We start from the raw sequence: 144,179 nt of genomic DNA on the forward strand, positions 1-144,179 counted from the left end.
TTTTCTTTTGAAGTAATAATTTTTGGCATGTTTATTTACATATTTTTAATGAAATGTATTTATTCAAATTTATCAGCATGTCCTTTTATATTAAACACATTTTCTCTATTATTGGAAACAAGGCAAGGATGTCCATCTTCAACAATTTTATTAAATATTATTCTGAGCAATACAAATAACATTTAATTGAAAGTCCAATTAGAAACAAAGAGTAGAAACAGTCTTGACTTGCAGATGGCATAATTGTAGAAAATTTTAAGAATCAACCAACAAACTAAAAATAAAATTTTAGCAAGATCTGGGAGAATGATGTCAGCACGATGATGGAATAGTAGGTGTCAGCCCTTGTCCCCCACAGAAACATAGATTTAACAACAATATACAGACCAAAATACCTTTATGAGTGGCCTAGATTCCAACAATGAAGTTGTAATACCTTAGATGTAAACAAAACTGTGACCAATCACACTGAAATTGGTAAAATCAGCAATTTCACTTTACTGGTATCAGCACCTTCCCAAAGCCTGTACAGCTCAGTACTGACAGAGATTGTTCTCTCCAGCAATTTCTCACTTTCTGGAATGGGAGAATAGAGCATGTATGCAAGTTCCAGCCTTTCAGTGTGCTCTAGGAACCAGTTTCTGTCTTGGGTCACATGGCATGTTGTTGCAACTGGCATAGTTCAAATTTCTGGGCAAAGCTGAAAACATAAATAGAGGTGGCCACCTACTATAACAGGCACAACTCTGTGAGATTGAGAAAAGGTGCACAGCAGTGTGTTTTTTTTCCCCCAGGATGAAGGGAGAGGTTGAATGTGCAGTCTATGTTTTGGCTTTTCAGTGAACCATCCTGGGGAAATGGGATGGACAGCTAAATGCAGCTAGAGTGGCTCTGTGATATGTAGAAGATATGCAACACCAACACTGACTCCAGAGTGAAGAAAAGAAGGGCAACGTGCATACTCATATGGTTTGGATCTGTGTCCCCACCAAATCTCATGTCCAATTTTAGTCCCCAGTGTTGGAGGTGGGTGGGAGGTGGTTGGATCTTGGGAGTGAATTTCTCAGGAATGGTTCAGCACCATTCTGTTTGTGCTATTCTTGTTAAAGTGATTAAGTTCTTATGAAATATGACTGTTTGAAAGTGTGTATCACCCCCCTTCCTCCCATCTCTTGTTTCTAGTCTGGATCCTGTCATGTAAGATGACTGCTCCCCTTTTTCCTTGCGACATGATTGTAAGTTTTCTGAGGCATCCCCAGAAGCTAATCAGATGCCAGCATTATGCTTCCTGTACAGCCCAAGAAACTGTGAGCCAATTAAATCTCTTGCTCTCTCTCCCCGTTTTCTGTAAACAACCTAGTCTCAGGTATTTCTTTATAGCAGTGCAAGAATGGACTAACCCAGAAAATTGGTACCAAGGAGTGGAGTATTGCTATAGAGATACCTGAAAATATCAGATTGGCTTTGGAACTGGGTAACTCGCAGGAATTGAAAATATTTGTGGGGCTCAGAAGAAGACAGGAAGATGAGGGTAAATTTGAAACTTCCTAGATACTTGTTGAATGGTTGTGACCCAAATGCTAATAGTGATATGGATAGAGATGGCCAGGCTGATAAGATCTCAAGTGGAGATGAGAAACTTATTAGGAACTGAAATAAAGGTCACTTTTGTTATGCCTTAGCAAAAAGCTTGGCTGCATTGTGCCCCTGTCCTAGGGATCTGTGGAACTTTAAACTTCAGAGTTATGTATTAAGGTATCTGGCAGAAATTTCTAAGCAGCAAAACATTCAAGATGTGGCACGTCTGCTTCTAACAACCTATGCTAATATGCATGAGCAAATAAATGATATAAAACTGAAATTCATATTTAAAGAGGAAGCAAAGTGTTAACAGTTTGGACAATTTGCAGCCTGGCCATGTAGTAGAAAAGAAAAGCCCATTTTCAGGGAAGGAATTGAAGCAGACTGCAGAAATTTGCATAAGTCAAAAGGAGCCAAGTGTTAATAGCCAAGACAATGGGGAAAAGGCCTTAAAGGCATTTCAGAGACATTTGTGCCAGCTTCTCCCTTCACAGGCCCAGACACCTGGGAAGGAAAGAATAGTTTTGTGGGCCAGGCACAGGGTCCCCCAGCTTGTGCAGCCTCAGAGCACTGCTCTCTTCATCACGGTCACTTGAGTTCCAGCCATGGCTCATAGGGGCCCAGATACAACTTGGGCTGCTGCATCAGAAGGCACAAGCCATAAGCTTTGGCGGCTTCCATGTGGTGTTAAGCCTACAGGTGCACAAAGTACAAGAGTTGAGGCTTGGGAGTCTCCACCTAGATTTCAGAAGATGTATGGAAAAGCCTGGATGTCCAGGTAGAAGCTGAACGTAGAGGCAGAGCCCTCATGGAGAACAGGGCAGTGCAGAGGGGAAATGTGAGGTCGAAACCCCTACACAGATTCTACACTGGGGAATTGCCTAGTGGAACTGTGAAAAGAGGGCCACTATCCTTTAGACCCAAGAATTGTAGATCCACTGGCAGCTTGCACCCTCAGCCTGAAAAACCACAGGCACTCAATGACAGCCTCTCAGAGTAGCAATGGGGACTGAACCCTACAAAGTCACATAAGTGGAGCTGTCCAAAGCTTGGGGAGTCCTCTCTTCACACCAATGTACACTGGATGTGGGATATGGAGTCAAAGGAGATTATGTTGGAGCTTTAAAATTTAATGACTTCCCTGATGGTTTTCGGACTTGTGTGAAGGTTGTAGGCCCTTTCTTTAGGCTGATTTTTCCCTTTTGGAATGACAGTATTTACCTAATGCATATATCTTCATTGTATCTTGGGAGTAATAACTTGTTTTTGATTTTACAGGCTCATAGACTGAAGAGACTATCCTTGTCTCACATGAGATTTTGGACTTTGGACATTTGAGTTAATGGTGGCATACATTAAATCTTTGGGAATCTGTAGGGAAGGCATGATTTATTTTGCAATGTGAGAATAACATATGATTTGAGATATGGGGCAGAATGACGTGGTTCGGATCTATGTCCCTACCAAATCTTATATCAAATTGTGGTCACTAATGCTAGAGGTGGGAGCTGGTGGGAGGTGTTGGATCATGGGGCTAGATTTCTCATAAATAGTTTAGCATTATTCTCTTGGTTCTGTTCTCATGATACTGAGTGAGTTCTTAGATCTGGTTGTTTAAAAATGCATAGCACCTCCCCGACCTTTGCTCCTGGCTCCTGTCATGTAAGATGACTGCTTTCCTTTTGCCTTGCTCCATGATTTTAAGTTTCTGAGGCCTCCCTAGAAGCTGAGCTGATGCCAACCTCATTCTTCCTGTATAACCTGTGAAACCTTAAGCCAATTAAATGTCTTTTCTTTATAAATTACCCAGTCTGAGGTATTTCTTTATAGCAATGTGAGAATGCACTAATACAATATCTATAAAAAAGTTTTCAATGGCTCACAAATCTTTAGCTGTGTTGATAGGTAAAGATCTTCTCTGTCAAAATCAGTCTGTAATAATTGAGAGAGGTGGCTATTTTTTTGAATGCCCAAACAACACAAAGTTATAAGAAATAATGAATAATCACGAAATATAACACAATCAAATAAACAAAATTAATATCCAGTAACTGGCCCTAAGCAAATAGAGATCTATAAATTGCCTGTTAAAATATTTAAAATCATATTCTTGAAAAACCTCATTAAGTTAAAAGAGAACACAAATAGAAACTAATATAAAGAAAATAATTCATGAGCAAAATGAAAATACCAACAGAGAGAGAAAAATCATTAAGAAAGAAAATTCTGTAGCTGGAGAATGAAATAACTTAACTGAAAAGCTTAAGAGTACATTAATAGGAGACTTGATCAGGCAGAAGAAGTCATAGGAACCTAAAGAGAAAGGAATAAAAAAATAGTAAAACAAAACTAAACAAAACAAAAGCCTAAGGCACTTATGAGACACTATCAAGCCAATTTATATATTTACTATGAAATATATAATAATAATATATTATTATTCGTATATATAATATAATAATATGAAATCTCAGAGAGTCAGAAAGACAGAAAAGAACAACAAACTTAAAGAGCTAATGGCTAAAACTTTCCCAATCTAGGGAGGGAAATAGATGTCCAGATTCATGTAGTCCAAAAAAATTCAAAAATATTGAACATAAAGAGGTCTTTGCCAAGACACAATACAGAATGAGTATTTTTTACCCCAAACAGTTAGAACCAGAAGTGTTTCAGATCTGGATTTTCTTTTCAGATTTTGGAATATTTGCATTATACTTACTGGTTGAGTTTTCCTAATATGGAATTTGAAATCTGAAATACTCAAATGCGCATTTTCTTTGAGCCTCAGGTTGGCACCCAAAATGTTTTGGATTTTGAAGCATTTCAAATTTTGGATTTTCAGATTAGGGATACTCAAACCATGTAATTAAATTATCAAAAGTCAACTACAAAGAAAAATTTTTGAAAACAGCATCAAAAAGTGATTCATCACATGCAAAGAAGTCTCCATAAGACTGTCAGCAGATTTTTCAGCTGAAACCCTGTAGGCCAGTAAAGAGTAGGGTAATATTTCCAAAGCCTGGGATGAACAACAACAACAAAAATGCATAAAATCAAGAATGCTGTACCTATTAAAACTGTCAGTCAGAAGTGAGGGAGAGATAAAGAATTTTCTAGACAAACCAAAGCTGACAGAGTTCATCATCACTAGACTTCCTCTACAAAAATTGTAAAGGGAGTTCTTCAAGTTGAAACTATAGGATGCAAGACAGCAACATGAAAGCATATAAAAGTATAAAATTCAAAGTTAAATATACAGACAAATGTCATCCTACTGTAATGGTGGCATGTGAATCATTTTTAACTTTTAGCATTATAGTTAAAAAAAAGTGTTAAGAATAAGTATAACTACCTTTTTAAAATGAATATGCAATCAAAAGATGTTTTTTAAAGAAAGTTAAATAAAATTGACAAACCCTTAGCAAGACTAGTTAAAAGAGAGAAGACTCTCTCAGAAATAATATACAAAAAAATTACAACTGGGTGCCACAGAAAAAGAATCATAAAAGACTACTACGAACAATATATAATAAATTGAATAACTAGAAAAATGGATACATTCTTAGAAATATACAACCTTCTAACATTGAATCATAAGCTAGAAAATCTTAAAAGATCAATAATGAATTATGAGATTGAATAAATAATCAAAAAATCTTCTGATAGGGAAAAAATCCATGACCAGAATGCTCATTGGTAAAACATTTAAAGAATTACAATTAGTCTTCTTGAATTATTTTAACTTTTTTGAAGAGGAGGGAACACATCCAAACTCATTGTATGAGTTAGGCATTGCCCCTGTGAACCCAAAAGTATTGGACACAGTTCTCCATCAATTTAGTAAGTTTATTTTGCCAAAGTTAAGGATGTGGCCATGACACAGCCCCAGGAGGTCCTGACAACATGTGCCCAAGGTGGTTGGGTTATAGCTTGCTTTTATACATTTTAGGAAAACATAATACATCAATCAATACATGTAAGTTGTACACTGGTTCTATCTGGAAGGGCATGACAACTTGAAGCAGAGAAGGGGATAGGGAAGGTATGCTTCCAGGTCATAGGTAGATTGAAAAATTGACTGATTGGCAATTAGTTGAAAGAGTTATTATCAATAGAAAGGAATGTCTGGGTTACACCTAAGGGGCTGTGAAGACTGAGGTTTTATTATGTAGATAAAGGCTCCAGGTAGCAGGCTTCAGAGACAATAAATTGTAAATTTTTGTTTTTTATTGTTGTTGTTACTGTTTTTTTTTTTTTGAGATGGAGTCTCACTGTGTTGCCCAGTCTGGAGTGCAGTGGCATGATCTCAGCTCACTGCAACCTCCACCTCCCAGGTTCAAGTGATTCTCCTGCCTCAGCTTCCCAAGTAGTTGCGATTACAGGTGCCTGCCACCACACCTGGCTAACTTTTTTATTTTTAGTAGAGATTGAGTTTCACCATGTTAGTCAGGATGGTCTCGATCTCCTGACCTCGTGATCCACCTGCCTCAGCCTGCCAAAGTGCTGGGATTACAGGTGTGAGCCACTGTGCCTGACTATTATAAATGTTTCTTATGAGACTTAAGATCTGTGTTGATGTTAATGCGGAATGGGTATAATGAGGAATTTCCAAACCCTCTTCCATCATGTCCTGACCTACTTTTTCAGGTTAACTCTGTAGTACCCTTGGTGGAGAGGAGGGGTCCATTCAGATGGTGGGAGGGGCTTAGAATTTTATCTGTGGCTTATACCTTTACACCAAGTCAGGAAAATCAACACAAAGAAAATAAAACTAGAGGCAACTATCCTTGGTGAATACAGATGCACAAATGCTCAATATTTTTAAATTTTTTAATTTTTAATACCCTTTTAAATTCAGCAAACTGAATTTAAAAGGGTATTAAAATGATCATATACCATGGCCTACTGTGATGTATCCCTTAGATGCAAAGACTGTTTAATATACACAAATCAATAATGTGATATACTACATTAATAGAAAGAAGGATTAAAATAATGATAATCTCAATAGATGGAGAAAAATAATTTGGCAAAATTTAATATTGTTTCATGAAAAATCCCTCAACGAATTGGATATAAAAAAAGTCTCAAGATAATAAAGGCCATGTACAAATGACCATAGCTAACACACTCAATGGTATAAAAGTGAATTTTTTTACTCTGAGACCAGGAATCACAGAGGATGTCCACTCTTGCCATTTCTATTCAACATAGTAGAAGAAGTCTTTGCCAGGACATCAGCATTAAAATTAAAAGAAAAAAAATTATTAAGAATAACTAGGCCGAGTGTGGTGGCTCACACCTGTAATCCCAGCACTTTGGGAGGCTGAGGCAGGTGGATAACCTGAGGTCAGGAGTTCGATAGCAGACTGACCAACATGGTGAAACCCCATCTCTATTAAAAATATAAAATCAGCTGGGCGTGGTGGCACATGCCTGTAATCCCAGCTACATGGGAGGCTGAGGCAGGAGAATTGCTTGAACCCGAGAGGCAGAGGTTGCAGTGAGCCAAGATTGAACTACTGCACTCCAACCTGGGTGACAGAGCGAGACTCAATAATAATAATAATAATAATAATAATAATAATTTTAAAAAAGAATATAGCTACAAATTAGGTATGGAAAAGAAGTAAAAAATTTCCAAAATTAAGATGAAATAAAATCAAATTAAAGGCATCAAAAAGGAGAAGTAGCATTTTCTCCGTTTCTAGATAACATGATCTTTTACATAGAAAACAACCAAACAAAACTTTTAGAACAAATGAATTCATTCAGTAAAGTTGCTGGATACAAAATCAAAATACAAAAATTACTTCCTTTTATACACTAACAACAAACTATCTGAAAAGGAAATTAAGGAAGCAATTTCACTTACAATAGTATGGAAAAAATAAGATATTTAGAAATAAACTTGACCAAGATGGTAAAAGATTTCTACATTGAAAAGTACAAAAAACTGATAAAATAAGTTACAGAAAACACAAATAAATAGAAAGTTGTTCCGTGTTCATGTATTGGATGACTTAGTATTGTTAAAATGTCCATACTGCTGAAAGAAATCTATAGTTTCAGGCCAGGTGCAGTTGCTCACACCTGTAATTCTGTCAATTTAAGAGGCCAAGACAGGAGAATTGCTTGAGCTCAGGAGGTCCAGACCAGCCTGAGCAACATGGCAAAACCCCATCTCTTCAAAAAATACGAACATTAGCTTGGTGTGGTGGCACATTCTTGTAGTTCCAGCTACTTAGGAGGTTAAAGTGGGAGAATCCCCTGATTCTGGAGATCAAGGCTTCAGTGAGCTGTAATCATACCACTGCACTCTAGCCTGGGTGACAGAGTAAGACGTTTTCTCAAAAACAAACCTAATAATAATAAAACAAATAAATAAATAAAACAATCCATGATTTCGATGCTCTCCCCATCAAAGTTCTAATGGAATTTTTACAAAAATAGGGAAAACAAAACCCCTCATAAAGAACAACAAATGATGCCAAATAGCCAAAGCAATTTTGGGAAAGAACAAAGGTGTAAGCATCACACTTTCTGATTCAAACTATATTACTAAGCTGTTGTAATCAAAATAGTATGGTACTAGCATAAAAATAGGCACATAGATAAATGAAGGAGAATAAGGAGCCTAGACATAAACCCATATATACATTTTCAAAAAATCTGTTACAAGAATATGAAGAACACACACTGAAGGAAGCATAGTCCCTTTAATAAATGGCATTGGGAAACTGGATGTTCACATGCAAAAAAATAAAATAAATATGAACCAATATCTTACATCACTTAATTAACTAGAAATAAAGACATAAACATAAAACTTGAAATCATTAAACTACTGTAAGGAAACACAGGGACAAAGCCCCATGACATTGGTCTTGGCAATAATATTTGGGATATGAGACCAAAAGCACATGGAACGAAGGCAAAAATAAATAAGTAAGACTGCAAAAATAAACAAACAAGACTGCTTCAGACTAAAAACCTTCTTCATATCAAATAAAACAATCAATGGAGTGAAAAGGAAACCTTTGTTTTAGTTGAAGATATTAGCAAATCATACACCTAATAAAGGAGATTAATATCCAAAATACATAAGGAAATCCTGCAGTTTAATAAGAAAATATAAATAACCTGTTTAATATATGGGCAAAAAACTTGAAAAGGCATTATCTGAAGAATACATACAAATAGACACCAGCTATATAAAAATGTGATCAGCATTACTAATAATGAGGGAAAAGTACATCAAAACCACAAGAAGATATTATCTCACACTTGTTAGAATAGCTCTCATAAGAAAAAAGAAAAAAAAAACATAAATGTCACAGAGTATGTGGAAAAATATGAACTTTATACATTGTTAGTGGTATTGTAAAATGACACAGCTTCTATGTAAAGCAGCATGGAAATTCTTCACAAGATTAAAAATAGAATGACCATATGATTCAGTAATTCCACTTCTGGATATATACTCAAAAGTATTGAAATCAGGGTATTGAAGAGGTATTTTCATTCACATATTAATTGTAGCATTATTCACAATACTCAAGATAAGAAACAACTTAAACGTCTATTGATGATGAAAATATTTTTAAAATGTGGTATATACACAAAATGGAATATTATTCAGCCTGAAAAAAGGAAGAAAATCTTGCCATTAGTGACAATGTTAATAAGCCTGGAGAACGTTATGCTAAGTAAAATAAGTAAGTCACAGAAAAACAAATACTGCATGATTCCATTTACGTGAAGTATCTAAATAGTCAAACACATAAAAATAAAGAGGAAAATGGTGTTCATCAAGAGATGAGAAGATGGAAAAATGAAGAATATTTTTTCATTGGGTATAAGTTTCAGCTATACAAGGTAAATAAGTTTTAGAGATGTGTTTAACATATGCCTACACTTAGCAATATGTTATCTTGTATTTAAAATTTTTATTAAGAGAGTTGATCTAATGTTAAGTGTAAATTTCTAGGAAAATCTGGCACTAAACATTAGAAACAAGGAAACAAACATGAAAAACATAAAGAAGCATGAGAAACTTCTGAAGTGATAAATATTTCCTTGATTGTGGTGATGGTTTTATGAATATACACATATATCAAAAGTCATCAAATTGTATACATTAAAAATGTGCACTTTTTGTATATCAATTATGTTTCAATACAGTTATTAGAAATAATTTAACAAGAATATGGTATAAAATATCACTAAACAAAAATAAAATGTAATAAAAAATATTTCTATAAACAGCAAATAATTGGAAATATTTAAAATTCCTTTATCTGTAAAATACTTATGGATAATCTCAACCAAATAGGTGCAATACCTGTACATTGAAAACTACGAAACAATCCAGTGAGAAATTAAGCAAATCTTAAATATATGCAGAGATATACTGTGTTCATGAATAGAAAAACTAAATATTTTAAAGTATTATTATTTCTTAAATTATTAATTCAATGCAATCCCAATTATAATTGCAGAGGCTTTTCTTTTCTAGAAATTGACAAACATGCCTTACAGTATTAATGAAAACACAGAGGATTCAGGACTAATAAAAATAATCTTTCAAAGTACACTTTTGAAGTAATACACTTTTGAAGTGATTTTGGCATTCACTTTAACAATATGTTATTTAAGTAAACGTGGTTATAGCATAAGGATAGATATGGCTGAATAAAATGGAGAATTCAGGAAGAGACCCACACTTACACATTAAAGTTAGTTATATAAAAGCGACAAAAAAGTAATGAGAAAAAGTAATATTTTCAAGAAATGTTATTATAACAACAGTTTACTTACTTTTCTTTTTTAAAAAATATCTTTGATTTACCCTTCCAGATAATTTCTGCCTTTCAACGTTTTTAGATTTAGACATTTTTTCTCCTCAATTGCCCTCACATTTTCTTCAATACTGATGAATTCTATTATTCCTGATTACAAGTGACATAAAATCAAAAGAAACAACAAAAAAAATAGAACACAATGGTTAATGTCAATGGAATTATTTTAAGAGTACGGTATGGCCAGAAAAAGCAAGACTGAAAAATAACTTTGGGGGTGTAGCTTCATAACACTTGAAAAAAAGTTGCTTCATAACACTTCAAAACAAAATAAATATTTTTATTGTTCTAGCTTCTATTGTCACTGATCTTATTTTATTTCACTTTGGTACTTACTGTTTTCTGAAATTGTAAATGCATAACGTAACAGCAGAATGCCTCATGTTAAGATGCTGGTGAAGACTAGAACACTAGCCCCTACAAAGACCACTTAGTAAGGCTCTAGGAAACACATACGGAGGGTAATACTACTATCTATATACATCTTCATGTATGACAAGTCAAGCTCTGATCTAGTGGCAGGAATAAAGAAGCAAATAAGAATCTTGAACTTCTCAGAAGTTATTCTGTAGATCTTTATATAGGAAAGTAAACAATTTACATCTAGTCAGTGAGAGGAAAGGTGACAGATTAAAACTCAGAAACTATGGCAGACAAAGAAGGGGGGGTGGGAATGAATTATAAAGCCTATTATATGCTATGCTAAAAGGTTCAGTGTAAAAGGAAGACTTCTGAATGTAAATGCCCTTAAATTGAGTTTTTAAGAAAAGTGACCTGTGGCCAAGTGTTGAAAGAATTAAGGAGTATCTACTATATTTCAGGCAGTCAACAAGCTAATATATATAAGCTGATGTATGTATATTATATATAGTCCTTTAACTCTTGCAGCAAATTGTATAAGGTAATTGTTATTTAACTGAAGCCTAGAGAAGTTAAGTAATTTACCCAAGATGTATCCGTAGCAAAAGGAATTTAAAATATAGGTAAAAATAACACCAAGTACCGGCTTCTTTCTATTACATCAGTGATTTTTAACTGTGGATGATTTTGTCCCCATTCCAGCCTCCCAATACTAGCACATTTGGCAATGTCTGGAGACATTTTTGATTATCTCTAAAACCGGGCTGGGACAGGGGTACAATGACACAAATGACATCTTGTAGAAAGAGGCAAGGGATGTCACTAAACATTCAACAATGTACAGGCCATTTCCCTCAGCAAAGAATTATCCAATACTAAATGCCAACAGTACCAAGGCTACATTTTTGATTATCTCTAAAACCGGACTGGGACAAGGGAACAATGACACAAATGACATCTAGTAGAGGCAAGGGATGCCACTAAACATTCAACAATGTACAGGCCATTTCCCTCAGCAAATAATTATCCAATACTAAATGCCAACAGTGCCAAGGCTGAGAAACTCTGCACTATGTAGAGTTTCACTGTGCCAAGTAGACAAGCCAAAAGTATTTTATTAAGACAGAATAAAGGATACTCTAAAGAGATGTGACAGAACATACATTTGAATAGCTACATTTGAATGCAATGATAAAGAATCCAAAATTTATCCTGACACCAATATGGTCTTGGAGAAAATGTCAACAATGCATTATGCTCTTCTTTTAAGTTCATTCATTCATCTACAAATCCAGCGAGTGTCTTCATGGTGTTACTCTAAAATTATGCTTGTACTCTCATCTATCAAAAAATAAAAAAATTATAGACATACCCATCACCCGTAAGACATAGACATAAAATAAATCTAAAAGTAAATTCTGAAACTAATTTATATATATAATGTATAACTTTAATATAATTTCTGACAAGAGTATTAAACGTTTGGTAAAAAGAAAAAAAACCTCTTAGTATATTTATTGTCAGCATAAAGTATGTCAAGTCCTATTCATCTAATATAAAATCCTGGAAGCAATTCCACTTACAGAAAATGCTCTGGATTTCCTCCGAAGGTGGAATTTATAGGACAGCGATCTGAGAAGATTGCCAATTCATTTCAGTTCTACCATTACATAGAGAAGATGGGACGGAAGGGGGAAAAAAGAAATGAGGAAAATAAAGATGGTAAAAAGCTAATTCTGACTATTATAGATTGAATCTAAAAAAAACAGCCAAAGAGTGAGCTCTAATGGTACACACACAGATCTTTAATAGGCTGTCAACTTCAACACATCACCGTAAAGAAAGCTAAGGCTAAGTTAGTTTGGGATTTGGTGAGCAAAAAGAAAGTAAGTAAAAATGAAGTATTTTTATAAATATAATTAGCAATTATTTTTCCATACACAACTATTAATGATCTCATAATGAGTATTATACTTTTTATCCTTATCTACTGTGATGATAATGGCTATTATACTATCATACAGTTATTCACATAATAGTTTTTTTTCCTGATTTCACCCTTGGGAATATAGTTCTTAGCTTAAAGCAAAAGTTTGTAATCACAAAGACTTTGATATTTTAAGAGATCTTAAATATGAAATATGGGTTGGAGGTAGAAGGATGAATAGGCAAAGCACAGAGCACAGAGGATTTTTAGGACAGTGAAAATACTCTGTATGATGCTATGCTATAATGATGGTTACACATCATTATACATTTTCCCAGACCTATAGAATATGCAACTCCAAAAGTAATCTTCAAGTAAATAATAGATTTTGTGTGATAATGATATGTAAATTCATTGAGGTATCTTATGAATTTAATGTATCTAATGTAGGTTCATTAAATGTAGCAAGTGTACCACTCTGGTGGGGGATGCGAATAATACAGGAGGCTATGCATGTGCTGTAGCTAGCAGGCAGTAATAAGGGGACTTCAATAAATTTTGTGGAAAATACAATTAAAGGATAAAAATAAAAAAACATAAGCTTTATGTTTTAACAGAAGCTCCATCAATGTTGAGAAATTGTTGTTAGTGATGATACCAGCCATTCAGTTCATTCATAAAGAACTGAGTGAGGGTGCTGGGAATTCAACTGCCAATGCAGTAGTTTTTATGTCATTAACTGAAGAAAAATAAAAGTGCTTTATAAATCTTTTAAGATTAGGAGACAAAAAGAAGTCAGAAGGAGCCAAATCAGGATTGCAGATTGTAAGGTGGATGTTTAATGATCTGCCATGGAAAGTCACAAAATTGCCCTGGTTTCATAACAATACTGAGCAGAAGTATTGTTGCGGTAGAGAAGGACTCTCTGATGAAGCATCTTGGGGATTTTTCTGCTAGAGCTTTGGTTACCTTTCTCCAAACACTCCACATAATAAGCAGATGTCATATTTCTTTGGCCCTCCAGAAAGTCAACAAGCAAAATATTTCAGCAGCCTCCCAAAGTTGTTGCCATGGTCGTTGCTCTTGACTGATCCACTTTTGCTTTGACAGAACCCCTTCCACATTTTGGTAGCCGTTGCTTTGATTGTGCTTTGTCTCCAGAATTCCGCTGGTGAAGCCATGTATTATCTCCCATCATAATTCTTCAAGGTTGTGTTTCAGGATCTTGATTTCACTTTTTGAAAATTTCCGTTGAAAGCTCTGCCCTTGTCTACCGCTGACCTTGGCACAAGGGTTTTGCCACTTACTGAATGAAACGTTCGCTCAACTTTAATTTTTTAGTCAGTATTGTGCAAGCTGAACTGACAGAGATGCCTATGGTGTTGGCTATTGTTTCTGCTGTTAAATTGTTAGTCCTTTTCAATTAGGGCAAGAACAAGATTAATTTTTTTTCTCATAAATTGTTGTGGTTGGTTGACCAATGTGGGCTTCCTCTTTAACAATGTCAACATTGTCTTGTTACTTCTCAGTACAAGTTATCCGTTTGATTTATGTGGGGCATTATTCCCATAAAATTTTTATAAAGCATCAGTGATTTCACTATTTTTCTACCCAAGCTTCACCATAAATTTGATGTTTGCTCTTGCTTAAATTTAAGCAAAATTTATGTTACTCTAATACGGGCTCTTTTCAGACCGATGTCTCATCCTTCTTAGTGATTCCAACTAGAGTCTGTTCAGACATGTTACTACAGGTTAGTATAAAGTTATTTTGCACAAAAAAAATCTTGGAATCCATGCATAGTTTTTCATAGTATTTATGTTCTATGACATTTTAAGTCCCTTTCTATATAAAAAATCTTTATACCTTTCTCCCTATTTTGCTATGAACCTAAAACTTCTCTAAAATATCAAGTCTTTAAAAATGGGTTAATTACCCTATTAACCAACTAATGACATCTCTTTCTCTCTCTCTGTTTCTCTCTCTCTCTCTTTGTTTCTCCCTGTGTCTCCTCTCTTTCTCACATGGATAAGCTGTTGATGATTAAACACAAATTAATAGAAATTGGGATACTATCCACCAACAATTTCATTCATTCATTTTAAGGAAGATATATATTAATACCTCCAGAAAAATGCATATATTTTCTTTATTTCCATTTGGAATTTTAATGGATCCATATCCAAAGGTGTAAATTCTTAATCATATAATTTGCTTTTCTGTAAAATCTTGAAATAGTCCTTCCAAGAAATTTTTGAGTAAGAAAATTTATATTCACATACCCTGTAATTTTTCCCATTATAAACATTTCCCTTAGGCAATTTATTTCTGCATTACATATGTTTCATAAGCATTGTTTCATTAATTTTTATTTTTATTTCATTAATTTTTATTTAAATATCTGACCAACAAACACAAACAAAATGTCAGATTTATTGCTTTTTACACTAGATTGTTTCTCAAGGACGTTAAAATATATCATTGTACAGAACAATTAGAGAATTTTTATTCTAACAGTAACCTAATGGATTATTTCTTATACTACATACAAGTTTCAAGAATAATAAAAGTCCCTCTAAACATAAAATACAACAAACTCTGTTATATTAACTAGGTATAAAAAAGTGTTTTTTACCTTAATATTATAATAAAATTGAACTTCCAAACTAAATAGAAAGGTAAGAGGCACTAAAATAAAATGTTAACTGTTAGTGGAGTTACCAGGTAAAGAATAGTGTTAATATTTATTTACTTTGGGCAGTGAAAGTTTGGGGTTTTTAACACTTGTGAAAATACATGACACCTGGGAAAGGGAGCTTGAAAAAGCATAGCAAAACCGTCTGAGCTCAAAATTACAACTGGAGAATCCTCACTGAGAAGGCAACACCCCAAATATACAATGATGAATGCTGGCGTAAGGCCTGGGTTTAATTAGAAAATTAACTCTTCAGCTATCATCCATCAGAGTGGAGACATCTGCAAGTGATAGAACAAGATGGAGAGAAACTACCACTGAGATTCACTGCAAAGAGAAAATCTAAAGCAAAGGGACGAGCAGACATTGAGAAAAGTTTCTATCAAACAAAATGACCCTCAACACAACATAATGTATAAAGAATTTAAAACCTGTTGTGCACCGAGGGCAGAAATACCAAAAACAAGCTCAAACTGAGTTAAAAAGTATAAAGTGGTATATCTGTGATCTTTTTGTAGCAATATGATTCTTATTAATGCATTATATTTACCTCCTTTTGTTCACCACTCCCAAATTGTTTTAGCTTTTCTCATGGTAGTGTGCTGCACTTGACAGCCTATTAGGTGTCAGTCTATGTGCCATGAGAAGCTCATTCACACACTTTTGAGCCCCTTCCTTTTCCTCTCGTCTCCTTGGTGTGTAATGATAATGCTGAAATGAATTGATAGTCTTCACCTTGGATTATTCATACTTCTTCTCCCCAAGAATTCCACCTACAATAGACTTCTAGGCCTTTTTTTTTTTTCTTTTGGTCCAGAACACTTCTATGATTTTCAAAATGAAGTTCTTCAATTTTTATCTTCTTACTTTTCCAAAAGACATTCTAATATTAATTTCTTCAGGGCTTGGACTTCTCGTCTGCAATTTATTTCTGAGTGGGCTTATTAAATTCTATAATTTTAAACACGAATACAATAATAGCTATTCTCTTTTTCAAATTTCTGGTTTATATTTATCTTTTGATCTTGCGTACCCTGCTGGCTATTTGGAATATTTTCTTTAATTTTTATAGGTATCCCAAATATAACATGGCTAGGAGAAATAATCTGAATGATTCCTACCACATTTGGCATTATCTCAAAAATGATGCTGAAACTTCCCCGATTTTCAAGGCAATTAGTGGAAATGTCCATGTTATCAATTTCTTAGCAAAGATCTAATTTATTCTACTCCCAAAGATAAAGTTAATGGTTCTGCCATCTTTCTCAACCTCTACTTCCACCATACCAATTATGGCTATCATCCTCTTTCTCTGAACTACTGGTAGCTTCTTTAACCAGAGTCCCTGCTTATACAATTGCCCACCTAAAATGTATTTTTAAAAATATGTCTTTATATTGTTAAAACCCAACTAAATCATTCCTATTTCAACTACCATGAAACCCAATTTCATGGTCACGAGTGTCTTTCAATATTTTTTTGTTTTGTTTTTTCACAGAGTTTCGCTCTTGTTGCCCAGGCTGGAGTGCAATGGCGCTATCTCAGCTCACTGCAACCTCCGCCTCCCGGGTTCAAGCAATTCTCCTGCCTCAGCCTGCCGAGTAGCTAGGATTACAGGCGTGTGCCACCACGCCCAGCTAATTTTTGTATTTTTAGTAGAGATGGGGTTTCACCATGTTGGCCAGGCTGGTCTCAAACTCCTGACCTCATGATCCACTTGCCTTGGCCTCCCAAAGTGTGGGATTTCAGTCTTTCAAATTTTTATGTGCATATCTGGCACCTCATGTTATGCTTCAATATAGTCTAGGCACCTTGGTATTGAACGGAATCTGTACCCATGTCTGTATTATTTTCCCTACAGCTTTTTCATACAACTGATTTCCACCTTACTCTTTACATTTCAACAGAAACCTTACTTCTTTAGAAAGGACACCTCTGACTTACCTATATAAATACATATTTTCTATTACTTTCTCTCACACATACCTGATCATTTCCTTGTCATAATCTGCAGTACTGTGTGTGTGTGTGTGTGTATGTGTGACTGTATATGACTCTGTGTGTGTGTGTGTTAAGGATGTATTGTTTCTCTTTTCTATTTAAAAGTAAACTCCATGAAGGCAGGAATCATTCTTGTATTATATGTGCCTTTCCTCAATGTTGAGAACAATGCCTAGTACTCAATTAATATGCATTGACTGGACTAGCAGTTAATTCCAATAATCATTTAAAGATGTACACAGTTTGCCTCAGATAGATATTTAGTTTTTATTCTTTATAAAATTTCTAAAATAAAATTTAATAAAAAGTATATTAAAGTGAAATATGAAAGGGTTGTTTACTTGCACAAGATCACTTAAGCATACAAATGTTCAAGAAACCTTTCATAATTAATTAATATGGGATTCCTGTCTTAGTCTGTTTGGATTCTTTTTTTTTTTTTTTTTTTTTTGAGACGAAGTCTTGCTCTTTCGCCCAGGCTGGAGCGCAGTGGCGCAATCTCGGCTCACTGCAAGCTCCGCCTCCCGGGTTCACGCCATTCTCCTGCCTCAGCCTCTCCGAGTAGCTGGGACTACAGGCGCCCGCCACCACGCCCGGCTAATTTTTTGTATTTTTTAGTAGAGACGGGGTTTCACCGTGGTCTCCATCTCCTGACCTCATGATCCGCCCGCCTTGGCCTCCCAAAGTGCTGGGATTACAAGCGTGAGCCACCGCGCCCGGCCTGGATTCTTATAATAAAATGTATCAGACTGCATAATTTATAAGCTACAGACATTTATCGCTCATAGTTCTGGAGGCTGGGAAGTCACAGATCATTGTGCCAGCAGATCAGTAAAGATCAGTATCTGGTGAGGGCTTGTTCTTTTTTTCCAAGATGGCAACTTCTTGCTGTATCCCCACATGGCTGAAGGAGCAAACAAGCTCCCTTGAGTCTCTTTAATGAGGGCGTTAATTACAGTCACAAGTGTTCACCCTCATGATTTGATTACCTCCCAAAAGGCTCCATCTCTTAATACTATTGCAGTGGGGATTAGGTTACAACATATTAATCTGAGGGGAACACAAACATTCTAACCATAGCATTCTCTTGCAAGATGCACCTGTGGACTCATGAAGCTAAAATATGGTATCGCTTATTCCCTACTTCAAAATGAATGACTATCCACCTGGGAAACCATGATTTATGCTAATAGCCAGTGGCTAATAGAATTTATTCTATCTAGTGTTGAATACCTTGTCTTTCTTGTGTGCTGGAAAATTGTATTCAGTATGTACTTACTTAGTGTTTAACTCTTAGTTATGTTGGGCCTCCTTTGTGAGCACATATATCAATCATATAATGACAATAACAGTAACAAAAAGTACTGAAGATAAAAGAATGAGGAGGAGAAGCAGCTTTGAAAGTGGAGAGGGAGAAGTTATGAGTCTCTAAGCGCCGGTTTTCTTAGCTTAGAGCCTGAAAAATAGCACTATTAAATATTTGCCATATTCAACTGAAGTGACAAAAAGTAAGAAAGGAAGGAGGGAAAGATAAAGAAAATAAGGTGGAAGCAAAAACATTGGTAAAAGAGACATAAGAGTAATGAAACATACAAATATTTTAATGGAAGAAAGAATTGAAAATATGACAAGTCAACGGAAAAATGCAGTATGTGATTTATTCTTTATATTATAAATCCTTCAAAGACATTTGTATTTTTCCTTGGCTACCTTAGTACATTAAATATATTTTTCTTTTGAAAATAATTTGTTCAAAATCTTCAAGCAACAGAAATCTTTCTAAATAGTTTTTAATTATATAAAATGGATATAGGAAGTTGTATCATTTTTGGAATATTGATAAAAGAGCATAATTTATGTTATCACATTTTTATGATTTTGGTGAAGCTCATAAACATTTTAAATCCTGGATACATATTTTTTTCCAAAGCTGAATTGTACTCTGTAAGTTCAATTAGTGTTTTTAACTACTGTTAGTTAGTCAAAAGATTTCCAGATTGGAGTATATCTTTCACCTTCCCTGACTTGTAAAAAAATGAATCAATAAAAGAGCTTTTGTACCTGCACAAATTGAAATGATGGAAAAAAACTGATTTTTCTCCATTATTTCTGCTGCCACTATGATAGGAACTGCTGATGACTGTGGCTAAGCCACATTTTCAGAAGGGTGACTCACCAACCCTTCTTTCCCCTCATGCTGGAGCTGAGAAAAATAAATGTATCGAGACCCCTTTCTTTGACACAATTTCAAATAGTTAGACAGGTGTAACAGTTTTTGTTCTTATTAACGAAGATACCAACAGCCCCTCACACACACACTGTTGATGCTATTATAAAATTTATTCTTTACAAAAATGCCTAAATTCCATGGAATTCTTGTGAAGTCTTTCAGCATGACTTGCAATGAGAATTGGAAGGGATTTTAGTAATTTTTTAGACTTTTGCTCAGTGCTAGTATTTCTTACAACACTCCTACAGTGATAGTGGAATTACCTTACCTGTACACACAGACTCAAATACACACTCATGCACATATGTTAATCCTTTCTACAACATTGTTCAATATAGAATTTGGCTTAAATATAATTTCAAGTAATTCTGAGAAAAAATCATGAGGAAATCTTCATCTTAGAGATATATTTAAATAAGATATATCAGGATCACTAGAACTTATTTATCTACCACCATAGATATTAAGGCTGTAACTTAGTTTTTGAAAGAAAGACACTTTTCAAAAGAAGACATACACGCGGCCAAAAATCATATGAAAGAAAAAATGCTCGACATCACTGATCATTAGAGAAATGCAAATCAAAACCATAATGAGATACTATTTCACACCAATCTGAATGGCTATCATTAAAAAGCCAAAAAATAACGGATGCTTGTGACGTTGCAAAGAAAAAGGAACACTTATACACTGTTGGTAAGAGTGTAAACTTTTTCAAGCATTGTGGAAGACAGTGTGGCAATTCCTCAAAGACCTAAAAACAGAAATACCCTTCAGCCCAGCAATCCTATTACTGGGTATCTACCCAAAGAAATATAATTTGTTCTATTATAAAGACACATGCATGTGTATGTTCACTGTAGCAAAGTCATGGAATCAGCCTAAATGCCCATCAATGATAGACTGGATAAAGAAAATGTGGTACATGTACACCACCATGGAATACTATGCAGCCATAAAAAAGAAGAAGATCATGACTTTTATAGGGCATGAATGGAGCTGGAAGCCACTTTCCTTAGCAAAATAATGCAGTAACAGAAAACCAAATACCACATTTTCTCACTTATAAGTGGGAGCTAATTGATGACAACACATGGACACATAGAGGGGAACAACATACACTGGGGCCTATCGGAGGGTGGAAGATGGGAGGAGAAAGAGGATCAGGAAAAATAACTAATGGTACTTCAGCAATCCCACATTTGAATACCTGTCCAAAAGAATTGAAATCAGAATCTCAAAGACATATCTGTGTTCCCAGTTTGATTCCAGCATTGATTACAATATCCAAGATATGGAACAACCTAAGTGTCCACTGACAGATGAATGAATAAAGAAAATATGTTACATGCATGTAATGAAACATTATTCAACTTTAAAATAGAAGAAAATTATTCCATATATGACAATGCGTATGAACATGGAGGACAATATACTAAGTGAAATAAGCCAGTTACAGAAAAATAAATATTGCATGATTTCACTTATATGAGGCATCTAAAATAGACTCATAGAAGCAGTGGGCACAATGGTGGTTTCCAGGGGCTAGGGAAAAGTGAAAATAGAGAGTTACCATTGAAGGGGTATTGATATTCAGATATACAAGATAAATAAGCTCTACTGATCTGTACAAATGTTGTGCTGGTAGTTAACAGTACATATCATTTTGTCTTTATCTGGAAGCTATTTTCTCTGTGAGCGTGTACATTAGTGAGAGGTGGCAGAAGGCATATATGATGTTCCTGTGTACTGAGATGATGGTAATAGGAACAAAAAGCATAATGAGCATCAGCAGCGGTATAATGTTGGCCTTTGGGAAACATCGATCCACAACATTCACTTGGATTTCTCTCTCCAGCCACAATAGCCATCCTTGAGGCATAGATCTGTATCCGAATTACACTCACTGACTCGTGGAAACTTAGTTTTGTAACCCTAATGCATTGTTATATTGGCTTATAAAGCTAATTTTTTAGCTACAATGAGTCCTTGGAGCTCTGTGACTTTTTTGCTCTGCATAGACCACTTGGTATATGAGTATGAACATACTAAGAAACTAACACAACAATCCAGGCTCGCAGCACCCCCTGGATTATTCCTTTGGACTCATGATGCAGAGCAGCATATAGCCAAGATTTTAACTGTCTTTCCAAAAATGCTATACTCCAATAAGGAATTCCTTGCATTCTCTTTTGCAGCTAACAACACACTCATTGATTAAAGCTATAATTTCCTGATTAAGTTGAAATAGATTGCACTACTTAAGGTGTTCTTGTCATTTATCATGATTTCAATATGTTAAAAATGTAGGGTATTTCTTACATGAAGAAACACAGCAAAGCATACATGGGCTTTTCATTCATTATTCCCTTTGAAATCATTTTTGCTTTTTCTGAAAAAATGATCAAAAGGCCATTCCAAAAGAGAGCTCTTCCTACTTAAAACACTTTGTATATCAGACTTACCAGATTGTATCTTTCTCATTTTTTTTTTCTATATGCTCTACTAGCCTCAAGGACAGGGTCTAGATCTTACTTATCCTGTAAAGAGGTTGCCAGATACGTTTTACAAATCTGTTGTTTATAGAACCTCAACTGAAATCTTGAAGATAACATCTGTTGAATTACTAATGTCCACGTAAAAAACATATAGAAGCAGCCTATGTATTTCAGCAATCCCACATTTGAATACCTGTCCAAAATTAGCATATTTTTCTTCTTATACTATGCTGAGTGTTAGAATCCATTTTAATGGGCAAAGAAAAGATCCATTTTCTTTTCTGACAGAATCATAGTTTTGAAAATATTGACATCTAATCAAATTATCCAAAAAAAAACAACCCCATACTACTCAGCTTTTAACTGCTTAAAGAATGAATTAGTCATACAGAAATGCTCTGGAAAAAATGATTTCATAGTGCAAAAAGATAGAATCTTGCCATAGGCATCTATTTATAGAGGCTGCTCTGCATATATCTGTAGATGCTGGGTTTTTTTTTTTCTGTCTCTGCAAACACATATGAAAACCTTTATAGGGATGAAAAACACACTTTAAGACTACCTGTTACAAAAAAATCGTAAGTTTTATAATGTAACTCTTCCTACACTCACTTTTGACAGTCCACTTTACATACAACAAAAATCCTCTACTTCTGAAGAAACATATTTTTAAAAGGATATGAGAAAATGATATTGGAAACAAAATCATATTGAAGCTAATACTTATCTGTGAGTATATTAATCACATGTGAATTAACAGCAGTATAATGTTGGCCTTTGGGCAACATCAGCACTACCCTTTCATTTGGCTTTCTCTCTTTAGTGGAGTGTCAAGTCTATGATAAAAGTAGGCTAAAAAGTAATGGTCTGAAGATGAGTAAGGCATTTGTATGCTACTAGCTACAAATTTACAAAATCTAGTCAGGGAATCATAAAAATACCCTAGAATTAAAACAGTATATGCTGAGTGTAAATTTTACTGCAGTTTCTGTGGATCAGAAATTCCAGAAAGGCTTACTGGGACCATTTTGGCTCAGGGTCTTGTATGGGATTGCAGACAGTGGCTGCAGCTGAAATGCTCAGGGCTGGACAACATCTCTTTCTCTATCTATGTAGCTTCAGGAATTCCCAGTGCTATTTCTACATGGGCTAGTTTATGCTTTCTCACCACATGGTGGCTTTAGGCCAGGAGTCCCTACTTGGCCCTTTTGGGACACCATTCAGTGGGTGTATTGTTGCAATTTGTTCCAGCATCAGAAAGACGAAAATCTAGGTTCCCACTCAGTTTTTGCTGAGATGGCCTGGGGTGCAACCACAGTCTTGCCGGTGGTCTTGAGATAGAGTATAGCAAATTATTGTCTAAATGTTTTTGGTCTTGTGAGGCTACCCTATATTTGGTCCTTTGGCTACAGAGAGCAGACTTTATCTGGTGTTTTTTACTCTGTGTCTATTTGTGTTTCCATACTGCCAAACTCGTCAGCTCCAAGTGTTGGATATGTGAGAGAAAAAGAAAACGAGGGAACTTTCCACAATGCTGGGTTCCGAGATCCCTGGCTTGTCTGCCATTTTCAAATTTTTCTAATTCATCTTCCTGGAAAAGTAATTCTCTTATTCTCATTTTGAGATTTTAGAAACAAACCAAAAAGACTGGCCAATACGATTCTCTACGAATACTACATTTTCTTTGTTGTTTAAGGCAGATGGAATAATTTACCATAACTTTTGGTGTTGTAACTCCTCTGATAATTAGACCCAAACAGGAAATCAATTTGCTGTTAATATATTTATTGAACAAAGAGGAAAAGATACCACTGTTTCAATCTGAACCCAGCTTTTCCAGAAATACACACAATACGTTTCCAGATAAATTAGTATAAGGCTTTAAACAATTTTGGGTAAGTTTAGATAATGTTATTTGCTGAAGGTATGATCACCATTATAGTTCAGCGAAAGAGCCTCAGGGATAATTTTTTCCTTTCAGTTCACAACAAAGCATTTGTCTTAGTCTGCTTTGTGTTGCTATAACAGAATACCACAGACTGGGTAATTTATAAAGAACAGAGATATGTTTCTTACAGTTCTGGAGGCTGGAAAGTTCAAGGTCAAGGTACCCATTCTGGCAAGGGCCTTCTTGCTTTGTCATCCAATGGCAGAAAGTGGAAAGGTAAAAGAACATGCACTAGACAGAGCAATAGATCGAACTCACAGCCTCAAGCCCTTTTATAGTAATCAGCATTAATCCATTCATGAGGCTAGAGCCATATTTGCATGCTATAAATATATTAACAGCAAGTCAATTCTCTTTTGGTCTAATTTTCAGAGAAGTGGCAAGACAAATAGTTGTGATAATTTATTCCATTTGCCTTTTACAACAAAGAAAAAGTAGTACCTATAGTAAGGATATAAACCAGTATTTTGGTTTGCTTCTAAAATGTTAAAATATCAGTGACAGAATTACATTTTTAGGAAGATGTATTTGAAAACTTTGAAAAAGCCATACTAGGTAGGGACTTCAGGACCCAATCAACAGTATGGTGGTATATTCCCTGGTTTTCTTCCTCTCTTTCAATTCTAAGACTTAAAGTTGAAGAAGCTGATAATGTGGAAACACAGCTAGACATAGACATAAACACTTCCTATTAGACCCTAATTCTAAACACTTTTCCACTGAGGATTAAGTTTCCAGATGCTTTTTCAGGGATATACTCAAACCATAGCAGCATCACTTTAGGTTACTGGAGTGATACTTCTAGTGTGGGTGTACTTGCTTTAGATCTAAAAAAGCTATTATAATACATTTAGCTAAAAGTCGTTCAGATTTTCATTTTCTTCAAGAGGCCCCTAAAATAAAGAACCCCAAACTGAGCAAATTCATATATTTCTTACATATCCTTGAAAGTCTGAGTTAAGGCTATGTTGCTATACTTAGCCAGTCTTTCTTTAGTGAATACAGTTCAATTAAATATATTTTTAAACTTGCAAAGATGGTATGCTAATGCTCTTTTTAAAACCACTTTATTGAGGTATAATTCATATAATGAACTGTAGTTTTAATGTGTGCAGTGTGAAGAGCCTGGACTTGTGCTAACACCCATGTTGCCATAACCTCAATCAAGGTAAATATGCAGCACCTCACCGAGTTTTCTTGTGTTCCCTTGTTTACTTACTTGCTTGCTTGCTTTTGTGGCAAGAAAACTTAACATGCAATCTACTCTCTTAGCAAATTCTAAAGTATATAATGCCATATTGTTAACTATAAGTACAGCTGATCTCTAGAATTTATTCATCTGGCATAACAAACTTTATACCCATTAAACAACAATTTCTATTTCCTCCACTGTCCAGTCCCGGCAACCACTATTGTATTCTCTGTTTCTATGTATTTAACTATTCTAGATACCGCATATAAGTGGAATCATGCAGTGTTTGTCCCTCTGTGACTGGCTTATTTCACTTAGTATAATGTCCTCTAAGATTATCCATATTGCTGAAAAAAAGGCATCTTTGTGCTTTTAAACATTTATGACAATTAGACATTTTTTTCTATTCTGCTATAACATGGCATTTTCTTAAGATCACTGAGACAGAATAAATATGTTTAGGAAAGAGTTCCAGCTTTGCTGTTTTCCCATTTGCTTCATTTTAAAGAGTACCTGGGATCAAACTCAAACGTATTATTTCCTTGTAGGTACTTGCATTTTCATCCCAAAACTCTATATACGAATCTATAATTTTAGTGCACTAGGCAAAGTCAAAGGCAAAACATTAATAGTATGATATTGGTAAGATAATGAAATTATTAAATAAATTATAATAGTTCACATGTAATATTTATGCACCAGATATTGATTAAGCATCTTTTCTTTGCAAAGCCCTTATCAACAGATTTTAATATTATGTTCAATTTTATAAATAAACAATATATTATTTTAACTATGAAATATAGTTAAATCTCATACATGTATATAAGTTGTCTTTTTTATCAACAGCTAAGCAATAGATTAATATGTTTACACAGTCATACATGCACGGATATATATGAACATGTAAAAATCAGCATTTATGCTTTTATAATAATTATATTTTTATATGTGGAAAATAATGTTATGAGCCTTTCAATAAAGCTAACTATATATGCACAATTTTATTGATTTCATAATGACTCATAAATCAAGTTGCCCAGATCTATCCCTTTTTCAGATTTTTATATTCCAAATTATCAATAATATTATACATTTGTAATTTATTTGAGTTTCTGTAGTTTTGATTTTGAAAGAAAATGAGAAAGTATTTTAAATGGAAATAAACGATATGCATTTAAGGCATTCAGATTTCATGCATCTTTTATTTGCCAAAAGAAAGACTACAATTCACTGAAATGTGAGAAACCCATCAAAACAAGTTAAGTGCCAAACATATGTGGAACAAAATTGTTCCCTTTTGACTTTCTATGTAGAGCCACATTTCAGCTACTGTATCTGGGTTTTGCTCCTAGTCAAGGCAGAGAAGTCCTGCAAGGTTTCAGTGCTAAAAACTTGGAGGCACAAATTTCTTCCAAATATGATATATACCACTGACATTTCAGAACATAAGAAACGGAACAGTTTGCAACAAGGTGAAAACTATATATTCAATAAATACATTAAGTTCTTTCACTATATTTTCTATGATAACTTATTTTTAATTTGTTATCATAAATTAATAATATTAAAATTTTGCTACACTTGCTGCTTAATATACATGTGCCCCAACTTATCTGGCTCTCATTTGGAGAAGTGTAACACTTTCAATTTAAGTTTGCAATATAATACTGAACTTCTCATTTAAAGTGACCCATTAAAAAGTACTAGATAAAAGTGACGTGATAAAGAGCATGTGACATCCACTATTTTATTTCAATAATTATAAAGTGTTATCTTGTTTTTCGTTTGCTTCTTCTTGTTTTCTGTATGGTACGTGTAATTCTAAGAATTTTCCTAGAAGAAATAATGCAATATAAAAATGTATTTTTGATGAAGGTGATAGGATTTGACTTTCTCTTTTACATATTTAGTAATTTCTTTAAAAACTACCCATTTAGGACAGGCGCTGTGGCTCACACCTGTAATCCCAGCACTTTGGGAGGCTGAGGTGGGCGGATCACAAGGTCAGGAGTTCGAGACCATCCTGGCTAACACGGTGAAACCCCATCTCCACCTAAAATACAAAAAAATTAGCCGGGTGTGGTGGCGGGTGACCATAGTCCCAGCTACTCGGGAGGCTGAGGCAGGAGAATGGCGTGAACCTGGGAGGCGGAGCTTGCGGTGAGCTGAGATCGCACCACTGCACTCCAGCCTGGGTGACACAGCAAGACTCTGTCTCAAAAAAAAAAAAAACCCACTAATTTAGTACAGTTGCTAATCCACTAATTAAAGTCTTCCTTCCCTTTACAATGATGTTCAATTGAATATGAAAATAATTTGAATTTGCTATAATAATGATTTTAAGACTCTGTAACATTTTCCTTTTCTATGTAGCATGTATTTTATTTTTATGGATATATTCCAAAATAACAAAATTAGCCTTAATTTGGTTAAATATTGCTTCTGATGCCTTTTAATTTAGAAACAAACACATCATTTAATTTCTATTTATAAATAATCAATTTATGTATTAACCTATTAGTGATACAATTAAAAAGAACAATGGTCCATATTGTTTAGAAATTCCCTAATTAGCGTATTTTATTCTTAACGATGGTTCTGCATCATTCTGTATTCTATATTCTTGTTCTCAGAGCCTGACATTAAGGATGTGTACCTTTTCTGCATGTGTTATGTGTTTAATGAAAATGAACACAATTGAATATGTACAGGTAATATTTGTTGATAGGTTTGGGGGAAGAAATTATTAATTTCCTACAGCACACAGCTATATAAATCACATTAAGTCACTCTAAATAAATACTGTGCACAATGTCAGTCATTGTGTTCAGTATCAAGAGTATAATGGTCACCAAAATTATACACAGTCTCCTAGGACTGACAACATATTATTCAGATAACTCAATACATACAGTAGACTTGTAAGTAATGCTAAGCTATTTATAAAGCATCATGCTTTACCAGCAAATCACAGTTGAAATTTGAAGCATATGTAATATTTGTGGGTAAACAGATAGCATGATTCAGACAGAGAGCACGGAACATACGATGTCCTTGCTGTTAGTAAGCAAAAGTGCATTCAAGTTGCTGAAAGTCCTGCCTTACTGAAGCCCACAGAGTGAGGGTGATGGTGAGGTTGGTTTGAAATAATGATGGATGGGGTAGCAGAGATTATATCACAGCCTTTATGATACTGTTTTCTAAACTTGGAGAACAATAATGAAACAGTTTTAAAATATGTTCCAAAAATGTATTTATTTGAAAATAAATAATCATATTGATTAATAAAGAGTAGAGTGGATGTGGAAAGTCCAGTTAAGAGCTACTGCAGTAGTCCAGACAAGTGACCATTCTGAGCGAGAGGAGGCACATTTTTAATGGAGCTGGAGAAACCGTATGTATGAATCATGGACTAGATTCTGTATATAAGTAGCGAGTGATGAAGAAGAGGAAGGAGAAAAGGATAAATATTATTTTTCTGGCGTAGTAAATTTCCTGGATAGTATTGTATTGAATTGAAAGGCTTCCAATTTTATAAGGTAGGAGTAAATAGAAAAACATATGTTTGTTCTTGTTACATTGATTTTAGGCATCTTCGACATAGAGTAGAGGTGTTTTTCTGTTTTTTGTTTGTTTGTTTGTTTGTTGTTTTTTGATGTAGTCTCCCTCTGTTCCACAGGCTGGAGTGCAGTGGCGCCATCTTGCCTCTGGAGTCAAGCGATTCTCCCACCTCAGCCTCCTGAGTAACTGGGATTACAGGCATGTGCCACTACGCCTGGCTAATTTTTGTATTTTTCATAGAGACAAGGTTTCACCATGTTGGCCAGGCTGGTCTCAAACTCCTGATCTCAAGTGATCCACTGCCTCAGCCTCCCAAAGACTACAGGCCTGAGCCACTGCTCCAGGCCACAAGTGGAGTTTTTAACCAGGTTTTTATCGTTTATGTAGTCTGAACAGCAGATAGAAGACTAGGAATCTCTGGAAATAAATAGCATTCAATGACATGTTTGTGGATGAGATTCCTTAAAGAGAATGATCAGTGGAAAGTGGTAAGTGAATACAAATGTAGGCTTGTAAAAGTTAAAAATTTATGAATTGAATAAGGAGAATGAGCCTGAAAAGAAACAAAGGACATCTACAGAAAAAAAAAAAGGAAGAAACCCTGGAGAATGCAGTCCACAGAAATCAGTGTAAGAAAGTATTTCAGGAAGAGTTGAAAACAAGGATGAAAGCTGATGGAAGGTAGTAAAAAATAAGAAATTAACAAATTCCATTGAACTTAATCATATACAGGTTTTTGGTGACACTAACAAAGCATTTCAATGGGGCATGAATTTGTGGACAATCCCCTTCTAATTGCTTATACCAAGAACATTCATGTCATTTTTCTTTTCATAACTCACATGAAAATCAACAAAAACGTTTTTTTTTTTATCAATCTGGATCAATCCAGAATCTAACTAACTTTATTTCTCCACTGCTACTACTCTGGTCCAAGCACCATCATCTCTTATTTCCTCCCAGTTTCCTATTGTAATGTGTCCCAAACATACTAATAAGAGTAATCATTTAAAATTATAAATTAGGTTACATTGTTTCCTCTCCTCAAGATGTTGAAATGACTTTTTTTAAATTCAAAATAAAAGGAAAATTTTTACATGTTACAAGGCTCTGCATGAATTGGAGCCTGTTATCTCCTTGACACCTTGTTCTCCTCCTTCCACTCCCATTTCCTGCACTCCAGCCACACTAACCTGTTACTCTTTGCTCAATAACATCCATAGCAGGTTACTTCGGCTCTTAACTCAGGGACCCAGGTTAGTGGAACAGTTCCTTTTGGAACCATAGTGGAATTGATGAAGAGGGAAATGATCGATGACTGATCAAAATGTCACACGGCCAATGATGACATCAAACAGATGGAGACAGAGGCATCTTGGGAGGGAGGGACATATAATGTATTGAAAATAATATAATCTAACCTTAATATCATCTCAGGGTCTTAATATACCAATATTCTCTAGATACCCAATATTCATTTTGGTACTAGGCCCCTTAAACATTATTATTATTTTATTTAAATGTTAATATGTTTACATTTCTTCACTTTTAATTCTGGCTAATTATTTTCCTAAATTTTTTTCTCTTTTACATTTCTAGTTTTTTCTATTTACATTTTTGGTACTTTTTCTCATACTCAGCTGTACTGAAGTGTAATTTGTATTTTTCCATTGAACTCTGCAGCCGTGATTTAATTAAGAAAATCCCATAAATTTATTCCTGTGTTTGCTCTGGAGAGCGAAATATCATTGGATAAAGTGATGCAAACTCACAAACTTGAACTCACTAATAAAGTATAGATTTATCAGCCACATTATCTTTTCCTTTCCTAAGTGGTAGACAGCTGGAGTAGGATTAAATTCCTCTTTGGTGCCAGAAAAACCCATCCCAAAAGAAAAGAAGAGTGGAAGGAGCATTATTTGTTCTCCAAAATAGCTTCTCCTATAGAAAGCATAAGAAGTAGAAAAAAAATTCCTAAAACCATGATATATATTGTTAATTTAGTGTAGTGTTCATGTTTGAAAATTTAATTATTGAACACATAGAAGTGAAGGATACATTTTATAAAATCTGAAAAACAAAAGTTATAATTGATTTTACACGAATGAGGACTATCTCTGTGAACCAGAAATAGAACAAAAATACAAACGTTGAGCTGGGTTGAAATCTTAGCTCTCAGTTTTCCAAGTCCATAATAGCCAGTGTGACTGGGATTGTGGTTCCTGAGGTATAAATGAAATTAATCCAAATTTTAAAACACAACAGAACACGTTTTATTGATCCAAGGAAGTTTTTTTAAGATAGACATCTGAAAGGATTCATGAAAGATTGGAAATGAAGGATAGAATCTGTTTACATTTTAAAGACATGGCTTTGGAATTTGGGGAAATGGAAGTAGGAGATAAGAGCACAGTATGGTTTTCTAGGACTGAGTTATAGACCCACTGAATTTATAATGAGATCTGACACAGCCTCAATGTCACTTCTGGGAAATAATGCTGACGGAAGATCTCAAACCTGGTGCTCTTGTGTGGGCCCAGAATGAGTGGCAGAAATACAAATCATTAGACGGTGAGAGTTGTACACAGAAAGAGAAAAACAGGAAACAGCCCCATCCCTTTACCTCTCAAAGAAAAAGCTTCCCATCAAAATGAACTTGTAAACCAAAATGACAAAGCTCATGAAGAACTTCAATGCTAAAATATAGCCAATATAATCAACAATAAGAAAAGTAATTTCTGATCTTTTTAAAGGAAATTATATAAATAAATCTGAACAATAATTTTAAATAATATGCTAATCATTTTTATATTCCTGTCTTCTTTTCTAAGCTGTTATTTCTATTTACTTTTCAGAACACCTGAATAATTTCAAATTTTGTTATTTTCAGGTTTAATAGCTGCATTTGGTGGGTGAGAGAAAGATAGCTGTGTTTACTCCATTTTACTTGAAACCAGAACCCTGGTAGTATTCTCGTAACTTAATATACAAGTAGGATTGACAAATACAGTTTCAGGTCATCGAGATGTATGCAAAGAAGAGGAATAAAGAAGAAAGGGCATTATATTAGGCATTGTTGCAATTCAACATGTATTTGTTTAGTTTTTAAAACACATGGAGTGCTTCTTAGAATGTAGATTACCAGGACAAAAATCTGAATTACAAAGTCTGAATCTCTGAGAAATGGGCATCAGAATTTCCATTTCATAGATGATGCTTATATTTCTTGAAGTTTGTGGACCGGAGAATTAATTTGGAAATAAGAAGGATTCTAATCCAAATTCAAATTCTAACCCATTTGCCCAGCCTTTCGTAAATAACATAATTTCTCTGGTTTTACATGTGAAATTAAATTCAATAAAAATATTTATTAGTGTTGATACGGTTTGGCTCTATGGTCTCACCAAAATCTCATGTTGAATTGTAATCCGCAGTGTTGGGGGAGGGGCCTGGTGGGAAGTGATTGGATCATGGGGGTGGTTTCTAAGGGTTTAGAAACATCTCCCTAAGTGTTGTCCCATGACAGAGTTCTCATGAGATCTGGTTGTTTAAAAGTGCATAGCACCACCCCTTTCATTCTCTTCCTCCTGCTCCAGCCATGTAAGACATGCCTCCTTCCTCTTGGCCTCCGACCATGATTTTGTTCCCTGAGGCCTCTCTAGCTATGCTTCCTGTACATCCTGCAGAACCTTGAGCTAATTCAGCTTCTTTTTTTTTAATAAATTACCCAGTTTCAGATATGTCTTCATAGCAGTGCTACAATGGACTAATACAGAAAAATGGTACCAGGAGTGGAATATTGCTATGTCATTACAAAATGGGTCTTTTAAACAAATTGACAGTATCTTTTGCTTATAGTTCATTAAGTGTAAACCTAAGCATGTTGCACATAAATATAACAGGCCATTATATAGCCATCAATATTGTAAAACTCATGGCAAATGTCTTTATGTAAACAGTAAAGTAGCAATGTGTAATCTGTGCAACCTAAATAGAATTTTCTATAGGAAATTCTTAACACATGTATAATAAGTGTAATGTATCGTAATATTTTTATCTATATATGAGAAATAATTACAGGGCATTATTAACATTATGGACATGTAGAATATATTTGAAAATATAATATGGCCAGTGTTTAAATCCAGAGAAATTTGCTATTAGTATAAATTAGAATGAATCCAACAAGCATTTAAAATTAAGTATAATAATTTTATAGTCAAATGATAATAGACAAATATTTTCAAATATTTATCAACATGGTATTAATATCATTCAATTATAATTATATAAGGTCAGTGAGGCCGATAGCTATTTTCAATTTAGTTTGACATTTTTTTCAATACTGAGAATTATTTTGAGACTATTTAGTGGCAGGGTGTAAATAAAGCAGGACTAAAAAAACACAGTAAACACGTCGTATTTAAGTAGGTCAATGAGGCTGACAGCTTTTTTCAATTTAGTTTGACATTATTATTTTCAATACTGAGAATTATTTTGAGACTATTTAGTGGCAGGGTGTAAATAAAGCAGGACTAAAAACACAGTAAACACGTCGTATTTAAGTAGGTCAATGAGGCTGACAGCTTTTTTCAATTTAGTTTGACATTATTTTTTTCAATACTGAGAATTATTTTGAGACTAGTGGCAGGGTGTAAATAAAGCACGACTAAAAACACAGTAAACACATTGTCATATTTAAGTATTAAAGATAGGTTATAAACTCTTTTTCTTGAAGCATCTATAGAAAAATAAAAAAGAACAATCATAGATAACATGAGACTACTCTCCAGTCAAGTAAAGGATTCCAGATCACTTTTTTCATCTTTAAATTAATTAAATGAGTTATGATCCTTTCAAATATGGATGGTCAAATTTCTCTAAATAATAAGTATGAAGCTGAAAAGCCCATAATACCAAATTATTTATTTAAGAATGATTTATTAAGCTATTTGGCCAATGTAAGAGAAACATTGAACTTATGCAGCAAGATATTTGAAGTTGACGAATTTTACAATATTTTAACATCAGACACTATTACTCTTCTTGATATATACAATTGTAAGTGCTATAAAATAAAAATCTTGTGCCAAATCTCCATCTGTGTCAAAGCAATTTAAATCTTAGAAATTGTATTCCAACTTGAATATTGTTTTTATTACAATAATAACTAACACTGTTCTTAGGCCTTGAAGCATAGACAGATATATATTCAAAAATATCATAAATTAAATTAGACCAATATGTATTCAAGAGCAAAATAATTTTCCAAGGATCTTGAGACCATACAAATCCAACAATAAAGCTATCTATATGTAAGTACATATATTTTACTGACATGTCTTTAAATTGGATGGGAAATCTGTTGTTGATATTGTAAATGCAGAACAATTTACTGTCTGAGAAAACTATTTTGGCTTTATTTTATTTTTCCTTTGTGTCAGACTACGAAAGTGTAAACAGTGGCTTGCTATTATGAGATTTACCAGGAAACATATTGACACTATAAACAATACATGTGAATGACTTATTTGTAAATATTTTAAACTATAGCAAGCTGATTAGCATTTTTCTTTTTCACTTTGATTATAGTTAGTCTTGGGACAGCAAAGAGATTTGAGGAAAATTCCTTAATAATTTTTTGTTTGATTTCAGTTGCTAAAAATATGCTTGTTGTCTAGTACCTTTTTTTCATAAAATAGATATTTAATCCATTGTCAAAAGATTGAATAGGTATTTTATCCTCATTATCCCTTATTAATCAAATCCTTTGTCTTTGACAGTAAAGATTTTTTAAATTATGTGGTGTGAACCTTGAAAATTTGAGACAGGTCTCAGTTAATTTAGAAAGTTTATTTTGCCAAGGTTGAGGACACGCACTGGTGACACAGCCTCAGGTGGTCCTGATGACCTATACCCAAGGTGGTCAGAGCACAGTTTGGTTTTATCCATTTTAGGGAGACATGAGACATCAATCAACATGTGTAAGATGGACATTGCTTCCTTCTGGAAAGGTGGGACAACTGGAAGTGGGAGGGAGCTTCCAGGTCCTAGGTGGATAAAAGACAAATGGTTGCATGCATTTGGGTTTCTGATTAGCCTCTCCAAAGGAGGCTTTCAGATATGCGTTTATCTCAGTGAGCAGAGGGGTGTCTTTGAGTAGAATGAAAGGCAGGTTTGCCCTAAGCAGTTTCCAGCTTGACTTTTCCCTTTAGCTTAGTAATTTTGGTGGCCCAAGATATTTTCCTTTCACAGTGGAAATTCATTTTCTTTAAGCAATAGTATGGTAAATGGATAAATTGTTTTGTAATAGACTTTAGAGTTAAGATTCACCTAAAACTGAGGAAAACCTTTTATTCTGAAGATTCAAATTATTCTCCAAGTGCCAAGAGATATGATATATTATTTTTTATAGTGTATTCTCAGCAATACAATACAAACGTTAAACATGGATTGCTTTCCCTCTGGAGAAACACACGCATGCGCATGAGCACGCTAATGCGGGCGCGCGGGTACACACACACACACACACACACACACACACACACAAACACAGGTGAGGGCAAATGCAAATTAAAAATAAGCAGCATAATTCTGCCTGTTGAAATTAAAGGAAAAAACCTTTGCCCCCTCCTTATTTCACAGCAATTACTTGAAAAAACTTGTCATTGTAAATTATTTCACTGTTTCTTTGAAATGCATGTAAATCTTTTTAAAAGCTAAATAAGCCCCTTGTCAGCTTATGACCCAGGAATGTCTTTCTCAAGGACCTGAGAACTATCTCTGAATGTTTCCATCAAGGAAGATAGCACTGTATCTCCCAGTTTCTATTAACTAACTAGAGCTTAACTTCTTGCTCTAAAACTACCTCCTATCACACAGATATGGGAAATTTATTTCTTCTTTGGATAAAGTGAATTAGCTAACACAGATGGTCACCGCAATTACAAAGAGAACTTAGGATGAACTGTGTGTGACAAATAGTGCTGTCACGTCCTCTTACTTGAGGGCAAGTTATTTGTTTATCTTGGAGAACATGTATGTGTTGGGTTGTATCTGCTTGGCTCTATAAAAGTTTGAGACATCTTTTTGTCCTTGCAAATGTCTTAGCAATTGTCTGTGATGGGCATCACATTGTGGTTTAATGCTTATTTGAAAATAAGATAGTGTTTCTATCTCTTTTACTTTTGTGGTTTGGAATGAGATTTTGTTTTTAATTACATTGTCTAAACAATTCACATACAAATACACACACTTGCATATATATATATATAAAATATACACACACACAGGTATATGAAGGAGATTTTGTTTTTAATTACATTGTCTAAACAATTCACATACAAATACACACACTTGCATGTATATGTACATACACACATACCACTACAACAATGCTTATCTCTTTTTATAGGCTTAAGCATCTAAGGAAGTCATAAACTGATGTATTTGTTGATCATCAATATTTTAAAATTCATTTATTGCAAGGTTGACATATGCTTCTTATTTTGGTTATAGAAATGAAAGTTATCTCTTTCCTCGAGACACTTAATTCTGGTGGATAGAAGTTAGAAATAAAAAATTCAGGAGTGTAAGGGAAAATTTTGTTGTCTTTTCTTTCCAGTAAGTAAATTTCTTTCTGGGAAGTCAGAAACTTGTCATTGGTAAATGATCCTGAATCCACACATCTAACTGGACTAAGGGTGTACTTTAATTCTTTGTTGTTTTCAGACATTTATTCTACCACTTCATGAAGCTGACTGAGCACATTCTTCTTATACTCCCTGAGATATGTGCGTCTCCAAAACACTTCCCTTTCTGCTTGAGCCAGTGAGTGCATAATCTTTTCTTACGATAAAGTCATTTCTGCATAAATTGAATAAAATATGTCTACTATAAGTAGGATCTAAAATGTAAAGTGGGACAGTAAAATGAGAATTAGAATCAGATGTGATGTATCTGGAGGATGTAAGCTGTTGGGGGGTAGGTGTAGGAGATACAAGGTGAGGGAGAATTCAGGAAGAAGAAATCTTATATGTCCTTTATTAAAGCAATTACATTAGAGGAAATTTAATAGAGTAGGGCCAAAGGTTTTTGTTTGTTGTTAAATACATAAATAGATTCATTATGTACATATTCTTACATCACTTTGGATTTTTACTTGGATATTTGCCTCACTTAACATTACCTTTTAATCCTCAGCTCCAAAGATTTTTAAAATTATTATTTTACTACCATTATGCCTTTCTCCAAAAATACTCTTTGTACCACTAACTTTCTGCATCATTTAAAAAATTTTTTTGAAACTTTTTCCTTGCAACAGTCTTCTCTGGAAAAAATATTTTTTCATTCGATAAAACAGTAGGACTTTCTCAGATGTGAACTGCTTCACAGAGGTTTCAGCTCTCCACAGTAATGGAGGAACCCAAGTGGGTTACAACAGTCATCCGTTATTATTAATTTGCTTATTGATGCTATTGAATTTGCCTACATTTTATGGTAATGTTAGTGCCTAAGAACTTTAAAAGGAAACAATAGGCCTCCCTAGCCTTAATGTTTACATATCCTTGGTAGATTTGTAATTCTAGGATCTCCCCTCAGTTTAAGCATAGGACATCCATTTCTTTGAGCTTCCACTTTCTCATAAGTAATTGAAAAGGAACTTTCCTCATCTGAGTACTCTGTTATTTCAGGTGTGAAACCATAAATTTTACTTTTTAGAATTTCATGTTATCTGACATAACAGAATAATAAAGTCAAAGCTATACCTTTTTAATATTGTCCTTAGAAAGTTCATACTTTGGGGCTTTTGTCATTAAATATTCAATGGTAACCATACATAAAATTACAAAAGCACTGAAACCTAGATTGTGCTTTTCACAATGCAGTCACTCAATACAAACTAGCAAGAATGTTAAACAAAAGGTTCAGAATTTAATAACCATCTTGTTTATGTTTCACTAACAATGAAGAAGATATTTCACTTTTGGAGCAAATATTTCTGTTGTCTAAAGACAATATTTTGACTTTGCAAGCAACTTTTATTGAGACTCACTAACATAATGTAAGTATAAAAAAAAGAATATCATGGTTTGCAATAATGTTAACATGTCTAAGAAATAGTCTTTTCCAATTTACCTATTTATAATAAGGAAGTCAACATTTATATGAAACAATATTATAAATAGGCAAAATTTATATTTAAGCATTTTTTAGAAATTGTATCATTTTATCACTGACCTTTTTACAAATAAATGTAAAATTATACAATCATTAGAATTTCAACTGGAGGAGCATGTTGTCTAGTATTAAGGTTCAAACTCTTTTTTTTTTACTGGTATGTAAATTCAAATATATTGGACTTAAATGACTTGATTCATGTTATATAGCTAGTAAGCAACAGAGTCAACCTTAAAATTATGATTTTAAATTCATGTCACAACTCTGTAATGGCTTTATATATCTAGTATAGTTTTTAATTATATTTAAAGGGACAAAATTAAAACTGTGTTGTATATAATGTAGCAACAAGCATAATGACATACTTTATTTAAAAAAAAAAAGTCAGCTGTAGAATTATAGTACCTGGATATGTAGCCCACATATTTGGGCTGTGTGATTTTTGGCATTGATCCTTTAAGTTTTAATTTTCCTATCAGCAATTTGTTCTAATAACTCTATTGCTCTCAAAACGCTTGCTGTAAGAAGTAAAAGAGAAAATGCTTTTCAAGTGAACATGATGTCTAATAAATATTTGTAATTGTTTTTAATTAATAAAAGTAAAAATGAAGAAACAGATCAATATTCTCTTATTTCAATATCTTCCCTATTTTTAATTATTGTTTAAAAAGATTTTTGTACTCCTGGCACTATTTCCAATAAAGTGATAGCTTCTATAACCAAGGTTATTATATAATCAAGAGGGTTAACATTTTACTATGGAGGGCACTTGGAAAATGACTCCCTTCTCACAGATGAGACAAAAGCAGGGATTCTAGGCATGTACTTGGATGCGTGGTTAGAAACAGCTTGAGCCGGATACTAAGGACAGGTGGAATAGGACGGACAGCTGATGTGAAGAGGAACAAAAGAGAAACATGATGTGAAGAAACAACTTGGAGGAAAGGATAATCTAACTTTACTGTCCAAGAAAAGGGCTTAAATAACATGGAGATGTCAGGTACAAGGAAAACAGCAACTCCACTGAGGCTTGATGATGACTTCCAAAGAGATGATTCCCATTAAATATGAGAATAAAAATAATGGCTTCTAATATTTATTAATTACAACTAAAAATCCAGCTGTTTCTTTCCCTTTGGTATTATATCTGTCTTATATGATCTGCTTATACATCATTATGTCATTTGCTCTCTTGTGTTAAGTTAAAATTATGAGACCTATACATTTGGAAAAGAGAGTTTTATTTCCTAAGAAGGATTGCAGTTTTCCCGCCAGACATCCTAACAGGCTGCGAACCGTAGCCTCTGTTAGAAGCCTAAAGCAGGCACTTCAAGGGAGAGAGAGATGGAACAGAATTTTATACCCAGCAGGTTGGCTAGTTATACATATTTAATAGGCTATGGGAGGAGCTATGAATATTCATGAAGTGGTGGAGGCACACATGTGTAGTAAGCAAACAAGCATGCTACATATGTCCCATTTTCAGTTTGGGGTGGAGACTTAATATTTGCATGTACTCCAGTTAGGCCCCATACATCAAAAGGTGAAGCAGAGGATACGAATGCACTCGGTGCACAATCTTGATACCTGTAAGAACCACTCCATAGTCAGTGCCCTTTTATCTGGAGAAAGCTACTGAAGTCAGTCTCTTGTCCAATCGAAGGTGTCTTTGTGGCTTGTGGGATAGGATGGGTTGCGTGGGGTTGAGTTAGTCAGTGTCTGGTGGAAAGTGAGCCACAATTGTTGCAATATTGCTTATCTCAAGACCCATGCTTGCTCAGCTGCTAGAGAGACTGAGAAACCTTGTGGCAGTTAGAACATAGTTTGTTCTTTAAGTGCGGGGGATGCATGATTTAATCCTTCACTGACATGGCTGTAGGTCTTATTTATAATTTGGTATCTTATTGCCACAAAAAGTTCTTTTTGTCAGTCTTATGATCCCTATTTTAATGCTTTTGGCAATAAGTTATAGCTGGAAGCTGAGACGCTACAGGGCAAAGAAAAGGCTAAAAACCAACAGCAATGAGAAAGAAGCAAGACATTGAAAATTATATCTTGATTGGAGCCCATTGAGGGTTGAAGATCACTTAGAGGAATAAGACATAGTGAGAGAAATACTCAACATAAATGGTAGCTATGACCAACTCCAGTTCAGATTCTAATTTGACACTGAAGTTAATGATGCCCAAACACAGTGGAAAAGACAGCTATATGTTCAGGACTTGGGAAGGCAACAGATTAAATAGAAATTGCTAGCACACTTTTAACATTAGATGATTAAATTAATAATTACATGTGTAAAATGGAAAATCAAATCATCTTAGAAGTTTTAATGTACATAAATGTAAATGTAAATGTAGGAAATGTAGAACAATGTGCTCTATTCAAAGTAGTGAGAATTTCATAAATATTATTAGCTTAAAACCACAATGTGGCTTGAATGACTTTAAAGATAGAAGGAGTTTGAAAATGTGAGTGTTGTGTTTCTTCTATGCAAACTGGAACTTTCATAAATGATCTTTTCTTATTTTTCAGGCTTGTCAAAGTTTTCAAGCAGTTGCTAGAAATGGTAAAATAAAAAATTCATATAGAAAAGAAAATATACACTTTTTATGTCAATATGAAAATATATGTGTACTATATTTTGAGAAATTATGTTTGAGGTAATTTTTGTGTTAATACATTTAAAACGAAAACTATATTTGGAAATAAAATTCAGTTCTATTCATAAAATTTTAAGGGGCTATATTCCACAGTTTAGGAAAGCTTATCTACTTGATCCTTTTAATTTGGTGGTGGTAAATAATTATTGCTGTAGTAACACAAAGACATAATATTTGTACTGATACTAAATGTAAATATTGAAAAATATTAAAGAGTTACCATTTTAATTCTGTAATATTTACAATTATATTCCTTTGGGGTTGTCTGTCTCAGTCTTTCTCTCAATCTCTTTCTGTCTCTCTCTCTCTATCTGAAAATATTCTGGAAAATTTTTAAGTGGTAGTAGGGTATTAGCTGATATCTTATTGGGATAAACATGAATGTTACACTGTAGCTGTGATCTGATTTTTTATTTAAAAATTACCCCAAACTAAGTAGCTTAAAACAACACACGTTTTGCATCTTACGGTTCTGTGGGGCAGAATTCTGACACAGGTCTCACTGCTTTAATCCAGTATGTCAGCACAGCTGCATTCCTCTCTGAGGCTATAGGAGCGAATTTGTTTCCCTGCCTTTTTCAGCTTCTAAGAGGCTGCCCTTATACCTTAGCTTGTGTTCCTCTTCTTCCATCTTCCAAGACAGCAACATCTCATATCTCTGATATTTCTTCCTTCATCACATTTCTTTCTAGCCCAGCCATGAACAATTCTTCTCTTTTAAGTACTCATGAGATTACATTTCACCCACCCAGATAAAACAGGGCAATTATCCCATCTCAAAGTCCATACCCTTAATCACATCTACCCAGTCCCTTTTCCATGCAAGGTAACACTTTTTCAGGCTGTGGAGATCAGGTCACAAGCACCTCTGAGGGGTGTTATTCTGCCTACCATAATCCTGTAATTTTTTTTTCAGCTAATCTATTAGATAATTAGTAATATCTCAACTGTAGTTTTTAAAATGTATTTCCTGAAGGGTTAATGCTGTTGAACATATTTTCATGTGCTTGTTTCACATCTGTATATTTTCCGTGGTAAAATTGCTGTTCACATTCTTTGCTTATTTTCTGTTTGAATTGTTCGTTTCTATTCAGTTGAGATTTGAAAGTTCTTTACATATTTTGGGTTTATCTTTGTCAAGTATTCGGTTTGCAGATGTTTTCTTCTAGTCAGTAGCCTGTCATTTTATTCTACCAATGGACGATTCACAGTGCTATTTTAAAACATTTTTGAATAGGTCATAATTTTGTTTTGGTTTGTGCATATGGTGTCATGTGTAAGATGTCTTTGCTTATTCATAGATCCTAAAGGTATTATCCTATGTCTTTTTCTAAAAGTTTTATTTTTGCATATTTTCCAATTAAATTTATAATTCACTTTTCAAGTAAATTTGCATAGTGTTGAGTTTAAGTCAAAGTTTCTTTTTTTTTTCCATGTTTAATCTATAGGTATCCAATTGTTCTAGCATCATTTACTGGAAAGATTATCCTTCCTCCATTGTATTGCTTTGGCTCATTTTTCAAAAATCAGTCGGGCAAATTGTGCAGCTCTATTTTCGGGTTCTCCATTCCAGTTATCTATGTGTCTTATCCATCTGCCAGTGATACACTGTGATAAACTATACGCTACCCATCTACCAGTTACCACACCTATACATTAAACCTTAATACTGAGGAAGATGAATTTTTTCTACTTTCTCTTTTTCAATTTATTTGGTTGATAATGTTTTTCAGTTCTTCTATCATCTTAGTTGATAAATTGTTGATGATATTAATAAAGGTGTATTGAAGTCCCCAAGAGTAATTGTTGATTTCCCCTTTTGTTAGTGCTTTTTTTTTTTTTTTTTAGACAGAGTCTCACTCTGTCACCAAGGCTGGAGTGCAGTGGCACTGTGTCAGCTCCTGCAACCTCCATCTCCTGGGTTCGAGCAATTCTCCTGCCTCAGCATCCCAAGTAGCTGGGATTACAGGTGCCCACCACCATTCCCAGCTAGTTTTTTTTTATACTATTAGTAGAGACGGGGTTTCACCATGTTGACCAGGCTGGTGTTGAACTCCTGACTTTAGGTGATTCACCCACCTTGGCCTCCCAAAGTGCTGGGATTACAGACGTGAGCCACCGCACCCAGCCTTTGTTAGTGCTTTTTACATTTTGAAGCTATCTCTTTTTCCTTATTCATCATTGTTATTATGTAATGTCCTGCTCTGCATCTTATACTTTTATTTGTTTTGTGGTCTGCTTTATGTGACGTTAATTTAGCCACTCCTACTTTTAAAAATATAATGTTTATATACCATATATTTTTTCATCTTTTTACTTCAATCTTCCTATACTACTATATTTCAAGTGAGTTTCAATTAAAGACAACATAAAGTTGGATCATAGTTTTGGTTTGTTTTCCTTTATGAATTCTGCCAGTGTCACTCTTTTGAATGATACATTCTGACTGTTTACACAAAGTAATTATTGATATGTTTAGGCTTAAGATAGATAATATTTGCTTTTGCTTCCACATGTATTTGTTTCTACTTTTTCTTGCCTTTCTGTAGGCTGCTTCAACATATTTAGAGATACCTTTTGATGTGTCTACAGTGCTTTTTAGTACGTCTTTGCATTTTTAAAAATTTCTTAATTTTTGTGGGTACATAGCATGTATTTATATTTCTGGGGTATAAGAGATATTTCAATACAGGCATGCAATGCATAAGAATCACATCATGGAAGGCCGGGCATGTTGGCTCAAGCCTGCAATCCCAGCACTTTGGGAGGCTGAGGCAGGCAGATCACGAGGTCAGGAGATCGAGACCATCCTGGCTAACATGGTGAAACCCCGTCTCTACTAAAAAATACAGAAAATTAGCAGGCATGGTGGCGGGTGCCTTTAGTCACAGCTACTCGTGAGGCTGAGGCAGGAGAATGGCATGAAATCAGGAGGTGGAGCTTACAGTGAGCTGAGATTGCGCCTCTGCACTCCAGCCTGGGCGACAGAGCCAGACTCTGCCTCAAAAAAAAAAAAAAAAATCACATCATGGAAAGTGAGGGTTTCCATCCCCTCAAGCATTTATCCTTTGCGTTATAAACAATCTATTATACTCTTTTAGTTGTTTTATTTATTTATTTATTTATTTGACAGGGTGTCACTCTTTCCTCAGGCTGGAGTGGAGTGGTGCAATCTCAACTCACTGCAACCTCTGCCTCCTGGGTTGAAGCGATTCTCCCAACTCAGTTTCCTGAGTAGCTGGGACTACAGGTGTCGGCCACCACATCCAACTAATTTTGTATTTTTTGGTAGAAATAGGGTTTCACCATGTTGGCCAGGCTGGTCTTGAACTCCTGACCTCAAGTGATCTGCCTGCCTTGTCCTCCTAAAGTGCTAGGATTACAGGCATGAGACACCACGCCTAGCCTAGTTGTTTTAATATGTACAATTACATTACTATCGACTATAGTCTCCATGTTGTGCGATCAAATACGAGGTCTAGTTCATCCCTTCTAGCTATTTTTATAATACCCATTAAACAGCCCCACACCTCCACTATCCCCCACTATCATTCCCAGCCTCTGGTAACCATTTTTCTACTTTCTATTGTGGTCAATTGTTTTCATTTTTACATCTCACAAATAAGTGAGACTATGTGATGTTTGTCTTTTCTGTGCCTGGCTTATTTCACTTGACATGATCATCTCCAGTTCCATCCATGTTGTTACAAATGACAGGATATCATTCTTTTTTATGGCTGAATAGTATTCCATTATGTATATGTACCACATTTTCTTTATTTATTCATCCATTGATGGACACTTGGGTTGCTTCCAAATCTTAGCGATTGTGAATAGTGCTGCAATAAACATGGGAGTACAGATATCTCTTTGATACTCTGATTTCCCTTCTTTGGGGTATATACTCAGTGGTAGAATTGCTGAATCATATGGTAGCTTCATTTTTAGCTCTTCGAGGAACTGCTAAACTGTTCTCCCTAGTGACTATATTAATTTACACTCCCACCAACAGTGTACAAGGACTCCCTTTTATCCTCTCCAGCATGTGTCATTGCCTGTCTTTTGGAAAACAACAACAACAATGAAACATTTTAAATGTGGTGAGATAATATCTCATTGTAGTTTTGATTTGCATTTCCCTGATGATCCATGATGCTGAGCAACTTTTTATATGCCTATTTGCCATGTGTGTGTCTTCTTTTGAGAAATGTCTATTCAAATCTCTTGCTTAGTTATTGATCATATTATTAGATATTTTCCTATAGAGTTGTATGAGCTCCTTTTATATTCTGGTTATTAATCTCTAGTCAGATGAGTAGTTTGCAAATGTTTTCTCCTATTCTGTGGGTTGTCTCTCTACTTTGCTGATCGTTTCCATTGCTGTGCAGAATCTTTTTAACTTGATGTGATCCCACTTATCCATTTTTGTTTTGATTGCCTGTGCTTGCAGGGTATTGCTCAAGAAATTTTTGTCCAAGCGAATGTCCTGGAGAGTTCCTCCAAAGTTTTCTTCTAGTGGTTTCATGGTTTGAGGACTTAGATGTAAGTCTTTAATCAATTTTCATTTGATTTTTGTATGTGATGTGAGATAGGGGTCTAGTTTTATTCCTCTGAATTTGGATACCAAGTTTTTCCAGAATCATTTATTGAAGAGACTGTCTTTTCCCTGGTGTATGTTGTTGGCACCTTTGTTGAAGATGAGTTCACTATAGGTGTGTGGATTTGTTTATGGGTTGTCTATTCTTTTATTAGTCTATATGTCCATTGTAATGCCAGTACCATGCTGCTTTGGTTACTGTAGCTCTGCAGTATAATTTGAAGTCAGGTAATGTGATTCCTCCAGTTTTGGAGGAATAGGCTATTCTGGGTCTTTTGTGGTTCCACATATGTTTAAAGATTACATTTTCTCTTTTTGTGAATAATGTCAATTTATATTTTGATAGGGATTGCACTGAATCTGTAGATGGCTTTGAGTGGTATGCACATTTTAACAATCTTGATTCTTCCAACTCATGAACATAAAATGTCTTTCCATTTTGTGTGTGTGTGTCCTCTTCAATTTTTTAATGTTTTATAATTTTCATTGTAAAGATATTTCACTTATTTAGTTACTTTATAGATATTTAATTTTATTTGTGGCTATTATAAATGGGATTACTTTCTTATTTCTTTTTCAGATTATTCACTATTGACATATAGAAATGGTAGCAATGTTTGCATATTGATTGTATATCCTAAAATTTACCAAATTTGTTTATCAGTTCTAATAGTTTTTTGGTAACTTTTTAGGTTTTTCCAAATATAAGATCATATCATCTGCAAATAAGGATAATTTCACTTCTTGCTTCCAAATTTGGTTGCCCCTTATTTCTTTCTCTTGCCCAATTATCCTAGCTAGGACTTCAAGTACTATATTGAATAACAGTAGTGAAAGTGGGCATCCTTTTTGTGTTCCAGATCTCAGATGAAAGGGTCTTTGCATTTTTAAAATTTCTTTTCTGGTTTCTTTAGTTATTAAAATACGTAAATATAGCTTACCACATTCTAAACATACATTTTTTGAAATACATTGTGTTTTTTAAGAATTTTCTCTACTAACATTGAGAACATATTAGATTAATCTGCACTTTTACATCCCTCACCAATTGTAATTTTAAAACTTATATAAGGATAGTGTACACATGTATTTATATTTTAACCAATTCACTTATTCTTCGCACTTCCTAAAATACCATAGCATTTTGTTACAGTTTCATTTTTATTTGTAAAATATCTTTTAGCTATTATTTAAGGGTAAGTCTGCTAGTGCCAAAGATCTTAATTTTAATAAACTGAGAATGTCCTTATTTTCCCTTCCATGTTGATGTTGATGGGTATGTGTGTGCGTGTGTGTGTTTGTGCACATGTGTGTGTGTATCTATATGTATGCCCCTCTACTTATGATGGGGTTACAGTCCAATAAACTTATTGTAATTGAAACTGTATTTAATACACTCAACCTACTTAACATCATAGTTTAGCCTACCCTAACTTACACATGCTAAGAATACGTTAATCTACAATTTGTCAAATTATCTAACACAAAGTCTATTTTATAATTAACTGTTGAATATTTCATGTACCATATTGAATGCTGTACTGAAAGTAAAAACAGAATGGTTGTTTGGGTACTCAAAATATAATTTCTACTGAATCTGTACTGCTTTCACATTATTGTAAAGTCAAAAATTTGCAAGTCTAATCATCCTAAGATGAGCACCATCTGTATATATAACATAAAATTTTGGGTTGGCAGTTCTTTTTCTTTTTTTTGAACTTGAAAACAATATATGTCACTTTTTTCTGGCCTGCATGCTTTCAGATGAGAAATTTTATCAAACGAATCATTCCTCTTTCATATGTAATGCATCTTTTCTCTCTGAATGAGATCATATTTTTTTCTTTTCTTTTTGTTTTCCAATATTCACCACTTTTGTTAGGATGGGTCTCTGTGTGGATGCCTTTGAATTTATCCTGTTTGGGTTTGCTCTTTCTTGTCTGCTCATGCTTTTCACAAAATTTGTAAATTTTTAGCTATTATCTCGTTGAAAATTTTTTAAGCCCTTTACTTTTTCTCTTTTTCTCTTAAAATTCTGAAGCCATAAATAATAGGTATTTCATATTATCTCATAAAATCATGAGATTGTATTTTTCCTTATATTTTCTCTTTCTTATTCAGGTTGCGTAATTTTTATTGATCTGCTTTTTTTCCTTGAATATTTACTAAGTTGTTTCCAATATACTATTGAGTCTGTACAATGAGTTTTTAATTTTCTTTATTTTATTTTTAGTTCTATGATTTTATTTGATTTTTATATCTACGATTTTTTATTGAATGTTTAAATGTTTTTATTTATTTCAAAAGTGTGTGTAATTGCTTGCTAAAGCATAAATAGTATGGCTCATTTGAAATAGCCATTCTGAATATCATAGTCATTTGAAATCTAAATGCTCCACATATCAATTGATAAAATATATGCTTTTAAAATGTACTTTTATTTGCTCTTTGGGTATTATCACTCATGTAGTGGGATAAAAATTATAGCTCCCTGTATAGCATTCTTGGGCATAATTATGTTGTAAAGCTTTACATTTGTAAGTAGAAAAATTCTAGTGTACAAGTTTAAGAAATCACTCAAAATTGGTAAAATAAGAAAAGTAAATAGGTGTGTTTCTCCTTCTCTTCTGAGAAACTTCTTTCCTGTTGCGTTTACCATTATATAATTGCATGTTCAAATTTTTTGGAGGTCTTATTAATAACTGTAGGAAATATGTTGTTAATGCTTATATAATAAGTAAAATGTGTTTTAGGCACAAGCCTCACAGTGATGCAAAAATTTAAATTGGCTTAACATTTTATGATTTTTTAATGTAACAGTAATAAACCATTTTCTAATGCATTAGCTTAGGATTTGTCTTTAAATATATATTTTACAAATTAACATGTTGATAATACATGGACAACTTTGTACATTTTAAAGAAATTTATCTACTCATGAAATTCTTATACGTTTTCTCTTTAATAAATAATTATATTATCTTACATGGAGGTATTTGCTTTTAACTTTTACTTATAGTTAATAAGAGAACAATTGTAATGACTTTGTCCAAATAAAATATTATTCCTGTTGACTCTTTAAAATCATTTTCCTCTTTTTCGTGATTCAAATAGTATTTATGTTTACATTTTATGCAAAAAGGAGGTGCATCTTTTCATGTAAGTGTAAAAATTCCTAAATATTTACAGATTAAGACATTTTCTCAATAAGTAACTTTGGAAGTATTATTTTTCCCATTTCATTGTGACTGTCAGGCAGTTGGCTAGATATGAGAGTAAAAAATAAATAATGCAGAAAAAAGGGCAGGTGTTAATTTGGTTGAGTTTCATTCATTAGTAGCGGCTAGCTTCCGGCTACAAGTAACCATTAAACTTAAATTAAAGAGGACAAACCTGGCAAGTATTTTGCCTTGAGCATGTAAGGTTCAAAACAAAATGGCCATTAGTTCACTGCTGATGACAAGTTATTTCACTACAGCTACTAGGCATGCTAAAGCTTTTGCAAATGTTTGAATGTATTTTATTGCTACTTTGAGATGAAATATTTACATTGTTAAGTAGATCATGGCATATGTTCTATTATTATTTCCAACTCAATGTATTTGTATGTTATGATTACTAATTTTTCTAAATGTGTCTGCAAATATATGTTTATAGCATAATTATAAGACCACACCCTCTTGAATATTTTTTCAATTTAAAAAAGTTCATATATGTAAAATAATTATAGTAAGAATACTTTCAGAAGTTTTAAAGCCCTAGAAACAAATAGATTTTTAAAGTGCCAATCTTTCTTTTTTCTCTCAAATTGACTTTGAAGTTGTATCTTTCATAAACTTCTTACTCTACTGGAATTTTATTTTACCAGATAGACACATTCACTGTCTGTTTTCCCCCTGACTTCCCTCTTTCTTAGTACGGTTGCATCACTCACACTTACTTATCTTGAGTTTCTCTCAGCCTCTGTTTCTTTCTTTGCCTTTCTTCCTCTATATTAAAGTAAACAAATTATATTTCTAGATATTTAGGGATAAATTTACCCTAATCTTAAAGTAAATTAATTTTTATGATGTATTGCAAATTTTAGCAAGGATTTCTGTATGACTTTGCATTCATAAAGTAAATGACATTTGCTATTAAATAGAACTAATCTGTAAAATACACATCAAAATTTGCATGATAATTAATACTCATGAGTAAATGCTTTCAAATAAGAAGTTTTGCTAGTCTCTCAGTTTTAGTACATGTCATAATATTTTTACAAATACATTTTCTAAGGCTATAGCTGATGCAGATTGTTATTCCTCTGATGGATCTGAGCAAAGTAAATTGAAAACCTTTGGAAAAAATTAATCATTCTAAAAGATTCAGAAGGCAGAGAAATTCTAGGCAGACCCGGGTAGATCCTCAGTGAAACCCCACTTTCAAGCCAAAAGCAGCCTGAAACCCACAGCTCACAGTGAGAATTTCTATTCTTGTTTGGCTTCTCTTTCCTTATTGGGTCTTTCTGAATAATGCCTTTTAACCAATCAAATACTACTTACAGTATTTTCCAATACTACTTACAGCCCCCCTTTCCCCTATCCTGATCCTATAAAAACCCCAGACTCAGTCACACTGACAGAAACAATCTGACTTCAGGGAGAGACGATCTGACACTGGGGAGAGACAGTCTGACTTCAGAGAAGACAACCTGACTTTCCCATCTCCTCTTCAACTCGCTGTCTGCTGAGAGCTGTTTTTGTTGCTCGGTAAAATTCTCCACTCTCATCATCCTTCAATCGTCAGTTTGACCTCATTCTTCTTGTATACTGGACAAGACCTTGGGACCCATCAATTGCAGGCAGCGAGAAAGGTTGTAATAGTGGCCCTTTGTCCTCACCAGCGGAGGGCAGCCACTCCACATGATGGGGCAAGAGACTGACTCAGCTGCGAACACCCTGTCATCTGTTAGGCTGTGGATAATGTAACTAAAGGAGCTAATTAGCACACTAACACCCTCTCTGGGCACCACTGCATTCTCCTCAGGGTGACATGCCTGGCTTGGCCACGGGCACCACACATAGCTTGCTCCTGTGTTGGCACTCAGGGTGGCCAGCCAAACCCCACACTACCTAGTTCATGTGCTCCCTTCTGCAAAGGGCTGAGCGCAGCAGGCCAAGTGTACAGGGTGCCCCCCTGCTGCAAGTCCAGCAAAGGGGCTGAGAAAAATCTTATGTCAGTTCTAGATGCCATTAAGAACATATGTGATTCATGGGTGAAAGTCAAAATAACATGAATGATGTGAAAGAAGTTGATTCCAAACCTCAGGAGTGACTTCCAGTAGTTCAAGACTTAGTGGAAAAAGTAACTTCAAATGTGATGGAAATAACAAGAGAACTAGAACCAGAAGAGGAGCCTGAATATGTGTCTGAACTGCTGTAATCTCCTGATTAAACTCAACGGATGAGGAGTTGTTTCTCATAGATGAGCAAAGAAAGTTTCTTGAGATGGAAACTACTTTTTGTGAAGATTCTGTGAACATCTTTAAAATGACAACAAAGTATTTGGAATACTACAGAAACTTGATTGTTAAAGCAATGGCTAGGTTTGAAGCAAAATTTATTGCTTTCTTATGTTAAAAATTTACCAGAGCCAGCCTAAACTTCAACAATTATCACTATAATTAGTAAGCAGCCATTGACCTAGAGGCAAGACCTTCCACCGACGAAAGGATTACCACTCGCTGGTGGCTCAGATCAATATAACATTTTTTAGCAACAAAATATTTTTTAATAAAGGTATGTATGTTGTTTTTAAAGACATAATGTTACTGTACAATTAATATAGTATAGTATAAAAATAATATTTATTTTTGTTGGGAAACCAAGAAATGTGTGCAACTCAATTTTGTGATATTTGCTTTATTGCAGCAATCTGGATCTCAACTTTGATACTTCTGTATCCCCATATAGCCTAAAATTTAAAGTCACCACTAAAGAGAAAAACAGTTATAACAAATTAATAAGAAAAAGAACATAAAGCTACAGGCCAGGTGCGGTGGCTCACACCTGTAATCCTAGCACTTTGGGAGGTCAAGGCAGGCAGATCACTTGCATTCAGGAGTTTGAGACCAGCCTGGGCAACATAGTAAAACCTGGTCTCTATGAAAAATACAAAAAATCAACCGGTCGTGGTGGTGCACACCTATGGTCCCAGCTCTTCAGAGGCTGAGGTGGGAGGATTCCTTGAGTCTGGGAAGTGGAGGCTGCAGTAAGCCGAGATCACATCCTGCACTCCAACCTGGGTGACAGAGTCAGACTCTATCTTAAAAAAAAAAAAAGAATGAAAAACCTCTACAAAGCTATATATTAGATTTACATAATTTAATGACAACAAAAAAATAAAATGGGACAAAACCCAGATAATATAGATAGAAAAAAATAACAAGATCATAATTTTAAACCTAACCATGTCATCAGTAACACAAAAATAAGTGTTGCCAATGTCCAAGTTAAAAATTAAAGATGATCAGATTAGATGAAAAAATTAGACACAACTGTATTATCCCTACAAAAAATCACTTCACATATAAAGACACAAATAGGTTCAAAGAAATAAATGAAAAGAAATATCCCATCTGCAACTAATTTTTAAAAAGCAGAAATTGATAGCATAAATATAAATGGACAATATATCATGACCAGTTAGAATTTATTCTAGGAATGCAAAGTGGGTTTAAAATTTAAAAAAAATCAAAATATTCTCACATAAAAAAAAATTTTAAAACTCATACAATTGCTTTAACAAATGAGAAAATCATTTGATAGAATATAACATCTCTTCGTTTTTTCTTTTTAACTTTTTAGGTTTTGGGGTACATGGGAAGGTTTGTTACATAAGTAAACACATGCCATGGGGGTTTTTTGTTCATATTATTTTTATCACCCAAGTATTAAGCCCAGTATTCAGTAGCTATCTTTTCTGCTCCTCTCCCTCCTCCCGCCCTCCTCCTCAAGTAGACCTTAGGGTCTGTTGTTTCCTTCTTTGTGTTCATAAGTTCTTATTATTCAGCTCCCACTTATAATTGAGAAAATGCAGTATTTTGTTTTCTGTTCCTGCATCTAACATCTTTTCTTGCTAAAAAAAGAAAAAAGAAAACAAAAATCTAAGTAATGTATCAACAGAAGGTAACTGACTAAATTCAGTAAAGGGCATTGAAGGAAATCCTGAAGCTTACATTATACATCATTACAAAGTGAATGACCAAACTCTTTTCCCCGAAGGTTATGGAAAGACAAGACAGACCATCTGCATGCCTCATTACATCTATTTAATATTTTACTGTAGCCAAATGAAGAATAACAGATAACAGGAAAAGTAAAATACTTTTTATTACAAAATAACATGTTTGTCTGAAATTTTTAAAAAAATTAATAGAACTAATGTTTCTAGCATGTTTGCAGTATACAAGATAAAGATAAATTTTGTTTATGTACACTAATGTCAACTAGATATTAAAAATTAAAAAGTAAAAATTATAAACAACAAAAGTATAACCTATGTAGTGGCAAATGTAACAAATGATGTGTACTGTATGTACACCAGAAACAATGGAGAGATATGTCATGATCATATCTTGGAAATCTCAAAATTTTTAAGATGCCAGTTCTTCCCAAATTGATCTAAAAATTTTATATAAGCCCAATAAAAATTCCAGAACTCTTTTATGTAAAAATAAATTTATTCTAATAATTTTTATGGAAATTCAGAAAAATAAAATGGCTGTAAAACTTCGTAAAAAAAAAAGGGCTATTTTTTAGTAAAGATTAATACTAATGCTACATTAGTCAAGACCCTGTGGTATTAGCATAAAGACAGAACTAAATGGATGGAAAAGAGTAAAAATTACAGAAATAGAATATTTAGAGACATTATTATTATTATTATTATTTTTTGAGATGGAGTCTGGCTCTGTCGCTGAGGCTGGAGTGCAGTGGTGCGATCTCGGCTCACTGCAAGCTCCGACTCCCTGGTTCACGCCATTCTCCTGGCTCAGCCTCCCCAGTAGCTGGGACTACAGGCGCCTACCACCACGCCAGGCTAAGTTTTTGTATTTATAGTAGAGACGGGGTTTCACCACGTTAGCCAGGATGGTCTCGATCTCCTGACCTTGTGATCCACCTGCCTCGGCCTCCCAAAGTGCTGGGATTATAGGCGTGAGCCACTGTGCCTGGCCAGAGACATGATTTTTGACAAAGATAAGATGGCAATATGGTAAATAAAGGATAATAATGTAAATGCATGGTGCCAGGAAAATCAAGTATCAATACAACAAATTTGCAAAAATTCTGAATAAAATAGATCACATAAAACCTACTAGTTTAACACGTTTAGAAGAAAACACAGATGAGAAGAATACCATTGCTGCATTGGATTATGTTAAGATTTCTAAGATACAACTCCAAAGTCTATAAAAAAGATGATAATTAAATTTCATCAAAGTTTGTATATCAAATAAAAGCTTATATAACAAAAATGTTTCTGCTCTTCAGAAGACATAGTTAAGTGAATGAAGAAATAATTTCATGGACACATACGTGTTAAAACTTATCAAAGTTTTGACATTTTACATATGAATGTAAGTCAAATGACAATAAAGCTAATCAACAAGTCATATAGAAAAAGGTATTATTAAAAATAAAATTAAAAGTTTAACAATCCAGAAAACCTCAGAAAAAAAGTTACAACTAGTAAGTAATTCCAAAAAATACTGTCTTAGAAAACAAACAAGTTCAACTATGTAAAACATACTATATTAGATACTATTATTAAGTGGGAACAGGGGAAGCTCAAAGAAACAAGCAAGTATGAAGAAGGAATGATAAGAATAAAATGCAGCATTTTGCTTCATTTTTGCAAACAAATTTGAGAACTTAAAAAAAAAGCCTTTCTTGAAAAATATACATCAACAAAATTAATCATTTGAATATATGAAATAAATTGTACATCACAGATCAAATAGAAAATTGAAATTTACCCTTATCATCATAATTCAAAATAAAATTGAATAAATATTCAAATTGTGGTGGCAATTATCCTGCTTATGTATAAATATACATTGTTTCCTTAAAAATATTGGCAAGATTTTTTTTAGAAGAAACATACAAACCGACATTACTACCCTCATGTATAAGAAACAGGCAATTCTAGTCACAATTTAAAAAATAACGATAAAGAGTTACTTGTAGCAGAAATTAGAAAAAATAAAACAGGTGAAAGATTAATAATAATTTTTGGTGTACGAGGAGATGTGGATTTTAAGTGGAGCAAAATTCCTGTTAAGAAATACTGATCTATACTTATCAACATTTAGTGTTCACATTGTTAATTATAAACATTTCAAGAATTTATCCTATATTTAAGCATAAACACAATCGTGTAGTTATGCATGCAGATAGATAAATTGATAGGCGAATAGATGACATTATCATTTCAGTAGTTTTCTTAAGAGCAAAGATTGGACAAAAACTAAATTTCTACCAAAAATAAAAGAGTTTAAAATATATATAGCAAAATAAAAGAACCAACATGCAGCTTTTCATATATTAAACAAATTCATAAGTTACAGTAATTATATTACATTAACATATTTTAATAAGATGATTTAAATTATAATTTCTTCAGTTGTCATTGGAGTTATATACACCATTAGAAATATATAGAATTAGGTGGATATAATTTTAAGTGAAAATTAAAATGCAGAAAAGTTTTATCATAGGCAGTTATGAAACTATACCTAGATTTCTCTTAAATGATATACAGCATGAGTACTAACAGTTTTCTGGGGTGCTGAATTATATGACTGTGGGACTGAGATAGACAAATTTTTCATTTAAAAAATTTTGAGATTATGAAGTATTTCAAACTGAGAAGAGTATATGTAACATATATGTGCCTAAAATTATTTTTAAAAATTACACATACCCACATTTAAAAAACAACATAAAGCACTTTTATAGTCTTCTGTATAACTCTCCAAAATTACATCTTTCTGCATTCCACCTAAATGGAGTTACTTACTTGGAATTTGTATTTATTACACCTTTGCTGTGCTTTGCTTTATAGTTTTATCACATGTATGAGTCTCTAAACAGTATACTGCACAATATCATACATTTTTAGAAAATTGAATGAAAACATATTATATATATTCATTAGAGAATTGCTTTGTCATCTCAACACTGTAGCCTAATTAACATTTTTTGCAACTATATTTTGTCTAATTACACTTTAGTTTTCTTTTAGGATGTTTGCTATTGCAGTTTTTGTTATGGTTGCTTTAGTTATTTTTTTTCTGCCTCACCCATTATCTTTATGCTCCTGTAATTTGTTATACAAAGAATATCATAAGCAATGTGTAGCCAGTCAATAACTTATGTTATTTTTTTCAATAAGTTATTGGGGTACAGGTGGTATTTTGTTACATGAGTAAGTACTTCAATGGTGATTGGTGAAATTTTGGTGCACCCATTACCTGAACAGTATACACAGCACCATATTTGTAGTCTTTTATCCCTCACCCCCCTCCCACACTTCCCCCCAAGTCCCCAAAGTCAGTTGTATCATTCTTACGCCTTTCCATCCTCATAGTGTAGCTCCCACATATCAGTGAGAACCTATGATGTTTGGTTTTCCATTCCTGATTTACGAACATCATTATACATGTGTTTGAGGAACATGTTAAGGAAGTATATTTTTAGTAGTGTTTCTGATTGTAAAGTACAAGCCAACTGACATCTAATAGAGAACCGAACAGTTTTCTTAATGCAGTTGTATCAGTGTATACTCCATTTCTAATTTATGAAGCAGAATTTTGTAAACAATCTCAAGTCGTAATTGATAATTTTTAAAAATCTTGCCAACCTGGTGACTCTAAAGTTATATACTGAGTAATTTTCATTTCTATTTTTCTGGTTAATCATAGGTTGAGTACATTTTCATATGTATTGCAGTCACATATGTTATCTTTTAAATTGGTTTCCTTTTTATTGATTTCTTGATCACTGCTTGAAGATTAAATTATAAATATCTTCTCAAATTTTTGATTTACCTTTTGATTTCATGGTATATTTTTATTTATAAGCCAAAGTTCTCAGTTTTAATGAGTTCAATTTTAACAATATTTTCTATATGATTTTTGTCCTTTGTATCACAAAGGAATTGTAATATAGAATGGCATATCCAGAAAATACATGGCCAAAAAAGAGCCATTTCATCTTAATAAAACCTGAGTATCATTCACTAGTGACAGAACTTCATTAAAGAGTTTTTAAAGATCTACTTCAGAAATAAGGCCTATAGGTCTGTAAAAACAGTGCACCAAGAGCATATGAACCACATAGATAAGGCAAATTATTAGTGAGTTTTCAAAATTCTGAAAACAATCTATATATAGTATATTCTGTTGGGAAATATGATAAATCTGGATATGCAAATTGAGAGGCAGATGATCTTAACTAAAACATTTTCAATTTATTTTATTGTTCAGAAAGAGACCAAAGATTATGACATATTTTATACTTTCCTATTTTAAACATGAAAGCTAAACTGTTCAGTGTAATCATTGAAGTACAGAAACATTCCAAATCTGTAGAGTAAAAATAACAATAATTAGAAAAACTTCCCTGCCCAAAGAAGAAAACACAGAAGGAGGTAAATATGTACTGTAATTAGGGAAAATATGTAATGCAAAGGTAGATAGAATAGGTAAATCTAAGTACCTATATACATGCAAAGGTCATTATTTGAATTTCATAAATTAAAATTCAATCTTTCAGGAACTCTTTATTGATACTTAAGCTCTGAGAAAGAAGTCATTGGATCCAATTCAGTGGCAAGTCATTAAATAATTCTAATAATAATAATAAACCAGCATCACAGTGTTCAGTGACTACTTCACATCCTCAACAGAGCTATCAAGGACTGAATGAATATTAAAACTGAATAATGCAGTAACTCCTAGAATTGGCCCCTTAGGTTTATGGTTGACTGAGCTTTAAATTGCCTACATTCTATTGACTATTTAATTCTCTCAGTTAATTGATAAATAAAATACTTTAGTCATCAGAGCTGTTAATCCACTTTCATGACACTTGCTTTTTGCCAAACATTAGATTAACTCTTTTTGTTTTTTGAATTTAAGATTCAGTTCAAGCCAAATTGGGTTTATGTCATTACAAATTGTCAGGCATGACTTCTCCTGGGAAATTTGAGGATTTTTGTGGAATAAATAGCGCTTTCTAAAATCAACAGAGAACAATATTATTGTGTCAGCATAGTGAAATGGTTATATATTTCCTGTGGAATATAATCGTATCAAAACAAAATATTTGAAAGATGCTATAACTATCAATAATTAGTTGAATTTATTCTGACTGGGCCACATCTTTCTAGTAACCACAAATCAGCGTATCTATGTCATATTTATATTTAATATAAATTATTTAATTGTTGTAATATATGTAAGTGGGTTTTTTAGTTTATACGTTTTCCCTATTTCCTTCCCCCACAGTAATTTAACATGAATCTATAAATCAAAATGCAAAATAGACATAATATAGTTTAATTTTTTATGCTGCTTGTTTGGGATGTTTTTATACAATAAACATAATATATAAACCATACAAATTTAAGAAATAGAGAATATACAGAAAAAAAAATTACACATAATCACAGGATCCAAATAACACATAACCCCAGTTCCAAACAGCCCTTCCTGATAGCCTGCTGTATGGATTTTGGATTTGCTTTGCCATCTACCACAATCACATAAAACAATTATTTGCAATAAATCTCTAAATACATATCTCCTACAGGTTCTGTTTCTTTTGTAGAATCCTGAGACATCAATTTCACCTCTTTATTATGGTTTCCCTAGAGAATACAATGTGCTAATGGCAGTGGCAGCCCATTTCGGAGTGGGCTGCCATGATGCTGGCTGCAATGGGGGAGTCACAGCCAGGGCTGCCCACTCCATAGAGGCAGGTTGGAGGGAGACCCAGGAACAGAGAGAAGCCCCGCCCCCTTCCAAGGCACACCCTCCCAGACACAGTGGCAGCTGCCCAGCCACAGGGGTATCTCTGCACTCTCAGGCCCAGGAAGCACTCTGTCCCCATAGGCTCAGAATTGCCTGCTCCTGCTGCTAGGCCACTCCCTACTCCCAGTGCTAGTTCTGTTTTCAGAGCAAAGATGAAGCCAAGCTTGGGTATTGTCACAACCTGGCTGGATGTGCACGCACTTGGGACAGTGCTGAAATGTCAGCCCCCTACCACTTCAGCCCCTTCTGGACTTTGGGAGCCCACAAGCATGGGAGGGAGGCCAAGGCAGGGCTGGGGGCAGCTCACATGGACCTGCAGGCATCCCTCACCACTAATATCCCAGGCTTTGGGGATGGCAGGTTGATGTCCATGGGAGACAGAGAAGCTCCTGGGCAGAAAGGGGTGGATCCCAGTGAAGGCCCACCTTCCGACCAGGGATGGTCTGGAGCATGGGGGCTGGGCTGTCAGCTCTGTGGACTGGAGTGAGAACTTCTAATGCTTTTTCTGGGCCTGCTCATAACTGCCCATGGACCAATCAGCACACACTTCCTCCCCTCTGAAGCCCATAAAAACCCTGGACTCAGCCAGACTCAGGCAGATATCGGGAGGACCTGCCTGCAGAGAGGAGCTACCCAGTGTGGGTCTCCTCTCAGCTGAAAGCTGGGCAGACGTTGAGATGACATGCCTGTGGATAGGAACTACCCACTCTGGATCTCCTCTCTGCTCAGACCTGCGTTTGTTGGGATGACCTTTCTATGGAAAGGATCTACCTACTTCGAGTCTCCTGAGAGCTGTACTATCACTCAGTAAAGCACCTCTTTACCTTATTCCCTTCAGTTGTCCATATATCTCATTCTTCCTGGTTGTGGGACAAGAACTCTGGACCCACTGAATAGTGGGACTGAAAGAATTGTAACACAAACAGTGATGAAACATGCCCATCATTCACCATATTGTGTGTGACAAGGAAGGAGAAAAGAGAGGAGGGAAGAAAAGCTGTGGAACTTCAGGGACCCCAGATTGGAGCTCCCTGAAACAGGGTGATGATACCAGCCTTGGGGCTCTGTGGTTCCTGGTATCTCCAAGCTTCTGGACACTACTATGTTTCTTGGTGCCTGAAGTGGAAGCTGCCTGGTCCAGCCACAGCCTTGCAGGGAGCCGACACCCATGCTGGTGCCTGGAGCTGCCTGCCCTGCCACAGCTGTTGTGCCTGGCTGTGCTCAGCGGCAGGACTCTGCATGCTTGCTCACTCACCCCTCTCCACTCTGTGCCTGGCTCGCCCTTGGCAGGTGTGGGATCTGGGCTGGTAGCATGAGCCAAGTGCAGCTTGCCAGGCCAAGTGGGTGGAATAAGCTCAATGGGCCCAAGCAAAACTCAGGCAAAGGCACGACCAGCCACACAGGCTTCTGGCTGGTGAAGAGACACCCCAAGGAACCTATGACAGTATGCTTTTACTTAATCTATATTCACCTTCTAATAACAGTATTCCACTCTAGGTACCTTATATAATATAATTCCAATTTATTTTGCCTATTACTTATGACATTGCTGTCACTCATATTACATGTTTAAATGCTACAATCACTCAATGGAGTGTTATTGTTACAACATTAATATCTCCTTAGAGAGGCCTTATCTTACAGTTCTTTCCACTGTAATCCACTGTTATATTAGAGTCCTGTTGTAATGTAAAGTTATAGGGGAAAAATGGTTTTATATTTTTATTGTTAAACCTTGGTCTTTTATTGGGCTTTTTTCTCTGGGCTGTGAACTTTTCAAATGTTTATCAGCTATTTTTTTCCCTGTAAGTTAGACATGAAGGCTAGAGTACACTGTATTAGGAAAAACACTTTTTGTTTTTGTTTTTCATGCTTGAATAAGACTCTGTCAAAGTCTTTTCCACTGGAGTATAAAGCTTTGTTACGAGGAAAGTTCCAGGTGTATTTAATAATGATCTGGCTTTCTCCCCTGCTTCTGCCAGAGTGAATTCTGAGGAACATTTCACTGTGAGAATATAATGGAGTTCTTCTTGATAAATCCGACAAAATTATGTGGCTTCCTCGCAAAACTGCAGGGCCAGGGAGTTTCTTATTCTCATCCTAGTTCAAACTCTACCTGCAGAAGTTAATCAAATTTTGCATTTTAGGTTTCTGTTCAATCCACAGCTTCTTCTCCAGGTAAACAGATCTCAGTTGTGACTCTCTTTGATCCTCCTGTTTCTCCAGTTTTAGGGATCATGGTTTACTGGGCATTCTCAGTTCTCTGATGGGGTCAAAAATAACCTGTTTGTTTTTTGTTTCTCTTAGTTTTTTCTTGCTGAAAGAATGTGAGTAATGACTTAGAAAATTTTTACACATGGACCTGAAACTGCAAGTGTCATATTATCTTTTTTATGGCTTCAGAATATTTCATAGTATCCCATTTCATTCCTGATATTGTTGATTTAAATATTTGTCTTAATCTTTATTTAACTTGCTAGAAGTTTATCAATTTCACTGATATTATTGAACAACAAACTTTTTGTCATTGGTTTCTCTACTGCTTTCCTGATTCCAACATCAATGATTTCTGTTCTTTATTATTTTCTATGTTTGACTTGATTTGTGTTTATGTTGCTCTTCTTTTTCTAGTTTCTTGAAGTAGAAACTTAGATTATTGATTTCATAACTTTCTATTTAACCATTAATTGCTACAAATTTTCTTCAACATTGCTTTTTGCATCCCACAATCTTTGTTGTGTTTTTATTGTTGCTGTTCTGAGTACTTTTTAATGTTCCTTAAAATTTCCTCATTGATTCTTGCATTAGTTAAAAGTATGTTGTTGAATTTCCAAGTGTTTAGAGCTTTTCCTGTTGTCTCTCTGTTATTGATTTCTAATTAGATTCAATTGTCAGAGAATTAAATGAAAATACATTATATAATTTTAATTATTTAAAACTGATCAGATTTTTCATATGACTCAGTATGAGATCTATCTTGGTCAATTGTTTATTCCACAGGCACTTGAATGTGTGTTCAGTTATTGTTGGGTAGAGTGTTCTATAAATGTTAATTTAATTATGTTAATTGATGATACTGTTCATTTCAACCATATCTTTACTGAATTTCTATCAGTATTTCTATCCTTTGTTGAAATTCCCAACTATAATTGTGGCTTTGTCTATTTTTCCTTTCACCTTTATTATTATTTTTCCTAATTTGTTTTGAAAGTCTGTTTTTAGGGTATATATGCTTAGAATTGCGATCTCTTTTTGGTGAATTAATTATTTTATAAATGTTTAATATTCCTCTTTTTTCCTGGTAATTTTCTTTTTAAATCTAATATTTTATATTTATATTTAGTCATATTTTATCTAATATTAATTTACATAATATAGCTATTTTCCATTATTTTACTTTCAAACAATGTATGTCATTATGTTTAAGATGAACTTCTTATAAGTAGCAGAGATTGCATTCATCTTTAAAAATCTGCTCTACCAACTTGTATTTTAATGGATGTACTTATTTACATTTAAATCTATTATTTTTAATCTAGGTCTTAAGTCTACCGTTTTATAACTTTTTTCTCCTTCTTTCACCTATTGTCCATTACTCTTTTTCATTATTCTCACATTTCTTTGAACTACTTAAACACATTTTAGTTAATTAATTAATTTATTTTTATTGTATCATTTGATATATTTGGCTTAGTGTTTTCTCTCTATATAGTCATATACAGGTTTAATTTATTACAGCCTATTGATGTTAATGCTTTACTTATTCAAGTGAAGTGTTGAAATCTTTTCATTTTTGTTCATTTCTCTTTCCCATTTAAAAAACAATTGGCAAGTCTTTCCACAACATATATTGAGTGCACATCAGTTAGCATCATAGCTTTTCCTTCAACTCTAACACATGATTTAAAAATCTCAGGAGGACAATAGTCTGTTATGTTTACAGTCTCGTTACCTATTTTATTGTTATTTCATTTCTGAAGTTTTCAGCCTTATTCTATTTTCATTTTATTTCTGTTTCTTGAGCTTCCTATTCCCATTTTAAGGATAGTTTTGCTAGCAACAAATTCTTTTTTTTTCCTGCTGTCTGATAATATCTTTATTTATTTATTTTTTCATTGCTAAAGGATAGTTTCACTGGATATAGGATTTTGAGTTGACAGTTCTTTTATTGCAGCACTAAAAGACATTATGTCAATTCCTTCTGAACTCCTTTGTTTCAGATGAGAAATCGGCTGTAGTTCAATTCAATGACTTATTTCTTATTCTCTTTATAAAAAATATTTTTTGTCTTTTTTTTGCAGATATTTCCTTATAATGTGATTTATTCTGCTTTTCTTTGGGCTTATTCTTGATGGAAACATAATCTACTATGAAATTTACTCAGCTTCCTGTATTTACAAATTTATGTCTTTTCTCAAATTTAGGAAGTTTTCAGCCATTATTTCATTAAATACCTTTTCAACCCTGTGCTTTTTCTCTTTCCTTCTAGAATATTGATGGTAAGAATGTTAGATATTTTTTTATTTTCCCATAGATCCCTGAGATCAGCTCATGAGTTGTCTGAAAATTTATTGTCTATATTTTTTCAGACAGAGTGAATTATATTAATTTGTCATCAAGCATAGTAATTCTACCTTTGTTATTTCTATTCAACCATTCAACTGTCGAGGCTACACACAAGACTTTTTTTTTTACTGATTTTTGTTAATTTGAATTTCATATTTTCATGTAGTGCTTTAATTTTAAATCGAACTGTTTATTCTGAGATAATTACGGATTCACATGGACTTGTCAGAAATAGTACAAAGACATTTTATATACTCTTTTCCCAGGATTCTGCAATATTTGTACCTTGCAAAACTGGTACACTATCACAAGTATGTTGACATTGATTGGACAAAGTACAAATATTTCGATTACCAAACCGATTTTTAGATTGCCCTTTTATGTGTCCAATTCCTTCACACTCCTACTCCCTCTTTAAACCTCTTCAAGCATTCATTTTTATAATTTCATGATTTCCATTTGTGATTTTGTCGTTGAGTGTTTGACCTTTTAAAACTGGTGATTATACTCAGCATAATTCACTAGAAATTTGTTTTGTTTTTGCTTTGCTAATTCTAGGTTGTTGCATGATTAGTCCTTGTTTCCTTTTTACTGATGAGAAATATTCCATGTTTTTTAGGTACCAGAGTTAAACAATTCATTCACTGAAAGACCTCAGAGTTGTTTACAGTTTTTGGCTTTTGTTAATAAAGCTAGTATAGACATTTGTTTATGGGATATTTGTAAACATAAATTTTCATTTTTCTAGGATAAATGCCCAGAAAAGTATTTACTGTGATGTATGGTAAAGTCATACTTAACTTTTTAAGAAGGTGCTAAAATGTCTTGTAGATTATCAGTACAAAATAAAGTAAAGAGCATCAAGGCCAAAATCTAAGAGAAAGCCATAACTCAGAGATATAAAACAAGCCATTTAGTTGACATTCACCTTGAATGTATTTGTCAAATTTAGTGAAATCATGAGTAGTTTTTCATGTCTCAAGTCTTGGAGGTTGGCAGACAAAGCCTAGGTCCCATGCACAGTGGGAAAACTAATAAAAAGCATTGACAGTTTGGTGCCCAAAGACTACTTTCTTATAAATTCTTATAGATTTGAATTAACTCTGTCTCCACTCTTTGCCCTTTGTCTCCACTCCCCTAACCATCACTGGATTACTAGAATTCTATCTTTGGCACTGACTGTGAAGTGCAAAAATAAATGGAAAAACATCTCACATAAGAAATCTTCAACATAAACTAGCGATAAAAAGTGTTGTTACACTAAATTAATGTCATATATGTTTTCCAGAAAAACAGCTTAAACATGTGGGTTATTATAATCCCAGGTGGCTGACCTTAAATTTCTGACAGAAACAAATATAAATAATTTTTGGAAGAAATTATTCTTAAACCAGCCTTTTTTTAAAAAAAGAGATTGAATACATATCTAAATACACAAACCTAAAGAATTCCTATATAAATAGCAATTTACACAAGAAAAATAATTATAGCTAAAAGCACAGACTTATTTTATACATAAAATCATAGACCAATTGATCATCAAAATGAAACATCTGATATGTCTTAGTAGTCAGTTCAACCTAATTTAAACAACAGCAACAACAAAAACCTACAGACATATAGCAAATTTGATAAACGGAATTAAAGTTTTTAAATTTTTAATCTCTTAGCTGTGTACAAGTCTGAAAGTAACAGTTATAGAAAAACATATGACATGCTCGGGAAAGTTACTTGTGCAATATTTAGAATTTATGTTATAGAACACACTTATTTCTTACAAGATAAATAAGTTATGTGTCAAAAATATGATTAAAATAGTGTACACAGTATGGATGATCCTTTTCATTAACCATAAATCAAATAGAAAATAGAAAATTAAATAGAAATCATGAATCAATTATAATGGAAATTAGAAAAAAATTACAACTCACAATCATGAAAATATTACAATTTCTATTTTAGATAAATACCAAAATAATCTAATGTATGTAGTCTAAAATGCTTGTATTAAAAAAAGAAACGTCAAAAAATAGCAAAATAATCATCTCAAGAAGACAGTAGAAGAATCAGTAAAATAACTGTCTGAAGTAAAAAAAAAAAAAATATTCAGTTTTGTGGCATTTGATTCTGAGTAGATATTCCTGGTTGCAATGAGGCCCCCTGCCAGATAGTGGCTCCAGAATTCCCTGAGTCCAGCCAGTGGAAGGGAAAAGAAAGCATAGAGAAAGCAGGACACTTTTATTATCACTTTGGCCTTAAACTGGGGCAGAAATACTTGCTCACATTTTCTGGCAAGAACTAGTCACATGTTTTTTCTGCCTGGGCAGCTGCTTACAAGTGCTGTCTGTATTTTGGTGATTTTTCGTCAGCTCTGCCAAATTCTATGAATGCAAGGTTTGTTTTTCATTACAAAATAAATTAAGAGAAAGCAAATACATACAGATTACAGATGTTTCTATTATAAACTCTGGGTTACTATAGCAATAATTTGAACATTAGGGAGAAGAGGTGTTTGCCGTAGACCCATGTTAAGTGGCAGGTGCTTCTCCAGACAGGCCACTGTGCTGAGTTTGAACAATCACATCTGCTTTACCCAAACACCAAATTACAGAAGATTCTGGTAGTTGATTAACTAAGTACTGAAATGGGAAAATAAAGTTGCAATCATTAGTTAAAATTTACAAGTTTATTAATATTGAAGGTACTCCTGAAAAAGAAAATCAACTTACCAAGTTTACACTCCTGGATATTGGGACTTGTTACAAAGCTAAGGGTAGCGTAATATTGGCTTCAAAAGGCACGAGGGGGAAACATGGAATACAATAGAGTTCAAACAGACCCATGCATTTGAAGACATTGAGTTTTTAACAAAGATGGACTACAAAGCAAAACGAAAAATAAAATTTTCAGTGAATGGTGTTAAATCAGTTGAATATCCCTACGTGTGAAAACAAAGAAACATCAGAAACAACAAAAAATAACCTTGACACTTATTTCAGTCTATATGCAAATAATAAATTTTAGCAGGACTGAAAATGGAACAAGAAAAGTAAAACAATTACTTTTAGAAGATAATTTTGGATATTATCTTCATGACCTCAGAGTAAGCAAAGATTACTTAAAAGGGCCTAAAAAGACTAATACTTAAATGATAAGTTAGACTTCTCTTAAAAATGATGAAAACTGTTGTTCATGGAAAAACTTTAAAATAGTAAGAAATAGACATACAAAGCCATGTGGAGGTAATATATCTATGATGTGTATAATAATATCCACTAACATGGCTGGGCGCAGTGACTCATGCCTGTAATCCCAGCAATTTAAGAGGCCAAGGCGGGTGGATCACCTGAGGTCAGGCGTTTGAGAGCAGCCTGACCAACATGGTGAAACCCTGTCTCTACTACAAATACAAAATTAGCCAGGCCTAGTGGCACATGCCTGTAATCCCAGCTACTTGAGAGGCTGAGGCAGGAGAATCGCTTGAACCTGGGAGTTGGAGGTAGCAGTGAGCTGAGATTGCACCATTGTACTCCAGGTTGAGGGACAGAGCGAGACTCCATCTCAAAAAAAGAAAAAAAATCTGCTACAGGAAGGACAGTAGAATGGATAAATCAGTGTGTAACAAACAGAAAAGGAACACTCTATAGCAATGTAAATGAATGAATTACTGCATCACGTAGCAACTCTCATAAACTGGCCAGGCGCGGTGGATCATCCCTGTAATCCCAGCAGTTTGGGAGGCCGAGGCAAGCGGATCACAAGGTCAGGAGATCCAGACAATCCTGGCTAACGCAGTGAAACCCCGTCTGTACTAAAAATACAAAAATTAGCCGGGCGTGGTGGCGGGCGCCTGCCGTCCCAGCTACTCGAGAGGCTGAGGCGGGAGAATGGCATGAACCCGGGATGCAGCGCTTGCAGTCAGCCAAGATGGCGCCACTGCACTCCATCCAGCCTGGGCGACAGAGAGAGACTCCCTCTCAAAAAAAGAAAAAAAGAAAAAGAAACTCTCATAAACATAATTTTAAGGGAAAAAAGCTAGAAATTAATGCAGACTATATACATATATATATATATACATGCATATACACTTCAAATTCAGGAAAAAACAATTATGTGAAAATGTAGTAAATTGGTTTTCTCTGTACCGGAAGTAAAAAATAGTGATTGACAAGGGGCATCAATAAGCTTCTTTGAGGGTGCTGATAATATTGTGTTTCTTCACCTGAATAGTATTTTCATAGGTGATGATTTATTGTGCCATACATTTATGTTTTACACACTTTGGTTCATGTGTATCTTAATTAAATGTGTGGTTGATTTGCTTTATGCAATTGACGATTAGGTCAGATCTTGCTGTAAGCAGTATTTGATTATTGAATCACCAGTGTTAAGAAGGAACATGTTTCTTTTCATTTCTAATCTCCATATATTGATTACTGCTTTATCCTAGGAATCCATGGCTCCAATATTTCTTTTAGCATCTCACAGAAGTACATTGTCATGCTTCTTGTTTGACAAAATGAGAGTAGCTTTCTCCTACCTTACACAAAATATATCCTGAGATTCAGAGTGATTGATTTGTGTCACATGCTTATCTCTGAACCAAATGGGGAGACAAAAGGAGAAAATAAAATGATTGGCGTCACATAGCTCTAGGTCTGGCTGTGTAATCAGACTCAATGCCATCACTTGATGCCTTGATATGAATAGAGGGATGCTGGGAATGGATGATGGGAAGAAAAGTTGTTAGAATTCAACTAACAGGTGTTCCGTTTAGAAATTAAAGATAAGAAGATAAATGGGCTCTAGATATTTTAAGTTCCAAGTGAATTTGGCCACTATGTTCTCAAATTCAGACTGGATCAAATAATGATATTTTGATATATTTAACATTATGATCTCACTCATTTAAAAAATGAGGTTTTAAGAGTTTATATAATGTAAAATGAAGTAAATTGATGTATGTTAGAAATAATTTCATTATACTCTTAAATGACTCTTAGAAAATACATTATTTATCTATACTCGATTCCATTAAATGGGAAATACTGCTATAGAAGAATTAAATGTGAGGTTAACAAATTTAATTCACATGGGAAACATTTATATTCTACCAAATTAATGTAACATTCAACACTTGGTGTAAAGAGTGACCACATTAGTGGCACTATGAACTGTGTGTAACTAAGATCTCTTTTCACACTAGAAAGTGCTCCTAATTTATTGAGATCTTCAGGAATTAAACAGGATTCACATTCTGAGTAAATTGGCCAGAAAAAAACTGGTCATACTATTAAGTTTCAGAATCCAGGTACTTTGAATCATTATTTGATTTCTACCTTATGAAAAGAATAATCACAAATAATAAGATGAAATAGGCTTTTAAGAAAATGTGTGTAATACCTATTTAAATACATTTGTGATATTTAAATAAAATTAAATAAAATATTTAAATATAAATTTCAAAACAGCAAATAAGTAGAGAATCAATGCGCAATTTCTATGTAATTAAGGGGTCTATGTGCTTCATAGAACAATATTTTTCACCACACTTTTATTGAGGTATAATTAAGAAAATAGTGGACATATTTAACATGCACAACCTGATGACTGGATATACTAATATGTGTACACACTGTGAAATGATAACTACAGTCAAGTTAATTAACACATGTATCACCTTATACAGTAACCTTATTTTTCCTTTTTCTTTTTCTCCTTTTTTTTTTTGGTGAGAGTCCTTAAAATCTACTGTATTAGCAAATTTCAAGAACATAATACAGAATTATAAATTATAGCCACCATATTGTCCATTAGATACTCAGGACTTCCTCATCTTAAAACTGAAAGTTCGAACCCTTTAACAGCTCCCTGTTTCCCCTGCTCCATTCCCTGGCAACCACCATTTTATTCTATATTATTATAAGTTTGATTTTTTTTCTTTGCAGATTCCATATAGAAGTAAAATCATACAATATTTGTCTTTTTGCGTCTGGCTTATTTCACTTAGGATAATGTCCTCAACTTTCACCGACATTGTTTCAAATGGCAGAATTTCCTTCATTTTTAAGGTTGAATAATACTCTATTGAATACATGAATATATATATATATATATATATATATATATATATAACAATTGCTTCATCCATTCATCTGTCAATGAACACATATATTGTTCCCAAACCTTGGCTTTTGTGAATAATGCCACAATAAACATGAGAGTGCAAATATCTCTTTGAGATATTTTATTTCCTTTGGAGGTATACCCAGAAGTGGGATTTATGGATTATATGGTAGTTCTATTTTATTTTTTTAGAAAACTCTCTAAGTTTTTACACAATGACTGTATCAGTCTACATTCTGCTCAAAGGTGTCCAAATGTGTTTTTTTCTTTACATACTCTCCAAAATTTGTTATCTCTTGCCTTTTTGATAATAGCAATCTTAATAGGTGTAAGGTGATATCTCATTGTGGTTTTGATGTGCATTTATCTGCTTATTAGTGAGGCTAAACCACTTTTCATATATCAGTTCTCCATTTTTATGTCTATTTAATTATAAAATATGTAAATTTAATTACTTTATCCATTTTTAAAATAATATTTTTATTTGCTATTGAGTTGTATGAGTTTCTTATGTATTTAGATATTAACAGCTTATGAAATATATGGCTTTTAAATATTTTCCAACGATATCCTTTGCTGATTAAAAAAAACACTTTACAAATCTTTTTATAGAATGAATGTACCTCAACGTGAAAAGGCCACATATGACAAGCCTAGAGCTAACATTATACTTAACAGTAAAAAGCTGAAAGCTTGTCCTCTAAGATCAGAAACAAGATGACCATACCTACTCTTGCCACTTCTATTTAGTATAGTACTGGAAGTTTTAGTGAGAACAATTAAACAAGGAAAACAAAGGCATGCAAAGTGAAAAAAAAAAGAAGTAAAATTGTCTCTGCAGATGACACAATCCTATATGTAGAAAACCCTAAAAACTCCATTGAAAAATTGTTAATTAACAAACAATGAAGTTAGAGGATACAAAAGCAATACTAAAATGTTAGTCATTTCTCTACATTAACAATCTATCTGAAAGATAACTTATGAAAGAATCTCATTTATAATATCATCAAAAATTTATATACTCAGAAAAAAGTTTAACTATGGAGATGAAATATTTGTACACTGAGAACTGTAAAAGATTTGTGAAAGGAATGGAAGAAGACACAAATTTATAAGAAGATATTTATTAGATTGGAACAGTCAATATTGGTAAAATGTCTGTACTACACAAAGCAAACTACAGATCCAATGCAACCCCTATTAAAATTTCAAAGGCATTTTTCATTAGAAAGTTTTTAAAACCATGAAATGTATATGGATCCACAAACTATCTCAAATACCTAAAGCCATCTGTTAAAAAATAACAAAGCTGAAGGTATTATACTTCTTGATTTCTAATTACATTACAAAGATATAGTAACCAAAACAGTACGGTCTGGCATGAAAACAGACATATAGACCAATGAAACAGAATAAAGAGCCCAGAAATAAACTCATGTATATATGGTTAACTAATCTGTGACAAGGGCACTAATAACTCACAATGGAAATAGAATAGTCTTTTCAACAAATGATGTTGGTATAAGTGGGTATCTACCTGCAAAAAAAAAAAAAAAAAAAGAAGAAAACTGACCATACCTTTTACCAGTTATTACAGTTAAGAATTAAAATGGATTAAACACTCCATGTAAGACCTGAAACTCAAATAATTCTAGAAAAAATCACAGGGACAAATATCCTTGACACTGGCTTTGGATATGACACCAAAAACACAGGTAACAAAACGAAAATAAAATGAGACTACATAAGGCTAAAAAGCTTCTGTGCAACAGAGAAAACAATCAACAAAATAGGAAGTCAAATTGTGGACTGCTTCTTGAGCCAGAAAGTGTTTTCTTCTTTCTTACCTTTTATCTTAAGAAAAATTAGCTTAACACATTGTAGTTATTAATATCATTAATAATCAATTCTGTCATTAACCAGCATATTGAGAATAAAAATTTTAAGCAAGGTAAAATTTTATGATGAATTTTGTAATAGTTTTTTGGACTAAAGCTTTGGTTCTGAGAGAGATGAGGAAAACAAATATATCATAATTAAATCTGCAGCAAAACGTGATTAGAACTAAAGTGTAAACTTATTTTTTCAGAGGACTATGGAGATTTAATCCATTGTCTTATTATTTAACACTTTCACTTTATTTTGCTTTTCTTTATTTCAGATATTATTTGTTCCTCTGTTAACGCACTGTATTACAATACTACTTTCTTCTTAAACATCACTTGGAGGGTGGTCTTTCTTATATTTAATTCTTTATATAGCTGTTTGAATATGGTTTTAATAAATATGCTAAGGAAAATAAAGACTATTCTAATGAAAGTATATTCCTAACAATGTGAGCAAACTCATTTGGACTAATTCTCCAACTGAAAACAATTGAATATACTGGATTCAACAATTGAAGAATTTAAAGCATAATGAGAAATTATCAGGTTAGAATATTCTCATATTCTAAAATCCCAGATAAGAAAATTGAGTCCCACAACATATATATACACACAATTTCTTACACATATGTGCACACACATAAGACAGAAGGAGCAACATGGCAAATTTGGTTGAAAGTCAGAAAAAATATTTAGTCTTGTTTAGAAGTACAAGCTTCTCAAACTATTCTCAAAACTTTTATAAAACGTATGTTTAAATAGTTATATTTTTAACCAAAGAAAAACAAAACACCGTACTTTTAACATATCTCTTCATAGAATGAAAATCTATTGACCTTAATATACTCCAAGAAAGATTATCTATTAGATATTATTTTACTCATTTGAATAGGTAAAAGCTATATAGTGAGTTTACAGACTGTTTAACAATGTTTATAAAGGTGGTGAAAATAGACACCGAGAACTAATAGACTAGAGGGAGGAGATCAAGAGAGGGTCAAAGGCTGAAAAAATTAACTATTGGTTACTAACTTAGTATCTGGGTAACAGGATCAATCACACCCCGAACCTCAGCGTAATGCACTTTAACCATGTAACACAGTTGCACATATACCTCCAAATCTAAAATAAAAGCTGAAATTATTTAAAAACTATATTTAGATGTTTAAATGCAATAATAATAATGTCTTCAAAATGTAGAAAAAATACATATACATAATTTGTTCTTCATGTCCACAGGTTCTGCATCCATGGATTCAACCAAGTGTGGTTTGAAATTATTAAAATAAAAAAAATGGGTTACTTCTGTACTGAACGTTAACATATTTTTTTTCTTGTCACTATTTCCTAAATAATATGGTATAACAACTAAAGGCATACCTTGGAAATATTGCAGTTTCTGTTCCATAGCACAATAAACTGAGTATTTCCATAAAGTGAGTCACAAAATTTTGGTTTACAAGTGCATATGTAAAGTTACGTTTACACTGTAATATACAGTCTATTAAGTGTGTAATAGCATTATGTCTAAAAATTGTAATGTTAAATATTTTATTGCTAAAAAATACTAATGATTATCTGAGCCTTCAGCAAGTGGTAAAATTTTCAATGGCGGAGGGTCTTGCCTTTACGTTGATGACTGCTGACTGATGAATATAGTGGTTGCTGAAGGTTGAGGTTGATGTAAAAATTTCTTAAAATTAGGCAACAGTGAGGTTTGCCACATTGATTGACTCTACTTTTCATTAAAGATTTCTCTGTAGCATGTGATCCTATTTGATAAATATTGGCCACAAAACTATTTTTCAAAATTAGAGTCAATTTTCAAAAACTGCTGTGGCTTTATCAGCTTTGTTTGTGTAATATTCTCAATCCTTTTTTTGTCATTTCTGTAAGTAATAATCCTTTTTTGTCATTTCACAGTATCTTTGCTAAGAGTCAATTCCATCTCAAGAAAAACCTTTCTTTGCTTACCCAAAATGGGCAACCTTTCATCCATTCCAGTTTAATCAGGACATTTCAGCAATTCAGTCACATCTTCAGTCTCCACTTTTAATTCTAGGAATTTTGCTAATTCCACTATATTTGCAATTACTTCCTCCACTGAAGTCTTTGACTCCTCAAAGTTGTCCTTAACGTTGGGATCAACTTCTTCCAAACTCCTTTTAATGTTGATATTTTGGCCTCCTGCCATGATTAATGGATGTTCTAAATGTCATGTAGAGTAATGAGCTCTTTTCAGAAGGTTTTCAAGTTACTTTGCCCAGATCCATCACTATCTCTATGGCAGCTATAGCCTTACCGAATATATTTCTCAAATAATAAGACTTAATAGTCGAAATTGCTCCTCGATTCATGGGCTGCATGTTGTGTTATTAGACATGAAAACAACACTGATCTCCTTGTCATCTCTATCAGAGCTATAGAGTGACTAGGAGAATTGTCAATGAGCCGTAATGTTTTGAAATAAATCTTTTACTTTTTTTTTTCTGAGTAATAGGTCTCAACACAGGGTTTACATATTCAGGAATCCATACTGTAAATAGATATACTGTCATCAGTCTATTTTTACTCTGTTTATACAGCAGAGGCAGAGTAGATTTAGCATAATTCTTAAGGGCCCTGTATTTTCAGCATGGTAAATAAGCATTGGCATCAATTTACTTTCACTGGTTTTATTACCCTCTAACAAGAATCAACTTGTCTTTTGAAGCTTTGAGGCCAGTCATTGACTTCTTCTCTACATCTATGATGTCCTAAATAACATCTTCTTCCAATAGAAGGCTATTTCATCTACATCAAAAATCTACTGTTTAGTGTAACCACTTTTATTAATTATCTTAGCTTAACCTTCTGGATTAATTGCTGCTACTATTACTTAAACTCCTGTTTCTTCACCTTGCACTAAGGCTTCTTTCCTTAGACCTCATGAACCAACCTCCACTAGCTTCAAACTTTTCTTCTGCAGCTTTATCATCTCTCTTGGCTTTCATAGAGTTGAAGATACTTAGGCCTTGCTCTGGATTAGGTTTTGCCTTAAGAAAATGTTGTGATCGGTTTGATCTTCTAGCCAGGCCCCAAAACTTTCTCCATATCAGCAATAAGGCTATTTCCCTTTCTTTCCATTCATATGTTTACTGAAGTAGCATTTTAATTTCCTTTAAGAACCTTTTCTTTTTTCATTCACAGCTTGGTCATTTGGCACAAGAGACCTAGCTTTTAGTTTATCTCAGCTTTTGACGTGACTTCCTAAGTTAAATCATTTCTAGCTTTTTATTTAAAGTAAGAAACAGTCAACTTTTTCTTTTAGTTAAACACTTAGAGGCCATTTCAAGGTAAAATCATTAGCCTAATTTTAATAATTTTGTGTTCCATGGAATAGGGAATCCAAGGAGAGAGGGAGAAATGTGAAAATGGGTGGTCAGTGGAGCAATCAGAAGACATGCATTTATCATCTAATATTTGTGTAGTCAGTGGTACCCCAAAGCAATCACAATAGTAATATCAAAGATAATTGACCACAGATTACCATAAATATATAATAATCATGAAAATAATGTTTCAAATACTGTGAAAATTAATAAATTGTGACACAGAGACATGAAGTGAGTATATGCTGTTGGATAAATGGAGTTGATAGACTTCCTTGATGCAGGATTGCCACAAACCTTCAATTTGTGAGAAGTGCAATATCTGAGAAGTGCCATAAAGTGAAACAGAATAAAAGGAAAGATGTGTGTATTTAAATTTATTTGTAAACTTACCTTATTATAAGAAATCTAGAGATTATTTGAAGTAAATTAAAGAATGTGCATAGGTTATATGCAGGTGCTAAGCCATTTTATATTAAGTACTTGAGCATCCATGGATTTTGGTATTCCTAGGGAGTCTTGGAACCGATCTTTTATGGATACTAAGGGATGATTTTGTGTGTGTGTGTGTGTGTGTGTGTATAATTGTGTAATTTCTAAATGATACAATAATGTAAATGACTGGAGGGAGATAGAGATTATATAGAGTTCAAATATTCTAAAAGTCTTTATTATATGGGAATAGCACCAAGGTCCACCTTAAGTCAGCATTGAAACTCTTTCTCTCCCAATATCTTCTATTAGATTAAGCCTTCAAAACCTATTGATATGGTTAGGCTTTGTGTCCCCACCCAAATCTCATCTTGAATTGTAATCCCCACAATCCGGTGGAGGTAATTGAACCATGGGGGTGGTTTCCCCAATGCTGTTCTCCTGATAGTGAGTGAGTTCTCATGATATCTAATGGTTTTATAAGAAACTCTTCCCATTCTACTCAGACTTCTCCTTCCTGTTGCCTTGTAAAGAAGATGCCTTGCTTCCCCTTCCCCATGATTCTAAGTTTCCTGAGGCCTGCCCAGCCATGCTGAACTGTGAGTCAGTTAAACCTCTTTCTTTTGTAAATTACCCAGTCTCAGGTACGTCTTTATAGCAGTGTGAAAATGGACGAATACACCTATCTTCCTAGTTACCATCCTTGATATTTTTCACTTTCTCATGCAATGCAATTTCACTCGCCCAGGTTTTTTCATGGTCTGACCCTATCACTTAAATAAATAGGCATATTGTGTTTCCTACAATACTATCTAAAATATGAGGCTAAGTCTCCTGTGATATCACATTTAACAGTAAATATTGGGAGGATTCTGGCAGGCAGAAGAGCATGAGCCTCCTGTTATTTCAAATGGGATTTGTATCTCCCCTACAAGAATTTTCTCTTTTTAGTATTCAGGCCTCTCCTACCTCAACCAATATGTCTTGTTTTTGATGTTCTACTCTAGAACTTGATGTGAAAATCCTGCCTGGCTGGACCTCTCTGAGATAGGCATTCCTACAGCTTCAAGTGAAATCAGAAAATCAGACACCCTAGCAGAAACAAGCAACCCCATTTCATGAGATAAGAATTACAAGGATATACTGGAATTCCACTGTAGAAGTAAAGAAGAAAAGTGGTCCATCCACCCAGTGTGGCTGTGTGTTCTCCTAAGAAATGCCTGATCAGTAGTTATTTTCTTCTTCTATTATGGAAGCAGTCTGGATGTGGCTGTTCTGAAAATGTTTGACCAAAAATCAAGGAAGTTACATATGCTAAATAGATATGATAAAATTAGACTCACCACATCCAGCAGCTGCATGGTGCAGTAACTGCCTCTATTTCCTGTGTGTAGGTGTGGTGGGTGTGAAGGGTTAAAATGAGGGTGTTTGGTAGACAGGATAGAAAGTTGAAATAAGTTGAATGAGTAATTTATGTTCTCGCCTGAGACAGGCTGCCGGATAGCAGCAGTTCACGGCAAGCTCAATGTCTTAGTCTGTTCAGGCTGCTACAACTAAATATCTTAGTCTGGGTAATACATAAACAATAGAAATTTATTGCTCACAGTTCTGGAGAAGTCCAAGATCAAGGCATAAGCACATGCAGTGTCCTGTGAAGGCTTGATCTCTGCTTCAAAACAGCATCCTCATGTTGAGTTCTCACATGGTGGAAGGAGTAAACCAGCTCCCTTCCTATTTTATAAGGGCACTAATACCATTATGAGAATTGAGCCTTCATAACCTAATCATCCCCAAGACTCCTTCTCTTAATAATATTGGATTGGGGATTAGCTTTCAACATAAGAATTTGGGAGGGGAGACACAAACTTTTAGGCCATAGCATTAGTCTTTATTCCCTTTCTAATGACTATGTGTGTGTGTGTGTTGTATTAACTTTAGGTTCAAGACCTCTGCTAAAAATGGCACACAACACTGTCACCATCTCTCTTTATAAGGTTCCATTCTTACTTGTTTCTTTCTCTTCTTCAGCCCTAATATTAGCTTGGACTCCTCAGCACCACAGGAACTCACGAAATATATTTGATATATAGAGTTAAAATGCATATATCCTTGTAAACTATGAAGTCCTGTTTTCTGAGTCAAGATGTCAATAGTTTACATGCATGGAATATGCTATTACTTATTTAAAATAATCCTACTTTTTAAACCTATTCACATATTCTTATATATTCAAATTCCTTCAAAATTACTTTCGCAAAGCAAGAATCTGACATTGTAAGTTGTTGTTAGAGTCTTAATAACTGAAATCTGCAAGTCCTAGTCTTGTAAATAATGAAATGTTTAAAAAGTTAATCAAGTTTTATATATAATTAAATCTATATATAAATAAATATATATTTATGTATATAACTATGTCCCTTACCATCATGCTCTACCTCTACTATTTTTATGAAAATCATCAATAACTTTAGGTTTTTTTATATTATGTGAGCTTTTATTTGTCTTTGTTTCCTAGTCTGCCTTTGACATTTAACAATGTTGATAGTTACTGAAGAGAATGACAAAATTGTAATTCTGTTTAATAACCTAAGATGATTTCATACAAATCCATGTGGCCAGAGAGAAATGCAGATGTTCAAATATGTATCAACTCATCAGTCTTAGAGCTTGTATGACTTTACCAGTAATATGTAACTAAAAGGGGCTGGATAATTGGAGAGAGGGAGAGAGAGGAATTACTGAGGAGAATTTCTTTAGCACAAGCTCTTCTGTAAGTTCTACCCATATCTTCCCCATGGGACATATAGGGACTGTCTAATACTCAAGTCTAAGTTTAAAAGGGTTGGTTTTAACAGGATCATTCAAAGAACGTTATTTATCCTGCAGAGTCTGGGATCTGACCTCTACCCCAGGAAACCTGGAAAGTGGCACTCAATGGCCTAATGAGATTCTTGGGAGTTAGAGTTAAGATGAGACATGACAGTATTTCATAGGCGGTCAAAGAATGCAATGTGAGTTTTCTTTGAACAGGGAGTCAGGGAAGAGTTGGTGATAGCCGTGTCAAATTCTGCTCCCAAATGCAACAGAATCAAACATTTAATAATCTGAGAAGTGGCCTGCTGGAGATCCGGAGCCAAGGATAAAGTGAACTCTGCTTCACCCAATTATTATTTGTAGTAATTTTCAAATTATCTTTAATACTCTCATAATCAGTTTAAAAAATTTTAAAACTGTATCTTGGCAATGGCTTAAGAAAGCCTATCATTTTTATTTCTTCTTCACGATGTTAAACTCACTTTCTCTTGTCTGAATTGGTTCTTTTGTCTCACAGCGGGTCCTTTTCATTTCATTGTACAGCGTGCAAATTTCTACTAAGATAATCTACTTTGAAAAATGAGTTGCCACTTGCATTTTAAACACATAAAACAAGTTATATTTATACCACTTATTTCCATGCATGCATCCTATATTATTTTTAACTTTTCACTTTGCATTCTACTTGATTATGAATTGAGATCGATTATGTAGAATAGTGTTCTGCTGTAGGGAATGTTATATGCTAAAAGGTGATTTGGTGAACATTTTGGTTGCTAAGGTTGTTAGCACACAATGCAGATGTTAGATGTTATGCACACAATGCAGAATTGTCTCAAGCACTGCCTAAATTTCCAATGTTCCAATAATCAATCATGTGGCTGGAACCCACATTTAGCATTATTTAACCTTCCAGCCTAACTCAATTGTATACTCAAGTGAAACTCTTTTAACATACTTTTACTATACTTCAAATTCCCAGAAAAGAAACTATGTGCAAACTGAGGGAAGGTTTATTTTTACTTCATAGTATAAGTTCATGTTAATAAATCTTCAGTATAATAAAAAGATATTATAAAAATGTACTAAATAATTTTATGTGTCATTTTTGATAGGTTAATTTAACAAAAATGCTATTATTTGAAATGCAACATATTTAAAGTTCAATTTTGATTTTTAAATGAGCAATTATAACTTTTTAGAACCTTATTGTGTTTTGTGTTGATAAAAGTAGCATGTTTTGCTTTAAGTATAACACAATTTAATTATTGAAAAATAGGCTGGGCGCAGTGGCTCACGCCTGTAATCCCAGCACTTTGGGAGGCCGAGACAGGTGCATCACGAGGTCCAGAGATCGAGACCTTTCTGGCTAACATGGTGAAACCCCATCTCTACTAAAAATACAAAAAAATATTAGCTGGGCATGGTGGCAGATGACTGTCGTCCCAGCTACTTGGGAGGCTGAGGCAGGAGAATGACGTGAACCCAGGAGGCAGAGCTTGGAGTGAGCCGAGATCATGCCACTGCACTCCAGCCTGGGCGACAGAGAGAGACTCCGTCTCAAAAAATAAAATAAAATAGAATAAAATAAAGTAAAAGGAGGCAGCATGGCTTATTGGTAAAGCACTGAAATCTTGGAGTCAGACTGATGTAAACTGTTTTTGCTTTTCCCACCATACTTTCGTAAATGACATAAAATAGATAATTTAATACCATTTTTAAATAAATGAGGCAAACATTATAGACATTTGAGGAAAATATTTGGTATAAAGCAAAGAAAAACAACTAATAGAATAAAAATAATTTGGTGAAGATAGAGACAAGGAAGGAATGAGAAAATATATAACATATACAATAATATTCCTGAGAGAAAGGATAATAATATAATATCCGTAATATAGGAATAACATGATGTAACAAATGACCTTAAAAAGAATAACAGGCCGGACATGGTCGCTCACACCTGTAATCCCAGCACTTTGGGAGGCTGAGGCATGTGGATCACCTGAGGTCAGAAGTTCGAGACCAGCCTAGCTAACATGGTGAAACTACATTCCTACTAAAAATACAAAAATTAGCTGGGTGTGGTGGCAGCCGCCTGTAATCACAGCTACTCAGGAGATGGAGGCAAAAGAATTGCTTGACCCCAAGAGGCGAGGTTGCAATGAGCTGAGATAGCGATTGCCATTGCACTCCAGCCTGGGAGACAAGAGTGAAACTCCGTCAAAAAAAAAAAAAAATAAGAGAAACTTGGGGGGATGAATTTCTAAAAAGTTTACATTAATGAGAGTAAAATTTTCAAAAGATAAAAATGGAGAAATAAACTAATCAAGAAAAAAGGAGACAATTATTACTTCAGGAAAAACAAAATAATGAATACGAAATTAAGTGTTGTAATACAATTCTACATGGCTCAGTTGTCTGTAACTTCAATATTTATATAAATATAAACTCAAAATTTTGATTTAACTAAAAATTATTTTACAAATACATTAATTGTGTAAGATGGGGGAGATTTGCAATATTCTTGCAGTCAATAATGAGAAATCAAAAGGCATGCCTAAAATTGAAAAAAAAGAATATATATATATAGGTAGCGCTATAAAAGTGTTACTCAGAAAAAATGGTAGTAAATTCTCAATAATAAGTAAACCATTTGAAATGAGATTCTTTTGAGGATGAAAAGATGATTGAATAAAGCCTATTATTTTGTATACAAATTTTGGGGAAATGTTTAAAATTTAACCTGTTTATAATTTTATAAAAGTATTTATTTTCTATTGCTGCATTTTATTTTAAAAAACAAAAGAACTTAACATTGCTTAGAATCTTGCACATAGTTATTAGTAAGATTTCTAAAGTATTTATGTATTATTTGGATATATATAATACAAATATGTATAATGTAAATGTAATGTATATATAATGCATATATATGTGTATATATATGTGTGTGTATATATATATATGTGTGTATATATATATATATATATAGACACCAACACATTGTAGGCCATAAAGACTTTGATTACTTTGTGGCTTGGTTAAAATTATGGTTATGCTTTACACTATACTTAACAATTATATTTAAGAAATCCTTTGAATGGCGGATGACATACACAAGAAATTTGGGAAACAGGATTTACTAGGTAAACAAAAACAGTGTGGTTTCAAAGATAAGAGAGGAATTAGAGACTATTTGTTACCAATAAATAAAACTTATATAAAATCTAAATTTTCACTGTCATCTTTCTAAAAGCTACTTCCATGTGTCTATTTTAAAAATGCTAAACATTATCTTACATGTTTCAGACGTGGTATAATTTTTCTTCTGTTACTCTTTTTTAAAAATTATTTAATGCTCATGAGTATAACTAGAAAAGCTGACATTATAGATCGGGGATTGGGAATGGTTATCTGAATGTATTGGAGAACTATCAACATAAGCAACACATTTGGGAGTGAGATTTATGACAGAAGAGAGGCAGCAAACTGCCTGGCATTCAACACTGATTTTCCACGTATTTACTGATTTGCAAGAAGCAACTGAAAGTTCAAGACTGATCAGAACTTTGAGAAGCCCTAAGATACACTTAGGAAATAAAAATAGCATTTGGGGGTTCATCACAATGGAAAGGACTTTGGTAGTATTTCTGAATTTTAGTGTGGATCCTTTAGTGTGCTAGTTAGTACATTAAAACTACAAATGTAACTGCACTCACATAGCCTAGAAATAAGAAAATCTGGTCAATGTCTTATATTTTTGTGCTCTTCCCCTAGTTTAATCGCATACTGAAACTAAAGTTTATCTTCTCTGGAGGAAAGCAGTGTTATATCAAATTAATCTTGTCAACCAGGAGATATGAATTAATCACGTGTACTAGGTTGTCTTTGTACCTATGTGGGTAGTGATTGGGACTTCCAAGAGGCTTCTCTATCTCATGTTCTGTTGATCATTCCATTACTTGTATTTGTTCCCTGAATATTCATCAGGCTGTGCACTTATGACTTTGCACTTTTCATATGTGTGCAATATTTTAATAACTTTTAAAAGAAATGCAATTTAAAATTTCAAGACATTTTTATTTTATGTCTTCCAAGGTATGTATATTTGTATGTTTCTAACAGGAAGCTATATTTATTAGGATATTGCTCAGAAATGTATTTTTGATTTGATTTTTTGTCATATGAAGAATAATTTGATTTGTAACCATTTACCCTGATATATTTATACCTAGTAGGGTATAAGACTTGTGTTTTTTAGAGCTAAAAGAGTCTTTGTATTCTTTATGCAATTAAGAAAAATTTACAGGTTAGATTAATTTAAAAAAAAAGACAAAATTTTATTTTCACTATGCATTTTAATTTACACATTTTGTTACAGGATATTTAGGATGTCACTTCAACAACTGGAAACCTCTGTGGCTGGTGGTGCCTCTGCTTGGGATTTGCTTGTACCTGCTGGGCTATTTCCGCCCACAAGGCCTGGCAGGCTGTGCTTGGCTGGTGTTACTGGCTGGATCTCATGCTTGCCAAGGGTGAGCCAGGGATGGAGCAGCAAGGGGTGTGTGAGCGAGTGAGTACAGGGTCAGGGCACTGTGCACAGCCAGGCACACTGGCTGTGGCAGAGAAGGCAGCTCCAGGTGCTGGCACAGTCACTGGCTCCATGTGAGGCTACAGCTGGACCAGATTTACCACAAGTGGCTTCCACTGTGAGCACCAGCATCTGGTCTGGACAAGGGTCACACAGTGGTGCCCAAAAGCTTGGAAACTCCAGGAACCACAGAGCCCCAAAGAGGTTGCCACAGACCTGGCTCAGGGACCTCCAAGGTCTGGGCTTGCAGAAGAGCTGCAGCTCCTCTCTCCTCCTCATGGCCTGCATCACAGTAAGTGAGCAGGGTGTGATTGTTTCATCCCTGTTTGTGTACAGCTCCTTGAGTCCTGCCATTCTGTGTGTCCTGAGGTCTTATCTTGTGTCCAGGAAGAACAAGGTACACAGAGAAGTTGGGGGTGAACAAGGTGGAGAGGAGCTTCACTGAGCAACAGAACAGCTCTCAGGAGACTCGAAGTGGCTAGCTCCTTCCTGCAGCTGGTAGTCCCCAAGTCTGTGTGTCTGACCGAGTCTAGGGATTTTATGAGCTGAGAAGGGATTGGTCCATGGGTGGCCATGGGCAGGCCTGGAAAAAGCACTATAAATTCGCACTCCAGCCCCTAACTCCACTCTGAACTGGCAGCCTGGCCCCTAGGCTTCAGGTGGTCCCTGGCTTGAAGGTGGGGTTTCACTGGACCACCTGGCAGTGGGGTTTCCCTTCTGCCCAGGAACCTGTCTGCCTCCTGCCAACAATGTGCTGTCCACAGTGCCCAGGCTCTTTGTGCAGAAAGGTGCCTGTAAGCCTGCACTGAGCTGCCCTTAGCAGCCCCAGGCCTCCTTCCCATGCTCATTAGTGCCCAAAGTCTGGAAGAGACTGAGGCGGCAGAGGGCTGGTGTGTCAGCACTGCCACAAGAGCATGTGCACCCAGCCAGATCGCAACAGTGCCCAGACTTGGCCACAACTTTGCTCCAAAATCAGAATGGAGCCGAGAGTGAGGAGAGGCCAGGGAGCCAGAGTAGGCACTTCCAAGCCTGCAGGGGCTGGGCCATGTAGGGGGAGAGTTCCTGGGCCCCCAAGAGCACAGGAAAGCCAGGGTGTTTGGAGCTGCAGCTGGGGGACTGCAGCCGTGCCCAGGAGCACAGGGCTTCCACCCCTCCAACTCAGTAGAGGCTGGGGCTCCTGCCTGTTCCTGGCCCCTGCCAGCTCTGCGGAGCACACAGCCCTGGCTATGCCTCCCCTGCTGCAGCTGTTGTCTCCACAGCTGCTGTTCCAGATGGGCTGCCACAGCCATCAACTTGAAACTCTTTATATCTTTAAAAAATGTATTGAATAGCCTCCATTATGCTTCAAGATTCCCTTTGTCAGAGCAAAAAGCTAAACAGGCAAGGAAAACTTTATTTAAACCTATTTTAATAAAGGGAGAGACTAACAAGTAAGTTTGTTCAAGATCCCTTCAGGAGGACTCTTCCAGTATCCTATGTACTATGAAGGTTTCCATCTGTGGCTACTTGCAAACATTTGTTATTTCTAGTCGTTTTTAGAAATACTTTTTCTACTGCTTTCTGATGGTCTTCTCTCTACCACTGGGTATTTCCTCTTATACAAGTAAAGTTCAGTATTTTCCCAAACACCTAAGGGAACCATCTTCTCTCTTTCTATGTTCTTCTACCTTCTCTGTTCTTATGCCCCACAAATTCTAGCTTCCTTGGTCTCCAATAACTTTTCAACTTGTCAATGTTCCTGGGCTCTGTTTGTGTTTTCCTTTTCTTTACTGCTCTGTAGAAATTAGCTACAGGTACTAAGCCAAAGCAATCATTAGTTTCCTCTCATTTGTTTCTGTTGCCTCAAGGTTCACAGGAGTGTGCTGCCTATTATCCAATGCCCCCAAATCATTCTTTAATATATTATTTATGGTTATGGTATTTCTGTTTTTTTCTACTATGAAGAAAAACATCTGTCATGCTTTTTCCCTCTTAATTATTTTTAGCTACAATTAAAAGCTCATGATAAATTGAATGCAAAGAGGATTATTTATTACAGTGAGAGTGTTTTGGAATTATACAATATTACAATATTACATTTTGCAGTGAGTTTTTATTATTTGTAAACCATATTAAATAATGTAGTATTAATTTTTTGACATGTCTAGTGATTATAATACCTTAACGATAATGATGAGCATATCTAATGTTGTGCTTAGTAGTAATAGAACAAAGAAAAAAACATCTAATATTTGTTTCTTTAGATATCAAGTATATATTTGCATGTTTGGATTCAACCTCCCAGAAGAGGCAATGCAAATGATAGACTCTTGGTTGAGCTTCAAAGTGGCCTCTCTATGTTATAAAATGTAAACTCTTATTGAAGTACCTTACAGCTTTTCCTCCAACAGTAGTTGAATGCTTTTAGAGCAATTTTTAAAAAATGTCTGTCTCTTTAAAATACAATATTTAAATTTAAATACTTCAAATAGCTTTTTGTGACATATAGCATCATATATTGCTGCCATTTAAATTGGAAACCAGTGATACATATGCATGTTCTTGAAGTTTTATGTTTTCCATGTTAAAAATTATATGAAAAATCAAAACCACTATTTTTAAAAAATCTTATGTAACAGGTACAAAAAGTACCTGTTCTGAATCTGTTCTGTTTTATGCAAAAATAAACCTGAAGTTAGAAGTTTAGCAAATTCAGTCTGTCGTTGTTGGACATTTGGGTTGGTTCCAACTCTTTGCTATTGTGAATAGTGCCGCAATAAACATACGTGTGCATGTGTCTTTATAGCAGCATGATTTATAGTCCTTTGGGTATATACCCAGTAATGGGATGGCTGGGTCAAATGGTATTTCTAGTTCGAGATCCCTGAGGGATCGCCACACTGACTTCCACAATGGTTGAACTAGTTTACAGTCCCACCAACAGTGTAAAAGTGTTCCTATTTCTCCACAACCTCTCCAGCACCTGTTGTTTCCTGATTTTTTAATGATGGCCATTCTAACTGGTGTGAGATGGTATCTCACTGTGGTTTTGATTTGCATTTCTCTGATGGCCAGTGATGATGAGCATTTCTTCATGTGTTTTCTGGCTGCATAAATGTCTTCTTTTGAGAAGTGTCTGTTCATGTCCTCTGCCCACTTTTTGATGGGGTTGTTTGTTTTTTTCTTGTAAATTTGTTTGAGTTCGTTATAGATTCTGGATATTAGCCCTTTGTCAGATGAGTAGGTTGCAAAAATTTTCTCCCATTCTGTAGGTTGCCTGTTCATTCTGATGATAGTTTCTTTTGCTGTGCAGAAGCTCTTTAGTTTAATGAGATCCCATTTGTCGATTTTGGCTTTTGTTGCCATTGCTTTTGGTGTTTTAGACATGAAGTCCTTGCCCACGCCTATGTCCTGAATGGTATTGCCTAGGTTTTCTTGTAGGATTTTAATGGTTTTAGGTCTAACATATAAGTCTTTAATCCATCTTGAATTAATTTTTGTATAAGGTGTAAGGAAGGGATCCAGTTGCAGCTTTCTACATATGGCTAGCCAGTTTTCCCAGCACCATTTATTAAATAGGGAATCCTTTCCCCATTTGTTGTGGGGTGGGGGGAGGGGGGAGGGACAGCATTAGGAGATACACCTAATGCTAAATGACGAGTTAATGGGTGCAGGAAATCAACATGGCACATGGATACATATGTAACAAACCTGCACATTGTGCACATGTACCCTAAAACCCTAAAGTATAATAATAAAAAAAAATAAAAAAAAAAAAAAATAAATTATGATAGAACTTATTTTAAATGCAAATTAAGAAAAGAAAGACAGGTAATAAAAAAATTGCTGAGATTCCTCTGAAAAATAAAAAATAAAAAAATAATAAAAAAAATAAAAAAGTCATTACTTCTAAAAAAAAAAAAAAAAGTTTAGCAAATTCAAATATAATAAAATAAAATAAACAAAAATTATAATTATTTAAAAATTTGTAAAATTATTGTTGATGCATTAGTAATTGAATTAATGTATAGTGATCTATTTACTTGAGAAGGAGAGACTTGAAAAAAATAAACAAGCAGGTATTTTAACTGTCAATCATCATTTTATAATGAAGAGATTATCTACCTTCAAAAAAATACACAGTTACAATTCTGCTGTCAAATAATCTGCAAACTATCAACTCACTCATTGAGTACTTACAAGTAATTGCCTTCTTTCTTTAGCCAACACATATCGGGTTGAAGATTTTCAGACAAAGTATTTCTTAGGTATATTTATGTGTTGGGGAGCACAGTGGTGTTTAAGATTGCAAAGAGAATTTGTGTTCAGTTTGTATGCATTGTTTCTAAAGGACTTCAAAGCATCAGTCATTTTTGATTATTTATATTGTACCCATTACCTCCTAATTTCTCTTTCCCACTTTTCTTTCTTTGCTACCCCATTAATCTGTCCTCTTACATAATACTCATTTTTCACTTAAAGCATTATCAGGATGTTCCTTTTTCCTCTATTCAAGTAGTACTTCTACAAAGTATTCCTAAGGCCTTCTGCTTATTATAAACTAAGCTGTCTCAGGGTTCTCTATGTTCCCAACTTACTAGCATAATTTTCCAATGCTACAGCTTGCAGCACTTTGAAAACAAAGAAAACACAATGACATTAACTGTTACTTGAGAAAATCCAAGTATCCAAAGTGGCAATGCGTTACAAAAGCGAGCTTAGCTACAGACTATTACCCTGACCCCGGTAAACCAGAATAGCCTTAAAGTCAGTTTATGAAGCCATTGCTCCTTTTGGCAGATTTTTAAAGTCATCACACTAAAAAAACTTCATAAATTAATAAATAGATTGAAATAAGTTATTTCTTTAAATTCATACATATGCATATAAGTGAATGCAAATGTATGTTACCTGCTCAGGCATCCTTTCTATGAATTCAGCTGTATATAGCAAATAAAACTATGTAAGTAATCACATAGTTCTCCCCATCCATGGTTTCGTTTTCTTTGGTTTCACTTACCAATAGACAATGAGAAGGGTGAGTGCACTAGAATAAGTTATTTTGAGAGAGAGTGATATCATGTTCACGTAACTTTTACTGCAGGATATTGTTATAATTTTTCTATTTTATTATTAGATATTATTAATTTCTAACCGTACCTAATCTATAAATCATACTTTTTCATAGCTATGTATGTATACTAGTTCCTCCTTATCCACATTTTGCGTTTCATGATTTTAGCTACTCATGGTCAACTGCAGCCCTGAAATATTAAATGAAAATTATCAGATATAAAAAATGTCTATGTTTTAAATTGTGTGCCGTTCTGAGCAGAGTGATGAAATCTCGCTCTGTAAAAGGGAATCCACACTGCCTACATTATCTGCTTGTTTTTCACTTAGCAGCTGCCTCAGCTATCAGATCAAAAAATATAGTATATATAGTTTCAGTACTAAATGTAGTATATATAAATATCAAGTGATGACTGTAGTTTTTTCACTTTTAAGGTGTGGAGTACTGGTGCTCATTAACTCAGCCTATGTACTACAGTGAGCACTTTCCTCTTATTATTGTGTTTAAGGCATATTTAAATATCTTGACAGAGCTGGTGTTAATAATACATATCACTTACATTTGCCAGACAATAATTGCTGTACGTGTACTTTATTCATATAATATTTGTAAAAATTACTTGAGGTAAATCACTATTATTACTTTCATTGTACAAATAAGAATATTGAAGTGTGTATTATTTAAAATTTAGTTTTATCTCTTGACATTTTGAGTTATTTTGTTTCTCTAAAAATGTACTTTCCAATACGGTAACCACAAGGTACTTTAGTGCTTGAGGACTTAAAATGTGACTGACAAAATCAAGATTTTCTCTAAATGTAAAAAGCACAGCAGATTTCAAAGATTTAGTATTAAAAGTCTAATTTTTACATCAGCTACATATTTAAATGAAAATTTGAATATATTTTCTATATTAAATATACATTTTAATAAAATGTTCTTAAAATTTATTTAACTTTTTTTAACTTATTGTTTAAATGTGGACTTAGATTTAAAATTGCATATCTGACTTGCCTTTCTGGCTTGTATTATATTTCTATTGGATAAGAAAGCTATAGATTTTTCAAAATACATTTTTAATGTATCAGAACATATGACAAAATAATTCATTTCCCTTTTTCATCACACTTCTGTGTTCCATTTACCTTCTACCTATGCTACAAACTCATTTCATTGCATTCATATATTTACCATCAGTAGGGGTTGTGCTATAAACTTTCATTACCTTATTACCCTGCTTGACCCCTGCTTTTAGAAGCTGGAAACCCGGAGGCACTGGCACACATTTCTCTGAGCTCTCTTGTCTTTTGCATTTGGCAGCTGAGACCCCAGAGTCCTTTCGATGGTATATTCAGGTTCTCTCTCAGCTGACTCTTCTGATGAAAGCCTTTGGAATACTTACCTGGGAAACTCAGTGATGATCTGCGAGAATGTCAACCTCCTCCTTCACTGGCATGAGGAATTCAATGAAATCTAGCTAGTTTCTCCTTTCCGTCATCTGTGTAAGGGACTCATTTTCATCCCACCATCTCACCATGTAAAGACAAACGAAATTCACATATTTTCTGTGGAGGGATTTTTCTTTTCCTGGCATTTAGTTCATTATGATTTATTTGTTTTTCAGCTTTCTAACAGGTTTTCAAAAACTGCTATTTTGTAGCTTTTCCGGCTTTTGAAAATTTTGTTTTTAATTAGCATAAGATTGATGATCTCATGCTGCTTGCTATATCCTGACTGGCAACAAATTTTCACATGTTTATAATTGTGTAGGATATATATCAATTTGGCCTAAACATTTTAATTGATTTTTTTCAGATTGTGATAAAGAAAATACTGTATCTTGGACAGTGGTATTTTAAATGTTAGCCTTACAACCCAGAAAAAATGGCAAAACTTGACATCAAATCAAAGTGATAACATGAATTTTATATACACAAATGGTTGAGTCAGACAGAGCTGGATCTAAAGTACCAATCAGCTTATTTCTGTTAATGAAACCCAGAAATTGAGATCTAAGTATTGCAGATCTTACTTTCCTTATCTTAACGTTGTGTATAAGGGTGGCACTTGACTCATAGGATGATTATGAAACACAAAAATAATAATTAATGTAAAGCTCTTATAAAAGTATTAATTGCATATATAAAATTTTACATGGACACACCCAACACACATGAATAAACACACATAAAAAGTAACAATATTTGATTATGTAAATCCTAAATGAATAGGAATTCTGAATTGCATTTTTTACATAGTACTGCACCTAGAAGAAGAAATGAATTCACATAAGCTGCTGTGTACAAGGATTTGAAGTTGAAGGCAGAAAGGTACTTAGCTGTGATAGACTGAGGTTTAGTTTATTCAGGATTCTGTAGGTCTTTAATTTGTTATGATGGTGATGTGGATGAGTGCTGATGGATGGTGATGGGTAGGCTTCGTTAAGGGAGCATATAAAAGTGAGAGGTAGTATGTATGGTTTAAAATTTTATATTTAATATCAAAATATAATTTTTCATTTTGAAAATAAAGCATAGATCTATTCATATTTTATAATGAAATATAGAAAATTAAATTCCCCTAATTATTTTGTATAGTGAAGATTATCAGAGAAACATTCTTTTTTTGGAAATCTGAGTAGCAAATCTGTGAAGTTTGGTATGGGTTGCAGCTATCAGAATTTCCTTGACGTGTAAACACTTTAATAGTTATTAGAGTGTGGCATAATATTAAAGAATTGAGAAAATTCAATCATGGGACAGTTATTAATTTTGAAAAAAATCACATGTAAAATTTAGAAGACCAGAAAATGAGAATAAGAATTCTTTTGGGGGGGTGGGGGCAGAAATTCCTATTCCTACTCCTACAAAGACTTGGATTCCTCTCTTATGACAAAAAATTATTTCAGCTGTTCTTGATTAATATACTTGAATCACTTACAGAGTCACATAGTGAAAAGAACTCACACAATTGCTCATGGTATTCTTATTTCAGGCTCTTACAAAGTTGAAGAATATGGTACAACAGGAAAATGAAAATGAAAGCTAACAATGAGAACATGAGAGCAATCCAGTACCAGCTGCCTAATGTTTTCTCAGCTGCATGGAGTACACTTCAGCTTTGAGTTAATTTAGGACAAACTTTACAGAAGGGTTTTTGAGGTCCACACTGGCCATATAGTTGAACTAGACTGCATAATGGGTTAAACCAGGAATAAGCCATTAATTTTAATCCATACATCCCTCAAAAAGTTAACAAGCTATACTCAGTTATGTTCAAACTTCAGGCTTTAAACAAAATATTATCAACCATGATGTCCATGATATCTTTATCCTGGCCAAGTGTCATTACCAGACTTCTAGATGTCTGGAGACAAACACAGGGTTCTACCAGTCCATCTGTAAGACAATTCTATCTTATACAAAATTCAACTATGTTTTCAGGTGATTCACAGACATATTTTAGGTCATCTGTTCTTTAGTAAAACGTGGCTCTCTTCTGAACCTACTCTTTATCTTGCAGTCCTTTAAAGGAGAAATATTTTGAGACACAGAATTCCTGAAACTTCATGATCAAGATATGGGTGTCACTGTCTCAGTGGCCTTGCATATGCAATCTTAACATTTGGAAAAACCATCCTTCAATCATAAATAGTGATCTTTGAAATATTATCTCCACCTAAGGACCTCCAAATCGTAAGTAGGACTGATGTCACAAGCACATTTCTTATCAAGAATATAGTGTACCTATGGGACATTGCCTAATTTATACTGAAGAGAAAAAAGCACGTGAGTTCAAACACATTCCTCATTACAAGAGAAAGAAAATGGAAAGAGATGAAGAAGATGCCAATTCAAATTATTAAAAACAAAATATGTAATTTAGAGAAAAAGGAAGTAATATATAAGAATTGAAATAAAGAAAACTAAAAAACTAAAAGTATTACTAACAGATGAGAAAAAAAGAAATGTGGACTAGATAATTAAAAAGCCACGTTTGGTAGATGACTTTGGGTAAAACTCATATAAACTAAGCTTATTTTCCTCAAATAATTCATAAAACAAGCAAAACTATCAAATATCCTGTGAAAATTATACTAAATTTCCCCATGAAAAGTAATTATGGGAAAATGCTCAAAACAATATTGAAAAAGAGGTGTAATATACAATGGGGGAATCTTGTCATGGGATATATGAAAACATTTTATGATGTTTTAATATTGCAAGCATTTTGGTTTTGTACAAAAAGCTGATAGATTTATGAAAGATAACACTTTTGCAAGGACACTATTATATATCTACCAATACTTAAAAAATGCAAATTTACGATAACCCCACAGCTTCATTCTTATAAATACTAGGAAAACTGGTGATCAAATGGAGAGGATCCCGTGAATATTTTGGAATTTTTTTTTTAGGTGCGGGCATGAGAAGCTCAAGCAAGAATCCTCTCAAGTGAATTTGTTATGTTTTCATTATAGGTGGAGCTGTTCTGACACTTGAGTGAGTTGCTTAGGTCATAAATGTATATTGGTGGAAAAAAGCACCTGAAAGAATTTTAAAAATCCTACAATAGAACAACATTCACAGAATACTAATCTTTATACAAAATATACATGAAGTTCTAGGACGGGTAGCATCCTATTATACCATTCAAGTAAAAGTGAATTTAACATATACATCAACACAGTTAACCAAGCCAAGTGAATATTGAGTTATTTATCAAATATAATAATTTTCACAGGAAATATATTATTTTGGTGTAATATGCTAGAATAGATGATGATCATCTCATTTACACTATTTTAATTGTAGCGGTCTTTAAAATTGTTTAGTTCAATTAATAATTAAAAAAAAAGATATTGAGCCAAACCATTGCCTAAGCTATATAGTTGGTAGGGCAAATAGCTGATGTCATGTCATTGGACTTATATCAAATGTGAGATTTTATCCCATTTCTTCCACGAGCATAATCTATGAATACCTTATTTTCTTCCTTTTATGAAAATATTGGTGTCAGCTGAAAATGTGCATTGATCTATAATACCAAAAATATTTTTGGAGAAAACTCAACAACAAAACTTCAGCCAATCTTTTTTTTTTTTTTAATCAAGTGCTTGAGTTGGATAACATTTAGGCAGTTTGGAAAGCTGCATTAAGTGTTTTAGGTTTTATGAGTCCCACACTAATGCTGTAACACGTCAAATAGCATTTCTGTAAGCTGGAATAACAGATCAGACTGCCCAAATTGAGATATATTCCTCAAGGCCTGGAAGAAGATGTTTTAAGGTGTTCTAAAATTTCACTCTTTTTAAGTATGTAGAAATTTTCTGCGTCATTTTCTATTTTTGGTAGAGACAAACATGAAGGCAGTTTAGTAGTGGTAGTAGTAGTAAAAGTATTAGTATTTAGTAAAAAGAAGCAGAGTTTTTGTTTCAAGTTATTGCATTATTAATATAATAATGTAGTTTTCATTTTCTTATAGAAGTCACTTGTAAATAGTATATTTTACATATAGTTTACTCTTAGCGTTCTCCCTGGAAATCAATAATACCTTCATTAACGCATAAAATTTTTATTCTCATTTATATTGATTCTACCTAATATATAGTCATCTGTTTTATATATAAGATTTTAAAGAATATACATATTGCATATAAATTTGAAGCCCAAACTTCACGGTTAAGTTATACTTTGCTTATATGTTTAATTTTACGCATATATTTATATTTATATAATTATGCATAAAGTTGCATATTTTTATATATATCTATATCTATAAATCCCTGCTAAAGATCCAAATTTGTTACATTATTGTTATTCGAGTAACATACTATGTTTAGTTGTTTTTACATAGTAACTCTTTATTCAATCAGTTAACATCATGTATGCTTAACAATAAATTAAATAAATATTAAGCAGGTAGGTAACACAAAATTGTAATTGTCTATTATATGTTTCAGAAATATCCATTTCTATAATTTCATTACCATCAGTTTCATACCTAGCTTGTATTATAGAAAATTATTATCTTTCTGAAAATGACGCTTGCATGTCCCAAATCTCAAAAACATTAATATCAGGGTTTCAGCATGAACAGGGATGATGTTGTGTATTATTATGATGTCTGTGAAAAAATTAATAAAATTGTGTTAAATGGGAAGTGTATAACTACTAACCAAAAGAACGTAAAGGATTCTTGAGTATTGAAAGCTAATAGGGTCGGATAAACAGAATTTGCATAATGTAGCCCAAGTAATTCACCGAAAATAAACTGTGGGGGTGCTGCACAGCAGGGTCCTACACAGGCAGCCACTAGGGAACCTGACCAGCAACAGGCTACCCAAGTTATCTAGACCCATCACTCAGCTTTCTCCAAAAAACTAAAGGCCTTATTAGGCTCTGCACATTAGAGGAAACTTATCAAGCTAACTGAATGAATCAATTTAGTCTTTCATTCAAACTGAATGAATGAAAACAAAATATAAATCAACATCAAAGTTTTAACTTTTAAAAAGGCAGTAATTTATGTTTAATTTTTTATTCATGTAGATTTGAAGCATCTGGGCTATCATTTAGGTAAATAAATATTAGCTGTGTAAATGAACCAACAAAATACTGAGCAACTAATATTGTAGACATAGTACTAATTCGGAAATTAGAGGAACATATTTAAATTATATCTAATAGATTTGGCAATACTAAGAAAGTGCACACCTAACAAAGGTTTTTGAAATCTAAAAATATGATAGCTATAATAAAAATGGAAATGTTTAGCAAGAGAATTAAAATGGCTAAAAGACGAATTAACAATAGAAAGGGAAGTTGAAGCCACTTTCTGATATATATACATATGACTTTTAGAATATTTGAGATTAAACTGGTGAAAGAGATCCAGCACCACTATTTTTAACGTCATCTAAACTCCACTTAACATCAGTAATGAGTTCTTCATGGCCAAGAGAACCATTCTGAGTTGCATCTCCATATTCTCATATTAGAGTCTGATACCAAAAATATTGGTTTCCTGGGAAATAGACACTTAGAATAAAATGCATGCAAAAAAATTGATTGAGGCATTTCCTCAAAATCCACAAGATTAGGCAGATGAAAAAAACTGACCTGAAACTTGGTGGCAAATGAACACTTGTATGATCCAGCGGGGGCTACAGAGATAAGATGGCAATTCAGAGTTGTATCAAAATGAGGTAGTATTCCCATGCTACATTGCCTAGGGTCTATGCCCAGTGGTGTACTGTTAAATCTTATATTCAGAAGAAACAAAGAGAAAAAAAAAAAGCTGCGATTTGCATGGCTGATTTTAAGCTATCAACAGGTTAGCAACTGGTTAGCAAAATTTCTCAATATTTAAGAAGTTGGTATTCTTGGTCATCAGGAGCTCGCTCCAGCATACCACTGGGCCTAATCTTCAGGGAGGTAGACCCTTGTGGCCTGGGGCAAATCCCAGTGAGAGTTGCAGTTGCCAGCCATCTGCCTGCAGTATTCTTAGCAGCTGGCAGATGGGCGTCTCAGCATTGAGGATGGAATCAGATTTTGTAGGCCTAGTCCCCACTACATTCTGAATTGCTTATCCTTCTGACAATTTGACAATCGTGAGGTCTTTTAATATTTACATTAGTCTTGTAAGCTTTATTATCTCTGTCTGTTGAAAAGGAAACCATATGTAGACTTCACAACAGGCAGAATTCTATATATTAATTACTGAAAATAACATAAACAATAAATCTTAGACAACCAAATCTTTAGAAGCCATAAAAAGATAATATTAAAGTAGGCCAGCTTATTGTAGTATGTTACTGTCATTACTGGAAGTTTTCAAGTAGTGACTAATTTGCAATTTTATGGAATATTTTAATGGATGCTTGTGTGTAGAGCGGATAATTTCTAAGGTAACTACTGTGAAGCAAAGAAACACTACAAAAATAGGCAAATGCTAGATTCTTTTTTATATCAATCATTCGACAAGGAAGGAAGGAAGGGAGGGAGGGAGGGAGGGAGGGAAAGAGACAGGGAAATGTGCCCAATAATCCCATAGACAGTTGTTTTTAGATAAACATAGAAATTGATCCACCTGTTGTTATAACTCGATATTTGTATTTGTTTTATCTGAGCTCCTTCCTCAGGAAAGGACGTTCACACCTCTCCCAAAAGTATTAAAGAACTGAAACTCACCAGATCACCACACCAGATGCCTCTTTGCTCCTCCCTAGTTCCTGTTTTCCTACACATTGTTACATTTCTTCCCTGCTATAAAAACCCCTAGTTTTAGTCAGGGAGATGGATTTGAGACTCAGCTCCCATCTCCTCTGCTGCTGCACCCTATTAAAGCCTACTTCGTGGCAATACTTGTCATCTCAATTATTGGCATTCCGTGTGATGAGCGGCAGAACCTAAACCAAAACCCTGGTTTTTCAGTAGCAGAAAGAAGGAAGGAAGGGAAGGAGGGAGGGACAGAGGAAGAGAGGAGAGAAGAAATGAAGAAAAATATAAAGAAATAAAGAGAAAAATTAAAAAAAACATTATTTGTACTTAATTTAGCTGGATGGTAAGTGTGAAACAAATGTTAAAGCCTGATTCTTCTGTAATAAGCCAAACATTGGTTTTATATGAAAATCTGATTGGTTTGTACTTTCCACTTTCTTAGAACACGATTATTATTTAGGATTATAGTGCTTTTATGATCAAATTATATATGTTAATGTTTAGTACGCTTATGATTTACTTCAAGGGAATTCAAGTTTATCCAATTTATTTCTCAAAGTCATGAGACCCCTTAAGAACTGGTAAATGGATCTTGAATGTGAAGGAGTCTTTAAATATTATGTGCATGGTAAAAGTTTTGTCAGAAATACTTATATATCTTAGACAAATTTCTAAGATAAATATTTCAAATGTTCTTTTCTCCATAAAACCTTTAAATTTACACATAACATATATGTTATTTGTCAAATTTTTAGTATGAAAGTTTTGTGATGAGAAAATAAATTTTAATTAAAATGTATAATGCAATAATTATGTATGTAGATATGAAATTGTTTCTTTAAAATAATTTTGAAAATTAGAACAATCATGAGAGGTATACAGCTAATTATTTGCTAATAAATGGCTCTGCATTTATTGGCAATAAGCACCATGACAATAAAAGCAAAGCAACTAAGCAAATATACTCACTATTGTTATTAAAGAGTTTTAAAAATTCCAGACATTAAGACAAATTACAAATACACTTGTTGATAAGTAAACAAATGTTTCAGAGAAGAAATCGTAAAAATGGTCAAGAATCTATACATGTGTAACCCTATCACTAATCAGTGAAAAAATAACAAAAATAAAAAAATTAGCAATTAGTTATCTTTATATATTTAGTAATAAATAAAGATGAATTAGCCAATTTATGATACTTTAAAATACAAACAAAATAAATTTAAAAAAATCATTACCTTGCAATCATAATTTAGTGTCAGGCATTTTTAAAAAAGTATTTCAAAGTTTCCAATAATAAAATATAAATAACATATCCTTCTAAAGCAAATTTTAAAAACACTTTTAATGATATGGCATAAATGTATTTACTTAAATTCAATGAATATTAAGGCTAATCAGGTAAATCTAATGAATAAAGCTATTTGTTATCCTATACATTTTGAGAAATTTCTCCAGTTTCAACTGAAAATCACATATGATGAATGTTCTCTGACTGGATAGGATCTAGCTGATCCTCAAACTATGCAATTACTCACTATCTCTGAGAAATATACTTCTGTGATATGTTTGCTTGCCCTTTATTTATATAATTCTTATAGCTAGGAACAACAATTCTGTGAGAATGAAAACCTTTATTATTTTCTGAGTTACAGAGAAACTTTCTTTTGTTGCTTTCCTGTAGCCATGGAACACCTTTTAATGTAAGCATTTCCTCTATAAAGAGTTGTAAAAATAAAGCTTCCTTAAATTATTCTAATGAGTTTAAATAAATAAGAACACATTTTGCCTGCAATTATCTTTTTCTTCTAAAATTGAATTAAGACCTTGGTTAAAAGCATAAATATGGATTTTTCTCTTTATTAGCATTTTATGATTACTATGTCTCTTCTGTCGAAAAGAAGCACATCATATTTACTTATTACACACAAATCTATTCTGCAATATATGTCTCACCTTAGAAATCATTATCATAAACTGATAAATATAGATTTTGAGTTGCTAATCTATATTAAGATAATTAGTAAAATATGGTAAAAAAGGATAACAATAGGACGCAAGTGTACTCTACGGTTTTCTATTTCTTTTGTGTGGAATCACAATAGAGTTAGGTCATTTGAAATTATCAACTTTAACCAATTATCAGGACATTAAACAACAAATAAAAGGTCATAGATTTTGGTAAATGAAGGAAAATGATAAGATTACTCTCTCTTCAGTAAAGATGTTTTACACAGGCAAATTTAAGTAGAACGTAGAAGAATCATATGCCAAATGTGATCAATACGGGTCATAAATCTATGTAATTATCAAACATTGACAAATATTGGTGTATTCCCTTTTCTATTGAATTGTATAATAATTGCTTAATCACTTCAGTTTAATTTGTCTCCTTAGAAACACTAAGTGTACCCTACAATGCATTTATTCACCACCAATCAATATATTGTACTTAAAATAATCACTCCTCCATTGTCAAAAACTGTAAACATACCCCCTACACACACAGAATATATAATTTTTTTTTTTTTTTTTTTTTTTTTTTTGAGACGGAGTTTCACTCTTGTTGCCCAGGCTGGAGTGCAATGGCGCGATCTCCACTCACAGCAACCTCCGCCTCCCGGGTTGAAGCCATTCTCCTGCCTCAGCTTCTGGAATAGCTGGGATTACAGGCATGCGCCACCATGCGAGGCTAATTTTGTATTTTTAGTAGAGATGGGGTTTCTCCATGTTGGTCAGGCTGGTCTCGAACTCCTGACCTCAGATGATCTGCCCACCTCAGCCTCCCAAAGTGCTGGGATTACAGGCGTGAGCCACCGTGCCCAGCCTAAATATTGAGTTTTTAAAGTATATTACGTAGAGGCATATGCTTACTACCAAGCATCTGCAGAATTTTAATTAAAAATATTTTCATTAATTTAAAACATTATTCATCTAACTAACTGGCAGTGTACATGTTATTCCAAATATTAAAGATGATAAACTTATTTCTGAGAGTATGGCAATGAAGATCAGAACTTACTAAATACTTAATTTTTTAATTTAGTAGTTTTTTGTTTGTTTGTTTCAATTTCCTCTTCTCAGGAACTAGAGGATTGAGATATTATTACCTGAAATAATTTTTGGTATTGCTCATAATGGAGAAAAATGTAATCAACTTATTGCTGTATTGCATATAATGCGTATAATTTAGGGAATAAAATACTAGTTACAGTAAGAACAGAAATTTTAAGGATGGACACAGATTAATGAAAAGAGAAAAACTGAGATAAGAGTAGTCCTAGAAGTGGCATTCAGTGTTTCAATTATTCTGTTTCATGTTGATAATAAACTATGTAGATGTTTATATGTAAATTATTTAGACATAACAAATATGTATTTACTTGCTGTGAAGTGACTGTATTAATCAAAATTAAAATTCACTCCAGTGCTAATGTATTTTCAATTTCACATATATTAGTATAATGTAAAATGTTGATTTTTTTAGGAGAAAGTTGGAGTTTCTTTTGGTATGCTTCTACTTCCTAAAACAGACTAATGTAAGATTCAGTTTGGTAATCAATATTTTATAATACTTGATGGGTGGGAAAAGAACATGTCATACATAGTAAGTATAAAGCTTTATGTTAAATTGCCTAAATGAGAACTAACTGTAAATTTTCCTAGACACTTATGGTACAAAATAAGAAACAGATTTTTTTTTTCCACAGAAAGCTTAAATGAGTTTAAATGTTGATTTGTCAACTAATCTTATTTTTTTTTTAAGATTTAAGTCAACTAATTTATGCCAACTCCTTGACTCACTCCAATGTCGTAGGATTTGATGTAGTCCACAGATATGTCAAAAACCCATGTATCATTTTCAGAATATCCCCAGGTTTTTAAAGACTAGAAAGAAGCCAGGTTTTTTCACTCCTCAGTCTTCATGAAATATTAATAGATTTTACACCTGCTTCCCTGAGTGAAAACCGAAAGGTGTGTAGGTTTTCCTTGAAATGAGACCTAGTCCTCTAGGGAAGGAAAGGATAACAAAAATATTTATCTTCTAATTATGGTACCAGTCACTTTTATTTTCCTTGGGGAAGAATGTTTTGGATTGAAGGTAAAAAGAATAAATGTATTTCTGTACAGAACGTATGTATCTCCCTGTTAGGTTATCCTTGTTTCTTTTTAATTTTTTTCAGATTGTTCTAAATTCTCTGAAAAATACATTTTAAAAATTTTATACAGTATTACAGTAATGCACTAACACACACACACACACATATACACACAAAGACATAGTCAACCACTGAATCTATAAGAACTGAAATGTATATCTTTATAACACTCCTGACCTAGATTCTTATTTCTCGGATATAAGCAATCTTAATTGTTTTGTGTTTTGTTGCTATTTTCTTCGGGGAATTCATGAATCACTTTTTGTTTGCATTTATAATTTATACTTCCACAATATTTAGGATATCTCTTGTTAAAGATAAATTGTACCAGACACTTGTTAAAAATGGCAAGACAGATTTAATTTGAGCAGCTGTAGTAGGAGGGATAGACTTCAACACAGAATTGAGCTCAACTGAATACTGCAAAAGGAGGTAGAAACGCAGAGCCAACGTACAGAGAAAAAATTACTAAGAGGAACATGATTAAACATCAAGGGTTGGAAGAAGAAGAAATTGATTAGATATCAAGTGGGAGGGGAAGGAGATGGATTAGATGTCAAGAATGGAGAGATTCTCACTAAACTAGACTCAGCAGGCCAATGATGAGACCTAGTAGGGAAGGGGGTTCAAAGAAATCTGACTCAAGCATGCTTAAGTAGGGAAACTTTGTAACTTACTCCCCTTGTTCAAGGAAAGAAGATACATAGATCTCCTTCTCATTAAATTTGTTCATGAAGGTTTGACTGAATCTTTTGTTAGTAATTGGTGATGGTTGTTGAACTGTGTGACCAAAACATTTAATGAGAAGGATAACTATAAAGATAAACACAAAAACAAAACTTAGTGGCTAATTAATTCATCTGCCCAACTTCATAGGCCTAACAGGGCCCAAGAAAAGTCCTAGAACCTCTCTTCTTTCCTTGGTGGTGTCAATATGACAGCAGTGATGAGATGAATTTCTTCATTCATCTCTCAAATATTTTTATTTTTTATTTTTTTCCTGAGATGGAGTTTCACTCTTGTTGCCCAGACTGGAGAGCAATGGCATGATCTTGGCCCACTGAAACCTCTGCCTCCCAGTTCAAGTGATTCTCTTGCCTCAGCCACCCGAGTAGCTGGGATTACAGGTGCGTGACACCACACCCAGCTAATTTTTGTATTTTTAGTAGAGATGGGGTTTCACCATATTGGCCAGGCTGGTCTCAAACTCCTGACCTCGTGATCCACCCTCCTCAGCCTCCCAAAGTGCTGGGATTACAGGCGTGAGCCACTGCGCCCGGCCAAATATTTCTTATTATGACAAAAATGTCACTTAGATTGCTGTGGAAAATAGTGCAGTAGTCGCTTCAGATTATTGTGCAAGTTCCCCTTCTGCAGAAAGGATCATACAGGGAGTGATGTGGTGATCAGGGACAGTCGGCTGGGTTTCTCCTAATTGGTGGGTCATCCTTTGGACAGCAGTAGTGATGTTGTCCAGGGACCAGGTAAATTGCTTTAGCAATTAGTTAATTATTCTGTTGCTGAGTCAAACTTTTCCAGGCAGGTAAAAGATGCCTTCAGATGGGATTCAAATGTAGTAAACCTCCCCCAAAAAGGTTGTGGATCCAGATTGTGTCGCATTCTGTAAGTCCAGCTTTTTCCCATTCGGTGCTCTTTGACTCTGTGGCCATTATTTGGGCCATGCAAATTTCTGTCATAATCTCCTCTGGGAACATGTTAAGGAAACTGCACTTGCAATTTCTTGGCAAAGGGAAGTAATCCTACAGTGAGTCTCAGTATCCCACAGAAAATCTAGAAGAGAAGTTCCATGATTTAGAGGTTGCCTGGGGACTGCTGCTCTAGTACATCTCATTGGAGTAAACGTAGACACATAACTACAAATGTATAGGGTACTGACTTCCTGTTCAAAACTTAGTCAATAACATGAAAACACACTCTATTCTTTAGTATGAATAAAAATATAATTTGCTAATGTTTCAAAGTTTTATTTCCTTTACTTTTAATGTCTGTTTCAAATATCCGCAGATACTTTCTCTTCACTTTCAAGTATTCAATGGAAATTGAATTTGGGCTATAGAAGTATTAATTCTCATTTTACCAGAGCATATAATAATATTCCACATTTTTGTCTATTTTTAAAAATTTGGGCTGGACACAGTGGCTCATTCCTGTAATCCTAGCACTTTGGGAGGCCGAGGTAGTCAGATCATTTGAGGTCAGAAGTTTGAGACCAGTCTGGGCAACATGGAAAAACCTTGCCTCTAATAAAAATACAAAAATTATACAGCCCTGGTCTACTTGGGAGGCTGAAGCAGGAGAATCACTTGAACCTAGGAGGTGGAGGTTGCAGTGAGCCAGGATCGTACAACTGCACTCCAGCCTGGGCAACAGAGTGAGACTCCATCTCAAAAACAAACAACAACAAAAAAGTTTGATTTTCTTCCTGGTACAGGAAAAGAATGTATGAATGATGAATGTTGCTCTAGGGATTTTTAAAGAAACAGTTTTTGTTCAGCCATTTTTGGAAAGGAATTGGAATCTCTAAGAATTTCAAAGGAAGAGAAGCTGTGTATATATTTAATTTTTTTGTGTATTTTCGAGTTTATGAATCTTGGTCTATGAATTTCTATGTGCAGGTCAGATTGGAAGAAACATGACTGAAACCAGTAAAAGGCTATTTAATTATAGTTTATTTCACAATTATTAAAAATTTCTCTTTGATAAGAATATATATCAAGTATGTCAGAATTTTTGTTGCAATTTGGATACAGATAAACTAACTATTGTTTGGTTTTAAAAGTTCAACTACCCCTTGTCTTAATAAAATATATTTTACCTTATATAAGTATTTCATATGACATAACTTCCAATTATTTGTAGTACTTATTACAAACCTGCTCATTCCACACAATGTTCAAAGGGAGGAAAGTCAACATGAAAATGGATATTTATATATCTTAGCACAAGTAAAGTTGGTGAAAACTAATCAACAATTTCTATTCTATGATTGAGCAGTGAAAGGTTTATTTCTTTCTACAGTCTGCCTTTGACAATTACCTCTCATTTAAGTTTGATTTACTTTCTTGTAACTGTTTAATTCACTTTATTTTTTTATTTTTTCTCTTCCTATATACTGTCTACAGATTCTTTCTTTACATCTCCATAGTATTTATAAATTATCACTGAACCATAGCATCAGAAAATACCATATTCCATCCTCACAGAGTGGCATTGTGTACCATTGTTTAACAATTGCTGAAATTATCTTTTTCCTCCCACTCTAAACATTTTCATTGTGAACTTTTTCACTTTCATGGCTGACAATCTATTTCAATAGGAAGAAAAATGACAATCAAGGAGATGACATGTTCCCTTTCCTCAGGGGGCATTCATTTCAATAGGGATGATTGTTTAAAAATTATGAACATGATTATTTAATTGATACTGTGACGAGTGTCACAAGACACAATTAAAGGGAATTGAGCAATTTTCAAATTTTACACTTTCTGTATAGATCTCTTTCCTGAATAACGGAGCCAAACATGGACCAACCTACTGGAGGTGTTCACATAAATATCCTACAGTTGCAAAAAGTAATAAACTAGGCCTGAATTTAATCACACTGTTCAACCTAGAGGAAAACTCTTCTTGTTATGCTAAAGAAATGTAAAATTCATTTTTTACTCTGCCTTCATTGATTAACCTGCTCATACAGATTTTATGAGATGTTTAGCCCTTCCTCTCATGAATTCCATTACCTGCATCTTTTCCTTCTCACATATTAGCTCCATTGTAGGCTTCTAAAAAAGACAGTTTTTAATGACACAAAATGATTGTATTTTCCCATTCTGGTGAATTCATGTGATACTATTTGTCACATACTTTTCCTACTGTTATCCAAAGTGGCTCATTGTAATTTGCATAAGAATGTGACAATACCTTATCCTTCCCCTGACAATACAAAGCTCTCCAGCCCATTGTCTTGTATCAAAAAATGTGGTCAATTATTACATAAATGAATATGTAATTAGGATATTAATTTTTAAATTCTGATATAGAAGATTTGAAGAAAAACTCAGAAATAAAAGCCACAACTAAGGCATCTTCAAGAGCATAAACAATGCTGTCAACATATTCAGGCAAAGGAATAATGAGCTTAAAGATGTAGACAAAATAAAGTCAACAAACATTTGAAAAGATCAAATAGACAAATATATGAAGGAATAAGGGCTTTTATATGCATATTGAGAGAAACTAGGAAATAGATTCAAATGTAATAAAATGGTAAAAAAATTTTTGAAATAAAAAACAAAGCTGTAAAACTTGAAGTTTCATCTGTGTATGTGCACGTGTGTGAGTTCACACCCATTCACGTGCACCTAGGATGATGATATTATTTAATTTGTGAGGTGTATAGCTCAGTCATTGGAGAGGATTTAGACACACATTTGTTTTAAATGTGTGATTAAAATATACACATCTAGGAACCACTTTAAGATAAATGACATATAATTATTGTTTTCTAAAAGCTACATGAAACAAGTTACTCTTTGCATTATATAAATATAGGTAGAGGGCTTATCTTAGGAATGAAATATGCTATAACTGTTTGCTTAGAACTTTGAAGAGCATTAGAAGTGCATAGCAGTTAAGCTGGACAGATAATTAACGAAAATTAAGTTGTGAGGAACTAAGACAATGCAAAAGGCTTTTAACCCTGACTCTATTATTATATCATTCTACAAAAATGTATTTTTAACACCCATTTTTACTGTTTTTCTATTCGTTTCACGCTGTGTCAGATTCTAGCAGTCACTTTTTAGTGAGGTAAATCTGCCTGCTTCTCTCACTTGAAACCTGCTCCATGAGATGTGGAGAGATGAGTCCCTTAAAATTGTGTTCAAATGAACAGTTATTGGTGACAGACTGAGGACATCAAAAAACACCAAAAAATTTTCAACAATGAAATATATTCTGATAACACAAATAATACTTTTCTGTGTTGGTTTTTCAGTTGATTCCAAAGTTGAGATTATCAAGGTCATAACCTCCTCATATGAAATGTTATATTTAATTCTGTATTTTCAAATAAACTAAAACCCAGAAAAGTAAATGCTGTTTTTTTATTCTATCTACTCTCTTACAAGTGTATTCATAAAATGTAAATCTTTTATCACTGATTAGGACAATCATTTCTCTTCTGCTGTATACTTGTTACATTTAAGAGTAGCATAATTTCAGTTATGATTCACTAGATATGCATTGTCAGTCCATCGTCCACTTTCCTTTGGAAACTTCACTTTGAAATTCAAAATTATAAATAATCTAAAACTAGAGATATTCATGAGGTACAAACTTTGAAGTGCTTGCTTGAAAACTACATAATTTCTATTAAGTTACTTTGCTTTATGTTTCAGAAATTTAGAAAGCAATGAGTAGTAGGATATCATGCACACTAATAGAACTCATACCCAAACATCTCATCTTTTATCACAATTTCTACAACCTACACCTATTTCTTTTTTAATGATGTATCTTAAGAGGATTCCCAAAACACAAACAATTACTTTAAAAACCATCTTAAATGCGATTGAATAAAGGCCCACATAGTAAACAAAAATGCAATACATACAAAGTACATGTTTCAAAGATAGAAATATCATATACAAATTAATATACAGGAATTTCAAGTGTTGAAGAATAGAGAAAACAGAGGATGTGAAATAGAAATAAGAGATTTGTAAATAGGTATAACACCTCTGGAAAGCAATACAGAAATAATCAGTAAAATAGAATTTCGATATACTTCTAAAATATATTTCTATATTTTGTGACCTAGAAATTCTATTTGGAACATAAGCTGGAGAAAGTATCTCACATAAGCTATTGAGACATGTACAAGAGTGTTCGCAGTAGCATCATTTATAATAGCAACATTAGTAAAAAATATAACTGAAGATTACCAATGGGTAGCATACAAATTTCCAGACCAGCTTGTGAATATAGAAAAAAATTGGGAGTTAGGGTCTAAAATATCAGACATTTTCTCGAATCCTTAGTATACAACAGAGTGTGAGTGCTAAGCATATCTGTTTCTGGATCCCCTGGAAATAGCAGACTTATACCTCAACTGCTGGTTAGTGCTGGTCTGTAGCAGGCCCTGGATGGAAGAGACCTACCAGATAAGATCAGACAACGTAGAAGAGATGAGGACAACTTGTTCTCTCTGTACACAGGCTTAGTTCCAAAAGGAACAACAGCATAAATTAGCAAAGAAGGCTTTGTTACTTTTCCACATTAACTAATTAAATAAATACTTCAATAACCCAAGGGCTGAATTAGTATTAACTGAATAAAAAGAAAGAGGTGAGGTTGGTTTTGGGAAAATGCCTCTTCAAGGAAATAGCAGGTGTGAAAAAGGCACCCTCTTCTAATATATCAACTATATATGTAGTTATTAAATAGAATCATATATACCCACATAAGCATGTATGTGTGTGTGTTTATATTATATACCAATCAAAGTGAATAATCTGTGGATTACTTTTATCAAAATCATGAAAACAAATTGGAGACTACAGAAAGTAAGAGAGTACAATTTTTAAACATTTTGAGAAATCGTAGAACAAAATTATAATTTTTGGAATACATACACATACGCATAGTAAAATTGATAAAACAGAACACCCACAAAGTTCAGGGTGCAATGGCCTTTTTTGAATAAGGAAGAATGGTCATGTAAAGAGGCATAAACTCTATTAATTAGGCATAATTTCTTTTTTAAAAGTTACAAAAAATGTGAGAAATGTGTGCTTTAGAACTCTAGTGGGTAATTTTAAAATATATTTTTATGGTTCAATATGTTAAAATAAGCTTAGAACTTTTAAAATATCCATATCTTCTATATTACAAGCACAATGTTCAGAAATTACAAGTCTTTTTTAACTTTCTGTGTTCTACTCTATTTTCGGAAACTGCATGCATAAAATAATTGTATTTCCTTTTTTATTATCCCCAATGCAAGGATAATCTAAAGATTACATTAATATTATTAATTGCATTTCGATTAGATGGTTTTAAAATAGTTTTTTTTTACTTTTGAGATGTATTAAACCATTTACTTATCAATTATTCAATTGTCAGTCAATTTTTGTGGGTTTTTTGCTTATTCTTTAATTTATGAAACTGCTATGAATAGGAATAATAGGGCATTTTTCCATTCATTCTTACTTACTCACTATTGGTCTAGTTTTCTAAAGGAGTAAATTATGTCACCATTGTGTCCATCTTCAGCTTCTCCTCCAACCTTCAATGTAAATTAATTGGTAGATGTGACTCTCCTAGTTTCAAATGCAAACCTTCCGTTTAAGCTCAATGTGTCAGGTCTCATTCCTGGATTCCCATAATATCTCATCTGACATTTTTTTAAATCCTCTTAAATGATCACACTATTTCATAAAATTATTTTTCTATGCAGCAAAATGATGATTTAAAAGTCAGTTCCAAATTAGCTATGTTTTCTAAAAGCAAAACAATTAAATTTTATTTTTAAAAATTTATTCTGCTTTTTAAATTGATAAATCATAGTTTTATATATTTGAGTTATCATGTGATGTCTTGATATGTGCATACAATATTGCATAGTTAAATAAAGCTATTTAACATATCCATCACCTTACTCATCTATCATTTTTATGGTGAGATATTAAATTTACACTTAGTCATTTTAAAATATATAATAATACATTATTATTGATGATAGTTGTGTTTATGTAGAATAAATCTCAAAACCTATTTATCCTGCTTTTACAAGACTGGAAATTCCCATATCTAGCTTTCTGTTACACTGATTTTCAAATTTTGCTTTCTTGATCACAAAGAATTCTGTAGAAATATGCCAAGGGCTGTGATTACTATAGTAAAGGAAGAGATACTATAGATCACTGTTCTAATGTTCCAGTTACTATATTGCCATTCCCAATTGCTCTATTTTCAGGTTTTGTTGATTGAGATTTTATTTAAGAACATATTTGATGAATATATGTGTTCATGTATCTTTCTAATAGAAAGATTTTTATTCCTTTGAGTATATACCTAGTAATGGGATTGCTAGGTCAAATGGTATTTGTGGTTCTACATCTTTGAGGAATTTCCACACTGTCTTCCACAATGGTTGAACTAATTTACATTCCCACCAACACTGTAAAAGTGTTTCTATTTTTCCACAGCCTCACCAGTATCTATTACTTCTTGACTTTTTAATACTTACCATTCTGACTGGCATGAGATGGCATCTCAGTGTGGTTTTGATTTGCACTTCTCTAATGATCAGTGATGTTGAGCTTTGCCGCACTATTCACAATATGTCTAAGACATGGAATCAACCCAAATGCCCATCAATGATAGACTGGATATAGAAAACGTGGCACCTATACACCATAAAATACTATGAAACATGCGTGGAGCTGGAAGCCATTATCCTCAGCAAACTAACACAAGAACAGAAAAGCAAACACCTTACGGTCTCACTTATAAGTGGGAGCTTAACAATGAGAAGACATGGACACAAGAAGGGTAACAACACACTGGGGCCTGTCATGGGGGGTAGGAGGGACAGCATCAGGTTAAATAGCTAATGCATGTGGGGTTTAATACCTAGGTGATGGGTTGATGGCTGTAGCAAACCACTATAGCACATGTTTACCTATGTAGCAAACCTGCATGTCCTGCACATGTATCCCAGAACTTAAAATAAAACAAAATAAAATGAAAAAGGCGATTAGATACGGTTATTGAGATGCCATTTTAGGTGTGCTAAATAAAACAAGTTTTCAGCTGGGCACAGTGGCTCACACCTGTAATCCCAGCACTTTGGGAGGCTGAGGCGGGGGAAACACAAGGTCAGGAGTTCAAGACCAGTCTGGTCAACATAGTGAAACCCAATCTCTACTAAAAATACAAAAAACAGCCGGCTGCAGTGGCACGCGCCTGTAGTCTCAGCTACTCAGGAGGCTGAGGCAGGAGAATCACTTAAACCCAGGAGGCGGAGGTTGCAGGGAGCCCAGATTGTGCCACTGCACTCCAGCCTGGGCGACAGAGCTAGACTGCATCTCAAACAAAACAAAACGAAACAAAACAAATGAACAAAAAACAAAACAAAATAAGTTCTCACCCCACCTCTTCTCCCCAAAAAAGAACATATTGCAGTGTTCTGAAGTGAAAATATGTTTTCAGTGTTTTTTGTACTGAGTGAATTTGTTACCTTATCACAAACACAAAATTATAAATGGGGCGTCTGTAATGAAACATCAAATCTCTGTGTGGCATTATAAAATTTGTTTCTTTATCTACAGCATTTCTTGTAAATAAAATTTGCTCTACAAACTTGACTGGATTCAGTTTTGGCAGAGAACTTTTTAGGGGTTGAAATCTACACCACATAACCTAACAATAGCATGATACCTGCCCCACTTTTGGTGATATTAAATTGAACCATAGGTTCGGATGTTGAGATCCTGATTTCTCCACTGTTAATTTTCTATTAAATTTTTATTTCATTGATTCATGAAATTTTTATTTCATTGGGAGTTGTAGAATTGTGATTTTTCTTTCAGTCTTCTTTCCACAATTATTATGTAAACTTTTCCTTTAAACTATTTTTCTATTTACTGAGGCTATTTGATATCCAGGAAATACTTACTCTACTGGAAAGATAAACCTGAAGCTTTTCTTTTTCATTTCTTTAGCTGCCATTATGAGTCTAGGAAAATTGCATCAATTTATTTCCAGTGGCTTCCATGGCACTTTTTGTTTTGACTTAAAAAAATTTTCATGCCTGTAATCCCAGCACTTTGGGAGGCTGAGGCTGGCAGATCGCGAGGTCAGGAGTTCGAAACCAGCCTGGCCAGTATGGTGAAACCCTGTCTTTACTGAAAATACAAAAATTAGCCTGGCATAGTGGTGGGTGCCTGTAGTCCCATCTACTCAGGAGGCTGAGGCCGAATAATCGCTTGAACCCGGAAGGCGGAGGTTGCAGTGAGCCGAGATTGCACAACTGCACTCCAGCCTGGGTGACAGAGTGAGATTCTGTCTCAAAAAAATATATAAATAAAGTCAAATTTTTCGATATTGTTGTTCGCCATGTGTGTATCAGCATAAACCTGTGAAGTTCGTGCAGTTAATGTGTTTTAGTAATTTGCCTTCAACTTCACTCTTGGATGTTAAAATTTTCATGTCTGTAGCCTGGGAAATCTTGATATTTTAGTTCCTGTATCTATTTGAAATTACCAGTTCACCTTTAATTGTTTTCTGTGACTCTTCAGATGTAACAATTTCATATTTGCATTTCTTGTTGAATACACAGAATCTAAATCTTCTAAGAAATTCTATTAGATTTGTTTGAAAAATTGTATCTGGAGACCCATGCCTTGTCATTGAATGATTATTGCTATTGAGCTACTATTGTTTATTTAATGTGGATTGCTCTAGATTAATACATTAACTTAAGAATGGGCCTCATCATGATTTTGTTCTCCTATTCCAGAATGTAGTATTTTTTCATCTCTTCAAGTCAACATATGTACTATATCAGATTTAGTTGTCACAATCCTGTTTAGGTATTTTCTTTTATATATCTTAGACGTTGTTATTCTTATGCCTAGGTGTTTTAATCATTTTTGTGGTTATTGTAAATTGTATCATCTTTTTATTGTATCTTTTAACTTGTGTGTGTATAAAATTTCACTTACTATTTGTGTGTGTGCATGCACATGCATAAACACACACACAACAAATGAAGGCTATTGTGTCAGTACACAAACTATAAGATTTTTCATTAATTTTTATTTTTATTGCAAATAAAGCTGTTAGTATTTATTCCTACTTCTAGAATTCACTAGTTTATTTGGACTAGTATGTGGCTAATTTTTATAAACTTTTATGTAAAATTGAATCAAACAGATACTATGTATGATAAAAATATCAAGTTTAATTTATAAAGGACAACATTATTGATTATGCTATTTACTAAACTTTCTTTTCCTTTATCTCTCTAGAGAAGTGCATTAAAATCATTTGTTATTTGTTATTTTATTTCTGCTTTCTTTTGCTCCTGTTTATGCTTTATAAAAATTACTGCATTAGCTGGGCGTGGTGGCACCTGCCTATGGTCCCAGCTACTCGGGAGGTCGAGGTGAGAGGATCATGTGAGCCCAGCAGGCAGAGGTTGCAGTGAGCAGAGATCGTGCCACAGCACTCCAGCCTGGATAACAGAGTGAGAGCCTGTCTTAATAAATAAATAAATAAATATTACTGCTTTTTTTATTTCAATGATATTAATATTTATATATTTTAATTTTTATTGTTGGCTTCACTGTCACATGCCCTGTTTGTCCAATATCATATTTTTATAAATTCTACTTTGTTATATATGACATTTCTTTTTATTTGCATTTGTCTGCTACACATTGCTTATCCTTTTATGTTTACACTTTTTGAATCACATTGTTTTAAGTGTCCTCTGTATGCAGCTTGCAGGTCTGGATTCTGCTTCATTCGCTACTGAAATCTTTTAAAAAGCCAATATCTTAAACTGATTTGTATTTACTGATATGGAATTTTGATCTCATTTATCATATTGTGGTATACTGTATTTTTATATAGATATACATTCTTTAATATGTCTTTAATATAGACATTTACAAGAAGCAGATGCCAGTGTCATGCTTCTTGGACTTTCTAGCCAACAGAATAGTGAGCCAAACAAATCTCTTTTCTTTCTAAATTACCCAGCCTCGGGTCTTCTCTTACAGCAACACTAAATGGGGTAAGACATATAATAAGCAAAACAAGTTTTTAGATGTAGCCACAGTTACCAATTCTTATGCTCTTTATTCTTTTAAAGATGGATGTTTCTCCAGGTTATCATTTTTCTTCTACTTCAAAGACTTTTCTTTTAATGTAGTTCTGCTTGTGATAAATTTTTCCACTTGTATATTCCAAAAAAGTCTTTGATTTTTGAAAGATATGTTCTCTGAATATAGAATTCTAAGTTTTTTCTTGTATTATTCATTTTCAGTGCTTTAAGATGTTGCTTGTCTTTTTGTTTGCATTCCTCTGGACAAAAAATCAAGTGTAATTCTAATCCTCCTTCTTCTATATGAAATATGTCTTTTTCTGGCTTCCTTTAAAATTTCTCTTTGTCACCAGGTTCAAAGTATTTCACTACCACATGCCTTAAGGTAGACATTTTGCATGTTTGTTTTTGGGGTGAGGGGTTGAAGTTTCTTGATCTTGGATCTGTGAGTTATACTTGTCATTAAATTGCCAAATTTTTTAGCCTTTATTTTTCTAAACTCTTAAACTTTCTCCACCTCTTATTTTATGCAACATATTTTAGACTGTTTGGTATCTTGTTAAAGTTCACTGGTATTTTTGTTTGTTTGTCTTTTTCCTTATGTGTTCCATTGTAAAGTTTAAGAAAAAATAACTTTTTATTGCTATGTTTTTAACTTTACTAGTCTTTCAGCTACAATATCTAATACGCCATTAAGATCATCCAAAAATGTTTACATCCTTAGACATTGTAGTTTTTATATCTGCCATCATATATATAACATATTTACACATTACATATCTCATATCTCCACATAGCTACTAAAAATTCAATTTTTCCTCTGGATTCATGAGCATAACACATACAATATTAATAACTGTTTAAATGTTAAACCATACAATAGGTCAAAAGGTAAACTGTAAAATGTTAATGTGTTTATCTAAGCAAAAACAATTCACAAATTTGACAACTCTAAAGCAGAAATGGTTCAGGAGCTCCACAGAGGTAACACGAAGGAAGGCTTTTATAGAATGAACACAGTAGTAAAGGAAAGAGAATATTTGATTCATTCCAGTCATACAGTTGCAGATACAAAGATATTTGTTTTATCTTGTTGGGAAGTCTCTAGTTATATAGTTACAAGTTTGTTAGCTCCTACTGATTGGTTGAGCTTAAATCGTTTTCTTTAATTTGGACTTTTACAAGAAATAGCTCCAGTTAAGATTCACTTAAGTTTGCAAATCAAGCAAAGTTAATGTCGCTTACGAGGCCTGCCTGGCTTTGTCTTTTGAGGAATTCCTCAGGCCTGGCTTTCATTTAATTTACTTTAACAATGTCCTTGTTTATTAATTACCTCATCTCATTCACATTATTTCTATATTAATTTTGACTAATTTCATTTTTTCTTTATTATGATTTTTTTTCTGCTTTAGTTGCCTGGTAATTTTTAATACAGAGTATTTGCACATTTATTTATTACTGCCCATATCCATTAAAGTTTTTAAATTTAATGTCAGTTATTGTAACTTCTGCCTTATTTGTTTTTTGTCATTTTTGTATACACAAAAATGCTCATCAGTTTTGTTCTGTATACAATCAAATAACCTGTAAATAGTGTGATCTTTTCAATATTTGCTTTTGTGCTTTGATATCTGGAATCAGAACACTCTTTTAGGTCTAACTTCTTCCTAACTATTAGGCATTATCTTTTTGAGTGCTTAACCCAGTGCTTCTCAATGATGGGGTTTCTGCTCTGGCTAATAGAGTAATCACTTATTTTATAAAGCTTGTTTTGGGCCAGGCATGGAGGCTCACGCCTGTAATCCTAACAGTTTGGGAGGCCCAGGTGGGCAGATCACCTGAGGTCAGAAGTTCAAGACTAGCCTGGCCAACATGGTGAAACCTTGTCTCTACTGAAAATACAAAAACTAACTGGGCATGGTGGTGGGCGCCTGTAATCCCAGCTACTTGGGAGGTTGAAGCAGGAAAATTGCTTGAACTCGTGAGGCAGAGGTTGCAGTGAGCCGAGATTGTGCCATTGCACTACAGCCTGGGTGGAAAGAGTGAAACTCCACCTCAAAAAAAAAAAAAAAAAAGATAAAAAGATAAAAACCTTTTGTTTTTGTTGTTGTTTGTTTGTTTGTTTTTGACAATATTTGTTGGAAAGTCTATTGAAAAATAGATAAACTATCCTTATGCCAAAATCTCACTGTTTGGTTCATGTCATTTACATTGTTTCACTGTGGGAGAAAAGTAGAATTTTCTAGCATGCCATGAGGTAAAAACAAACCAAAAATAGTCTTTTGCTAAAAACTCATCAAATATTTATAAGCTCTTTAAAAAAGAAAAGAGCTTAAATGTTTAAGAGAAAAAAAGAAATAATTGAAGCAAAGGGCAAAATAAATAGGATATATTCTATTACTGAATATTATACATTATGGTTATATAGATTTCAAAGTGTTTTATTTTTCTATTGCCATGTTCCTTCATAAGGAATAGGATGTCGAAAACTTATTTTCTTGAATTCTGGCAGCATATTCTTCTTTACCAAAATATTCACCTTTACCTAAATTTATGTTCCCTATAATTATGTCACCAGTCATTCAGAAAACAATTATGGATTAACCCATGGCAAGGGACGTAAAACCAACTGTATCTTTATGGAGATGAACCATAATACAAACTTAGAGGCCTTCCAGAATGCAAATGGATATAGAGAAAGGAAGAGGCACATGGGAGGTTTTCCATTATCATACTCCTGAAAGGAACCTCACACATAATCTCCTAAACTCTTCTCCTTTCTCATATTGGCCCAGTTTCCCTAGCCTCCTTCCTATTCCTAAGCACACAGCCCTGTAACCTTTGATGTCTCTGCCAGGAATGTTTCTGGCTATATGCCATGCACTCTCATTTATTCAAGTTAGTGCTGAAATACTATTCTCCGGAGAGACGTTTTCTGTTCTTTCTGTCTAAAATAAAATTACCCCTGTAATTCTCTAATCACTTGCACTGTGTTATTTTTCCTCACAGCTTTCTTTATTATCTAATTTCATGTCAAGTGTCAATGCACAGATCGTATACCTTGTCAGAGTGTAAAGACTAGGAGTATAGATACTCTATCCAGTTTGTTCACTATGAGTATCTTCTGCAAATAGAAGTATGTCTTATCATTGCTCTATGGAATTTTGTTGAATATGTAAATGAGTGAATTTTTAAAATATTGAGAACAAACACCACAAGTAAAATGTATTGCCATTTTCATTATTGTGGCAAGCAATGCTGAGATTCAATCACCATGCCATTGGACAATACCTTCCCCTGGATTGTGGGTGGGACCTGTCACTTCCCTCTAGACAGAATGAGGCAATGGACTATGGGAAAGAGGCTGGGATGCTACTCTCAAGATTATGCTTCATTATTTGACAAAGGTGAAGATAGTTTGCAGACTTAATTTAGATCTCTCATCAGATAGTAGGGAAATTATTCTGGATAGCCATCGCATAATTGGATGGTCCCTTTTGAAAGAGAATCTACAGGCTGGAGACTCTTTCTAGTAGTGATGGAACCCACCACCACGATTTCTGCAGCTAAAGAAAAAATGAGTTCTATCAACAACCACATGAGCTTTTAGAGGATCCCTGAACTTCGGATGAAACCACGGCCCAAGCCAAGACAATGATTGCAGCCTTGGGAGACTCTTAATAAAGGACACAGTTTAGCTGTGTTAAGATTCCTGACCCAAAGACTATAAGATCATAAACATGTGTTGTTTTAAACTTCTAAGTGTGTTATGATTTATTATGTAGAAATGTAAAAATAATCATTGATATCTAGATGTAAATCAAAATATCTAATTTGGCATTTTTTACCTTAATAACTAGCTCAGTGCTCCCAGCAAAGAAAACAAACAGACAAACCAACAATAACAAAAAAAAGCACTCCTTTGGCATAGTTTAGTACAAAGCTAATTTCAAGTATTATCAATTGTGGACTTCTCGTGAATAATGAAGTTCATTTTTGCCTGCGCCCTTTACATGCACTCCTTTTCCCTCTTCATTCAGCTTTATCCAGGTAACTCCCATTCATCTTTCAGAAATTGTTGTATGATTATTTCTGCAATATAGCCTTCATTTGCCACAACTCCCTTATGTAGTTAATAATCACACCCTCGACCCACACATGCATAGACGTTTCTCTGGTGACATTCAACAAATTAACTATTTTAAATTCATCTTTGCTTACTTGAACCCAGGCCTTAAATAGAGACATTTGGGGCTGGGCACAGTGGCTGTAATCCTAGCACTTTGCGAGGCTGAGGCCAGTAGATCAGTTGAGATCAGGAGTTTGCGACCAGCCTGGTTGACAGGGTGAACACCCATCTCTGCTAAAACTACAAAAAATTAGCTGGGCATGGTGATGCATGCCTGTAATCCCAGCTACTAGGGAGGCTGACACAGGAGAATCACTTGAGCTAGGAAGGTGAAGGTTGCAGTGAGTCGAGATCACACCACTGCACTCCAGCCTGGTGACAGAGTGAGACTCTGCCTCAACAACAACAACAAAGAGACATTTTGTGTGCTGTATTGATGATTATATTTATAATCCATGGTGCAATTCTCTACACAATCCAAATGCTTTCTACATTTTTTCCAATTGTTGCATGAACAATAAATTAAGCGAATCTAGATAAAAAACAAAGATCCTTTTTTCAGACTGTATAAGCTTTGAAGTACTTACACTTATAGTTATGGACCAAAATTATCCTTGTTATGGATTGTGGATTTTCGGTTTTCTCTGAAGGAACTTTCAGTGGCTCAGTAAGTTTTTAAGCAGTCTGGGTACACGCTTGCCCAGGGAAAAGGGTGTAAAAACCACCTGTGTACTCTTCAAGTGTTTCTGAGCTACGGTGTGAGAGGATGTGTTGTGTGTGTTTGAGAGAGAGAAGACAGACAAAAAGAGAGATTCCATGTGTGTCTGTTGGCTTAGAAAAACCTGCCCACTTAGATGTAAGACACAGGCTGGTGAAGTAAGATGTCCAAGTATATTAGGGGTTTTCTTATAGGGAATAGACTAAAATTCTTACCTGTTTTTCATGATGTTATTTGACATTAAGGAAATCTGTTCCAGGCGGCTCTGATCTTGATCTGACAGCAGGAAATGATGCCAGTGCTCCAAATGGGATCTCATCATCAAGGATATCTGGACTTTTAATTTGTGGTTAATAAAACACCTTCCACATTAACAGGAGATACCCAATTCCTACAAAATGTATGACTGAAACTGGTAAGCCCATCTGGACTCTAACAGTTGGCAAATCATGGTTTTTGTGTGTGTGTGTATGTGTATGTTAGTGTGTGTGATAAATAAACAAGTGAATATAAATCACAAAACCAAAGAACAAAAACATAATCTTGGAGATTAGCCTGACAAACTCCCCATGTGACAGCAAACTTACTGATAGTGCTACCAGGTTGATCTGATTTTCCAGATTATTTTATCTAATGCGCAGAAAAAGAACTGGCTGGCTATTTGACAGAAGAATTTCCAGGTTGTATGGATATTTGCGGGTCCCAGAGAAAAATCATTGACTTCTTAATGATAATAGCAGGTGACTGTTTAGCTACTGGAGAAATGTAAAAGACTAAGTCATAAACAATTGTATTAGTCTATTGTCACACTGCTAATAAGCACATACCCAAAACTAGGTAACTTACAAAGGAAAGAGGTTTCTTTGACTCACAGTTCCACCTGGCTGGGGAGGCCTCACAATTACGGCAGAAGGCAAAGGAGGAGCAAAGTCACGTCTTGCATGGCAGCAGGCAAAAGAGAGCATGTGCAGGGGAACTCTCCATTATAAAACCATCACACCTCGTGAGACTTACTATCATGAGAACAGCATGAGAAAGACTCGACCCCATGATTCAATTACCTCCCACCAGGTCTCTCCTATGACACATGGGAATTATGGGAGCAAGAATTTAAGATGAGATTTGGGTGGGAACAAAGCCAAACCATATCAACAATATATACAACATATACTTGAAGGTAATTTATAGAATATCAATTTTTCTGACAATCAATTTGATAAAATCAAGGGATTGCATTAAAGGTGCATTAATTTTTCTATTGTTGTATAACAAATTACAACAATCTTAGCTTAAAATAGCATTCACTTATTAGCTCATCATCTGTGGATCAGAAGTCAGTGTTTGGGTTCTCTGCTTAGGGTGACATCAACGTAGGGACTTGCTGCTTGCTCATGTGCAGTTTAGGATTCTCTTCCAAGCTCATTCCGGTATTGGTAGAATTTGGTTCCTCAAAGTTGAGGACTTAATTCCTGTTTTCTTTCTACCATCAGCTGGGGACTGCTGTCTGTATCTAGAGGCCACTTTTAGTACATATCCTGATGCTTCCTCTATCTCAGCAAGAGGGAATTTCAATGTATTGAATCCCTCTCGTTATTTGAATCTCTCAGACATCTCCTACTGCAACCAGTTTAAGAGAACTCTGCTTGAGGGGGAACTGATAATTAAATCAAGTCTACCCAGGTAATATCTCTATTTTACCATCAACTGAATCATTAGCTGAGTTACACCTACAGAATCTCTGTTGCCATATCATGTTACATAATAGTAGGAGGCAAAGATCATTAACATTCTGCCTACCATAGAAAACAAACTACCTAAGATAACAAGCTTAATATAAAATCTATTAGTCCGTTTCAGACTGTTTGCGCTGTTACAGCAAAATACCAGAGATTGAGAAATTTATAAAGAACAGAAATTTATTGTCTTGCAATTCTGGAGACTCAGAAGTCAGAGCTCAAGGCACCAGCATCTGGTGACAACCTTCTTGTTGCATCTTCATAGGGGAGAAAGTAAAAGGGCAACCAAACCAACCCTGTGTGAAGCTTTTTTTTTTTTTTAAGTCCTTTAATCCCATTCACCAGGGAGGAGCCTTCATGGACTAATTATGTTTTAAAGGTCCCGTTTCTTAATACTGTTATATTGACAATGCCCGAATTTTGAAGAGGACACATTCAAAGCACAGCAGTCTATCATCAATTATTTCTGGATGTTGATCAGTAATTTTGTAGTTGAGGATAGTACTTTGTGCTTAACTCTGCAACAATTAATTGCTATTTGAATAAATTGCAATTTGCGAAGACCTAAACATAATCTTACTAAAGGATTAAATAACGTAAGAATACTTATAAGACAGTGTGTACACTATCTTATAGTCTTAGTATATCTTATCTGTAATTGAAGTGATAAAAATTGGTATATTTGTGACATATTTGTCAACTTGCATTCAGGTACAAATGGAGAATGACAAATCATAAAACATTCTATAGACCTGTGATAAAATTTCCCATTTAGCTAAAGTATTTATATTTGTGGAAAGCAGCATTTATAATTTTAGAAAAGGGAAATTGGGAAATAAGTCCATTTGTGTATTTCAAACTAAAATGTATTATTAATTTTATCACATAAGCAGATTAATTTGCTTGGAGGACAAATATTCTCTCTTCAGAATTACATTACTTTTTATTTGCCCTTAGGAGAAAAGCATTTAAAAACAATTATACTTACAAATCTATTTTAAGACCAAATCAGAGAAGGTTAAGTTAGAAGTTAAATAAACTTCGTATTTATTTAGTAAGGGAAAACTATTGCATTAAAAATTTTTTTCCAACAAAATAAATCATGAATATGTTGATGATGAAATTGTTTGGATTAGATTTTATTTCTATTTTTAAATGCTTTTAATGAGAAATAATTTCTTCACTGAAACTCACTTATATTAGTATTCCATTTGCTTGTTAAAACCTAATTTGGAGTTAGTCATATATTTTATGAATATGTTTATTTTTTACATTTCATTTTATGTTCTCTTTAAAGAATGATTAATGTTTAATTCCCCATATATCACAGACTATAGTAGTAGGGTGTTTCAATTAAAATATTATAAATTCAATAAACAGTAAGTATAATATAAAAATTCCAATACATTATATTTTTAGTCATATCCAGGTATTCACAATTAGTTATATTTTAATTTTTTTTGCTTGATCAGTGAAAATGTAAATTATTATGAGTGTGTAAGTCATTCAATCTCTTTTATATCCACCTTTAGAAATAAATAATATTCATTTAAATTATTAAATATTTTGTTAAATAAAAAGTTATCCAAAGTGCAGAATTATTTCTCAACCAAATTCAAAGTTTTCACATTGGAAAAAATTCTCAAAATATCTGTGAATTTGTTTAGGATTTTATGAGGACCATCTCATGCCTCACTGACTTAGTAAGTGTAATATTAATACTATATTTTAGTTGGATTGAAAGTAGTAATTTTGCTATACATATATATGTGCACACATATGCATATATATATGCAATTTGAAGATATCTACATCTATCATCTATTTGTCATCTATCTATCTATGTATTATCTATCTGTCTATCTATCTAACTACCTATCTAGATACCTGACAAAATTTTCAAGAGAAATCGGGGCTTCTATTTTTCTTAGGAGACTTACACTCTCTTCTACATAAAATCAGCTCAGTTGCTGTTTATTAAACCCTACAACCATTTATTTTTATCACTCCTTTGATGTTAAATATCTGCTTTGTAAAACTATCTTAATATTTTATATTTATTTGTGTGGTATTTTCTTCCCTGGTCAAAAGGCTATTCTTATAGATAAAATTAATAATTACTAGAGTGATATTCGCAAAATGGTAGAATAAGGAGCTCCAAACTCATTCCGTTACAGACAAAATGAAAAAAAAGTCAGAAATTATCATAACTAAATTGTTAAAACTTTGGAAAACAGTAAACATTGGCAGCATCTAAGAAAACATCAAATAGAGAAAGAGACAACTTTGACACCATAGGAAAGATTTTTGACATTTTTCTGTTCCCTTGAAGTAGTTCCTTTCTACTGCAATGGCAGACTTGAAGCAGCAGCAGTCTGTATTTCCAGTATGAGACCTTAGTTCCTGGTTCTAAAGAGACCAGAACACCCTAATTCACAGCTTATTAGGTATATCTGTTTTCTTTCTTATTTTAAAAAGATATATCATGTATATTATGTTTTTTTGATATACATATAGTGTTTTGATATACCTATAGTGAACCTATCTATATTCAAGTAAATTGACATAGCATCATCCCACATAGTTAGCCGCTTTTTGTGTGCATCAGGAATACCTAAAAACTATTCTTTTGCAAAAATCCCAAATATAACACACAATATTATTAATTATAGTCCTCCTGTTGTACATTATAACTCCAGACTTACTCATCCTACCTATCTACAACTTTGTACACTTTGACCTACATTTTTTCATTTTCTCCCATCCCCTACTCCTGGTAAACACATTTTTTTTTTTTTTGAGATTTCACAAATAAGTGAGATCAGGCAATATTTGTCTTTCTGATTTTTGGCTTATTTCACTTAGGCTAAGGACCTATAGCTTCATCCATATTGTCACAAATGAAAGGATTTCTGCATTTATAAAGGCTGAATAATTTTCCATTGTGTGTGTGTGTATTCATGTATATGTATATGACATTTTCTTTATCTATTCTTTTATTGATGGAAACAGGTTGTTTTAATATCTTGACTATTGTGAAGAATTCTCTAATGAACTTGGGGATGGAGATATTCCTTGGAGATATTGATTTCATGTCTTTTGAATATATTCCCAGAAGGGGATTGCTGAATCAAATGGAATTCTATTTTTAAGTTTTTAGGAACCCCCATATTGTTTTCCTAAATGGTTGTACTAAATTATTAGGTTGTTGGAAAAGTAATTGCAGTTTTTGACAGTAACAGGCAAAAGCTAACTTTAGTTGATTTTTGTGTATGATGTGAGATAAGGTTCAAGTTTTATTCTTCTGCATGTTGATATCCAGTTTTCCCAACATCATATATTAAAGACACCATTGTTTTCCCACTATGTGTTGTTGGCCCTTTTGTCGAGGATAAACTTACCATAAATGAATGGATTTATTTCTGGGCTCTCTATTCTGTGTTTTGTTCTATGTGTCTGTTTTTATGCCAGTACTATACTATTTTGGTTACTACAGCTTTTGAGTATATTTTAAGATTAGGTAGTGTGATACTTTCAGCTTTGTTCCTCTTGGCTATTCGTGTTTTGCTGTGGTTCTGTATTAATTTTTTGATTATATTTTGTTTACTTTTGTGAAAAACACTATTGTAATGTTATATGGTTTTTACTGTTTTAGTAAACAGTAAAATTTAATGTTATAGGATTTCTAGATTACTTTGGGTAGTATGGACATTTTAACAATACCTGCATTCATTCTTCCAATCCATGAACACAGGATATCTTTCAATTTATTTGTGTCTTCTTTAATTTTTTAATCAATGCTTTACAGTTTTCAGTGTACAGATCTTTCACCTCCTTTGTTAAATTTACTCTGTGTGTGTGTGTCTGTGTGTGTTGATGCTATTGTGATGCAATTATTTTCTTGAGTTATGGTTTGGATGTGTTATTATTGATTTAGAGAAACAGGAATGATATTTGTGTAATGATTTTCTAGCCCGCATCTTTACTAAATTCATTGATTATAACAAATAGTTTTTGGTGGAGTCCTTAGTGTTTTTATATATAAGATTATGTCATCTGCTGACAGAGACAATTTTATTTCTTCCTTTACTAATTGTGTTCCTTTTATTTCTTTTTTTTAAAACCTAATTTTTCTGGCAGGGACTCCGAACAGTGTATTGAATAGAAGTGATGAGAATGGGCATCTTTGTCTTGTGCTTAATCTTAGAGGAAAAAGTCTTAGCATTTTACTGTTCAATATGAAGTTGTATGTTGGCTTGTAATATGTGACTTTTATTATGTTGAGGCATATTTCTTCTATACTTAATTTATTCAGTTTTTTTAATGAAATTATGTTGAATTTTTTAATGCTCTATCTGCATCTATTGATATGATTACATTATTTTATGTTCTATTCTGTTAATGTGGTAGGTCACATTTATGTATTTTCACATATTGAACCATCCTTACATCTCTGGGATAAATAACTTTTGATCATGTTGTACAATCCTGCTAATGTGTTGCTTTTAGTTAGTATTTTGCTGAACATTTTTGTATCTATTTTCTTTAGGGATGTTGGTCTGTAGTGTTCTTTTTGTAGTGTCTTTGTCTGACTTTTAGGGTAATGTTGGACTCATAAAATTTGTTTGGAAGTATTCTCTTGTCTTCAATTTTTTGGTTTCATGTGAGAAAGACTGTAGTTAATCCTCTAAAGGTTTGGCAGAATTCAGCAGGGTCTGGGCTCTTGTTTGATAAAATACTTTTGATTATAGATTTAATCTCCTTAGTCTTTATTAGTCTGTTCATGTATTCTATTTGTTCATTATTCAATTTGTCTGGATTGTCTCGGTCCTGGAATGCATTTGTTTCTTCTAGGTTATCCAATTTGTTGGTGTATAATTATTTATAGTAGCCTCTTATGATCCTTTGTATTTCTGTAGTAACAGTTATAATGTTTCCTTTTTCCTTTGATTTTAGTTGAGTCTTCTCTCTTTTTTTCACTTTGTTTAAAGGTTTGTTCATTTTGTTTATCGTTTCAAAAAAGCTAACTCTTATTTTATTGATCTTTTACATTGTTTTTCTAGTCTCTATTTCATTTTATTCTGCTCTGATCTTTGTTATTTCCTTCCTTCTGTTAACTTTAGGCTTACACATTTTTTTTACTTCATTGAGGTTTAAAGGTCAGTTGAATGTTTGAGATATTTCTTTTCTTGTTTTAGGTTTTGATTGATGTCAAATTTAATATTAGAATGGCTTTTTATGCATCAAGTAAGCTTTGATATGTTGTCTTTCTGTTTTTGATTGTCTGAAAAAATTAAAATTTTTTGATTTTTTTTTTTTTTTTTGAGATGGAGTCTTGCTCTGTCACCCAGGCTGGAGTGCAGTGGCACAATCTTGGCTCACTGCAAGCTCTGCCTCCCAGGTTCACGCCACTCTCCTGCCTCAGCCACCCGAGTAGCTGGGACTACAGGTGCCTGCCACCACGCCCGGCTAATTTTTTATATTTTTAGTAGAGATGTGGTTTCATTATGTTAGCCAGGATGGTCTTGATCTCCTGACCTCATGATCCACCCGCCTCGGCCTCCCAAAGTGCTGGGACTACAGGCGTGAGCCACCGCGCCCGGCCATCTTTAGACATTTCAGTGGTAAAATAGTGTAATATCTAGAGACCAGGGAGCAAAATTAGTAAAGAATACTAATTGTAATGCACACAGGTATTAGATTTAGACTAAACAGAGTTGAAGCCTTTGTACTCTTATTACCAACTGTGTAATCTGGGCAATTTGCCTAAACTCACAAAGTTTAGTTTAAATGTCAAAAATATTATAAGAAAGATATTGTCTTCATATGGTCATTTGTGATAACCAATTCGAAGTCTCAGTACTGCACCTGCTACCTAGTAAATGCTAAATATAAAAATAATCATTCTCAGTAAACTATCGTAAGGACAAAAAACCAAACACCGCATGTTCTCACTCATAGGTGGGAATTGAACAATGAGAACTCATGGACACAGGAAGGGGAACATCACATTCCAGGGACTGTTGTGGGGTGGGGGGAGGGGGGAGGGACAGCATTAGGAGATATACCTAATGCTAAATGACGAGTTAATGGGTGCAGGAAATCAACATGGCGCATGGATACATATGTAACAAACCTGCACATTGTGCACATGTGCCCTAAAACCTAAAGTATAAAAAAAAAAAAAAATCCTAAAAAAAAAAATAATAATAATAAAATTGACTTTTACTTTATTTTAATTGGATATATGCTAACATGACATATAGAAAGGCAAATTAAAAACAATAGGTGTTTTACTCATGACAGAAAAGTCAGGCCAATATAGAAGTGACTCCAGTGAAGCAAAGACATTTAAAATTTCAAAATATATGCATATATGTCTACATCCATATATTTTCATATAAGTATAAAATGTTTTAAATAAGTAAATATTTAACTTTATACACTAGAATAGATTCGTGTGAGTCATTGTTCAAAGAAAAACCATAACTTTACAAAATGCAGCAACTTGGTGGTTTAGGAATACCATTGATTGCTCTTTTTATTTCCCTGCTGCTAATATGAAACCTACAACTTGAAACCAACTTTGAGCCAACTTCTTCCAAACCTTATAATCGTATTCCTGTGTTTTTAAATAATTCTTTGATCACTAGTTAATTTGTTTACTTGATAACTGAGATGCATCCTTACATATTTATGACTATAATTGTCAGTGTTGAGCACATATTATGTATCAGCCATTGAGAGAAAATGGGGATAAAATGGTTACTCATAGACTGCCTTCATGAACATAATTTCTAGTGCAAGAGGCAGAGTGAAAACAAACAAAAAAGATAAAATAATGCAGGTTATAAATTATATTGTATACATGTATATAAACACATAATATTTATATATAATATTTAATATATTAATAATAAACATAAGATATATGAAGAAATATATCTTTATATATTATATAATATTAAATATATAATAATAAGTATTATATATTTATATCCTAATATGTATAATGTGTCCCAGTACAAAGTAAAAAGTGTGATGGGCAGGAGATCTGTAAACTACAGAAAAGAGGAGAGGAAGGTGGAAACGCTGAATGTTTTGACCTTCAAATTTGTTGTCTTTTAGATGAAGTTGGTGAGGAATGGTCTGAAAATGAGGAGGAAGGTTAACACCTATTCCATCTTCAGGTTCTTCAAGGGGTGTTTCAAACACTCACCATAAGGGCATTTGTATGGCCTATACAGAAAGAGGTTTTCAAAGCCTCTGGATCATATGAGTGAGGATGCAAGACAGTAAGGGAAAGAGAATCCAAACAGTGATGGATTATGTGGGGGACTCAGACTTTTGACAGTAACTATAGTAAATCAAGATTTAAAGCAAAGCAGTATCGGCCCTAAATTCTCTTTGAGGAAGGCAATCATTCTTCACATGCTGTCTAACCAGCTCATTTGAAGGTAACAAATCGCTGGAATGCAGTGTGTCACACACACATACACACACACACACACACACAAACACAATAGCCTGTGCCAAAATATTCAGTCTTAAAATAATTAACAACTTTTGTTTACATATTATTTGATTATCAGGTGAGAGTTTTTTTATCTTTAGGCTAGCTAGTTCCACCAATTCGAGAAATTTATCACAGTTCCCTCTTAGTTGTATTTTAAGCAAAAATACTATCTAGGTTTAGCTCAAGGAATACATAAAATATTGTAAATGAATGTATATACTTTTTAAAAGATATTGGTACCAGTAAGTATTGGGATAGTATCACAAGGGTCAACTATTTTTTTAACCAAAAAAGGCTTAATAAATATAAACAAACTAATGTATCATTAAATTATTTTACTTTTTAACCATTTGTTGATGCTTTAAAATGGTTCATACATTTCATTAAATGTTAGGAATTAACGTAATTGATTAGATTTTCATGGTCTTTATTTTTTATTAAAATCAACTAGAGGAGTTATGAAGAAAGCTAAATTAAATAGTACTAATACGAATGTGTAGAAACATCGGTAGGGGAGACACTTAACTGAACCACAGGAAATTAGGTATCAAGGGATTTTTTTAAATGATAGGAGCTAATGCCTGACATGAATATTGAACAATGAGGAGGATTTAATTACAAGAATATAAGTAGATTATACCAGGCAGAGTGACCACCATGAACAATGATCTGAAGATGCAAAAGTATAATTCATTTGGAGAAATTAAATTAGGTAATTAAGAGGTTAATGATGTTTAATGAAGAGAGGTGAGATATAGCTTTGGAGGTAGATTGAGTACACAGATGGGAAGACATGGGTTTAATTTCCAGGAAGATGGACTTCACCGTTAAGAAAAAAGGGACACACTAGAAAACTAGTATAATGTGAATTTAACTTACGTTTTATTTTAAAATATTTAATTGACAAATAGACATTATACATATTCCAGGTAAATTTAAACAACAAAATAAAATAACTTGTTGATAGTGGTTTCATGACGTACAAAACCCATATGACCATTTAAATTGATGCTGAAAAGTCATTTGATAAAATTCAACATCCTTTAATGACAAAAATCTTCAAAAATCTGGGCAAAAAATACCTCAACACAATGAAAGCCATGTATGATAGACCCACAGCTAGTATTGTACTGAACAAGGAAAAACTGAAAGCCTTTCTTCTAAGATCTGAAACTAGACAAGGATGCCCACTTTCACCACTGTTATTCAACACAGTACTGGAAGTACCAGCTAGAGCAATCAGACAAGAGAAAAAAATAAAGGACATTCAAATTTGAAAGGAAGAAGTCAAAGTATCCTTGTTTGCAGTTAATATAATCTTAGGTTTTGAAAAACCTAAAGACTCCATCAAAAAAACTATTAGAACTGATAAATACAGTGAAGTTGCAGGATATGAAATCAACATACAAAAATCAGTAGTATTTCTGTATGCCAACAGGGAACAATTGGAAAAAGGAATCAAGAAAGCAATCCTATTTACAATAGCTACAAATAAAATAAAGTACTTAGAAGTAAACTTAACAAAAAACGTGAAAGATCTCTAATTAAAACTATAAAACATTGATGCAACAAATTAAAGATGACGCACAAAAAATGGAAAGATATTCTATGCTCGTAGACTGGAAGAATCAATACTGTTAAAATGATCATACTACCTAAAGCAACCTGTGTATTCAATGAAATACCAAACAAACAAAATATCAATGGCATTATTCACAGAAACAGAAAAAATAATCTTAAAATTTTTATGGAACCACAAAAGACCCAGAATAGCTAAAGCTATCCTGAGCAATAAGAACAAAACTGGAGGAATCACAGTACCTGACTTCAAATTATACTACTGGGGTATAGTAACCAAAAGAGCAGGGTATTAGCATAAAAACAGACACAGAGATCAAAAGAACAGATTAGAGAATGCAGAAACAAATCCACACACCTACAGTGGACTCATTTTGACAAAGATGATAAAAACATGCATTTGGAAAAGGACAGTCACTTCACTAAAGGGTGCTGGGAAAACTGGGTATCTTTACACAGAAAAATAAAACTAGATTCCTATCTTTCACCATATACAAAAATTAAATGAAAAGGATTAGAGACTTAAATTTAAGTTCTGAAAAAATGAAGCTACTACAAGAAAACTTTGGGGAAACTCTACAGGACATCGGTCTGGGCAAAGATTTCTTGAGTAATCTCCCTCAAGAACAATCCACAAACTAAAGAGACATCCCACAGAATGGGAGAAAATATCTACAAACTCTCCATCAGACAAGGGATTAATAATCGAATATATAAAGAGATTAAACAATTCAATAGGAAAAAAATCTAATAATTCTATTAAAATATTGACATAAGATCTGAATAGAGATTCCTCAAAAGAAGATATGTAAGGGGCAAAGAAGCATATGAAAAGGTGCTCAACATCATTGATAATAAGAGAAATGCAAATCAAAACTACAAAGAGATATCCCCTCACCCCAGTTAAAATGGCTTTTATCCGAAAGACAGGTGATAACAAATACTGGCAAGAATGTGGAGAAAAGTGAACCCTCATACACTGTTGGTGGGAATGTACATTAGTACAACTACTATAGAGAACAGTATGGAGGTTCCTCACAAAACTAAAAATAGAAATATCATATGACCTAGCAATCCCACTGCTAGATATGTATCCCAAAAAAGGAAATCAGTATCTCAAAGAGCTCTGTACTCCCATGTTATTGCAGAACTATTCACAATAGCCAAGATTTGGAAGCAACCTAAGCGTCAATAGGAAGGTGAATGCATAAAGAACGTGTAGTACATATACACAATGGAGTATCGAATAGTAATTTAGACATAAAAAACAATGAGATCCTGTCATTTACAACAATGTGGATGGAACTGGAGAACATTATGTTAAATGAAATAAGCCAGGCATAGAAAGACAAACTTTCCATGTTCTTATTCATCTGTGGGGACTGAAAATTAAAACAATTGAATTATGCATATGAATGAGAAGGTTGTATATACATTGTAATAATGTGGTGTGTGTGTGTGTGTGTGTGTATATCCTTCTCATATATATATAATCTTCCCTATAGAGTTGTTGAGAATTTTGGAACTATGTCTTATATATTTTATGCCATTAATGGCAACAATAATGATAATAAAGTACTAAACTTTAAACATTTTCTCAAGGCATCTTAACAAATTAATATATTTCAGTGTGGTTTAACAGCTGTATTGCAGTACATTATGTGAGTGTATAAAATATTTAATAATCTCTAACTGAGAGACACCATGGTTATGTCCCAATTTTTATTATTGTATGCAAAACTGTCTTAAATATTACACTACATAAGTCTGAATAAATTTGTCTGCATTTTAGTTACTTTTTTAAGTTGAAGTTTCTGCATCAAGAAAATAAAATTTGGAAATTTAGACTGGATTAAGAAAACGTGGCACATATACACCATGGAATACTATGCAGCCATAAAAAATGATGAGTTCATGTCCTTTATAGGGACATGGATGAAACTGGAAATCATCATTCTCAGTAAACTATCACAAGGACAAAAAACCAAACACTGCATGTTCTCACTCATAGGTGGGAACTGAACAGTGAGAACTCATGGACACAGGAAGGGGAACATCACACTCCGGGGACTGTTGTGGGGTGGGGGTAGGGGGGAGGGACAGCATTAGGAGATATACCTAATGCTAAATGACGAGTTAATGGGTGCAGCAAAACAACATGGCACATGGATACATATGTAACAAACCTGCACATTGTGCACATGTACCCTAAAACCTAAAGTATAATAATAAAAAAAAAAAATTTGAAAATTTGAAAAATATTGCCATATTTTCTTTGGAACATTTGGTCCAAAGAATCCAAACCATATTTGTGTATGCTGTGTTTTATTTTATTATTATTATTATTTTTATCTTATTAGAGACAGAGTCTCGCTCTGTCCGTCAGGCTGAAGTGCAGTGGTACAATCTCGGCTTGACTGCAACCTCCGTCTCCCACGTTCAAGCAATTGTCCTGCCTCAGCCTCCCGAGTAGCTGGGATTACAGGCGCCCACCACCACTATTGACTAATGTTTTTTTGTATTTTTAGTAGAGACAGGGTTTCACCATACTGACCAGGCTGGTTTCGAACTCCTGACCTCAAGTAATCCACCCGCCTCAGCCTACCAAAATGCTAGGATTACAGGTGTGAGCCACCACGTCCAGTCATGCTGTGTTTTAAATGAGAGTCACAGTCACCTATGGACCAGAAAACATAAAGGAATTTCCAGATGGTATTAAGTTCCCACTGAAATTATTCTCTTTTCTGCTCCTTGTACTTTGGCTCTTGTAGTCTAGTTATCTCTGATACCGACTTCTGGCGTTTTATTAATTTGCTTGCTTCTGCATCTTAATCTTTGGGTTCTGTTTTATAATATGATTGAATGATATTTAGATTTTTAGTCATATTTTTAAAAAAACCTTAGCAAATTATGCAAATAATTTTTACCAGTGACAAATTTATTATTTGGCAACTCTTAATGGCTTCTATATTTTCATTATACTTATATCTTACTGTATACATAAGATTAGACTTTGAAAACGAAAATAATACTGTTTATTTTACAATTTTGTACTTACATATTTTAAAATCCCACTTTTGTCTTCAAGTATTTCCTTTTAATCGCATTAATATCAGTTAGTATGTCAGTTCAAGCAAACTGAAAACATATGTCCATACAAAGATTTTTATGTGAATGTTCATAGCAGCAATTTTCATAATAGCAAAATACTGAAAACAATCCAAATATCTCTCAACTGTTTGGTGTGCATACACTATGTAGGATATTTGTACAATGAAATACTACTCAACATTAAAAAGAACTTCAAAATCATTATCAGTCAAATAGAACATACACAAGAGATGGCATATTTGATTCCACTAATATAAAATTTCTAGGTAAGGCAAACTTAGATAAAAAGAAAGCAAGCCAATGTTTGCTTGGGGTCTGCAGAAGGAGTGAAGATTGTCTGCAAATATTGATTAGAGAAACTTCCGGGTTAGTAGAGGTGTTCTATTACTGAACTATGGAGGTGGTGACACCACCTTACATAAATTTAAAAACACTCATCAATTATTAACATAGTTCAATTCTATGTTATGTAAGCTATATTTCAATAATGCTGCCAAATAATGTCAATGAGTTCTCTCATGCTTGTGCCACAGAGTAAGAATACATACACTTAGTATTGATGGTATTATTTTGTGATTGGTGAAGTGCTTTTCAATTTATTTTTATTTATTTTATTTTATTTTTGAGACTGAGTCTCGCTCTGCCACCCAGACTGGAGTGCAGTGGCACGATCTCAGATCACTGGAACATCTGCCTCCCAGCGATTCTCATGCCTCAGCCTCCCAAGTAGCTGGGATTATAGACATGGGCCACCACGCCTGGTTAACTTTTTTGTGTGTATTTTTTGTAGAGACGGGGTTTCGCCATATTGGCCAGGCTGGTCTTGAACTCCTGACAAGTGATCCACCTGCCTTGGCATCCCAAAGTGCTGGGATTACAGGCGTAAGCCACTGCACCTGGCCTCAATGTGTTTTTGTTATTTATCTATGTACATTTTTATCTTCCTTTTGTTCCACATTTCTATACGTAAAAATGGAGCTTTAATTTCATTTACATTTTTGACATAAATTTTATGAAGTTTTAATGGGTGAGAGGAAATTAAACTTTGGGGCCCCACACTCATTTAGCCAAAGGGAAAAGTCAAGCTGGGAAGTGTGTCACGCAAAGCTACCTCCCCATTTTTGGTTTGTAAATAAGATGGCTACAAATGAACAGCAACACGCCTCTCTCACATTTTGCTCCCAAGGAAAATCCTAGTGAGTTGTTGCAATTTCACCATGGCAATGCAGATTGATAGATTATCTTTACAGGTCCAGGCCCTCCCTCCCCTCAACACCAGACAAAAATGCGTATCTGATTGTTCTCCTGTCCCGTTCTGTCTGTGTTATCTTATATAAAATGTAGATTCTTCTGATTTTTTTCTCTGCCACTTTTCTTTATGTCGTCTTATGTAAACAATGCAGATTCACTGAGCCAGACAAAAGCATGAGTGACTATTTTTCCCTACCGCTTTCTTACATGAAAATTGTGTACTTCTCAATATCGCACCCTTTCCTCTTTAAATTTGGAGCCCTCAAAATCATCTTGGGAGAAAGGCATAGATCTGTCTCCCAGGCATGTCCTCAACTTTGGCAAATAAATCTTCTAAAAGGATTGAGACTTGTCATTTTTCTCAATTGACAAATGTCAAGATTATTAAAGTGTTAATATCAATTATTCAATAGGGATTATTTATATCCATAGGCACACTTTAAAAAGTAATTAATAAAGTGAATGTTCATGAACATTATTTACCAATTTGCAAGTAGAACATTACTATTATCTTTAAGTACATATATATATATCCCTCTCAGTTGCATCAAAATCACTCATTTCATCCCTAGAGGTAACCTATATGGTATTTTTATATATTTATTTCTGAACTATGCTTTATCACTTTATCATATATATAAGCTCTTGTGCATTAACTAGTTTAATAATTTGCTTGATTTTGAAATTTATATAAATGTAAACATCTTATTTACATTAGTTCATGACTTGCTTATTTTTGTCAACATGTTTTATAGATGTATTCAACTTGGGTTGTAAAAGTGTTATTAATTTCATTGTAATATTGTATATCACCACTTGATTATAATACATATTATGAATCCAAATAACATTTCATCAACAATTTATTGCTTTTCTTTTCTGGTATTATGAGATATGAGATATGAATATTCATATACACATTTCATATTGCACATACCTCAGAGATCATTTAGGATATGTACCAATCAGTAGAATTTTATTATCATATGCACATGTATTTTTGACCTCATTGAATAATGCAGACTTTTAACAAAATAGTACATTAACTACATTATCTCCTACTTCTTGCTATATCACAGTTTTAACTTTTTCCCAAACTATGGGTATAAAAATGGTAACTTATTGTGGGATTGTGTAATAAACATTTTTTCAGATGCATTGCATAGTTATCAAAAAGTACAAAAGTGAAAAGCATACAGCTAAATTAATTCTAACAAATCAAACACATCTGGGAAACCAACAATATTAATAAAATGATAACAAACCTTAAAAAGTTTCCTCCTATCTGCCTTTGCTTAGCATAGCTGGCTTGGAATCTCGACTAACATAATTTCTGACACAGTATATTAATATTGATTATATATTTTAACTTTATATCAATGAAGTAGTACATATTTATACTCTTTTATATCTACCTTATTTCATTCAATGTTTTGCTAGTGATAGAGCTACATAATTTAACAACTCTGCTTTTTTTTTTCTCCTTCTGTTTTTTCTTCTCCTTTATTTTTCTGTTTCTGTCCAGAAGTTCTGTGTGGTCTTTGTGACATTTAAAATTTTTTTTCCTCTATAAAACAGTGTATATCCTTAATAATGACTAGTCAGTAATTACCCCAGAAGGCACATGTTTCTTTTTAACTTTTTTGCTACCTTATCTGATAAGGTAGTAAAAAGTGACAACCCTTGGAAGACCTTCTCCAGAGTGAGCTTCTGGTCCACAGGTTCTGATTCTTCAGAAATGCACTCTGTAGTCTTCTCCAAAATGTGGAACACCTCCACCAAGATCTTACAGAAACTCTGGATTCTAAATATCTTGGAGTCTTCCACACATCTCCTTATGTTTTCACAGTCAGCTACAGCTCTCTGGTATCTCATCGTTAAATCCTGGACTTCCTTCTCCAGTTTAACTGCTTTTACCCTTAAGGCCCATTCAGCAAGAGAGCACCCAAGCTCATCAGGAGGGACCTCAGAACTGCAGTCCTCACCAGTAGTTCTCTGGATGGCAGTGCTGAATAGAAGTAGCCATACCTTGCCCTCCCACTCAGCACTCAAGGCCAGTAGGGGTTGCATCTGCCACAGCGACTGCACGGCCAAGTTCAAAATTTTTACAACCTTATTTGATAGGTACATTCTCTTACTACCTTATACGATAGATATATCCAAATGCTTAAGCTGGAAATACCTGACCACCACAGAGAGCTTTCACCTGCCTCATTAATCCATTATTCTAAATGGTTTATTCTTGTGTCTTTTCACAGATTTTCAACTGCTGTGCCATCTCTTCTAAATTTGGAGTGGATTTTTTGTTGTTTGTTTTTATGTTTTTGTTCAATTGGCTATTTCTGAGATAAATGTCAAATTTCCTTGATTCCATTGTATATCAATTTATACTATAATATCTATAATAAAATGTTGACAATGATAAAGAGTCTTGCACCACTGGGTAGGTATCTTAACAACCTTTACCTGCAGAAGCTGCTGACTGATTTAATGGCCTTTTAAATTATAATTGTACACTGTCATTGAAATGAGTGCCAACTTATTTCTCATATACTGCTTCACTCTTATTGCTCCTCTTAGAATTCTACTCTGGAAGAGATGCTTTGTGATCACATTTGCTCATTGGTCCCTTTAATCTTTATGTAGCATCTGACTGAGATAATCCAGTGCTTGCCACATCATAAGTCTCAAGTCTTCTATACGCTCATTACAATCTCACATAAATACTCCAATAATTCTACAATGCCTACAATAATAAATGTCCATTGTAGTCCAGAAATTATGAAGTAGATGGATCTAAAAGTCCAATGTTAACAAAAACTCCCAGGACGAAAATCAATTAAGTTCAAAATTGCAGTGCACACTAGGAAATAAAATACGAGAATGCTAGACACACCCTAGGGCATGTGATGCACTTACTCTTATTTAGTAAAGAAAGATGTGGATTCCTTAAATTCCTGGTCCCAGTTCCTCTCCTTTTGCCATGAACATTACCATGTGACTTTGCAAGCTGTCTCGCTAAAGAGAGGCAGTGTTTGTTTTTCCACTGCTTAAATATGAAGAATTTGAATTCAGGGATTCGGCTTGTTTTCGCAATGTTATAAAAGCCAATTTCATATAAGTAGGGGATTTTGCTTTGACTTTTGAAGCTGTGTTACTGCCAGATAACATGCCTGTACCCACATCTAAAGAGTGAGAAACACAAGTGAGAGTGAGAAACGCAATAATCATCCTGTCACACAATCTGACAGAAAACTGGCTGCTGGACAGATGTGAGAGTGAGCCAAGCTTAGAAGAACTGCACACCCACACAGACAGGAACAATGTCTGACCTGCACCTTCTAAAGGGTAATAAATGCTTACTGTTTTAAACCATTGAGGTTTGAGATCGTTTGTTATACAGCATCATTGCAACAATGTCTATCTGATACAGGAATCAGTAGTTTAAAATGGAGTTCTATCATAATAAAAATCCCATAAAATATATTGTGTTGGTTAACAGAGGCCTGCAAAATGATCGTATTACCACTATGGATCCTGAAAAATTGATGATCTGTGCTATGCAGCAATGGAGTATTTTGTAAAATTGTGGCGTTCTGTAACTTAGGAGATGAAAATTTTCTGTAATGAATTTTTATATTTGGTTAAGGGTTCTCCATGCTAAATATTGGAAGAATTAACTGATTTTTAAAAATTGAATAGAAGATACTATAAGAAAGGGATATTCTGAAAAAAATAAAGTGGGATATAATTTGTAAAAAGGACTTGCACTTGGTAGTATAGGATACGACACTGTTTTTTACCTGGAACATTACAATACCCTGAAATAAGATATGGCTTCAGAGTATACATCACACAACTAGTGGTAAAACTCTTTGTCAAGACCTTTTAAAAAATTAAGGCAGTGCTCCAAGACACTTTCATTTCTCTCAATAGAGAATTGTACAGAGGTTTAGGTCATAGCATTTAGAAGCCTGGTCTGAAAATAGCAGAAAATAAATCCAGAGAGGGAGACATTACAGGAAAGTAATTATGAGTACTGATTTTGTTATATAGGTTGGATTATAATCAGTGAATACTAAAGCTCACGAAAACTTTCAGGAAATAGTGAAAAATGTTTCTACAGTCTGAATATATTGAATCTGCTCAAAAAGCAAATATTGGAGCCTCAAGAATTTTGCTAAGAATAAGGCTGAGAAAATTCTGCAATATTTTCTAATACCTTTTACAGAAGTGCTCAAGGAGTTTAGTAAAAACAGACGGTGGGCCAGGTGTGGTGGCTCATGCTTGTAATCCCAGCACTTTGGGAGGCTGAGGCAGGTGGATCACGAGGTCAGGAGTTCAAGACCAGCCTGGTCAACACAGTGAAAACCCAGCTCTACTAAAAATGCAAAAATTAGCTGGGCATGGTGGCGGTCACCTGTAATCCCAACTACTCAGGAAGCTGAGGCAGGAGAATCGCTTGAACCCAGGAGGCAGAGGTTGCGGTGAGCCAAAATCATGCCATGGCATTCCAGCCTGGGTGGCAGAGTTAGACTCCATTTCAAACAAACAAACAAACAAACAAACAAACAAACAAACAAACAACAGATGATGTTCAAGGAGGTAAAGTTGAGGCAACTGGAGGAAAACAGGCTGAGAACCCACTCCCATGAAATAGAACTGTTTGCTCAGTGGATGCTTTTCATTCCCAGAATAGGCGGCCCACACAACACTATGCCAGCAGGATCTGAATATTGCTGTGTACCAGCTACTATTCTGTACCTTCATTTATTCATCCATATTTGAAATGAGATGTTCATTGTGGTTGTTCTGGCTCTCTCTCACTACTGCATACTTTAGATTTTACGGAGGGTGTATTTTTAGTTCCTAGTTCCCACGATTAAGATGAGCCTCATTTGGGCTTAATGTTGATCATGAGGTCCTACAACTTTGAGCTTGAACGGATTAAATGAAACTTTGTTGGATTTAGTAGGTAATGAGTGCATTTGTATATGAAAGGGATGTGAATAGTTTGGCCTGAGGGCAGACTATGGTAAATTAATTTTATTGATGGTTACAATTCTTCACTTCTCCCTGTTTTACATTTTTGGATATGTTGTGTTGCAGATTATCTCACTAAAGTGGTAGAGTCTAATTCTTCCACTGTTTCATTCTGAGTCTAGCAGTTTGACTTGCTTTGGTTAATGGTATGTCAGCATATATGACACAGTCAAAAGTTTTCATTTATGCTTTTTAATCTCAGCTTCCACTGCAAATCAGTGATATGTAGACATATGAGCTAAATAAATCATGTCTGCTTAGACTTGTATGCCTGGAAGACCAGAGACAAATGGTCAGGTCGTCCCTGTGGGCCTTGCTAAAATTTAGCGTGTCAACAGATACGTGACAGATCCTAAATATGAAATGAAGAGCCACCAGCTGATCTCAGTATAAGTCAGTAATCTACAGATGCATGAGCTAAATAAATCCTATTTAAGACACTGAGTTCTGGATGATTTGTTACACAGCATTATTCTTGCAATAGATAACTGTTATAGAAGGCCTACATGAGGATATGGCATTTTTGACAGATACCTGAACAAGACCTGAAAGTGAGCAATCTGGTAAAGGAAAATAGTGTCAAAAGGAAATTCTGAGGAGGAGAAAGAAAGTCAATATATCTGGATCAGAGTGATTAAAGATAGCCAGTAAAAAAATAGATTGGCAAGGTAGGAGTTTTGCAAATGGGACTAAAGTGCTTCTGTTTTCCTCTAAGTTTAATGACATATTTTTGGGGCATTTTAAACAGAGTTTAACATGATTTAAGTTTAAAAATAAGTTTTCCCTGCATTTCAAAAAAATAATGAATTTTACAAGGACAAGAATAGAATTAGCTAAACTAATTATGAAGACAAAATTCAAATGATTATAAATTAGGTCATGATACTTTAAAAGAGTATATGTTGGTTATTTATAAATAATCCTTTCAGTAAATATTAATTACTTTCTAAGTATCAAGACTCTAAAGGGTATTAAACTAAATAATATTTAGCCTTAAAAATACTCCATGTCTAGTTGATCTATATATATATATATATAAAAAATACGTAATATTTTCATAAAACTTATAAAGAATACTATGAAACCATGTGAAAGAGTTCAGAATACACTTTCCTGAACAGACAATACCCTAAACAGGGTTTGAAGGCAGTAGTTACAAGTGAAGCATAAAGAAATTTTAAAGCTATTCTAGCATAGGAGGCAGAATATGTGAAGGTCAAGAAAGATGAGTTGAGCACACGGTCACTTAAAGGAGCAGCATGTGGTTTAAATATCCAGAATGTAGGAAGAGGTTAGTATGCAGACAATGATTATGAATTTTGTTTAGTATACTCAATGTCTGGATATTTTACAGATCATCAGTGAGTAACTATGAAATAATTTTATTATGGGGTGACAAAATCAAATTTTGCCTTAGAATGAACTGCTATGTAAAAATAAATTTAAAAGAAACATGTATGTAAAATTAAAAAAATAAACTTTTGAAATAAGATGAAATATGATCATATCATGTATGTTGTTTAAAATTAAAATTATACTAAAAGTGAAAAATGTGTTAAGAATTGTAGGTGATTGTAGAAAGGTTGTACAAATATGCTATAAATAAGCTAAAAATCCATATGTTGTAGGTGGAAAATAAGTGAAACACATTACAGTGGATATATAAATCGACATTTGTATTTAAATGTTATAAGTTGCCAGTAGAAGGAATGAAAAAAAAAGTGCAAGTAAATTATAAGAAAGTTCTGTAAGATAACGTATTTCTTTAATTTTAACAAGAAATCATTATATATTATTTTAACTTGTATAAATCATAAGCATATGTTCAGATTTTTGGAAGTATTCTCCATCAAAATAAAAACTGAATTTGTCAAAAGTGAGTCTTTGAGAAATAATGTTTTATATGGGGTGGCTCACATTTTACATCTCTTTTTGCTGTGTGAATGTTCCTGACCAGGCCTATGCATTATTTAGAATGTACATTTTATGTAGTTAATAAGTTTTTTAGTAAAATAATGATGTGTTTTTTCTGGTCAATATATTTTACACAACATACTATGCCCTTCTAATTCATCAAATCATAATATGACCATTGCTTGCAATGTAAATTTTTCAAAAGAAATGTATTGTCTACAGGGCTGAACTCTTCCATGTTAAGTAACTCTTAACTGAAAATCTTCAACAGCACACAATACTGAATACCTCTTCTGTAACTAGCAATCTTCACAATAACAAAAGAGTATCTCTTCATGAAATAAATTATGAGGAATTTGGAAGGAATTTGGAGTAAGGAACAACTCTATACCATCCGTGTTTTTGTGAATTTTTATTGATTAAAAGAGTACTGTCTATCAAAATAAACTTAGAAAATATTCTAACTTTTTTAAAGTTTTAACTTTTTAAAAATGGGCTGGTTACTTTACCCTTGGAAAACTTCATCATTAGGGACTTATAAAATGCTAAATAATTGAAAGAGTAGAAGAGAAGGAAAACGAGTGGTAGAAGCTTTGTATCTCTTCCAGTTGGACAGTCTGTGGGGATGCCTTCAGGAGAGTGAAAAGGGAAAAGCATTTATCCAAAAGTAAAACATAATAATATCTCTGGAAAATACTAGCTATTATATTTTAATTATATCCTCTATCTAAAAATAAATGGAAGAATAATTATAATATTTTGATTTTCTGAATCTTAACAATATCCAAATTCTCAAGTATTGCAAGCATAACTTTCTCAATGTTAGCACTGATTTTTTAATTCTGCTTATAAATGTTTCATAGCATTTCTAGCTTACATTTCTCATGTCTATCTATTCTGTTTCTTTATGCCTGGACACACTTGGATAGAATGCACAATGCAGTTATTTTTGTAACTGAACATTTCATATTTTAAACTTTCTCATTAAGTACATATAAACTTGGACCTTTTATGCCATTGAATAAGTATTCAGTACCTTTTAGATTGTTGTTTGTGTATGACTTTATTAAATTAGTTAATATTTTTGTTTGTATTGACATATAATAGTTGTACATATTTTGGGGGTGTGATATTTTGATGCCTGTAAACATTGTGTAATGATCAAATCATGGTAATTGAGATATCCACCTATTAACTCAAACATGTAAATTTTCTTTGTATTGGGAACATAACAAATCTCCTCCAGCTATTTTCAAATATACAATAAAGAATTGTTACCTATAATTTTCCTACTGTATTATCAAATACTATAATTTACTCCTTCTATATAATTGTATTTTTGTACTCCTTTAGCAATTTATCTTTATTCCTCCTCTCCCTGCTACCATTCACAGCTTCTGGTATCCACAATTCCATTCTCTATCTCTATGAGATCCACTTTTTTAGCTCCCACATATGAGCAAGAACATGTGATATTTGCTTGGCTTATTTCACTTAATGACTGCCAGTCCCATCCATGTTGTTGCAAATGAATTTCATTCTTTTCTTATAGCTGAAAAATATCCATTGTGAGTATGTACCACATTTGCCTCATTCATTCATCCATTGATAGACACGTAGGTTGATTCCATATCTTTGCTATTCCGAATAGTGCTGCAAAATGTGCACATGGGACTGCAGATATCTTTTTGATGTATTGATTTTTTTTTTTTTTTTGAGAAGAAGTCTCACTCTGTCGCCCAGGCTGGAGTGCACTGGCACCGTCTGGGCTCACTGCAACCTCCGCCTCCCAGGTTCACGCCATTCTCCTGCCTCAGCCTCTCCAGTAGCTGGGACTACAGGTGCCCGCCACCATGCCCAGCTAATTTTTTTTTCTTTAAGCTTTAGTAGAGACGGGGTTTCACCGTGTTAGCCAGGATGGTCTCGATCTCCTGACCTCATGATCTGCCAGCCTCGGCCTCCCAAAGTTCTGGGATTACAGGCGTGAGCCACCACCAGGCCGATATACTGATGTTTTTGAGATATACCTAGCACTAGGATTGCAGAATAATATTATCAGTCTATTTTGTGTGTGTGTGTGTGTGTGTGTAAGCTCCATAGTATTTTAAATAATGTTTGTATACCTTAGATTTCCACCAAGAGTAAACATGCATTCCCCTTCCTCTGCATCATTGCCAGCACTAGTTATTTAATGTTAATATTAAATTAGAATAAAATCATCATGATCCTACTCAAATAACAAGGATATTTTCTCATGATTTCTCTTAAAGTAATTATTGTTTCCGGCAGCAATATTTGACTGGAGGCTATTTGTAGGAATTTATAAAGTTACTGAAACATACGGATTTTGCCTGTAATAGTTCATTTATCTTATATGTAAATATTGCCAATATTTGAAATACTGTCACTAGACAATATCTTGAAAGTTAGTTAAATTTTGTCTTCAATGAGATTATCCTCTCACAATATCAATTATCTATTTCTCACTTTTAAGGACTTGTCATGGCATTTAGCAAAAATAATCCAGAAGGCTCTTACTGACCACAAGACCCTGCTTCCTCTTTTCTTACACCTGCCTCTCTAAGTTAACATTTTCCCCTAAACCCTCTAACTCACTCTAAGCCTGGATGTTGGTCATTGATTTCCCATGAAGTTGATGCACAAGTGATGACACTTGTGCATACTAGTCCCTCTTCTCAGAACATCCTTGCTCTGACACTGTAGGAAGATGGGATTCCTTCTGGTTCTTCTGCATCACCGCCTTTGAGATCATCCTATGTGTCGGTCAGGTTCTCAGAAAAGCAGAGGCCAACACAGTATTACATGGTCAAGGGATTTATTGGGAAAAAAGCACCTGTGAGAAAATAGAAGGAAGGGTGTCTAGGGAGTTGGGAGATCGACCGGATCACAATGTAAACTCACATCCTGTGAAGGAAAGGGGAAGGCTGAAAGAAACAAACAACAGCAATACATGTCCATCACCTGCTTTAACCCACCTTCCTACCTGCACATTTTATATTTGGCTTTTTAATCCCCAGAGCTCCTCTAGTTAAATTGGCTATCTCTTGTAATGGGGTCCTTTCAGCGATGCAATGCCACTTTAATTTTTCTTATGTTACAGATCTTCTATAAATATATAATTGGGTGTTTTGTCTGTTAAGTGATTCACTGTGGTTCTGTCATATAAAAAGTTCTATTTTTATTTCTTAGTTATTTGACTAGAATAAATTGCTTACCAATTTTTATGTAATCTGGAAACCTCTTAATGTTGATAGGGAAAAAGAAAACGCTCACTTTTTATGTGTATGTTCTTGGATATTTGCAATATTTCTGTCACACATTTTAACTTAAATTTATGGATTTTATATTTTACGTTTTATATTGATTTTCTGCTGAACAAGCTTGTTGATTTCTTCTGTTTTCATGCGTTTTATATGTCTACATTTTTTCTATTCATGGTTTAAAACTTATACTTCATATTTTAATTATTCTAGCAGTTACTCATATTTTCAACAGAATATTAAACCATTACTTTGTCTCATTTTCTAGAATAAATATTCTAGAAGGCCATCATATTTGGCCTGCTTTCACATACTCCCCCTGTCTTCCATGGTGAAATCATCCAGGTTGTGGAGAAGGGAGCCACATAGCAAGAGCGTGGGAGGGGTCTGTAAGAACTGAGTGCCCTGCTTGGACCTCAGTCACCAGGGGGCCAGGAGATGAAGTCTGTCTATTCCCAGTGCACCTGGAAGAGGACCTAAGCCTTCCATGAGATCCTAGTCCTGGGTGACGCTTTGATTTCCGCTTGATGAAAATGTAAGTAGAGATCTTGCATTTCTGCAATAATAATTAAACTTAGTTATACCTTGAATCCATCTTATCTGTTGACTATTTTACTGTTTTTCTGCTAGCTGAAAGGAAGTTTTCTATATAAATACATATCTACTCCCACATAGGACTTTTTTATTTTGAAGATAAGCAATTAGAACCATGATTATTATTAAGTATATACATTAACTTACTATACTATGTCTGAGATTTAGAGGGATGTTATCCAATAGCACATGAAACTTTGCTTAGTTCACAAACTGAATTAGGACTCTATGATTAAAACATAGTGCTACAGAATATCAAACATCTTATAAATTACTTCATTCATATTTACTTAAAGCTGTCAAAGGCAATCACTCTCTTTTTATTAAAAAAAGACTCATAAAATTGAAGGACTTTTATTTGAAGCTACTTAAGGCATTGTAAGATCTTAAAAATCTTTAGACTATTTTTTAAATGCCTTCTTGTTTGACAACAGTAATTCTGAAGTTAGAATGTCTTAAAAATGCTTAATCCCCTATTTAAGTTATTGAGTAGATATTGATTGTTATGTAGGACCTATAATCACTACAACTAAAATTTCATTCATGTATTCCTTTTATTTTTTAGTTACGTTTAAATAATTATATTTGCTCATAAACCTATGAAGAAAAATTTGTGATACAATATTTAGTAATCAATTTATTTGTAACAATTAAGTATTACAAAGCCTGCCTTATATCTGACATTTAAAGAAAAAGTTCCACTCTTCACCAACTTTAGTGTAGCCACTCAGAAATACACACTGACATATGGCTCATTGGGTGAACTAAGACATGAAAGGTACATAGTAAGTTAGGACAAAATATAAATATACTACTAACACCTAATACCAATACACCACATGATCCAAATATTTACATTTTAAACAATTATTAAAATTATGACAAACTTATTCTAAGACATAATCATTAGTTACTCTCAAATAAATGAAAGAGATTACAAACCCTTGTCTTCAATGTGTACATTGCTGAAAAAACTATGTACTGCAGACAAAGAAAATTTACATTCCTTTTATATTCTATTGTTGGAAAATAGATGTAATACAAAATAGTCCATTTAAAATATTTTAAATATATTATTCAGTGACATTAATTATATTTATACTTCAACATTTTTATCTGAACTACAGAAAGTTAGGTTCTCTTTGAATACATTTTTAGCCAACATGGACACACACACACACACACAAGATGTGATGAGATGATGACATTTCTATAAATAAATGGTAATATTTTCCATTAAAATGTGTTACAAGATCAGTGAGAGATAGCAAAGAAGTCAAGAATTTCCTGAAACTCTGTGTAAGGTAAGTATGTTCTTGGTATTGCTTTACAACATAGAGAATTAAAATGAGAATCATAATAATTTCTTAATCTCAGAATTAATTGTAACTTTCTGTATATTACCACCTCTTCCTGTATCATATCCATGATGTATAATGGATATTTACTCCATATTATTTATTTAACTATGCCTTATAAATAATAATAACAAAACATTCAATAATTGATAGTCTCTTAGTTTTATCTTAAATTGAGAGCTACACAAGAGTTTGATAATAAATTCTTTCCTGGTATACTATATAAAATATTCCAAGAACATAAGATCTTCATCATCTCTAGAAAGTTTGTGGCCACAAATGATGACTTTGTTTGCCTATATTTATGTATGTAAAATATTTTAAATGTTTTGTTAATGTTAAACAAAAAAATTACATTTTCCTTTAAGTTCACTTTGGGTTCACTTACAGTTCACATAAAATAAAACATAGATAGATAGATACATACATACATACATACATACATACATATCACCTTTACATTTGATTTACTAATTTTAAAAGAGCTTATAAAT

At 33.8% G+C, this 144,179-nt stretch overlaps 1 pseudogene; it reads right to left on the bottom strand.

Annotated features, from left to right (window-relative positions):
* Nucleotides 1–133,103: 133,103 nt before the first annotated feature.
* LOC100589557 lies at nt 133,104–133,625 on the bottom strand (annotated as a pseudogene).
* Nucleotides 133,626–144,179: the final 10,554 nt, after the last annotated feature.

This window comes from Nomascus leucogenys, chromosome 5 (genome assembly GCF_006542625.1).
Source record: "Nomascus leucogenys isolate Asia chromosome 5, Asia_NLE_v1, whole genome shotgun sequence".
Classification (NCBI taxonomy): Eukaryota; Metazoa; Chordata; class Mammalia; order Primates; family Hylobatidae; genus Nomascus; species Nomascus leucogenys.